Here is a 144,179-nt window from a genome sequence, read left to right as displayed (position 1 = left end):
GATAGAGAATGATACCGGTGAGGAGTGAGCTTCTTGGCTCAAGTAGACACATGAGACTTTGTGGGTAGCTCCTGTCTGGAGGCGAGATGAGAAGGCAGAAGGGGACAGAAGCTGGCTGAATGGACACGGGGAATATAGGGTGGAGAGGAGGAAAGTGCTGTCTCATTAGAGGGAGAGCAGCTAGGAGTACATAGCAAGGTGTGTATAACTTTTTGTATGAGAGACTGACTTGATTTATAAACTTTCACTTAAAGCACAATTAAAAAAAAATGAAGACTAAAAAAAAAGTTGAGCCAAGGACTTGAATAGACATTTCTCCAAAAAAGATATACAGATGGCCAACAAGCATCAGGGAAATGCAAATCAAAAGCACAATGAGATACCACTTCATGCCCACTAGAATGCTATAATAAATAAGTAAAAATAACCAGTGTTGTCAAGGATGTGGAAAAAATGGAATTCCCACTGCTAATGTTGAATGTAAAATGGTGCAGCTGTTTTGAAAACAAGTTGGTGATTCTTCAAAAGCGAAACATAGAATTACCATATGACCCAGCAATTCCACTCCTAGGTGTATACCCAAAAGAATTGAGAACAGGTGTTCAAACAAAACTTGTGCATGAATGCTAATAGCAGCACCATTCACAATGGCCAAAGGTTGAAACTACCCAAATTTCCATCAACTGGTGAGTGAACAAACAAAATATGGCATATTTATACAATGGAATATTCAAACCAAAACCATCCTCGTTGCTGTCGACTCATAGCGACCCTACAGAACATATTATTCAGCCATAAAAAGGAATGAAGTACTGATACATGCTACAAAAAAAACACAGTATGGATAAACCTCAAAAACATTATGCTAAGTGAAAGAAGCCAGACACAAAAGGGTGCATATTGTATGAGTCTGGTTATATGAAATACCCAGAATAGGAAAATCCACAGAGACAGAAAACATTACTGGTTGCCAGGGACTAAGATAGGGGGATGGGGCCAGGGCAATGGAGAGTGACTGCTTAATAAAAAAAAGGTATGGGTTTTCCAATTTGGGTGATGAAAAAGTTTTGGAACTAGGTAGTGGTGGTGATTGCACAACATTGTGGATGTTGGTTAATGCCACTGAATCGTACACTTTAAAAATGGTTAAAATGGTAAATATTTTACCCAAATAAAAAAGTAGTAAAATGTAAAACAAAGTTAGCTTACTAAAACTAGCTTAAAAACGTGCGTAAAGAAATCTAATACAGTGAAACCTGTGAGAGCTGGAACTCAATAGGACTGCCTTGCTTTTCTGGGTCTCACAAGTTTTCCACCTTTTTCAGGGTGCAGTCTTACCACTTTTCTATTGCTCTCTATTAATGGGAAATATTTGCATTTTCCTTCTCTGACAGGTTTCCGCCTTACACAGGTTCTGGCTTTCACGGTTATTGTAATACAAAAATATAAATTACTGACTGTTTAAGAAGTCAAAATTAAACCTAAAACACTACTGACACCAATACAATAAGACAAAATGTTAAGATAGTAAATTTAATGCTCAATGGAAAGAAAAAATCTGAGATTTAGGCTAAAAAGAGCTACTGTGGTTATTAGCCAATGTGGCTACTCTTGTGTAAAGTGGTTGATAACCAAACCCGTTGCCATGAAGTTGATTTCAACTTGTAGTGACTCTATAGGACAGAGTAGAACTGCCCCGTAGGGTTTCCAAAGCTGTAATCTTCATGGAAGCAGACTGCCACATCTTCCCCCTCCACTGCAGAGCGGATAGTGGGTTTGAACCACTGACCTTTTGGTTAGCTTCCCAGCGCTTAACCACCGCGCCACGAGGGCACAGTTTTTCAAGGACTGTAGGTCCCAGCAAGGCTCAATTACTGTTGGATCCCTAGAACCAAAGTTACAGGCAGAGAATCCTCAGGCTTTTTCCTTCAACTCAATGCATTTCCAAAGAAAAGGAAAATGGCTCTTTGAAGTTGGACCAAAAAACCAAACCCGTTGCCACTGAGTCGATTCTGACTCATAGTGACCCTGTAAGGGCAGAGCAGAGTTGCTCTATTGGGTTTCCAAGGCTGTAATCTTTACAGAAGCAGACTCTTCCTAGGAGCGGCTGATGGGTTCAAACCACCCACCTTTCAATTAACAGCTGAACGCTTTAACCACTGTGCAATCAGGGTTCCTTAAAGTTGGAAGGGTCAAGAAATTAGAAGAATTGTAGTCTACCTCTCCATTCAGCTCAACACAATATTCCCTATCCTAGCTTTCTCTGTGAAGGATGCTAGTGGTGCAATGGTTAAGTGCTCGGTGGCTAACAGAAAGGTAGGTGGTTCCAACCCACCAGCGGCTCCACAGGAGAAAAGACCTGGCAATCTGCTCCCATAAAAATTACAGCCTAGGAAACCCAATGGGGCACTTCTATTCTGTGTTACAGAGTCGTTATGAGTTGGAATCGACTCCATGGCACATAACAACAAGCTTTCTCTACACTTGCAGAGGCTAAGTTACAGAGGTTAAATTCTTAGTTTCTTGTAGTGGGGTAAATATCCAGCAGGGAAAGGTAGTAGGTTTTCCTAGATTCAGCACTAACATTACAGAATTCTCAACATTACTAAGATTTTTTACACTTTTAATAAAAAGCGAGGTTACATTTCTGAAATAAGCCTAATCTTCACAATTTTCACCTGAAATCAAATAAATAAATCCTTCTACAATTATCCATTTTAAAAAATGTGAAAAAGTTTCCTAATACCATTTAAAACATTTACTCTGGCTGCATCCTCATTCAGAAGAATTGGGGAAATTGACTAAATTGTGCGACATCTAGTTGTGCTTTATTTGTCTGAATGCAGCCATTGTCTGCCCGAATCCAAGGAAATATTACAGTATAAGCAAAAGTGGGAAAATTATGGAAATATTACAGAACAGGCAAGAATGGGAAAACAGACAAGCAAAAGTGGGAAAATTATGGAAATATTACAGAACAGGCAAGAATGGGAAAACAGACAAGCATGCTGCCACAGCCATGTCTGCCTGAGTCCAAGGAAATATTACAGAATAAGTCAAAGTTGGAAAATGGACAAGCATGCTGCTACAGCCATGCCTGTCCGAGTCCAAGGAATGTTACAGAATGACCAGTATATATTAACAGTACAAAATGGACAAAATCATCGAAAGCTTCACCTTTTCATAGATTGGCTAGAAACTACTAAATCTCCATGATGTTACATTTTAAACTGTCTTTCTTAATAACCATCGGTAGTGACAGTCAGGAGGGTCTTTATTGGTCCAACAATGTTTTATTCACTAAATGCTAATCGAAAAAGATAAGAATTGAAAGTCTTTTGTGTTCTGTTTGATTGGTTTATGTGAAAAAAAAATGTGAAAGTTTCCCTAAAAGATATCTTCCAAGATTGTCCTAGCTATTGTCTTTATATCTTGGCCGGTTGATGTGTCCTTGTGAGTCCAGCTCCAGCTGGGTCACATTCTGTATGCTCAAGGACAAGGAATTCCAACATTATTTCCTAAATCAGTCCCTCCTGTTGATCAGAGATCAGAGATAATAATACGTTGATGTTCAACATCTGGACTTAGTGAAGCTCCTAGATGGCAGCCATTGCAGGATCTTTAAACTCACGGTGCTGGTTTTCCACTGGATACCGTATGATTCTTCACCAGAATCTTAAGAGCAATGTTCTCATCAATCGCATTGCTGAAGTGAACAGACTCAATGTACATCAACATTTTAGCCTGAAGCCTTCTTTTGCCTTTTAGGTGTGTAAGACAATAGAAGATAAAGTTTATTATGCCTAATACTATCAGGGTGGCGTAGTGGTTAAGTGCTACAGCTCCTAACCAAAGGGTCGGCAGTTCAAATCCGCCAGGTGCTCCTTGGAAACTCTATGGGGCAGTTCTACTCTGTCCTATAGGGTCGCTATGAGTCAGAATCGACTCGACGGCACTGGGCTGGGTAATACTATCAGAATGTAGACTAAAAATATTACTATTCCTTGCAATAGTGATCTAGCCCATGTACTTATTCCTGATGGTAACCAACCAGATAAATCTGGTGTTTGTAAGGATGTTACAGTGTGTGACCAAGTAGCTTGCTGTCTAATTCTACAGCACAGACCATCTTCTTAGACTAATAGAAAAATCTAAGGCTATTCTGTTATCTCATGTCACCTTGGCTTAACCAGGTCAGACATTGCTGTTGTGTTTACATTCCATTAGCAACTTTGTCTATTTATCCCACAGTAATTGATAAATTTCTTAAGATTTCGCCAATTCACCTATACTGTCGGTAGGAATTAAATCTACCAACAACACCCTGAGTGTTGGATCAATGGGCTTTCTTCTGACTCTTGTTTTACAATGGGGAACAAATTAATATTACCTTCCCAGTATTTGGAAAACCTGGTGGCATAGTGGTTAAGTGCTATGGCTGATAACCAAAGAAGTCAGCAGTTCAAATCTGCCAGGAGCTCCTTGGAAACTCTATGGGGCAGTTCTATTCTGTCCTGTAGGGTCGCTATGAGTCAGAATTGACTCGACGGCACTGGGTTTGGTTTTGGTTTTTTGGTTTTCCAGTATTTACTAGCATCATCACTATGAATATCTAAAGGTAATCCTAAAGTTCCCAAAGTGCATTGCCCATGTATTTGTCAGGAATCTAAACAAGAGATTGCCAACATAAATTCACTGTCAATTAGAAACAGATTACCTAACTAGTATAGTTGGGTCTACCACACAAAAACATATATCCATAAGGAGCACAGGAAATTTGTCTAGAGGAAACAGAAAAATTTACATGTGACAAACAAGTTTCCATTAGGGAATTAATGATGAAAATGATAATACAGGATGGACCTCTCCTGTCGGAGGTCTTTCGGTTAATCTCTTTAAAACATACTAAGCGTTCTTCCTGAGGGCAAGCTGCCCCTCCTGGGTTTACCTATTAAGTCATGGGTCACTTTCTCAGAAGCGGAAATGGACTCTAAGACAAAATGGAGTCTGAGCCATGAGGTTGATCTCTTCTGAGAACCTGGTTTCTTTGAGATACATAAATTTCTACATAGTAAGAGGGTAAGAGTTAGATTACAAACGTTAGAAAAGTGTTTCATACAACATTTTCTTGAAGACTGATTAATTACTGATCTACCTTAAACGTAACGCTCAGACTAATCTTCTGACGTCAGTTTCACAAAACAGACTGAACTTTTCAAAAAAGCACAATGCCCAGAGGAAAAGGTTCTTACTAGTTTATTGGGATCACTGTTTGTCTCAAGAGTGGCTTCAGGAACCAATTTTTTTTTCAAAGCGGGAGGCTCAAAAGGATACCCAAAGACAATAGCCTGTGTGGATTACCCTAGCAGCCATGAAAGCCAGAAATCTGGATTCCATACAACCCTCTCATGGTTCCCTCCTTTAGATCATGATCTCATTATAGAATCTTTGATCAAAAATGTTCAATAATGGCAGTTGGGCATCATTTGGTTTTTAAGATCCCAGGCACCACACAGCAAACTAGGAAGCAAAACATAAAAATACTAAAAATATTAGGCCAACTGTCTGAATTAGCCAATGAAACCATGACCCGAAGGTCTTTGAACCAAGGAAACAAATCTCATAAAGTGTTTGTTTATGCACAAGCAGCATCAGTTAACCGTTTTCCATATGCCTCAGCAGCAACTACATTCAGCAAAACCTCAGATTGCATATTAATATAAACATAACAGCATTTATCTATCATGGCACAAACCGTTCCTTGAGAGAACGAATAAGAAATCTAATGCTGTTCTATTTTGTAAAATCATAGTTCGAACTTCAGACACAATTCTGGTTATGATCGTTAACAACTTGGCTAAGTTTACCAACAGAACTTCTAATTCTAGAGTTAAAATATCTAAACCCATTAGTTAGATAATTTAGGAGAGAGTAGGATGGTTTCTTATCCAGAAAGTAGAACCTTAAAACATCAGAAATATTCCCACATAAAACCCATGGTAATCCTTTACTCAGTCTTACGCAGTTAATTTTTGTTCCCTGTGATTCTGAATCAGTCACAGTCTGCGAACCCATCAGCTTCTGCATAAGAGTTCTGGAAATCTTGATTAAGTCTAGTCACAGTCTTTTTCACAGGTCCAATATAGTCCATCTTTTTGTTGAGATATTTCGGTCAAATGTTTTCAGCAAATCAGCAAAGTAAAAACTTAGCTGTAGATGACAAAACTTAATATAGCCATGATTAATTTATAAAAATAATACTCTTAATAGTGAAAGACCTGATAGAAATCAATTACAGGCACAATGGAAAGGCCAAATAAATTCAATTAAAAAAAACTTTAGACAAAACTATTTGTAAATAACATCTGGGGTCTTAAATGCTAGCAAGCGGCCATCTAAGATGCATCAATTGGTCTCAACCTACCTGGAACAAAGGAGAATGAAGAACACCAAAGATACATGGTAAAGATGAGCCCAAGAGACAGAAAGGGCCAAATAAACCAGAGACTCCATCAGTCTGAGACCAGAGGAACTAGATGGTGCCTAGCTACCACCGATCACTGCCCTAACAGGGAACACAAAAGAGAATCCCTAATGGATCAGGAGAACAGTGGGATGCAATCTGGTCTTTTTATGAGAATTTGAGGCTTAATGGTCTGACTGAGACTACAGGGACTCTGGAGGTCATGGTCCCCGGACCCTTTGTTAGCCCAAGATTGGAACCATTCCCGAAGCCAACTCTTCAGACAGGGTTTGGACTGGACTATAAGATAGATAATGATACTGGTGAGGAGTGAGCTTCTTGGCTCAAGTAGACACATGAGACTATGTGAGCAACTCCTGTCTGGAGGAGAGATGAGAAGACAGAGGAGGACAGGAGCTGGCTGAATGGACATGGGGAATACAGGGTAGAGAGAATGTGCTGTCTCATTAGGGGGAAGGCAGCTAGGAGTACATAGCAAGGTGCGTATAACTTCTTGTATGAGATACTGACTTGATTTGTAAACTTTCACTTAAAGCACAATAAATAAATTAATTAAAAATATTTCTAAATATAGCCATTAACCTTATTTTCAAAGAACTTCAGATATAATACATAATAACCTTGAGACATAATACTATGTAGTCAGGATATACCAAGAATATATATACCAAGATTATTGTATCTAAATACCTGAATAGTAATAAAAATAACTTCATAGGTAAATGATGTGAATTCCCCAATTAAACCATTGGCTTTGATGATGCTAGATTAAAAAAAAAAATAAAGTTGCCACAAAATTTAAAAAAATAATAAAATTATGACATAATATTATGTGTTTGCTGTGTAACATTAGACAAAAACATAAGAGGAAATACTAACAGATAAATTTAACGCAAAGAGAACCAGGCACTTCTCTTGATTTTGACAACACGTGCCATGTAATTGATAACATATTAAATAAACCTTTTTAGCTCTTTTTCTTTATAAAAAAAAAATCTTGTGGCTTTCCATGAAGTTTCAGAGTTGTTAGGAGTTTATTATATATCACTGTGGAACATTGCTTAAGTTATTTAACCAAAGATCTTAAAGTAAAAACCTTAGGGTTTTTTTTTTTTTTTCTTTTTAAAGCCATGAAGATTGGTTTTTGACTCAGGAATCTTATTCTAATGAGAGACCAAACCTTTGCTTTGAGGTAGATTACATGAAGAATAAATTAACCCTTTAACTCAGAAATCAAAGAAAATTTTGTTATTTTAACAGCAAGAAGCCCAATCCTTTTTTTAAATATGCTACTAAACTCCTAAATTTTCCTAAATTAAACCATTAGACTTTAGTCAGACAGATACTACTTTTTTTTATTAACTTTTATTGAGCTTCAAGTGAACGTTTACAAATCAAGTCAGACTGTCACATATAAGTTTATATACATCTTACTCCGTACTCCCACTTGCTCTCCCCCCTAATGAGTCAGCCCTTCCAGTCTCTCCTTTTGTGACAATTTTGCCAGCTTCCAACTCTCTTTATCCTCCCATCCCCCCTCCAGACAGGAGATGCCAACACAGTCTCAAGTGACCACTTGATATAATTAGCTCACTCTTCATCAGCATCTCTCACCTACCCACTGTCCAGTCCCTTTCATATCTGATGAGTTGTCTTCGGGGATGGTTCCTGTCCTGGGCCACCAGAAGGTTTGGGGACCATGACCGCCGGGATTCCTCTAGTCTCAGTCAGACCATTAAGTCTGGTCTTTTTATGCGAATTTGGGGTCTCCATCCCACTGATCTGCTCCCTCAGGGGTTCTCTGTTGTGCTCCCTGTCAGGGCAGTCATCGATTGTGGCCGGGCACCAACTAGTTCTTCTGGTCTCAGGATGATGTAGGTCTCTGGTTTATGTGGCCCTTTCTGTCTCTTGGGCTCTTAGTTGTCATGTGACCTTGGTGTTCTTCATTCTCCTTTGATCCAGGTGGGTTGAGACCAATTGATGCATCTTAGATGGCCGCTTGTTAGCATTTAAGACCCCAGACACCACAATTCAAAGTGGGATGCAGAATGTTTTCATAATAGAATTATTTTGCCAATTGACTTAGAAGTCCCCTTAAACCATGGTCCCCAAACCCCCGCCCTTGCTCCGCTGATCTTTGAAGCATTCATTTTATCCCGGAAACTTCTTTGCTTTTGGTCCAGTCCAATTGAGCTGACCTTCCATGTATTGAGTGTTGTCCTTCCCTTCACCTAAAGCAGTTCTTATCTACTAATTAATCAGTAAAAAAACCCTCTCCCACCCTCCCTCCCTCCCCACCTCGTAACCACAAAAGTATGTGTTCTTCTCAGTTTTTACTATTTCTCAAGATCTTATAATAGTGGTCTTATACAATATTTGTCCTTTTGCCTCTGACTAATTTCGCTCAGCATAATGCCTTCCAGGTTCCTCCATGTTATGAAATGTTTCACAGATTCGTCACTGTTCTTTATCGATGCGTACTATTCCATTGTGTGAATATACCACAATTTATTTACCCATTCATCCGTTGATGGACACCTTCGTTGCTTCCAGCTTTTTGCTATTGTAAACAGAGCTGCAATAAACATGGGTGTGCATATATCTGTTTGTGTGAAGGCTCTTGTATCTCTAGGGTATATTCCGAGGAGTGGGATTTCTGGGTTGTATGGTAGTTCTATTTCTAACTGTTTAAGATAACGCCAGATGGATTTCCAAAGTGGTTGTACCATTTTACATTCCCACCAGCAGTGTATAAGAGTTCCAATCTCTCCGCAGCCTCTCCAACATTTATTATTTTGTGTTTTTTGGATTAATGCCAGCCTTGTTGGAGTGAGATGGAATCTCATCGTGGTTTTAATTTGCATTTCTCTAATGGCTAATGATCGAGAGCATTTTCTCATGTATCTGTTAGCTGCCTGAATATCTTCTTTAGTGAAGTGTCTGTTCATATCCTTTGCCCACTTCTTGATTGGGTTGTTTGTCTTTTTGTGGTTGAGTTTTCACAGAATCATATAGATTTTAGAGATCAGGCGCTGGTCGGAGATGTCATAGCTGAAAATTCTTTCCCAGTCTGTAGGTGGTCTTTTTACTCTTTTGGTGAAGTCTTTAGATGAGCATAGGTGTTTGATTTTTAGGAGCTCCCAGTTATCGGGTTTCTCTTCGTCATTTTTAGTAATGTTTTGTATTCTGTTTATGCCTTGTATTAGGGCTCCTAAGGTTGTCCCTATTTTTTCTTCCATGATCTTTATCGTTTTAGTCTTTATGTTTAGGTCTTTGATCCACTTGGAGTAAGTTTTTGTGTTTGGTGTGAGGTATGGGTCCTGTTTCATTTTTTTGCAAATGGATATCCAGTTATGCCAGCACCATTTGTTAAAAAGACTATCTTTTCCCCAATTTACTGACACTGGTCCTTTGTCAAATATCAGCTGCTCATACGTGGATGGATTTATATCTGGGTTCTCAATTCTGTTCCACTGGTCTATGTACCAGGCTGTTTTGACTACTGTGGTCTATATACCAGGTCTATATACCAGGCTGTTTTGACTACTGTGGCTGTATAATAGGTTCTGAAATCAGGTAGAGTGAGGCCTCCCACTTTCTTCTTCTTTTTCAGTAATGCTTTGCTTATCCGAGGCTTCTTTCCCTTCCATATGAAGTTGGTGATTTGTTTCTCCATCATGTTAACAAATGACATTGAATTTGGATCGGAAGTGCATTGTATGTATAGATGGCTTTTGGTAGAATAGACATTTTTACTATGTTAAGTCTTCCTATCCATGAGCAAGGTATGTTTTTCCACTTAAGTATGTCCTTTTGAATTTCTTGTAGTAGAGCTTTGCAGTTTTCTTTGTATAGGTCTTTTACATTCTTGGTAAGATTTATTCCTAAGTACTTTATCTTCTTGGGGGCTACTGTGAATGGTATTGATTTGGTGATTTCCTCTTCGATGTTCTTTTTGTTGATGTAGAGGAATCCAAGTGATTTTTGTATGTTTATCTTATAACCTGAGACTCTGCCAAACTCTTCTATTAGTTTCAGTAGTTTTCTGGAGGATTCCTTAGGGTTTTCTGTGTATAAGATCATGTCATCCGCAAATAGAGATAATTTTACTTCCTCTTTGCCAATCCGGATGCCCTTTATTTCTTTGTCTAGCCTAATTGCTCTGGCTAGAACTTCTAGCACAATGTTGAATAAGAGCAGTGATAAAGGGCATCCTTGTCTGGTTCCCGTTCTCAAGGGAAATGCTTTCAGGTTCTCTCCATTTAGAGTGATATTGGCTGTTGGCTTTGCATAGATGTCCTTTAATATGTTGAGGAATTTTCCTGCAATTCCTATTTTGGTGAGAGTTTTTATCATAAGTGGGTGATGGACTTTTTCAAATGCCTTTTCTGCATCAATTGATAAGATCATGTGGTTTTTGTCTTTTGTTTTATTTATGTGGTGGATTACATTAATGGTTTTTCTAATATTAAACCAGCCTTGCATACCTGGTATAAATCCCACTTGGTCGTGGTGAATTATTTTTTTGATATGTTGTTGAATTCTAATGGCTAGAATTTTGTTGAGGATTTTTGCATCTATGTTCATGAGGGATATAGGTCTGTAATTTTCTTTTTTTGTAATGTCTTTACCTGGTTTTGGTATCAGGGAGATGGTGGCTTCATAGAATGAGTTGGGTAGTATTCCGTCATTTTCTATGCTTTGAAGTACCTTTAGTAGTAGTGGTGTTAACTCTTCTCTGAAAGTTTGGTAGAACTCTGCAGTGAAGCCGTCCGGGCCCGGGCTTTTTTTTTGTTGGAAGTTTTTTGATTACCGTTTCAATCTCTTTTTTTGTTATGGGTCTATTTAGTTGTTCTACTTCTGAATGTGTTAGTTTAGGTAGGTAGTGTTTTTCCAGGAATTCATCCATTTCTTCTAGGTTTGCAAATTTCTTAGAGTACAATTTTTTGTAATAATCTGATATGATTCTTTTAATTTCAGTTGGGTCTGTTGTGATGTGGCCCTTCTCGTTTCTTATTTGGGTTATTTGTTTCCTTTCCTGTATTTCTTTAGTCAGTCTAGCCAATGGTTTATCAATTTTGTTAATTTTTTCGAAGAACCAGCTTTTGGCTTTGTTAATTCTTTCAATTATTTTTCTCTTCTGTAATTCATTTAGTTCAGCTCTAATTTTTATTATTTGTTTTCTTCTGGTGCCTGATGGATTCTTTTGTTGCTCACTTTCTATTTGTTCAAGTTGTAGGGACAGTTCTCTGATTTGGGCTCTTTCTTCTTTTTGTATGTGTGTATTTATCGATATAAATTGGCCTCTGAGCACTGCTTTTGCTGTGTCCCAGAGGTTTTGATAGGAAGTATTTTCATTCTTGTTGCATTCTATGAATTTCCTTATTCCCTCCTTGATGTCTTCTATAACCCAGTCTTTTTTCAGGAGGGTATTGTTCATTTTCCAAGTATTTGATTTCTTTTCCCTAGTTTTTCTGTTATTGATCTCTAGTTTTATTGCCTTGTGGTCTGAGAAGATGCTTTGTAATATTTCGATGTTTTGGATTCTGCACAGGTTTGTTTTATGACCGAATATGTGGTCTATTCTAGAGAATGTTCCATGTGCACGAGAAAAAAAAGTATACTTTGCAGCAGTTGGGTGGAAAGTTCTGTATAAGTCTATGAGGTCAAGTTGGTTGATTGTTGTAATTAGGTCTTCCGTGTCTCTATTGAGCTTCTTACTGGATGTCCTGTCCTTCTCCGAAAGTGGTGTGTTGAAGTCTCCTACTATAATTGTGGAGGTGTCTATCTCACTTTTCAGTTCTGTTAAAATTTGATTTATGTATCTTGCAGCCCTGTCATTGGGTGCATAAATATTTAATATGGTTATATCTTCCTGATCAATTGTCCGTTTTATCATTATGTAGTGTCCTTCTTTATCATTTGTGGTGGATTTAAGTCTAAAGTCTATTTTGTCAGAAATTAATATTGCTACTCCTCTTCTTTTTTGCTTATTGTTTGCTTGATAAATTTTTTTCCACCCTTGAGTTTTAGTTTGTTTGTGACTCTAAGTCTAAGGTGTGTCTCTTGTAGGCAGCATATAGATGGATCGTGTTTTTTTATCCAGTCCGTGACTCTCTGTCTCTGTATTGGTGCATTTAGTCCATTTACATTCAGCGTAATTATAGATAAATAAGTGTTTAGTGTTGTCATTTTGATGCCTTTTCATGTGTGTTGTTGGCTTTTTCATTTTTCCACTTACTTTTTTGTGCTGAGACGTTTTTCTTAGTAAATTGTGAGATCCTCATTTTCGTAGTGTTTGACTTTATGTTAGTTGAGTCGTTACATTTTTCTTGGCTTTTATCTTGAGTTATGGAGTTGTTATACCTCTTTGTGGTTACCTGAATATTTACCCCTATTTTTCTAAGTAAAAACCTAACTCGTATTGCTCTATATCGCCTTGTATCACTCTCCATATGGCAGTTCTATGCCACCTGTATTTAGTCCCTCTTTTTGATTATTGTGATCTTTTACATATTGACTTCAATGATTCCCTGTTATGAGCATTTTTTTAATTAATCTTAATTTGTTTTTGTGATTTCCCTATTTGAGTTGATATCAGGATGTTCTGTTTTGTTACCTTCTGTTGTGCTGGTATCTGATATTATTGGTTTTCTGACCAATTTCTTTAATATTTCTTGTCGCTTTGGTTTGGTTTTTGCAAATTCTCTAAACTTGTGTTTATCTGTAAATATCTTAATTTCGCCTTCATATTTCAGAGAGAGTTTTGCTGGATATATGATCCTTGGTTGGCAGTTTTTCTCCTTCAGTGTTCTGTATATGTCATCCCATTGCCTTCTTGCCTGCATGGTTTCTGCTGAGTAGTCTGAACTTATTCGTATTGATTCTCCCTTGAAGGAGACCTTTCTTTTCTCCCTGGCTGCTTTTAAAATTTTCTCTTTATCTTTGGTTTTGGCAAGTTTGATGATAATATGTCTTGGTGTTTTTCTTTTTGGATCAATCTTAAATGGGGTTCGATGAGCATCTTGGATATATATCCTTTCATCTTTCATGATGTCAGGGAAGTTTTCTGTCAGCAAATCTTCAACTATTCTCTCTGTGTTTTCTGTCCCCCCTCCCTGTTCTGGGACTCCAATCACACGCAAGTTATCCTTCTTGATAGAGTCCCACATGATTCTTAGGGTTTCTTCATTTTTTTTGATTCTTTTATCTGATTTTTTTTCAGCTATGTTGGTGTTAATTCCCTGGTCCTCCAGATTTCCCACTCTGCATTCTAATTGCTCGAGTCTGCTCCTCTGACTTCCTATTGCGTTGTCGAATTCTGTAATTTTACTGTTAATCTTTTGGATTTCTACATGCTGTCTCTCTATGGATTCTTGCAACTTATTAATTTTTCCACTATGTTCTTGAATAATCTTTTTGAGTTCTTCAACTGTTTTATCAGTGTGTTCCTTGGCTTTTTCTGTAGTTTGCCTTATTTCGTTTCTGAGGTCATCCCTGATGTCTTGAAGCATTCTGTAAATTAGTGTTTTATATTCTGTATCTGATAATTCCAGGATTGTATCTTCATTTGGGAAAGATTTTGATTCTTTTGTTTGGGGGGTTGTAGAAGCTGCCATGGTCTGCTTCTTTATGTGGTTTGATATCGACTGCTGTCTCCAAGCCATCACTAAGATATAAAAAAAAAGATATAGTAGTGGTTTATTCTATAATTGCTCACTGAGTCTTATCTTGTTTTGTTTTCTTTCAGTATACGTGGATGGGCTACTAGATTGTGCTGTCTTGTTTGTTGTAGCCCTTGACCTACTTATCACCTATTACCAGCTGGTTTGGGCTGTTGCCAGATATATATGCCTGAGTCTATTCACTATTCTTGAGTAGACTCTGATTTTGGGTCATCAAGTGTGTGCTGCACCCTAACACCTATCCGCCTCGAGAAGTAGTGGTTATAGTTGTGTGCACCAGATTCTATTAGCAGCTGGGGTTCACCCTTCGGGGGGGGCAGGATGCTGACAGGCTTCCCCCAAGTGTCAGTGAGGTAGGTGTGTCTCTATTCCTATTGCACCTTGGTGGGAGGGTGCTGCAGCTGTACCTTAGGCCCCCAATGCAAGTACCTCTACTGATTGGTAGGTGTCACCCTCCTTAGACCCCTAAGGCAAGAGGCTAGGTGGTCTGGGGGGAGCTTCAGCCCTCAGTTCCCTGCTGTGGGTCAGTTAGGGCTCTGTTGAATAAGCAGAGATATCAGACCTGGGAAACTTGTTTTTCCAGAAAATCCACTAAAAAAAAAATGCAGTCAGATCCCTATCAGAACTGCCTTTGGATTATAACTGCCACCTTGTTCCCTGTAAGGATGAAAGTCCAAGATTTGGATCATATATGCTTGGCTGTAGCTGGTTCTGTGTTTTTAGTCTAATTAGGGATGGATTTTTGGTCCCTGGGTTTTTTTGTGGTTTTTTTTTTTTTCTCTCAGGCCGGAAGAATGGGTTAGGAAAAGACCAAAAAAAAGAAAAAAAAAGGGAAAAGCAAAGCCGTGGCAGAGCCGGAGCCGTTCTCCCTCTGGCTCAGGAAATTCCTATGTTAATGAAGCTGCCTGGGAAGGGTGGGGGAGGGTTCAGAGAAACAGGAGAGTAGCACCCCAGAATATAGCCAAAGTTGCTTATCTTGCTTGGAATGACTCTTTTATCTGAGATTCCCGAGGGGCGTGTAGCCTATGTGTGCTGGCTGTGTGGAGATTGCCCTCGAGGGTCTGGCCCGCTGAAGCCGCGGTCAGATCCTCCGCTGCCAGTCCCATGCCCAGCGTCAAGGTTCCCCTTCTGGGACGGTGCACTCCCGGCTCCAAAATCAGTTGCTGCCTCCCGGGGACTTCTCGTCCCGTCAGCCGCGTCGCTGTGCTGCCTCCGCGGACCGGCTGGGCCCCCTCCCAGGGTTAGTTCAGGGGAGTGGGGCTGCGCCCCGTGCTTGCACCGTGACAGCACCCAATCCAAAGCCCAGCGTCAAGTTTCCCCGGCTGGGACGCTGCACTCCCGGCTCCAAAACCAGTCACTGCCTCCCGGGGACTTCTCCCACCAGCCGTGTCACCACGCTGCCCGCGTGGACCGGCTGGGCCCCCTCCCGGGGTCAGTTCAGGGGGGTAGGGCTGCACCCCTTGTTTGCGCCGTCACAAGATTTTGTGTTCAGCTCCCTTGGGCCCAGACCTAAGACCAGCGCCGAGGTTACCTGACTGGGACGCTGGCTCCAGGCTCCGAAAACAGTTGCTGCTTCCCCGTATTTGTTTGTTCTCTGTCTCTAAATCTGTGTTTGTTGTTCAGGGTTTGTAGATTGTTATGTATGTGATCGATTCACTTGTTTTTCCGAGTCTTTGTTGCAAGAGGGATCCGAGGTAGCGTCTACCTAGTCCGCCATCTTGGCCCCGCCTCTCCAGATACTACTTTTGACCATATCAAATAAATTTCCTTTTAATAAATCTCTTAGATGTTGTCTTTGTGGCATACCTCATATAGTGCATCCCTTTAAAATGGCAAAAATGAACCCACTCATTAGCAGACTTAAATATGTATGTATATTCTTTCTCTTATGGCATAAAAAGCAAAAGTATATAAACTTAAATTATGACAAATATCTATTCATTCAATTTAATAAGTTACCTAGAAGGTCTTAGAAATTATTTTAAGCCTGTATGTCATAAAACATAATGATAATTGAAATAAAGTTTGTTTAAACATTCTAAGTTTTCATTCAACTTTTACTATTTCCCATATTTTTCCCAATCTAATTTTAGCCCTTAAAGTTTTATCAACTGGCTTTGGAAATCACAAAGTGTCTGCTCAACTGACCGATTCATTGATAGGGATATAACATTAATCCAGGCCATTTCAGGAGTGTCTCATTGTGATTTCTATCTTTTTGGCTTTTAAAGTTCCCCTACAATAGAACTTGTTTACAGTTCTTTTATGATTGGGATCCACCCAATTTCTTATAACTATAGTAAAGCAGCATTTCTTTCTTATTTTCTTTTGTCTTAAAAAGGGTCCCCATCTCGTTGGAAAGGGTTTTCAAAACCTTCCCTGGAGGAGGCGGTGCCAAGATGGCAGAGTAGTCAGATGCATCCAGTGGGCCCACTTGCAAAAAAGGTCCAAAAAAACCCAAGTGAAATCAATTATATATGACAATCTAGGAGTCATGAACACGAATGGCGAAGTTAAGGAATTGGACTGAGCAGCAGGGGGAAGGAGAGATGGTTCAGAAGCAGTGAGGAGTTGCCAGACCTTACCTGGCAGGAACTGGCACCCCGTAGGCTAGATCCACTGGCACGGCACGAGCACGGTGAGATAAGCAGTGGTGTTTGGGACACATTTTCCACATCGGGAGAGACCAAGAGGAGGAGAGTTCACTCACGCCTCCAGGGTCAGTGAAGAGTGGCGCTCTTAGCATAAGTACTTGTGACTAATCTTTCTCAGACCAAAAAAATACCCCTTTGGAAAAAACTCTCCCATTTAACTGACTCTTCCCCACTCTGCACCAGGTCCCTACCTGACTTCAGTGATAGCCACTTTCCCTGGGCTGGAAATAAGACCTGTTGTGCACCCTGAGCCATCCTCCCAGCTTTGGAGAAGGAACAAATTAACAAACGGGGGGAGGGGGAATAATCTGCCAGCTCCCCTAAAATGGGAATTCAGGGCAGAAACAGCTCCTTTGCCTAAGCACAGGCATAAGTGGTCCACGGACTTTGAATGCCTTTCACCCCTGCAGAGACCTGTGTGGGCCCATTTCAACAGCATAGGCCCTAATTAGCACATTATAACAGGGTATATATTTTTTTCTTATATACATGAAGTCTAACTTCAACAGTTTCAGCTATATGGTGGAGAGGCAGGATCATGACGTTTGACACTGCTCTGCCTATAAAGCAGGGTCCTCACCTACCCACATCAGGGGCCTGAGGACTGGTGGCTTTACCCATGCCACCTAGTCACCCTTCACAGGGGTCTAAGGAGAAGTGGTCCCTTGCAGTCCTTACAGCCAACAGCATTGGATACCCATTGTGTGGCTGCAAAACCGACCCACCTAGGCACTTTAGAGAACAGGGATATGCTTTCATCACAGACATGGGCAGTTGTCAGTCCCCTGCCTTGCTCAGCACATGACACCTACTGCAGCCAGATGCCTGTGCCTACACTAGTCACCCCTGCTCGTCTAACACTACAGGTGAGAAATTTCACCACACACTTGGTGGCTGATTACCTGGATCTGAGCTGAATCTATACAAGAAAAGAAACAGACTCCTGGGCTCACATACCTAGTAACAGCTCTAACCATCTGGTGACAGGACGTTAAACCTTCAAAGGCACCAATAATCAAACTAGCTAACTCAAGTAGCCTATTTGGGCATATCAAAACAAAACTAGAAGCTAGGACACAGTAAGCAAACATAAAATAAATAACTTATTGATGGCTCGGAGAAAACAGTCAATATCAAATCACATAAAGAGACAGACCATGATGGCTTGAGCAAGCTCCCAAAATAAGGAATCGAGAAATCTTCCAGATGGAGAGAACTTTCTGGAACTAACTTAAGAGGTACAATACAAAGGATTAATATACAGAATTCTTCAAGAGGCCAGGAAGGAGATCAGGCAAAACACAAAACAAGCCAAGGAACATACAAACATAACATTAGAGGAACTTAGGAAGATCAGAGAAGAGCATAATGACAAATTTAATAGGCTGCAAGAATCTACAGAGAGAGAGCAAACAGAAATTCAGAAGATTAACAATAAAATTTCAGAATTAGACAACAGAAAGTCATAGGAGCAGAATTGAAGCAATGGAAGTCAGAATTAGTGAGGTTGAAGATAAAGCACTTGACACCAACATATTTGAGGAAAAATCAGATAAAAGACTTTTAGAAAATGAAGAAACCCTAATTATTATGTGGGTGTCATGGGTTGAATTACGTCCCCCCAAAACGTATGTATCAACTTGGTTAGGCCATGATTCCCAGTATTGTGTTGTTGTCCTTCATTTTGTGATTGTAGTTTTATATTAAAAGGATTACGGTGGGATTGTAACACCAACCTTACCCATGTCACCTCCCTGATCCAATGTAAAGGGAGTTTCCCTGGGATGTGACCTGCACCACCTTTTATCTCCCAGGAGATAAAAGGAAAGGCAAGTTAAGTAGAGAGTTGGGGACCTCATACCACCAAGAAAGCAGCACCAGGAGCAGAGCACGTACTGTGGACATGGGGTCCTTGTGCCTCAGAAGGTCCTCAACCAAGGGAAGATTGAGGACAAGGACCTTCCTCCAGAGCCGACAGAGAAAGAAAGTCTTCCCCTGGAGCTGATGTCCTGAATTTGGACTTGTAACCTACTAGATAACTAAGACATGTGGGACTCTATCAAGAGAAATAAACAGCGAGTGATTGAAGTACCAAAATGGAGGGGGATAACAGAAAATACAGAGAGAATTATTGAAGATTTGTTGGCAGAAAACGTCCTTAATATCATGAAAGATGAGAAGATATCTATCCAAGTTGCTCATCGAATGCCATACAAGCTAGATCTGAAAAGAAAGTGACCAAGACATATTATAATCAAACTTGCCAAAACCAAAGATAAACAGAAAAATTTTAAGAGCAGCTAGGGATAAATGAAAAGTCACCGACAAAGGACAGTCAATAAGACTAAGCTCGAACTACACAGCAGAAACCATGCAGGCAAGAAGGCAATGGGACGACATATATAAAGCCTTGAAGAAGAAAAATTGCCAGCCAAGAATTATATATCCAGCAAAACTGTCTCTCAAATAAGAAGGTGAAATTAGGACATTTCCAGATAAACAGAAGTTTAGGACATTTGCAAAAACCGAACCAAAATTACAAGAAATACTAAAGGAAGTCCTTTCGTTAGAAAATCAATAACATCAGGTAACAACCCAAGACTAAAATGCAAGAAATAGCAACCAGATATCAACCCTGATAGGGAAATCACAAAAACAAATCAAAGTAAAATGCTCAAAACAAGGAAACAGAGATGTCATTATGTAAAATATGACATCCTTAAATCAAAAAAGAGGGACTAAAAATGTAGTCATACATCTTTCATATGGAGAGGAAGTCAAGGCAATACAAAGAAATAAAAGTTTGGTTTATACTTAGAAAAACAGGGATAAATATTAAGGTAATGACATAGGAAACTAACAATCCTATACATCAAAATAAAAAGAAAAACATTAAGACTCAGCAAATACAAAAGCAACACCAATGAAAAAGAGGAAAAGAAAATACATGAAAGAAAACGGCTCAGCACAGAAAATTAAGTGGAAAAAAGAAACTGTCAACAACACACACAAAAAAAAGACATAAAAATGACAGCACTAAACTCACACCTATCAATAATTGTAAATAGACTAAATGCACCAATAAAGAGACACAGAGTGGCAGAATGGATAAAATAACACGATCTGTCCATGTGCTGCCTACAAGAGACACACCTTAAAGACACAAACTAAAACTCAAAGGATAGAAAAAAATGTATCAAGCAAACAACAATCAAGAAAGAGCAGGAGTGGCAAAATTAATTTCTGATAAAATAAACTTTAAAGTTAAATCTACCACAAAGGATAAGGAAGGACACTATATAATGATTAAATGGTCAATACACCAGGAGGTCATAACCATAATGAATATTTATGCACTCAAGGACAGGGCTCCAAAACACATAAAACAAACTCTTAAAAAAAATTTTTTTTAACCACATTGAAAAGAGAGATAAACAACTCCACAATAATAGTAGGAGACTTCAACATACCAATTTGGTGAAGCACAGAACATCCAGAAAGAAGCTTAGTAAAGACTCAGAAGATCTAAATGCCACAGTCAGCCAGCTTGACCTCATAGACATATACAGAACACTCCACCCAACAGCAGCCAAGTATTCTTTCCTTTCCGATGCACTGGAACATTCTCCAGCATAGACCACATATTAGGCCATAAAGCAAGCTTGACAGAATCCAAAGCATTGAAATATTACAAAGCATCTTTTCTGACCATGAAGCCATTAGAAGTAGAAATCAATAACAGAAAAAGCAAGGAAAAAAAAAAAAGACACAGAAACTGAACAACACCTTGTTCAAAAGCTACTCGGTTATAGAAGAAATTAAGGACGGAATAAACAGATTCATAGAATCAAATGAGAATGAAAACACTTCCTATCAGAACCTTTGAGACACAGCAAAAGCAGTGCTCAGAGGTCAGTTTATAGCGGTAAATGCAAACATAGAAAAAGAAGAGCCAAAATCAAAGCATTATCCCTACAAATCAAACAAACAGAAAGAGAGCAGCAAAAGAAGCCCAAGGGCACCAGAAGAAAGCAAATATTAAACATTGGAGCAGAATTAAATGAAACAGAGAACAGAAAAACAATTCAAAGGGTTAACAAGAACAAAAGCTGGTTCTTTGAAAAGATCGACAAAATCGATAAACCATCGGCCAAACTGACAAAAGAAAAACAGGAGAGGAAACAAATAACCCGAATAAGAAATGAGATGGGCGGTATCAAAACAGACCCACGTGAAATTAAAAGAATCATAACAGACTACTATGAAAAGTTGTACTCTAACAAATTTGAATTCCAATTAGGTTAGATAAAGAAATAATGGGCAGCCAAACTGGTAAGGAAAAAGTAAAAGTATCTCTTTTTGCAGATCATATGATCTTATACACAGAAAACCCAAAAGAATCCACAAGAAAACTACTGGAACTAATAGTTCAGCAAAGTATCAGGATACAAGATGAACATACAAAAATCAGTTGGATTCCTCTACACCAACAAAGAGAACTTCGAAGAGGAAATCACCAAATCAATACCATTTACGATAGCCTCCACGAAGATAAAATACTTAGGAATAAATCTAACCACAGATATAAAAGACCTATAGAAAGAAAACTACAAGACACTATTGCAACAAAACAAAAAGAGACCTACATGAAGTGGAAAAACATACCTTGCTCACGGAAAGGAAGACTCAATATTGTGAAATTATTCTACCCAAAGCAATCTATAGATACAATGCAATCCCAATCCAAATTGCAATGGCATTCAAAAAATTTTTTTATTGTGCTTTAAGTGAAAGTTAACAAATCAGTTTCTCACACAAAAACTTATATACACCTTGCTACATACTCCCAATTGCTCTCCCCCTAATGAGACAGCCCACTCCTTCCCTCCACTCTCTCTTTTCGTGTCCATCTCATCAGCTTCTAACCCCCTCTACCCTCTCATCTACCCTCCAGACAGGGGATGCCAACATAGTCTCAAGTGTCTACCTGATCCAAGCTCATGCCTCACCAGCATCCCTCTCCAACACGTTGTCCAGTCCGATCCTTGTCTGAAGAGTTGGCTTTGGGAATGGTTGCTATCCTCGGCCAACATAAGGTCTGGGGGCCATGACCACCAGGGTCCTTCTAGTCTTAGACAGACCATTAAGTCTGGTCTTTTTACAAGAATTTGGGGTCTGCATCCCACTGCTCTCCTGCTCCCACAGGGGTTCTCCGTCGTGTTCCCTGTCAGGGCAGTCATCGGTTATAGCCGGGCACCATCGAGTTCTTCTGGTCTCAGGCTAATGTACTCTCCGATTTATGTGGCCCTTTCTGCCTCTTGGGTTCATAATTACCTTGTATCTTTGGTGTTCTTGATTCTCCTTTGCTCCAGGTGGGTTGAGACCAATTGATGCATCTTAGATGGCCGCTTGCTAGCGTTTAAGACCCCAGACGCCTCTCTCCAAGGTGGGATGCAGAATGTTTTCTTAATAGATTTTATTATGTCAATTGACTTAGATGTCCCCTGAAACCATGGTCCCCAAACCCCTGCCCCTGCTACGCTGGCCTTCAAAGCATTCAGTTTGTTCCGGAAACTTCTGTGCTTTTGGTTTAGTCCAGTTGTGCTGACCTTGCCTGTATTGTGTGTTCTCTTTCCCGTCAACTAAAGTAGTTCTTATCTACTATCTAATTAGTGAATGCCCCTCTCCTACCCTCCCTCTCTCCCCGCTCTTGAAACCAGTTGTGCTGACCTCGTGCAATGGCGCTTTTTAATGAGATGGAAAAACAAATCAACTTCATAAGGAAAGGGAAGAGGCCCTGGATAAGTAAATCATTACTGAAAAAGAAAAACAAAGTGGGAGGCCTCATACTACCTGATTTTAGAACCTATTATACTGCCAAAGTATTCAAAACAGCCTGGTATTGGTAAAACAGATACATAGATCAATGGAACAGAATTGAGCATCCAGACATAAATTCATCCACCTATGAGCAGTTCATATTTAACAAATGTCCAAAGTCTGTTAAATGGGGAAAAGACAGTCTAACAAATGGTGCTGGTATAAAACTGGATATCCACTTGCAAAAAATTAAACGAGACCCATACCTCACACCATGCACAAAAACTAACTCAAAATGGATCAAAGACCTAAATAGAAAATCTAAAACAATAAAAGATGTTGGAAGAAAAAATAGGTACAATGCTAGGAGCCCTAATACATGGCATAAACAGTATACAAAACATTACTAACAATGCACAAACACCAGAAGAGAAACTAGATAACTGGGAGCACCTAGAAATCAAACACTCATATTCATCCAAAGACTTACACCAGAAGAGTAAAAAGACAACCTACAGACTGGGAAAATATTTTTGGCTATGACAAATCCAATCAGTGTCTTATCTCCAAAATCTACAAGATAGTGCAAATCCTCAAAAACAAAAAGACAAATAACCCAGTTAAAAAATGGATACGAACAGGCACTTCACCCAAGAAGACATTCAGGCATCTAACAGACACATGAGGAAATGCTCACAATCATTAGCCATTAGAGAACTGTAAATCAAAACTACAATGAGATACCATTTCACCCCAACAAGGCTGACATTAATCCAAAAAACAAAATAATAAACGTTGGAGAGGTTGTGGAGAGGCTGGAACACTTACACACTGCTGGTGGGAATGTAAAACGGTACAACCACTTTGGAAATTGATTTGGTTCTTCCTTAAAAAGCTAAAAATAGAACTGCCATATGATCCAGCAATCCCACTCCTTGGAATATATCCTAGAGAAATAACAGCCCTCACACTAATAGATATATGCACACCCATATTCATTGTAGTAGTGTTTACAATAGCAAAAAGACGGAAACAACCAAATTGCCTTTTTTAGATGAAAAAGAAATTTTTTTTTTCTGGATAAACAAATTACGACACATACACACAATGGAATACTATGCAATGATAAAGAACAACTATGAATCCACGAAACATCTCACAACATGGTTGAATCTGGAGGGCATTATGCTGAGTGAAATCAGTCAGTCACAAAAGGACAAATATTATGAGACCATTATTATAAGAGCTCAAGAAAAGGTTTAAACACAGAAAAAAAACATTCTTTGATGGTTATGCGTGTGGGGAAGGAGCAGGAGGGGAAATCACTAACTAGATAGTAGAGAAGGGTCAACTTGGGTGAAGGCAAGGACAACACACAATACAGGGAAAATCAGCACAACTGGACCAAAGCAGAAACAAAAAAGTTTCCTAGATACATCGAACACTTTGAGGAACAGAGTAGCTAGGACTGGGGTTTGGGGACCATAGTTTTAGGAGATATCTAGGTCAATTGGCATGACATAGTTTATAAAGAAAACGTTCTACATCCCGCTTTGGTGAGCAGCATCTGGGTTCTTAAAAGCTTTTGAACGGCCATCTAAGATACATCTATTGATCCCATCCCACTGGGAGCAAGGGATAATGAAGAAAACCAAAGACATAAGGAAAATACTAGCCCAAAGGACTAAAGGACGAAATGAACCAGAGACGTTACCAACTTGAGACCTGAAGAACTAGATGGTGCCTGGCTACCCCCAGTGACCACCCTGACAGGGAATACGACAGAGAGTCCCCGACAGGGCAGGAGAAAAATGTAGAACATAATTCAAATTCACATAAAAAGACCAGACAATGGTCTGACAGAGACTGGAGGACCCCCTGAAACTATGGCCCCTTGGAAGCAATGTTAACCCAGAACTGAAACCATTCCCAAAGCCTACTCCTCAGACAAAGAGTAGACAAGATTATAAAACAAAAAATAATGCACGTGAGGAACGTGCTTCTTAGTTCAATGAGATATACAAGACTAAATGGGCATCTCCTGTCCAAAAGCAGGATAAGAAGGCATTAAGGGACAGGAATGGGATAAATGGATATAGGGAATCTGAGGTGGAAAGGGGGAGGGTGCTGTCACATTGTGGGGATTGCAAACAATGTCACAAAACAACGTGTGTATACATTTTTGAACGAGAAATTAAAAAATAAAGTGCAAAGAATGGAAAAAATTGGTTTATAAATATCTGTTTGAGTCCCAAATCACAAGAAAACTAGTGGAACTAATAGAAAAATTCAGTAGAGTAGCAGGATACAAGATAAACACACAAAAATCAGATTCCTATACATGAATAAAAACAGAAGTACAAAAAGGAAATCAGGAAAGAAATATTATTTATAATAGCCCCTAAAAAAATAAAATCCTTAGGAATAAATCTAACCAGGGACATAAAAGGCCTACACAAAGAAAACTACAAAACACTACTGCAAGAAACCAAAAGAGACCTACACAAATGTAAAAACATACCATGCTTATGAATACGTAAACTCAACATTTTGAAAATGTCAGTTCTACCCAAAGCAATCTACAAATACAATGCAATCTTGATCCAAATACCAACACCATTCTTTAACGAGATGGAAAAACTAATCATTAACTTTATATGGAAAGGAAAGACACCTTGGATAAGTAAAGCACTGTTGAAGAAGACTAAAGTAGGAGGCCTCACACAACCTGACCTTAGAACCTACTGTACAGCTATGGTAGTCAGAACAGTCTGGTACCGGTACAAGGACAGACACATTGATTGGTGGAAAAGAATCAAGAACCTAGATGTAAATCCATCCGCCTACGGTCACCTGAACTTCAACAAAAGCCCAAAGTCTATTAAATGGGAAAAGACAGTCTTTTTAACAAATTGTGCTGGAAAAACTGGATGTCCATCTGTAAAAAAATGAAACAGGACCCATACATCACACCACATACAAAAACTAATTCAAAATGGATCAAAGACCTAAATGTAAAATCAAAAACTATAAAGATCATAGAAGAAAAAATAGGGTCAACGCTAGAGGCCCGAACACACGGCATAAATAGAATACAAACCATAACTAATAACAAACTCCAAAAGATAAGCTAGATAACTGGGATCTTCTAAAAATTAAACACCTATGCTCATCAAAAGACTTCACCAAAAGAGTAAAAAGAGAACCTACAGACTGGGAAAAAAATTTTGACTATGACAAATCTGACAAAGGTCTAATCTCTGAAATCTACAGGAAAATTCTATACCTATACAACAAAAAGACAAATAATCCAATTAAAAAATGGGCAAAGGATATGAATAGACACTTTACCAGTGGCTAACAGACACATGAGGAAATGTTCAAGCTCAAAAGCCAGTAGAGAAATATAAATAAAAACTACAATGAGATACCATCTCACCCTGACGTTACTGGCACGAATCAAAACAGAAAATAACAATATTGGAGAGGCTGCAGAAAGCTTGGAACTCTTATGAACTGCTGGTGGGAATGCAAAATGGTACAACCATCTTGCAAAACTATATGGCATTTCCTTAAAAAGCTAGAAACAGCAATACCATACAATCCGGCTACCCCACTCCTAGGCATATATCCTAGACAAATAAGAGCTGTCACATGAATAGACATGTGCACGCCCATGTTCACTGCAGCATTATTCACAATAGCAAAAAGATGGAAACAACCTAAGCGCCCATCAACTTATGAATAAGCAAACTATGGCACATACACACAATGGAATACTATACAATGATAAAGAACGATGGATGTGTGAAACATCTCACGACAGGGATTAATCTGGAGGGCATTATGCTGAGTGAAATAAGTCAAGTAGAAAATGACAAATACTGGAGACCACTATTATAAAAACTCATGAAAAGGTTTATACACAGAAAGAACCTTTGATGGTTACCAGGGAGGGGAGAGGTGGGGATGGAAAAACACTAAATAGACAATAGATAAGTGGTAACTTCAGTGAAGGGTAAGACAGTACACAATACTGGGGAAGCCAGCACAACTTGACCAAGGCAAGGCCATGGAAGCTTCATAGACACATCCACACTCCTTGAGGGACTGAATTACTGGGCTGAGGGCTATGGGGACCACGGTCCTGGGGAACATCTACCTCAATTGGCATAACATAGTTTATAAAGAAAATGTTCTACATCCTACTTTGGTGAGTAGCGTCTGGGGTCTTAAAAGCCTGTGAGGAGCCATCTAAGATACTCCACTGGTCCCACCCTGTCTGGAGCAAGAATGAAGAAAATCAAAGACAAAAGGGAAAGATTAGTCCAAAGGACTAACCGACCACAGCTACCACAGCCTCCACCAGACTGAGTCCAGCACAACTAGATGATGCCTGGCTACCACCACTGACTGCTCTGATAAGGATTATAATACAGGGTCCTGGACAGAGGCTGGAGAAAAATGTAGAGCAAATTTCTAACTCACAAAAAAAGACCAGAATTAATGGTCTGACAGAGACTGGAGAAACCCCTTGAATATGGTCCCCGGATACCCTTTTAACTCAGTACCGAAGTCACTCCTGAGGCTCACCCTTTAGCCAAAGATTAGACAGGCCCATAAAACAAAACGAGACCAAATGGGCACATCAGCCCAGGGGCAAGGACGAGAAGGCAGGAGGGGACAGGATAGCGGGTAATGGGGAACCAAGGTGGAGAAGAAGAGTATTGACATGTTGTGAGGTTGACAATCAATGTCGTTACTGCAAATCGCGGGTTCGAGCGGCCTGCCACAAAGCCAATACTGAGATAGGAGGTAAGCAGTAAGAGGGCTTTATTGAATACTGGTATTCAAGAGACCAACCCAGTGCCGTTGAGTCGATTCCGACTCATAGCGACCCTATAAGGCAGAGTAGAACTGCCCCATAGAGTTTCCAAGAAGCACCTGGCGGATTCGAACTGCCAACCCTTTGGTTAGCAGCCATAGTACTTAACCACTACGCCACCAGGGTTTCCATATTCTAAAAAAACAAGAGACAGAGGGGGTTAAATTCCTCCCATATTCTTTCTAATTCTAAAGAGCTAGTGGGAGAGTTTTATAGGGGGAAGGTCAGGGTTATCTAATGTTTTGATCACATAGTCCACAGATGGTCTTATACATCACAAAACAACTATAAGAAACTATTAAACTAAAGATATGCATGTTAGACATCTGGACTCTAATCAGTATGTTTGTAACAGGCTAAAAAAACTCACTTAAGAATCTCTCGGCTAGTGAAAACTGTTCTGCCAAGTCCACTCAGGCTGAGATAGGGAGCAAGAAAGAAAGTTGTGGATTAAAAATGTCAGGCAGCTTTTCTAGCTGCTGTCTTGTAGGCTGAAGGCCATTTCTCAAGAGAACAGAGAAAAGAGGCCAAGGCCACAGGAGCGAGAAAGCTCCGCACCCCTTTGGAAAAGACCGGTGCAGCTGGTGCAATGAAAAAATGTTTTTAGAGATTACTTAGGGCATCATTATGGCGTTAGTTCTGTCAAGTTCTCAATCACCCATTGTGAATAGGAGAAAATATGTTGTATGGTATTAGGGTGTTTGTTAAGAGTGGAACAGGCTGCTCAGCCATATCTTGAACAGAACCTGTGCCATTTTCTAAAGACTAGAGATTAATCACAGCTTAGGTATACTAAAACAAACGAGGAAATATAGTCTCTCTACTACTTTAATATTGAAACACTGGAGAAAAAGTATTTTCTCTACTTCAGTGTCACAAAGTAAAGTGTGTGTTGTTTAATGATAAACTAATTTGCTCTGTAAACCTTCATTTAAAGCACAATTAAAAAAAATTTGTATCCTTTATTGATTTCTCTATTTGATGAGTCATTGTCATACCTTCAATTCTTTAAACACCATTTCCTTAGTTCTTTGAATCTATTTATAATAGCTGCTTTGAAGTCTTTGTCCACTAACTTCAACAACTGAAAGGCAATTTCTATCATATGGGTGAAACATTCCTTTTTCATGTCTCCTAAATTTTTGTTGAAAACTAAACCCTTTAGGAAAGATATTGTAGCAACTCTGAATACAGTTTCCCCCTGCTCAGGGTTTACTGCTGTTTTTTGTTTGTTCACTTATTTTAGTAACTTAGCTGGACTAATTCTGTGAAGTCTATTTCCCCAGGGTACATTCTCTTATGTCCTTGCTCAGATTTTTATTTTTTAATCTTTAAACCTGGCTTCCTAGGAGTCACTCCTGGGTCAACATAGTTTAGCAGTCAGCCATTGATGGGTCAGAGGTTGCGCTCAAGTCCCCTGAGACAGTAAGGTATTCACCCTTTACTGCTGGATTTGAGTGGCTTGGAGATTGCTTTTATACTTCAGGGAGTTTACAAGTTTTTCCTCCATTTACCAGATGTTGTCAAGTTGATTCCAACTGATGAAGCTTCCGTATGTGTCAGAGTACAACTGTGCTCCACAGGCTTTTCAACAGCTGATTTTTCAGGAGCAGGTCGCCAAGCCTTTCTTCCAAGTCACCTCTGGGTAGACTCATACCTCCAATCTTTTGGTTAGTAAACAAGCTTGTTAGTCATTTGCACCACCCAGGGACTCCTGCCTGCATTTAGGAAGGGACTAATAGCTCAGCAGTTCTCCAGTTGTTCCTGAGAATGTGCAGCCTTATATTCTCTCACATGACCCGGTATGGCCAGCAGGGCCTCTTTTGTTGTCTCTTTCCCTGATCTCCCTGTTAAACTTCTGGATGGTCCACCGTTAGTCTCCACTGATCGCTAACTGATTATTATTTTTGACAATGCCCTGGAGACAAAAACTTCTCCATCATCCAAATAAAGTCAAATAATTCAGGCTGGGCCAGGATGCTCCCAGCCTTTAGGCTTACTCTGACCCCCTCCTTGGTATAGCTTCTGTATTATAGAGCAAGATCTGGGGGAGCTGAGAGCTGCCACTTGGATGCTAACTCCACTGAAATAGCTCTTCCATAACATGGAGCTGGATGGCGGGATGGGTGCAGCCCCTAGCTCAAATCTATGGCCTCCCACTATTATTACTGAGTTCTGGAGATTTTGTTTAACAAATGATTCTCAATTTGTTATAAGACATTTGGTCAGTCTCTATAGACTTGCTAATTTTAAACAATTAAATAGTTGCTCTTACGGGGAGAGGTTTCATTTTTCTTTACTTCAAGCTCCTCACGCTGCCATCTATAAGATGTCCCCTTTACAATTTTAAACTGATTATGCAGAAACTGGTGATCAAGTTTATGAATTTAACACAAAGCTGATTATAAATAGAAAAATACTGATTTGTGTTCTAATTTAAAAAAGCTTTAACTTTAAAAAAATTATATACTAAAAAAAAATCATATACTATCTTCTCTCTCACTACACCAGGTAATAGAAAGATATCTACAAATAGATACAAGGGCAGCGTACAGCACACAAAAATTCTATTTTGTTCTATTTCATAGGTGATACTGTATGTGTCATTACAGCCAGGCCTGAAATACTCATAAATGCCCACGATGTCAAACTATTAAATGGGTGTTCATTCATTCATATTTTAGCACTTCTTCCTGAGGTTCAAATGACCTATATTCACCAATGAGGGTAGGAGTACAGAAAATACACATTACCTCAGTAAGTCACTATCTTCTGGGATAGTCTTCAATTGCATTTATTATATATAAGTTATACTTTGATTAGATATACTTGAAAGGTAGGAAAAATTTTTACTTTTTTCCCACTTTGGGATTTTTAATGAAATTTTACATATTTGCAATCATTTTATATGATGAACAGTTTGGAAGACAGACATTAGAATCTAAACTTTAAACAAGAGGGGATCAAGAGGCCAAAATAGTTAGGTGGCTTCTCTAAGGTCACGGAATTCATTAGTGAAAACCCAGAACTAGAAGCAATGGAAGGACCCCTTGACATCCAGCCTTTCAGCTCTGGAAGCAGCAGTCAAGAATCAAATGATGTATTGCATTGTGCAAATCTGCTCCAAAAGGCCTCTTTAAAGTTCTAAAAGGCAAAGATGTCACTTTGATGACTAAGGTGCACCTGACCCAAGCCATGTTCTTTCTTCTCAATCACTTCATATGCATAAGAAAGCTGGCCAATAAAAAAAAGAACATAGAAGAAGAATTGACGCATTTGAACTGTGGTACTGGCAAAGAATACTGAATAGAAGAACAAACAAATCAGTCTAAGCAGAAACAAAACCGAAACACTCCTTAAAAGCAAGGATGATGAAACTTCATCTTAATTATGTTGGACACCAATCCCTAGAACAGGACATCATGTTTGGTAAGTAGAGAGAGGGTCAGTAAAAACAAGGAAAACTCTCAGTAAGATAGACTGGCACAATAACCGCAACAACGGGCTCAAGCATATCAAAGATCATGAAGATGGCACAGGACCAGGCAACATGTTGTTCTGTTATACGTAAGGTTGCCATGAGTCAGAGCCTACTCGATGGCAACTAACATCAATATTAAAAAGCATAATAATTTAAATGAAGTGAAAGGTAAAATCAAATGAAAAGACATTTTTAAAACATAACACCAAGTTTAGAGTATTTTTTTTCTTTCAAGTAAAACCATTTTGTAATATAAAAGGTATCTGATGTAAAGAAAGAATTTATACTATGTTAATAAAAGGTATATGGGGCATCACAAAATTATTTACTTTTCTTTCCAGATCTACTCCAATACCAAGAGGAAAGAAAAGCTATGATTAAAAGGAAAACAAATATAAGAAATCTAATAGCAACTTAAGTATTAAACATTAAGTCAATATTTATAACTTGGAGAATAATACACAAATATACTGGGTAAAGAAAGTAGTTTATTCTTTTTTGTACAATTGGGATAGTAAACCAAATTTTGTTTTCCTTTTCTCTAGACATCTTTTGCACCGAAGCCAAAATAGCTGCTATTCTTGTTTAAATCTTGTTTTTCTTCTGTTATGAGATTTCTTTGAAAAAGATTTAACTACCTTTGGCTTATTTTCACAGCCATCTATCTACTCTTAAAAGGGTTAAGAAACTAATCAAAAGAAGAAAAATATGGGCTTTTATAGATTGAATTGTGTCCCCCCAAAATGTGTTGTAAATTCTAACTCCTATACCTATGGTTATGGAGCCCTGGTGGTGCAGTAGTTAAGTGCTCGGCTGCTAACCGAAAGAAAGCTTGGCCGTTCGGATCCACCAGCTGCTCCTTGGAAACCCTATGGGTTTCTTTGTTATGTTAATGAGACAGTATTAGCGTAGGGTGTGCCTTAAATCAATGTCTTTCTAGATATAAAATAGATCAAACTGGCCATCGAGCAAGCAGAGATGGGGCATGAGAGATGCCAATCCACATGAAGGTTGCTCATGAGCAGAAGTTCAAAAGAGACAAGCACCTTCCTCCAGAGTCAAGAGACAAGAAAGCCTTCGCCTAGAGCCGGTATCCTGAATTTGGACTTCTAACCTCCTAAAGTGTGAAAAAATAAATCGTGTTGTCAAAGCCACCTACTTGTGGTATTTCTGTTATAGCAGCACTAGATAACTAAGACAAGAGCCCCCAAAAAAGGTACTCAGCAAGTCATTACTGAGCAAAAATACTAACCCAAGGGAAAATATTTCTCTTTCCTGGAACACAAAGTTTAGAAAAGTTTCTTCAATGATCTGAAGATTGTTAGGAGTTAAATTCCTAGATGAAAAATAACATGAAAGATAATCAAAATCCCTTCTCGCAAATGAAAATGTTACATGCTCTTAAGGACAAAATACCATGTTCTGAAAAAAAAATATGGAAAGTTATTTAGAGCACAAAGTTGAAAGAAATCTCTAAATGAGAAAATTATCCATTGGGAAAGCTAACACATTTACTTCAAGGCAGTTAAAGCTGCATTCTTCCCAGTATATGTGTAACATTCCACACCATTAAACATTCCCTCCTTTTTGAAAGTTTCTTCAGTTGGCTTCCAGCACACCAGTCTCCTAATTTTTCTCCTAGCTCTCTGGTGGGTCCTTTTCAGTCTTTTGCTGGTTCCTTCTATTCTCTACCCTTAATGTTGGCATACCCCAGGGCTCAGTCCTTGGCCATCTTCTCTTCTCTAGCTGTATTAGGTGATCTCATCCAATATCATGGCTATTCCCTGATGGCTCTCAAATTAATTTTTCCAGTCCCAACTGGTTCCTTGAACTCCAGGCTTGGATATTCAACTGCCTACTCAGGATCTCCAGCCGAACATGGTCAAAATAGAACTTCTGATTCCACACCCCTCCAAACCTGTTCATCCTCCAGTATGTGTCATCATGCATCTCAGAATTCACCCATTTGCTGAGGTCGAGTCATCCTTGACACCTACCACTCTTTCTCCCTCCTCATATCCAAGCTATCAGCAGATCCTTTCTTCTCTACCTTCAAAATAGAGCCTGAACCCAACCTCTGACCACGTCCCCATCATCTACCACCCTAGTCCAAGACTCTTGCTTGGAACATTGTAACAACCTAAGTGATCGCTCTGCTTTCACTCTTTCTCTCCTTCAGTCTAATCTTCACACTGCTGCTCCACACTTCATATAGGTAAGTCAAATTATGTCACTCTTCTACTTTCAATTCCTCTAATGGCTTCCCATTACATATCCATGCCAGGCTCTAAGGACCTTCATGAACTAGTTAGTCTCTGGCTTTTTCCTCTATTTCATTTTGTATTCCTCTCCTCCCTTAGTCACTGTTTTAACCTCATTGGCCTCTTTGTTATTCCTCGAAGATGTCAAGTAAGTTAACATTTTAGGGCCTTTTTGCTTGCCTTAAGGAGCTTGGTGGCACAGTGGTTGAGCACTGGCCTGCTAATCGAAAGGTTAGTAGTTTGAATCCACCAGCTGCTCCATGGGAGAAAGATGTGGCAGTCTGCTTCCATAAAGATTACAGTCTTAGAAATCCTATGGGATAGTTCTACCCTGTCCTATAGGGTCACTATGAGTCAGAATCAATTCAACAGCAATGGTTTTTTTCACAGTCACTTGCCTTTACCTCTGCCCAGAATGCTTTTCCCCTAGATTCTTACATGGCTCACATTTTTACTTCATTAGGGGCTCTGCCTATGTCACCTCCTCAAACAGGCCTTCCCTGACCATCTTAAGTAGTAACTCTCTCAACATTTTGTCCCTATCTCCTGCTCCTTCTTCATAGTACATGATAACCATATTTTAGATGTTATATTTTTATTGTCTGTATTTCCCACTGGAGTGTAAGTTCCACAAAAGCAGGTACTTTATACTGTGCTGTATTTCCAGCCCACAGAATACCAGGCACGTATTAAGTAGTTCGATAAATATCTATTTATTGAATGAATGAAGAAGATTTACAGTCTGAACACTGCCCCATAATATAGTTTTGCAAAAAAAAGAAAGGAACCACAACAATGTGGCCGTAAGACAAAAACAAATTCAACTTGGCTTCTCTAAATGATATGAATTTTATTATAAAGAGGAAGAGTTATTCAGTAGCACTGAAGCAAAATTTTATAGTAAATTTTCAACAAGATAGTCTAGCTATTTTGAAATAAAAGGAAAGCTTCAGAATTACCCTTGAAAGTAAAGTTGTAGTTAAGTTTATTTGGGCCTGAACATTTAAAAACTGGACATATATATATACAAATGAATACACAGAAAAAAAATACAGCAGTTTCATAAAATCAAACCAGTAAAAACAGGAATGTCTTGATTGCCCCACAATCCTCTTCCCTTCCTCCTGTCATCAAACTGCTACCAGTAAAGGCCCAGACAGCTATTATATACTTAGAGCCAGCTTTTAGAGTTATATATGTTGACTTACTGCTGGTACTGTCGTTCACAGTAAGAAAAATGACAATACAACAAATGTTTCACCAATTTAGCACAGTACTTTGCATGTGTCTGTCTATGGATTAATTGCCACTGTGTATTACCTGTTCTCTTCATCTGTGCAGCTTATAGTACAAAAATAAGAAAAATCCTACCATATAACAGATGTGGCTCCTAATGCATAATTTGGTTGAAGACAGAGCCTGATGATGAAGAGGTGATTTTTCATTAGTGGGCAAAGAAATCTAAATTCTGAAAAATAAAGTTAGCCACACCAAGGCATTCCTGGGCCATGGATGGAAGGGCAAGTCCAAAAAGGTGGCTGTCTGTTGGCAAAGCAAATATGGAAACTCAAGTTGAGCCATTTGGCCACTATAGCAACAAGGAATTTAGTCTAGTGTGCTCAGTTTGTTTATGTCAGTATTTAATGCTCATCATTGTGGTTTATGTTGTTTCATCAGGGGGTAGAAGAATGATGAATATTACTTCTTATGAAAAGTTTCAGGCCTTGTAATCCCTGTGAAAATAAATAGTCCAAATACCAGCTCCATTTCTTTCCCTGCAGGCACAGAAAAAGGAAAATTATTTTACTATGCTTATTCTCTACTTCCTTTCTTTACCTAGCATTGTGCGACTAATTACTGTTGCATGTGGCCTTTCTAGCCATGGTCTTGTAATGCCACTCAGGTGACTGTGGGATAGGGTCATTGTGGCCTACCAAGGGGATCGATCAGTTTTGCCTTAAAAGAGAGCCAATTCCAGAGCAGAATGAGACCCCATCATTATCAAAGGAGAGACCCACAGCAGAGACCTGCAGGAGACGGCTCAGTGGGCTTCCCAGCCCATGGAGCAAGAAAGCTGAGTGCTTTGGGGAAGAGACTGAGGGCCAAGGAGAAGTCTATGCCTGACCCATGAATTTGGGACCTGCTATCCTCCACAATTGTGTGAGCCATTTCCTTCATATGGTTGGTGAGTTCTGTGAAACACTGCAATGAATTAGGGAACCCAAAGACAGGAGGGAGAGTTCTGAAGTGAGAGGGAGTAGTTGACTTTAGAGATGATGGAGTGGGGTAGCAGCTTGGAAAAGTTGGACATTTGGGACATCTTTAACCTCCATCTCATAGGAACCAGCTTTGTGCTGATCCTTATAAAAGAAATTATTCATTTACCTAGGAAAAGTTAAAGGATCCTAGATGTACATAACAAGAGTTACCTCATAGGGGCCAGGTTCATAATGGGCACTCAATCACTAAGTTAACATTTATGCCAAAAAGTACCCAAAATCCAAGGGTTAAACATCCCTTTTATTATACTGGCAAAAGAAAAAAAAATTTAGCTGGTCCACTGAGCAAAGTACTGTGGAATGGAAACAGTTCATTATTCTAATGCTCTAGAAATTTAACATCTAAAATACATATAACACAACTTACGGGGCAATGAGTTTATGTTAATGAGGGAGGAACAATACAGAAAAGGAGGATGAGTATGGTTACACAACTTGAAGAATATAATCATGTCACTGAATTGTACATGTAGAAATTGTTGAATTGGTGTATGTTTGCTGTGTATATTCTCAACAAAAAATAAAACAAAATACATAACACAGGAGCAGACATTATTACATTACTGCCTATATTAAGTATGTACACAGCTGAAGTTTCTAGAATGATGACACAATTGTGTATGGTTTTGTTAAATCAGTCTCATTACAGTCACATGTTGTATATACGCAACTGTACTATAAAATGAGACTATGCATGACCACAACATCAAGAGTTGAACTATGAATAGTAATATTCTAGAGAACACTGTGGAGAGTATGTGCCAATTAGTTCAAATAAAAGTCACTGGAATGAATTCAGAAGGCAAACATTTTGTTTTGACTTTGTGGAGGCAGCAGAGTTTAGATCTGGAGAAAGGTAAAGGTATAAATACTCCTAATGAAGTTAAAAACTGTACAAAGTTTATTTACCTGAATAAAGCTCAGTTTTATGATCCTTGCCTCTGGCTGTACCTTAAAACAAACAAAGGGAGTGGGAGAGATATGGGGATGGAAATATTTCGTTAGCAAAACTTACCAGAAAAAGATTGCTGTTCACTGTCTAATTCATTTGCTAAGTTCCATTCCTACCAACACTGATTCCTTTTGAACTGGCACCCACTATAACCCTCTAGATTTCTTTCTCCCTTAGAAGCACAAACAGAGGGGAAATAAACTCACAGTAGATAAAATTAGCATCATTTTGCTAATATATGGCCTTGTTTTTTTTTTTTTTTAATTCTGTACTTAGCCACTAGGATGGGGATGGAAGGTTTACAGGAAGCTTTTTAAAGAAATATGGTACGTAAACTGAACTTTGAAGGATGAAGAGGAAGTCTGAGTAAGGCAGTCTGTATACACAGTATATTCCGTAAAACTCTGTAAGTCTTTATGAAAACTCAGACCTAGGTAATCCTATCTATTCCCTGGCTTTAACTATGACTTACTGTATTTCATTGAATCTAAGAACCATCAATTCTAAGAAACGTTTTTTTAAATACCACTAAAAAAATTCCTCTTATTAAGCTATGCATAACACAATGCCTTTTTAACACTTAGAATTTTTATTTTATAATGATTCAAAGACTTGTTTTAGATGCAGGCAAATTTTTAATCATATATTACTCTTATACAAACAAAATGGTAAATATAAACAAACTGTGAAGGTATTTCTAAAACTCCACATTCAGAGTTCAACTCTTCTCAACTACTTTTCTACTTAAGAGTCGTGATCCCTTTGTTTTTTTTACACAATGTCATTCTCTCTGCCATAAAGAGTATGATGCAACATTTCTTAAAACAACTAAAAGCTATTGGCGCTTCCCTCCCTCCCAAATCAGATGATTTTAGGGAGTTAAAACAGTGTTGAAATATTGTCTCCAGATTATTTTTCCAAGCTGCTGACATCCATTCTGCAAGGTCTGATTCTGGCAATCTGCCTATGCAAACTTTAACAGCAAATGACGACTGTATCATGATTGTTACCTGGCTGACAACAATCTTATTAAGATGCATCCTGATCTCCAAGAAGTTAAAAAGTGAAAAAAATGTACATTTATGGAACTGATGAAATGTAGTACAAGCTGATGACTTACATATTTATTTCTCTAGCTCTAAAATTTCTCTCCTGAACTCCAAGCCTGTACTTCAAACTGCCTACTTACATTTCTTCTTCGATGTCTAATAGGCATCTCAAATTTAAGTAGGTCAAGACACAACTTGAATCTCAACTTGCCCCTTCCTCAAAATAAAGGAAATAATCTCTCCTGTTCTTTCAGCAGTGTTCCTCTTATTAGTAAATGGAACACCATCAACTCAGTTGCTCAAGTCAAAAGTCCTTCCCTGTTTCTCATCCTCACTTACATCAAGCCATCAACAAGTCTTGTCTGCTCTACCTGTGCATCGTATCTCGAAGGAGTCAACTTCTATCCATCTCCACTGCTATACGAATATAAGTCACTATTAATTATCTCTTGTCTAGACTACAGCAATAGCCTGGCTAACTGGTGCCCCTGCTTCCACTAGGGTCTCCTCATAGAACCTCATCTTCCACAAAGAAGCCAATGTGATCTCTATTAAATGTTAAGTCAGATCATATTACAATCCTGCTTAAAAATCTTTCAACTGTTTCCCACTGGACTCTTTACCAGACCTGTAAGATATACGGCCTCTGTGTCTCTCTAAATTCACCTCATTCCAATTCTCCCTCTTGTTCCTTAAGCTCTAAGCCTCACTGGCCTACCTTATTATCTGTGAACCCCCTGGAATGCTTTCTCTAGCTATTCTCAGACTCATTCTCATCTTTTAGACAAAATCTCAGATCAAATGTCACCTCTTCAAAGAGGCCATCCTTGACCACCCATTCCTGAAAACTCCCCAGTCATTCTCTTACCCCGCCCAGTTTATTTCTTTAATAGCATCTATCAAAATTTAAAATTATCATGTTTACTCATTTCTTGTTTATTATTTCCCCTTGTTAGAATATAAACTCCATTTGGGCATGGTATCTGTCTTCTTCACCACTATATTCTCAGTACCTGGAGCAAAGTGGGAACCAAATAAATATTTGTTGGATGAATGAACAAATAAATAGTTGTTAATTCAAAGGCAACTTATGATAAGAAAACATAGAGCTTTAGAATTTCCTGGAATGTAGGCTCTTCAAATGTTTAAAATATTTTGACTCGTTAAGTGAGCTGAGCTCTTTGATACTGAGAACTGACTGGCCAAGTTAAATTCACTAAATTATCTCTATAGAGTGGCTACTTTGAAATAATGACAATGTGATAATTCACTAAAATAAAATTGCCAGAATTAAATCATACTACCATGGCATCTGGAGCCCTGGTGGTACAGCAGTTAAGAGTTCGGCTGCTAACCAAAAGGTTGGCAGTTCAAATCCACCAGCCACTCCTTGGAAACCCTATGGGGCAGTTTTACTCTGTCCTATTGGGTTGCAATGAGTTGCAATCAACTTGATGGCAATGGGTTTACCATGGTATCAAGGAGCTCTGGTGGCACAACAGTTAAGTGCTCAGCTAATAACCAAAAAGTCAGTGGTTCGAACCTACCAGGGGTTCCATGGGAGAAAAGACCTGGCGATCAGCTCCAATAAAGATGATAGCCTCGGAAACCTTATAGGGCACTCCTACTCTGTTCTACAGGGTCACTATGAGTTGGAATTGACTAGATGGCACACAACACCACCAGTGTCAGAGGTTATTTGTACTTAGTGCACAGTTACTTGGTGACTGGAGTTCAAAGACACTCTTTTAATAGAAAAATTCACATTAATGCCAAGTATTTTCTGAACCTTATAGAAACACCACCAATTACAAAAATGACAGTTTCAGTTTGCCAAAGAACAATGTTCTCTTCTGTTCTATGCTGCTAGAATTTAACCCTCCAGAACCAACCTACCTTAAACATTTCAAAAAGCAGTTTCTGATTTAAAAAAAATGAATTGCTGATCCTCCAAAACAAGTTTGCTTACCTATGTCCAAATCAATATACTACTTTAGATACTATAATATTTAAAAAAAAAAAAGGGCAGAATAAATTCTAGTCTACCTATGATTCATTACATGTTGTTATGTTTTGAATTGTGTCCTCCCAAAATACGTGTTGGAATCCTAACCCCTATACTTGTGAATGTATTCTAATGCAATGTAATCACCTTCCATAATGCATTCTAATGTAATGTGATCAATCAATCAGTTGAGGTCGGATCAGTGTAGGGCAGACCCTAAACCTAATCACTTCTGAATTATAAAAAGAGCAGGGTGGACACAGACAGGTGCATGCGTGCGTGTGCGTGCACGCATACATACACATGGTAAAGACAGAGCCAGATGAATTGACAAGCCCAGGAACTCCAAGAACTGCAGGCTACCAGAAGCTGAAATAGACAAAGAAGGACCTTCCCCTCCACCTAGAGCCACACCCTGTCTGGGCTTTTCGCATTCTGGACTATGACTAAATAATCTTCTGTTCTTTAAAGCCACCCACTTGTGGTATTTCTGTTAAAGCAGCAATAGGTAACTAAGACGTATGCTTTTCCAGGTAGGAATTGTGGAAGCTGCAACTGTTAACAGAGTAGAAAAACGGACACCTATTCATTGCTAAGAAGGAGCCCTGCTGGCATGGTGGTTAAAACCCAGCAGCTGCTCTGTGGGAGAAAGATGCGGCAGTCTGGTTCCGTAAAGATTACAGCCTTGGAAACCCTATGGGGCAGTTCTACTCTGTCCTATAGGGTCGCAATGAGTAGGAATCAAATCAACAGCACTGGGTTTTATTCAATACTAGTCCTAATGCAATTTGGTATAACTTCTACTGAGAGCCATTTGACAAAAACCAACAAAATTAAAAAGATATACCTTTTGAAAGTAATTCCACTTTGGACAATTTTATCCAATAGACAGCTTGCATTATGTGTAAAATGATGTATACAGTTCAAGGACATTCCTGAGAGTATAATAACATGATTAAAAACAACTTAAATGCCCCATAAGAGGGGACTGCTTAATTTACATTAAATGCATACAATGGAATAACTATGTAGATATCAAAAAGAATGAGGCAGCCCCATATGTACCAACATGGAAAAAAAAGCCAAGTAATTAAGTCAAAAAATGAAATTGCAGAAAAGTGTATATAGCATATAGTGTTGACAAAGGTAATTTACACAGAAATGTCTCTGGAAGAATATTCAAGAAATTGCTAAGAGTGGATGCCTCTGGGGAGGGAAACTGAGTAACTAGAGGACAGGGTTAGGAAGGAGATTATTTAAAGAAACTTTTTTATTAGGGAAAATTACAAACAAATACAAAGAGAATATAATAAACCCCTATGAATCACCCAGATTCAACAATTATCAACTTATAACTAATCGTGTTTCCCCTATTCCCTACCTACTGCCATCTACCCCCAGATTTAAAAAAAAAATTTATTTGAGGTCAAATTCACATAACATAAAATCAGCCATTATAAACAATTTAGTGGAATTTAATACATTTACAATGCTGTGGACCCACCACTGCTATCTAGTTCTAGAACTTTTTTCATTACCCAAAAGGAAACCCCATACCGATTAAGCAGTTGCTTACCTGGGTGTAATGGATCAATTTTGTGTGGCCTTTCTAGCCACAGTCTTGTAACTATCACCCGCGTGATTGGGTGGGACTGTGTAAATAACTGTGGTCCACCAAGGCGATTGGTTGTTTTGCCTTAAAAGAGAGCCAATTCTAGAGCAGAGAGGACAGCCCACTACCACCAAGGAAAAACAGCCAGGAGTCAGTGCATCCTTTGGACCCAGGATCCCTGTGCTGAGAAGCTCCTGGAAGTAGGAGACAGAGAGAGAGAGAGAGAGAAAGACAGAGAGAGAGAGAGAGAGCTATGACCCTGAAGATGGTGAGAGGCGGTGGCAGGAGAGACCCCACAGCAGGAGATGGCACAGTGGATTTCCCAGCCCACGGACTGAGAAAGCTGAATGCCTTTGGGTAGAGGATGAGGGCCAGGGAAAGGCCTGCCTGCAAGCACAGCTGGAAAGAGGCTGTCCTGATGGAAGAAATGTATCCTTGAGTGTTCCTGAGCCTGAATTGTAACCTGTTACTTCCCTAATAAACCCCATCATCGTGAATATGGCCTGTGAGTTCTATGTGGCCAATGCAATGAGTTATCGAACCCAGCAGAGAAGTAGAGAGTGCCATAAGAGGGGCGGTTGGTGTCAGCAGTAAAGCTAGCAGAGAGAAGAGGCATGTCTGACCTCTGTCTCATAGGAATCAGCCTTGGGCTGTTGATCTTGAGTCTCCTTCCCCCTTGTGAAGTTAGAGGAGGTCAGGCACTGCCCCCATGCTGTTTTTACATTCCCCCTTCTGTTCTCCCCACAATTCTGGCAATTACTCGTTTGTATTGTCTTTATGAATTTACTTATTCTGAATACTTCACATAATGGAATCATACAGTGTATGGCCTTTTGTGTTTGGCTTCTTTCACTTAGCATAATGTTTTTGAGGTTCATCTATTTTGTAGCACAGATTATTACTTCATTCTTTTCGTGTATTTCATTGTATGGATTATATGTCATTGTATGGATACCACATTCTGTTTATTTATTCATCCATTTATTGATGGACGCTTGGGTTATTTCCACTTTTTGGCTACTATAAATAATATTACAATGAACGTTCATGTACAAGTTTGAGTCCCTGCTTTTAATTCTCTCTAGGAGTAAAACTGCTGGGCTGAACAACAAAGTTGGTGGACTCATACTTCTCAATTTCATAGCTTACTACAAAGCTACACTAATCAAGGTAGTGTGGTACTAGAATAAGGAAAGACATAGCGATCAAAGGAATAGAATTGACGAGTCCAGAAATAAACCCATACATCTATGGTCAATTGATTTTTAACAGGGTACCAAGACAGTTTAATGGTGAATGAGTCATCTTTTCCACAAATGCTGCTGTGGCAACTGTATACCTACATGCACTATATAGGACACCTACATCACGCCGTATATAAAATTTAACTCAAAATGAATAAAAAACCTGAATGTAAGACTTAAGACTATAAAACTCTTACACAAAACATGAGTGAACTTAGGTCAGGCAGTGATTTCTTGGCTATGACAACAAAAACACAAGCAGTAAGAGGAAAAAATTCCTAAGTTGAATTTCATCAAAATTAAAAATGTTTGTGCTTCAAAAGACAACAAAACAGTAAAAAGACAACCCACAGAATAAGAAAAAAATTTGCAAATCATATGTCTCATAAGGGACTTATATCTAGAATATAGAAAGAACATTTATGACTCAAAAATAAAATGACAAATCAGTTGATTAAAACTTGGACAAAGGACTTGCATAAACATTTCTCCAAAAAAGATATACACATGGCCAAGAGTCACATGAAAAGATGCCCAACATTATTAGTTATTAGGGATGCGCAAAACAAAACCACAATGAGATACCACACCACTTCGCACTCACTAATCCATAACCTGTTGCCATGAAGTCAATTCCGATTCATAGTGACCCTAAAGGACAGGGCAGAACTGCCCCATAGGGTTTCCAAGGCTGTAATCTTTACAGAGGAAACCTGGTGGCATAGTGGTTAAGAGCTATGTCTGCTAACCAAGGGGTCGGCAGTTCAAATCCACCAGGCACTCCTTGGAAACTCTATGGGGTAGCTCTACCCTGTCCTACAGAGTCGCTGTGAGTTGGAATCACCTCAATGGCAACGGGTTTGAGATTTGTTTGTTTGTTTAATCCATCCTTACAGAGGCAGACTTCCACATCTTTCTCTTGTGGAACGGCTGGAGGGTTCGAACTGCTGACCTTTTAGTTAGCAGCTGAGCACTTTAACCACTGGCCACCAGGGCACCTTTCACACTCACTAGGATGACTAAAATTTAAAAAAAAAGGGACAATAACAAGGGTTGGTGAAGATGGAATCCTCATATATTGCTGATGGGAATGTAAAGTTGTTCCTCAAAAAGTTCCAAATTGAATTACTACACAGCTCAGCAATCTTACTCCTTGGTATATAACCAATAAAAACATAGGTGTGCACACACACACACAGACACAACTTGTACACCAATGTTCAAGAGTCCCCAGATGGTGCAAATGGTTGAGCACTTGAGTACTAGCTGGAAGGTTGGCAGTTCAAACCTGCCCAAAGGAGCCTCGGGAGACAGGTCTGATGACCTGCTTCCGAAAGGTCAAAGCCTTATAAACTCAATAGAACAGTTTTACTCCGCACACACAGGGTCACCATGAGTTAAAATCGGCTCCACGGCAACTAACAACATACCAATGTTCACAGCAAAATTATTCATAATAGCCAAAAAGCAGAAACACCCCAAATGTCCATCAAGTGATGAATGGATAAACAAAATGTGGCATATCCATAAATGGAGTATTATTTAGCAGTAAAAACAAATGAAGTACTGATACATGCTATGACATGGATGGACCTTGAAAGTACTACGCTAAGTGAAAGAAGCCAGTCATAAAGAATCACATATTGTATGATCCCATTTATATGAAATGTTCAAAATAGGCAACTCTACAGACAGAAAGACGATTAGTGTTTACCTAGAGCTGAGGATGATGTGGAGATTGGAGAGTGATGGCTAAGGGGTTCAGAATTTTTGTTTTGGATAATGAAAATGTTCTAAAAATTGATGATGACGATGGATGCACAACTCTGTGAATATACGAAAATCCACTGAATTGTACACTTTCAAATGGGTAAATTGTATGGTGCTTGAATTATATCTCAATAAAACTGTTAAAAGAGAGAGGGAAGGAGAAAACCAAAATTCATTAGTTGTTACCTGGAGCAGGTGGGGACACAGGGATTGGGGAGAGGGTACTGCTTAAGTAGTACAGAGTTTTTGTTAAGGGTGCTGAAGAAAATTGGAAACTCCAAACATAACTAAAAATGCACCAACAGGAGAAGATGAACTAGATATACAGGACTTCCTAAAAATTAAATACTTAACGCTTACCAAAAGACTTCTCTAAAAGAGTAAAAAGAGAATCTAAAGGCTGGGAAAAAATTTTGGCTACAAAATATCCAACAAGGGTCTATCTCTAAAATTTATAAAATGCTTCAACACCTCAATAACAAAAAGACAAACAATTCAATTAAAAAATGGGCAATGGATATGAACAGATATGAATGACTTTGGTGAAGTCAACAAAGGAGACGTTCAGACAGCTAACAAACACATGAATAAATGCTCGCGATCATTAGCTATTAGAGATACAAATCAAAACTACAATAAGATACCATCTCATCCCCAAATTACTGGCACTAACCAAAAAAAACAGAACATAACAAATGTTGGACAGGTTGTGGGGAGATTGGAACTCTTATGAAATGCTGGTGGGAGTGTAAAATGGTACAATCACTATGGAAAACACCACGGCGCTTCCTTAAAAAGCTAGAAATAGAAATACCATATGATGCGGCAATCCCTCTCCTAGGAATATAGCTAGAAAAATAAGAGCTGTCACTCGAACAGACATATGACACTATATTCACTGTAGCATTATTCACAATAACAAAAAGATAGAACCAACATAGGTGCCCATCAACAGACGAATGAATGAACAAACTGTGGCATATACACACAATGGAATACTATGCAATGGTAAAGAACAATGACGAATCCATGAAACATCTCACAACATGGATAAATTTGGAGGACATTACACTGAGTGAAATAAGTCAATCAATCACAAAAGGACAAATATTGTATGAGACCACTATTATGAAGAAACAAGAAAAAAATTTCCACATAGAAAAATAAAATTCTTTGATGGTTACCAGGAGGGAGGGAAAAATCACCCAAGAGATAGAAAAAAAAAAAAAAAAAACTAGTGCGCACGTGTTAATACTCATGAAGAGAAAGGCAATACACAACATGCGGGAAGTCAGCCAAACAGGACTAAGGCATGGGAGAACACTGAGAAGAGCACAAGAATAAAAGGCAACAAAGGTAATTACTACAGCATAGACAATCCTGCAACAATAGCATTAACAAACACTAATTTATGAATAGATACATGGCTAGACAGGTATATCAAAAGGTGTTGGGAGGGTGTAAGGGAACACACCCACCTGCAGACATAGTTTTGGTGGTGGATATTTCTACATAGATAACTGTAAGTGCTGCTTATATATTAATATAGGCAACAGGGCACACAAGGGCCACAGTCAGGGTAACTTCTCAGACATAACCAAACACCTTGCAGGATGAAGTTCCTAGGTTTGAAGGCAAAGAACCATAGAATCGAGGGACATCTACATCAATTGGCACAACATAGTTCATAAAGGCCAAGTTCTGCATGCTGTTTTGGTGAGTAGCATTTGGAATCTCAAAGCTTGCAAGCGGTCATCTAAGATACAATTATCAGTCTTTTACATCCGGAGCAAAAGAGAGTGAAGAAAAAGAAAGACTCAAGGGAGCAATTAGTCCAAGGGGCTAATGGACCATATGAACCACAGCCTACACGAGCCCGAGACCAGAAGAACTGGATGGTGCCCGGCTACCACTACTGACCATACTGACTGGGTTCACAACTGAGAGTCCCGGACAGAGCAGGAGAAAAATTGCAGAACAAAAATCAAATTTACAAAGAAGACCAGACTTACTGGTCTGACAGAGACTGAAGTAACTCCCAAGACTATGGCCCTAAGACACCCTTCTGAACTGGAACTGAAGCCATTCCTAGAGACTGCCTTTCAGTCAAACCATAAACAGGCCCATAAAGTAAACAATAATACCCGAGAGAAACATGCTCCGTAGAACAATCAATTATATGAGATCAAAACGGCAACATTTGCCAAAAAGCAAAGATGAGATGGCAGGAACGGGTAGAATAATAGGACAAAAGGAAACAGGGAACCTAGCACAGAAATGGGGAGAGTGCTGATACACTGTAGGGCATGAAACCAATGTCATAGAACACTTTATGTACAAACTATCGAACGGGAAACTAATTTGATCTGTGAAGTTTCTCCCAATGCACAATAAAAAATTTAAAAAAGGAAAGTGATAGCGGTAATTGCTGCACAACATGGTGAATATAGTTAATGTCACTGAATTGTACATGTAAAAATGGTTGAAATGTTCGGTTGCATATATTTTACAATACAAACTTTAAAAAATAAAAAAAAGAAATAGTTTTAAAAAGGATCAATATCTTTTAGAGGCATATAATGAGATATTTACAGAATTATATAATGTTTGGTATTTGCTTCAAAATAATCGGGGGGTGTCAAACTGGCGGGAGTAGAGATTATGCTGGGTAATGGGTACATGGGGGTTGATTATACTATTCCCTCTAATTTTGTAAGTTTGACACTTTTCACAATAAAAAAAAATGCTTTTTTCAAAACAACAAAGGGCTAACACTCATGGTAAGGAATTATCAAGCCAAAATCTAGAGGATAAAAACTCAGAGAAGTAAAACTAATACTCAGTCACTTCTGGCCTGAGAGAATTTGCTAATGCAGAGGAATCAGCTATAGAACTGAGCTGCACTTTCAAAGCCTCACAGGTTTCAAGGGACAAAAGTCAAAGCACAGGGTTTGCCAAAGGTAGAAGCTGTTAGAAACCAAAAACATACTTCCCCCCTCACCCCATGTCAACCTGGAAGCCCGAAGGGCTACACGTTCAAGGTAACAGCGAACCAGAGGTTACAGGGTTTCTGCTTGAGATGATAAAAATGGATTTAAAATAGTGGTGTCGGTTGTACAACACCATGAATGTAATTACAGTAATAGTGCCACTAAAATACACACTTAAAATGATTAAAACAGCAAATTTTAGGTTATATGTATTTTAACACAATAAATTTTTTTAAAAAAAGAGTTAACCAGAAGTAAATTAGCCCTCTCACAGGTTGCAGTCTGACTTCCTATGGTCCAGGGAATCTCAGGCATAGCACTTGGATTAGGGTTTGTTATGAGTTGAATTGTATCCCCCAAAAATGTCTGTCAACTTGGTTAGGCCATGATTCCCAGGATTGTGTGGCTGTCCTTCATTTTGTGATCTAATGTAATTTTCCTGTGTGTCATAAATCCTGACCTGATGTTAATGAGGCAGGATTAGGGGCAGTATGTTAATGAGGCAGGCAATCTACAGGATTAAGTTATATCCTGAGTCAATTTCTTTTGAGATATAAAAGAGAGAAGCAAGCAGAGAGGAGAGGAGCCTCATACCACTAAGAAAGAAGAGTTGGGAACGGAGTGTGTTCTCTGGACCCAGGGTCCCTGCATTGAGAAGCTCCTAGACCAGGGGAAGATTGATGACAAGGACCTTCCCCCACAGCAAAGAGATAGAGAATGCCTTCCCCTGGAGCTGGCACACTGACTTCAGACTTCTATCTCCTAAACTATGAGAATAAATTTCTGTTTGTTAAAGCGATTTACTTGTTATTTCTGTTACAGCAGCACTAGGTACTAATACGGGGCTGTTGTTATGGTTAGTTACTGTTGAGTCGATTCCTAATCATGGAGACCCCATGTGTACAGAGTAGAACTGTTCCTTAGGGCTTTCAAGGCTGTGACCTTTCGGAAGCAGATCTCTAGGCCTGTCTTCTGATGCGCCTCTGGATGGGTTAGAAGCGCAAACCTTTCACTTAGTAGCCAAGTGTTTAACTGTTTGCGCCACCCAGGTACCCCTAGGGTAGTCTCAGACAAATAGCAACCCTAGGTACCTGTGAGAAGCAAATAAAAATCCTTTCTCCAGAAAGATAACATTTTAGTCTTCAAATTATTTCTACAAATGATATTCCAAGTACCCAACACATGGTCAAAGACAACCAGGCACACAAAGAAACTAAACAACATGAGGAAGCAGCAGCAAAAAAACAGGCAACAGAAAGAGACCTATAAAAACTTCAGATACTGGAATTATCAGAAACACATTATAAAACGATGTTAACTGAGTTTAATTAAATAAAAACTAAGTCTGAAAGTTTTGACAGATAACTAGAAATGATAAGTAAGATATCAAGACAAGAATGAGAAAGATCTCTTCATTTGGAACAATCTGCAGGACATATTAAGGAAAAAAAACCACAAGGAACAGAACAGTAATGTTTAGTGTGCTATCTTTTACGCAGGGGTCAGCGGTGGTTCAGCGGCAGAGTTCTTGCCTTCCGCGCACGAGAGCTGGGTTTGATTCCTGGCCAATGCACCTTATGTGTAGCCCCACCCAACACCCATCTGTCAGGGGAGGCTTGTGTCTTGCTATGATGCTGAACAGGTTTCAGTGGCACTCTCAGACTAAGACAGATTAGGAAGAAAGGCCTGGGGATCTATTTCTGAAAATTGGCCTAAGAAAACCCTATGGATCACAACGGCCCGGTCTGCAACCAATCATGGGGATAACACAGGACCAGACAGCATTCTGTTCTGTTGTGCATGGGGTCTCCATGAGTTGAGGCAATCTTAACAACAGCAAACAACAATCTTTTCTGTAAGGGCTGAAAGGAATGCAAATACATATATATACTTTCTGATTTATGAAGGGAAAGACGCAATGAAAAAAAAAAACCAAAACATGATAAAAATGGTACACATAGAAGAGGGGCGTGAAGGATGGACGGAAGGGACATTTTCATAGTTTAGAGTTTGGAAGCATATGAATGTTTTACACACTTAAAGAATAAAATTAAAAAGGAAAAAAGCAATCTCTGAAACATGAAAACCAAGTGTATATAAAGTACAGTATCTAGTCAAGGGACAAAAAGAACTAAAAACATTCAAAAATTAAGAAAAGACAAAAAGACAAGAAAAAAAATCAGAAAACCATTAAACTATACTGCCTCTGAAATTAATCTATGTAGTTAAAAACATGACTTTTATTCAGATATTAAAATCAATCAATATGTTTTTGAAGGCCTACATATTTTTTTTTAATATACCATCTGGTCCTTGACTACTTTTCAAAACCTCATCTCCTGTCATGCTATAGTCTAACCCAGTGGCTTTCAACCCTTCTTGTGTATCAGAACCATAAGAAAAAAGCAGATCCTGGATGTCACCCAGAGTTATTAAATCAGAATCTCAGGGTGAGACTAACCAAGGAAGTATACTTTGGAAAAGCACCTCGGGTAATTCTACTGCTCAGTCAGGATAGAATCACTGCCCTAGCCCTTTGAATCTATTTCAAGTACTTCAAACATGGCATGCTCTAACACAGGAGTCAGCAAACCACAGCCCATGGGCCAAATCCAGCCCAATGCCTGTTTTTATAAATAAAATTTTGTTTGAACACAATTATGCCCATTTGTTTACACGTTGTCTACAGAGGCTTTCACACTACAATGACAAAGTTGAATAGCCTTGACAGAGACTATATGGCCTGCTAATAAGGCTTTTTACTACCTGGCCTTTTGTAGGAAAAGGTTTGCTGACCCCTGCTCTAACTTATCTGTGCTCTATGCTTTTCCACCTTTCCCCAAATACTGCTCCTATCCTAGCAAGCACCTGTTCACCCTTTAAAACTACCATTAGCTTCACTTCTGCTGAGTTTGAACTAGGTTAGTACCCTCTGTATATTTTTTCATCAATTCCCTGTATGTTGCCTATTACATTGCTCACTATATTTTATTCCTAGAAGCCTGTTTAATGACTGCCTCCCTGACTAGACTGTAAGCTCTGTGAGGGCAATGAGTAACACCTGTCTTGTTCACCATAGTGCTTGGCTCATTGTTTGCATACATTAAACATTATTCAATGAATCTCTCTCCCACTCCATATAGTATTTTTTTTTCATTCTGTTACATCCCTCAGTGTTCTAGCTTGCTAAGGGAATTCTGAATTCCCATTCTATCAAGGTATTTGTAGTCCTACCTCGTTGTGCTAAACACACATTTAATATGCACACCATTTTATGAGCGCTTCCATTTCAATGAAGCCTTCTCTTGCCTGGCACCACCTCCCCTATTTTTCTCATTAACTATACATTTTGTCACTTCACCATACTGTATTATAGTATTTGTTACAAGCCTGTCTCTGCTACGAACACAGGCTCTTGGAGAGCAGACCCTTCACTTAACTTTGAATTCCCAAGAACCTAGCACAGAGACCAAAATTTAGTTGATACTAAAAAAAAAAAAAAAAAGTATTGCAATTCAGACAGTTCCTATTTCTGTCATAACAGTATTGCTATAACAATCTAAAAATCCTTTATATACCCTTACCTGTAGCAGAAAGGCAACAGCATAACTGAATAGAGCAGGATGCTGCATTAAACTTAAGCTGTTTTTGTACTCTGCTATTCCAGCTTCTTCTAGAATTTGGGGGTCAATATCTATAATTCCATGGTAGAAACTTTTCTGGTGGGGTTTGGATAGCCACAGGCAACCAAACATGGATGTCAAATAGTGATTAAATTCTTGATAGGTCTTGTTGCTGAAATTGAATTGGGACTTTCCCTGCTGTGAAAGAAAAAAAAGTTGTCACTATCACTTATTCTCCCTTTCCTTCTTATCCCAAAAGGTCACGTAAATCTATACTCAATTTTTAAACAATGGTGGTTTAACAGAGATTTACAATCTGTACCTTCTGTATCAAGTAATTTTTCTTTGCAGCAGTCAAATTTTTACGATACCTAATAGGGAGAACAAATAGAATGAAATTTAAAAGTAAATGGCTTCAAAATGTAATGATAAATAAAAACGTACACTTTAAATGTAAATCTGTGCAAATGTGTATAACACAAATATTCAGCTGTCCAGGTGTCCAGTTAAGGTTTTTATTCTTTTGTGGTATATTCTCCTCAAAAAAGAAAAAGAGGCTCAACACTGAATCGGACATTTAAGATGTGCACTTGTTATGTAAAGAAAACGCAATGAAGGAGATGCTTTTAATGTCTCCCTATTAGAGAAGCTACATAGACCCAAAATAGTTGTCAGCAAATAACTAATCTTTCTATAAGACACAACTATTATAATTAACAATGCTGAGTAGAGCAAAGGGTACTTAACCATGAATTTTTTTATTCCATAGTCCCCACAGTGACATTTTAAAAATGATACAGCTATCATAGCCCCACATGGGAAGATCATTCCCAAAATAAAGCCATCTTTTCTATTTCTATAGGTCCTAGCAGAAAAATGAATAGGAATTTTTATCGTATTATAGTTGAAAAAATGAAGATAAAATTATCATGTACCGATTCATAAAATGGTAAAAAGGCTTTATACCTGTGCATTATGTAACAGAGCTGGTTCAGAATACTGGAATCCAGGCTGAAGAGTGCAGGATAGAAGACTCCAGGAGGAAGCAACACCACTAATGGAAGGTTATGATTTATATATATGTCACATACCTTTAGGGAAAAATGATAACATTAGTATATAGTATATTAAAAAAAATTATATAGATTATTCCCCAGAATCTCTCAACCAAGTTCACCTCAAGAATCATGAGTATAAGATAACCAATAATATAACATTTTTTTTAATATAACATTAGATTAGGGCCTGCCCAATTAAATAGAATAAATAGCCATAAACCTCTTTAAAGATATACCTCACTGAAAATATATATGTATATCTATATGTATATATACATACACACACACACACAAACCTTAGCAATCACCAACCTCTACCAAAAAAAAAAAAAAACACCAAACCAAACCCAGTGCTGTTGAGTCAATTCCAACTCATAGCGACCCTACAGGACGGAGTAGAACTGCCCCATAGAGTTTCCAAGGAGCGCCTGGCGGATTCGAACTCCCGACCCTTTGGTTAGCAGCCGCAGCACTTAACCACTACGCCACCAGGGTTTCCCAACCTTTACCACAGAGCATTATTTCTAGAAGACCATTATTAAAATCTTCAATATTTTTCTGGGGAGAAGGTTTAGAATTAGGGGAACAGGGTAGGAAAAAGAAGCATTTCTTTTTCCTTAAGTTCCATAAACACTTATTAATCATATTAGTTAGCTTATCTATCATATTAGTTAATCTGGAAAACAAAGGAGCATGCTTCTAAGCATCTATAATGTAAGACAACTAGGTATTAGTGAAGGGAAAAAGCCAGGAAAATTGAGATTAGTGGACACTTCCTAGATAATAGCTCTGTCCAGGTAGAATACCACAAGACAACAGAAGAGGACCAGAATCATAAAGAAGTAAGGCAGCTGAAAGGTGGGAGTGGAGATCTAAAGAAATAAGATGGTATTTTTGGTTTTAGCCAGGGGTTGTAGATATACTATGAACAAAAAGTGACACCAGAGACAGACTTCTGTCAAAGGCTAGCATTATTATAGTACTATAGATGAATGTCTATTATGTGGTACATGAACAAAAATTCTTTTTAAAAAGCATTTGGTTTTCTACTTTGTTTTATGAAAGTCAGTCATTCAGGTGAGAATACAATCATTATCTTAGTGTGTACCTTATTTTAATATGCTCAGAGCCAACTTAATGGTCGTACATAAAATTTAGATAATAAGCACTAAAATGGACATCCATCACAAAAATCTAAACAGGGAAAAATGGGATATGTAGTACCTTCTCATAGAAATCCAAAATAAAGTGCAGCAAGAAAGTACTATTGCTCTCTAAGCGCACTGCATTAGTGGACAGCCAGCCTACGTAGTGAATCAGTTTAGACACAGAGTTCATGGATCCACCTAAAGTTGTCTCTCTGCAATAGGAAAACATGACATTCTATCAATATTAGCAAAACTGCTTACAATTTCCAATCTAAAGCTGGATATTATATAGCAAAAGGTTGATAGGTGTTTCAGAAAACTCCTATCAGTGCTCCAGTGTCTACTTCATTTTATTTTTTAAGCCACAGTGAGTAAGCTCAAAACCACATTTAGCCCGCTAGGGAACCATTAACATCAAGTCACAGAACATCCTTGGCAACCCCATTGCTATATACGAGAGAAAGAAAGGATTAACCTCTACACAAACTTTAGATAATGTTACCCATGGGTAGTAACTGATAAGCATTGAACTCTAACACTCCTCAAATATGGAAATCCTTGAGTGATAAGCATATAAAAACCACTAGAAAATAGGTATTTCATTACAAAATTAGAGGGAAAAAAGAGTTCATAACAAGGTGGGTGACACAAAAAACTCAGAATAAAATCTGAAAGTGGACAAAACAATCCACCAGAAAAAATGAGAACTAATTAATCTCAACCAAACCACACATTGGTTTTAAAAGTATAAATATTACAATGAGTTTGGGAATTGTTGCCTACGATGTCAGTAATGTTGCAGCACATTTACTGAAAACTTAAACAAATCAAAACTTAGTTTTGTCTGCATTCCTGAGCTAAGATGCTCAAGTTAAAGAAAATAGAATGTTAAAATATTTTCACTCTAATTTGACTGGCATTCGATTCAATCCTAAAACTAAATTAGTAAAACTTTTGGCATCTTTCATTCTTCCAGTAAAAACTAAATCTGGATATTTCATATTCTTCCAAAATCAATGAACTGAGTCTCTTTAGACCAGACGTCGGTTCAATCTATCCATCTATTCACCCTTATCCTTCTTCAACCCACACTGTTAAGTGAGCCAGGAAAAGATACACCTGCAGATGTGATCTTATAACTTTATCCTCCTATCTAGGTAGCTAACAATGGTTATAAAAAAATGCACAAGGAAAAATAAATGATATATAGTCTTAGAGCTTTGAACCGATGACTCTACCACTACTCATCACCATGATGGTTCAGTGCCAGAGCAAGCAGGGAAGGATTAAGAGACCATTCAAATAGGTGGGCATCCATATAATCAGCTGGCTATTTATAAAACTATATTTTAACTATGGCTTTTGGCAGCACTTAGCAAATGTATCTGAAATAATTTGAAACAATGGTGATTGCTCAGAACAGCCTCTTTAAAGTTTTTCTCCACAGAACTCTATTAGCATGTTGGATGAAATAATCCACTGTTCAGGACTGCCTTCTTATCTCCATCCACTATATAGCACCTTTAGCATCCCTGGCTCCCACCTACAAAATGATGGTAGCATCCTCTTCCCAGTCACTGTGAAAACCAAAAATGCTCCCTGGAGAACCACTGCAGGAGATATGGCATTACAACCGTATTGCCAAAATAGAAGAAATTATTGCGAACTTAAGACCTATATTATATAATGTTAAGTATTATTATGATAAGCAAAGTTCTCTATGTTTTCTTCGTTTCAAGGATTTTAGAAAGCGGAGCTCCTTTTTAAATGCTCTCCCCTAAATTTATAACATAAATAAAAGAAGGATTCCAGGATTTTTGGAAAGAAAAATAGAAATTATAAGTGATCTATTTCAGGAGTGCCTAAGACTTAAATTGCAAGGTAGCTGAAGACTGCAGATGCAAACATGCTATCCTTAATCAAATTTAGCTGGAAGGAGTTCAACATTTTAATGGAATTTCTTTATAATAGTGGTTCTCAAACTTTAGCTTGCACCAGAACTACCTGAAGCTTTTGTTAAAACACAGATTACTGGGCCCCACTTCTTGAGTTTAATTCAATAGGTCTGGGATAGGACCTGAGAATTTGCATTTCTAACAAGTTCTCAAGTGGTGCTGCTGCTGCTGGTCCAGAGACAACACTTTGAGAACCACAGCTTTATAAGATGCATTCACTACCCATGAACTCTCCATTTCCTTCCAGAAGCGATCAGACTTACATGGAAGCATTGCAATAATGAAGAATTAAAAACAATTTTCCAGGTTACCCTCATAAGGCTTCTATTCCCTGTTCTCCTACCAAAGTAGATCACCACATGAATAAGAATACGTAGAAAAATGGGTCTGGGCTAATCTTTTAACCAACCACCAGCTATCTGCAACTGAAGCTAAGGAATCCTTATGTTACAATTATAACTATAAAGTAAGATGTGGCTGACAATATAGTGAATTTGAACACTGATTAGATACTTGAAGATATTAAGAGCTATTAATTTCTTAGGTGTCATAATGTTACCATTTTTTTTACATTTGAAATGTCTGGGTTCTCCTTAATGATAATCCAGCAGGGAGGAGGAGAAAGGTGGGGTTGTAACAGATGAAAAAACAGTTAGCTGTTGAAACTGGATGATGGGTACATGGGAGTAACAGTACTCAGTCTCCCTATTTTTTATTATGTTTCCAATTTTCCATAATATAAAGTTAAAAATCAATGCTAAAATATAATGTGGCTGATAGCAGATTATAGAAGGCAAAGATTTTAGATAAGGAGTCAAAATAACCTAATTATGCAGTTCCTTGAAATTTAGACTTTTACTTTTAGGGTAAAGCACACATTTAACAATAATCAACATAATAGACATTTAGGGCTCTTTTTTTACTCAAAAGGCAAAATAAATTAATGCATATAACCAAAATATATCAGAGGATCTTAAAAAAACAAAACTATACACCAACATTACCTTGGAGATTTTCTAATCATCACCAAAATTGGCTTTACATATATATTCATTACATAAAGTGAGCTAAACTAAATGGAAGTCAAACTTGCAAGTTCTAATCTCAGCTCTCCAATGTTTTGCTATATTAACTCTTTTGCAAGTTACTTAGAGGCTAAGGGATTGCTTTCTGATTTATGTAAAGGAAATAGGAGAATAAACCTTCCTCACAGCATTGTAGGGAAGGGGAATAAAAAGTAACCAAAAAAATCTTTCAGAAAAGTACTACTAAACATTTACACGAAATAATTAGGCTTCCTATCACACTGTAAAATTCCTTATGGAAACGATTCATACAGACCATTTCTTGTGGAGGATTGGAAGATAACTCACAGAGGACTGTTCAGCACAGGTTTCATGTGGATGTCCGTAGAAAGGCACAACAGCCAATTCTGCAGTAACTCTTTTAGACTCTGAAGAACACTACACTGAGGGGGCAAAACAAAAAAATCATTCCGTCATAACATCTTCAGAAGGAATAGATTAAATAAAAGGCTTAGAAGTGGAAGTGACCATGAAGATGCCCTCATCCAATTTAGAACTCAATAGCTGTTGCTCCAATATCATCAGTCTCCGGGAGATAGATGAACGCAGGAACAAGTTTACATTGCCATTTTCTCTACAAGAAACACACCTCTACACTACTGCCCCAAACTTAGGAACAAACTTTTGTTTCTCTAAATTACATTCATTTATAACATACATTGCATCATCAAACACAGCATTATCCACTCCTTACTGTCCCCTCTCAAAAATCCTTTAAAGTTGCCACAGATAGGAGTTTCCCATCCTTCTCTCCTTCTGGTTTACAAATAAAATTTACTCCCTTTTTAACAGCCATAAAATTTATCTTATCATGTATGACTATGAAAATGAACAATTCTAGTTTTTCTTTTCCCAGGCCCTGCCTTGATTTCCCAGGGCCTGATTCACATACAAAATATATAGTCATGATAGAAATTTACCTGGGACATTTATGATGGGACATTTTATCTATAAATTTGAAAGCAATCCATATCATCCCAAAACATCCTTTATCAAACATCCTTAAAAAATAATAGAGTTGATGGGTTTTTAGATGCTATTTGAGTATTTCCAGTGATAGGGTGTTCATTGCTACTTTACAGAACAGTTCTATTAAGATTTGTTAGAAACTGACAACTTACATTCAGGTTATAAATACGTCCGAATTCAAAGCAACCTTGGAGTCATCTAAAACAATCCTCTGCTTGGGTATCAATCAGGGAATTTTATCATTTGAAAAGGTATTCAATATTACAATGTTATATTTAGAGAACAAAAGTCTTTAATTCCCCATCTACCTATGCTATCCCACCCAGCCCCCACATTAAATGAAGGCATGAGGTTTTTACGTTTATGGGGTTAAAAAAAAAAGGTCTGGAAGCATGGCCCTACTCTATGTGTGAACTTTCTCTACATAAATACTCCAGCAGACAGACAGTAAACCTCTGCTTGACTTACTCCACTGTCAACAAATAAATAGACTACAACTTAAGGTCCTTGATTCCATTTTGAGACTGCACTGTTATAAGATACTGTCCTTTATCTAATTCGCCCCCCTGTAGCCAAACAGAGATCTGTTTCTTCCATGTGGCAACCTTTCAAATATTTGAAAGGAACCAGAAAACATTAGACTTTTTTCCTCCAGTCAGAATATCCTTGGTTCCTTTACTGTTCCCCAAGGTAGAAATCAATTTTTTTCCCTTCAAAATATCCAACTTATCCATTTCCTTCCCAATTTCACTATAATTACCCTAGACCAGGCATTTACAACTCTGAGATTACTTTTATCCTCCCAGTTTGTCTCCATTCCTCTAGTCTCGTTCCCCAGACCCAATTCTTTCACCACAGCTGTCAGACTCTTGTTATGGGAGTACTCCAACCACTATATTCCTCTTCCTTCCAAGAGCTTGCAGTGAATATGCCTTCTGCAAAGGAATAGCAGTTATGTATCAAGGTCATAAAAATGTTCAAACCCTTTCATCTAGTAATATAACTCCTGGAAAAGTATCCCAAGAGAATACTACAACAGAAGAAAAAACTCTGTTTTATGAAGATGCTCAATGTAGTTATCTATACCTACAAATTAGAAATAATAATAGAGAAATGAAATAGATTATGGTACAATATTGATGGGCTATTGTGCCATTAAAAGTATGAAAAATAGATAGGACATCATAAAAATTAAAAACTTTTGTTCATCAAAAAACTTTACCAAAAGTAAAAAGACAAGCTATTGACTGGGAGAATATCTTCAGAAACCACACAGCCAAAAAGATTCTAATAACCAAAATATATATAAAACTCCAACAACTTAACAACAAAAAGACAAATAACCCAATCATGGGCAAAGGACTTGAATAGACATTCCACCAAAGATGACATTCAAGTGGCCACCAAATACATTAAAAGACGTTCAGCATCACTAGCCATCAGAGAGATGCAAATCAAAACCACCATGGGATACCATTTCACTCCCATTACAACGGCTAAGATAAAAAAAAATGGAAAATCACAAATGTTGGCGAGGATGTGGAGAAATTGGAACCCTTACCCATTGCTGGTGGAAATGCAAAATGGTACAGCTGTTGTGGAAATGGTGGCGGTTCCTCAAAAAGCTAAAAATAGAACTACCATATGACCCAGCAATTCCACGCCTAGGTATATATCCAAAAGACTTGAAAGCAGAGACTCAGAGATCTACACACCAATGCTCACTGGAGCATTATTCACAATAGCCAAAAGGTATTTAACAACCTAAATACCTACCAAGAGATGAATGGATAAACAAAATGTGCTATATGCATACAACTGAGTACTACTCAGCCAGGAGGAGAAATGAAGACTTGATACATGCTACAATATGGATGCAACTGGAAGACATTATGCTGAGTAAAATAAGTCAATCACAAAAGGACAAATATTGCATGACATCACTTATATAAAAAGACAAAAGGTAAATGTAAAGATAACAAAGTTTATTCGTGGTTACCGGGGCAGGAGGAAGGGGAAAGGGGGGTGGTGGTTAACAGGGATGGAAATATTGCATTGAATAAGGGTAGGGTTGCACCACTGATTATTGTAACTGCTCTCAATAAGTTGTACAGCTATAAAAAGTTAAATTGGCAAAAGTTGTGTGATAGACATATTTCCAACAACAAGAGTAGCTACTGAGGCTACTTGTATACAACCAAACATGTCATGGAATCTGGTTCCTTGGTTTGGAGGTTTAGAGTCATGGTTTCATAGGACATTCCAGTTAATTGGCCTAATAACATGTTTAGTGCTTCTGTTCTACCTCCTAGTTTGTTGGAAAGTGCCTGGGGTCTTAAAAACTTTCAAGCAGCCATCCAAACCAAAAACTCATTGCCACCAAGTCAATTCCAACTCACAGCAACCCTACAGGACAGAGTAGACTTGCCCCATAGGGTTTCCAAGGAGTGGCTGGTAGATTCGAACTGCCAACCTTTTGTTTAGCTGCCAATTGCTTAACCACTGTGCCACTAGGGCTCCAACAGCCATCCAAGGCAGAACAATTGGTCTCTATTTGCTGAAGCAACAGAGAAACAAAGAGTATCAGGAACAGGAGGAGGATGTGGAATGTGTGGCTAATTACCTCCACGAACAACTGCCTCCTTTGCCACGAGACCAGAAGAACTAGATGGTGCCCGGCTACCATTACTGAACAGCTTGATCAAAGATTCCACAGAAGAATCCTGGTAAAAAGGGGGAAACTGTAGAACAGAGCTTCAAATTTTCATGGGTTCCAGATTTCCTGGAGCCATGAAGTTTAGATGAACCCCAGAAACTATTGCCCTGAGATAATCTTTTAAACCTTAAAGCAAAAATATCCCCTGAAGTCTTCTTAAAACCAAGTAGTTTAGCTTAACTAGTAAAAATGGCTTCCTTGAGCCTTATGCTCTTTTAAGAACTATGTATACGGGATCAAACTGACAACAGCAACTTGAAGATTAGACAGGAACCTTAGGGGGCAGTGAATTAATGTTAAGGGGGAGCAATAACTTAGAAAAGGAGGTTGAGAATGGTTGCACAACTCAAAGAATGTAATCAATGTCACTGAATTGTACCTGTAGTGTATGTTTTACTGTGTATATTCTCAACAACAAAATATAAGATTTATATATATAAATAAAAAATATATATTATAAAAATATAAAAAAGGGGAATCCGCTTTAACTAAAAAGACAAAGAAATCAAATGGACCTTCTTATTTAATCAGGTGTCACAGAATAAACTGTGTTTATTCTGTTTATATTGTTCTAGAATATTTACAAACATCTTATGAACTATAGAACCTCAAGAGCTAAATCTGCTAACATTAGTCGGGATTTGTTAAGTTCAAAGACCCCCACTTCAGATTGCATTTTGCTATAGTTTTTCTCATGAGTTTGACTATCCCTTGGTTTTCTGACATCCAAAGTCTAAGGAGATAAATTCTCTAAACACATGTACAGAATCTATCTTTATCTTTTGAAAAATTTAAGTCCTAACCCCTATATTCAGGCAGACTTCAAGGTTTGTGAAACATGTTTGAAAAATTGCAGGTTGTCTTTACAAACATGGCTAATGTGATATTATAACAATTCATAAATTGCCCCATTGATAACACTTAAAATGTACATAAACTCACAGTGAACTAAGTTTTTTTTTCAACTGTCCTATCTTGAGCTGTACCCTTTGCTTCACATTCTATAAAAACTCAGCTGAACATCTGGTGCTTGACATTGCTGCTTCCTCTGTGCATCTCCCCTCTGCACTGTCCTAATAAGAGTGCTGATAGCTTCTGAACCTAAACACAACACAAAAGCTACCTTTAACACTATTTTTAAGCCATTACTCCTCCTTCCTTATGTAAAAAGGAAAAAAACCTTCTTCCTTTGGTGTTTATACTAAACTATCCAACTATACTATCATCTACTTTTTCTTTCCAAACCTCTCTTACCCACCTCCTAGAAACTCAACCACATTCACTGAGGACTTTGACACTCTCTACTCTCATGTCCTGTCATTAACAGTTCAGTTATGTCAGCGTGTGTGAGGATGACCAACCTAATATTTCAGCTTCAGAGTTCCACGACCTCAAATCTTCACCGTATTTTAGCTACCCACTCCCACAGCCATACAATAGACTTTATCACAACCTGGATTGAACCATCACTGAAATCTACTCTATTACTCTTTCTTTGTTTATAACTTCCCATCCTTCCAGCTTCCTCACACCCTCAACTATTACAATTACTCTCCAACTTCAGACATTTAAATCCTTGATTCTTTCATTTTTAAACTCGATTTTCAGGTTTATCAGCATGTTTCTGGCCTTACTTCCCTATCTAAACTAGACCACACTGCTAATCATGCTCAACTCCCTTGTACCCTATCCAATCAGTATAACTGCAACTGATGCAATCTTGTAATTTGCCTACTCTGCTTCTACATCTGAGCTGAAGAGAATCGCACAACTGTACAGATGGGTGCCACTCCAAATATATGGTGTCCAACTTCAGCTGGGCCCTTATGAAGCTTAAGAATCCTTTCAATTGTCTTCGACCAGCTCTCTCACATTTTCCTCGGTGGCTGTCCTTAACACTTAACACCCTCCTGAAACTCCCTACTCAATTCTATACAACATCCTTCCTATTTTGAGAAATTTACCATTTTTAGGCACAAAGTATTTCAATTTCTTGTCCTTTTCCCCAACTATTCAAATATATCTAAGTATCCACCTATCTATACCTCCTTCCCTCGAGTCTTAGAGGATAAGTGGTTACCCCAAGCCCTCACCAACCTCTCAAACAAATTCTTCTACCTACAGTCTTAATCCAGTTTATTCTGGAACTTTACATCATGAATTATCACCATCTTTCTTCTATCTTCAACTGGCTCCTTTTATAAACATCCTTGTTATGGCGGCAAAACAAACAAACAAACCTTCCCTTGATTCAAAGTCCCATTATAGCTACCTCTCTCTATCTCTTTTTTATAGCCAAACTTCTTGAAAGATACCCATTGTCTTGACTTTTTCACTTCTCATACACTCCTCAATCTGGCTTCTATCCCATACTCCATAAAAACTGCTCACAAAGGTAGCTAAAACCTCTGTATTACTAATTTCAAAAGAAACTTTTTTGTCCTTATCTTTCTGGACCTTCCTGTGGCATCTGGCAACACTGTTCTTTCACTCCTTTTATTCTCCCTTATTTCCCTGGCACTATTGTTCTCCTGGTTCTTTTCCTTTCCTCTTAGCAATTCCTTTTTAAGGTTCCTTTGTAGACACTCTTCCTTTATAGGCTGAGTATTAAATACTAATTATTCCCCTGAATAATTAGTCCTTGGCCCACTATCTGTTCCCTTTCCTACCTCCCTACTTCCCTCCTTCCCTAGATATAAATAGATGTATGTGTATATAAATGTGTCTACACATATTAGGTTGAACCATATGAAAGTGCCAATTGTCAATCATTTCTGACGTACAAAAATGGCACTTTCATATGGTTCAACCAAATATTTATAGATAAATAGCTCTCTAGATTGTTGGAATAATAACAAATAACCCAATCAGAAGAGTAGAAGAGTATAACAGAAAACTTCAAAATGAGGTACCTAAAAATGTATTCACTGAGAAGAATAAGTGTACACTTTCATGTGAATGATGATATTGGCCAGATAGTAAAAGTTACAAGTAATATAAATAAATCTCAGAGCCAGGTTAATGTGATGGGTAGTTAATAAAAGTGTTATTTAATTACGACAAACACTAAACAGGAAAAGATATTTTTCCTGTAAATATAGCCAAGAGTAAGTAATTCAAAATGAAAAAAAAGTTATAAAAGAAGCATTACTTATACTGTCATTCTTTTAGAATAGGAATAATCATCCTATAAGAAAGTGGCTCTCAAATTTGTTCAGATAGTAGAACTCCTAGGAGCCACACTGGTCCTTTTTTGGAGAATACCCCAAAATAGTAACACAATTCTATCATACAAAATTGAAACAGAAAATGATGGTATTAAATGTAAGTGTATATATACTCTATATTGTTTGTGCATGCATGTATATATGTATATAATCAATGTATGCATATAAGCATACAATATGAAAGTCACAGGGAGTTTTATATGCATTGGTCACTACTGCATTACCGGTGCCAATAGTGGTGCTCAGTAAATATTTTGCATGTTCACAACAATCAACCTAAGTAATACTAAGTATTTGCTAGTTTGTTTTTATTAATATGTGTTTGCCACTGGTTCATTCACTTTCTCATCTGCTACAAGTGGAAACAGTTCAGCGTGGTTGTATGGGAGAAAAACTTAAAAACTGAGAAAATCTTACGCATTCATTAACTGTTGGAGAGGAGTACTAGTGGGAAGTAAATGAATAAAACCCCACTAATATTTGAGTTGAGCAATGCAATACCTCATAGTTCAGGTACAAGAGAATCCTGTTAGAAAACCGCTACTATAACCCGGGTTTGGAATTACATAACACTGGCAACAGAATGAAAACTTCCTGTTGAACTAGAAGGTAGGACGGGACAGGAAAGCTGGTGATTGGGAACCCATTGTTCAAGAAGGGAGAGTGTTGACATGTTGTGGGGTTGATAACCAATGTCACAAAACAGTATGTGTACTAATTGTTTAACTAGAAGCTAGTTTGTTCTGTAAACCTTCTTCTAAAGCACAATTTAAAAAAAAGCTTCCTATTTGAATCTAAGCAAGACAGTTTTTTTTTAATTACCTTGAAATAAATAGTTGATGTAAAGAAGAGGTGTGCTAGATGGTCAAAAAGAAGTGGTTTCAACTCTAGAAATTAAAAGAAAAGATTAATATTAAAAATCCTTTTAATAAATATTACACAACATTAAACAGCCCCAGATTTTCATGGTACATACCACAGAAGTTACTAAAAGGAATCCAGCTCACTAGCTGAAGGAACTGTGACCGACAACAGAGGCCATCCCAGAAAGGAAGGCTCTTATACAGGAATGCTTCACAGGCATAAAAGCCCTCCTGTAACACAAGTCAGTAGTAAAACATTATATTAGTTCCATGGAACTCCCCAGTTTATTTTTTGCTATAGTTTTTCACTCTTACACTAATTTTTTTGTCATCAATATAATTAAAACCTTGGGCTAGTTGCCAGATTTCCTCATAAAAAGGATCAGATCATTACTATCAGGATACATTACCATCTTTATCAATATAGTTTTCAGACACCATAAAACTTCAACAGTTGGAAAAAACATAAAAAGTTACAGAACATTTTTTAAAGATAAATGAAATTGTATTACTTTGGGGATACATATGGTAATCTGAATAGTCATTAAAATGTAATGTTATATAATAGGGCTAGAATTTCATTAGATACTATAGACCAATCCAAACTCTGGGTAGCTCCACTGAAGAGGCCTGAGTGTCTAGAAGACTTATGTTTCTACCAAAATGAGGATCCAGAGCTCTTTTTTTTACTTTGTCTCCCTAAGCCTTATATAGTGGTACATACCAGGACTCTATCCCAGACCTTCCTTCATCAGATAAATTTTCTGGGCAATCCCATCCATACCATAGCTAAAACCACCACTTACATCATGTTGAGTCCTAAATCTGTATCTCTAACCCAAATCTCATTTTTGAGCTCTAGACTCATTTATCTAACTGCAAACTGGATATTATCACCTAGTAGATGTCTCACAGCCATCTCAAAATCAACATATTTTAAATCAAGCTTAATTTCCCTTCCAAGCCTTCTCTTCCCATATTCCTTTTTTCAGTGAATGCCACTATCATCCTCTCAAGCAAGAAACCTAGATTCTTCCCTTCATCTTTACTACTAACTTCCAACTCAATGGTTTCACACCAATTCCTTAAGATTTATTAAACTTCAATTCTGTGCCAAGTACCAAGCTGAATCACCTGTACATGAAGAAAAATTAAAACATGGCTCCTGTCTGCCAGGAGCTCACATGTGGAAAAACAGATTCTGAAAGTGCCATGTCAGAAGTAAGCACTGAGAGTTATGGGAGCACACAGGACAAGTAGCTAACCCAGACTGGGGTGCTAAGTGAAAGCTTCTTGAAGGTGCTGATACCAGAGCTGCAGTTTAAAGTACAACTCAGGGTTACCCAAGCCAAATGGTATAGTGGCTATTCAAAACCTGTTAGCATTCAAAAGCTGTTTACTGATTATAAGAACACAAGTAGTGACCCTAAAGATTTATTTTACTGGCTAATTCCATCAATTGAATGCATTCGATTGCATCTTCAGTTCTCCTAAATTAGATCTTGCTCCCTTATTTGCATAATTTAACAAATTCTTTCTTCAAACCTAACACTACAAAGTAGAACTCCGCTCTATTTATAAGTTTCAATTTCAGTAAATAGTGTTTACAAAAGATGTCACTGCACTAAAGAAAAGGTTTTTAATGGACATCTAAGTAAATTTTAGTAAAGAATGGTGGAGTCTGTTGGAAAGAAGTAGAATCTTACTTGTAAAAAGCACTGTGCCCTGATGATAGAGTCCAGTAAGCTGGTAAATTCTTTTCCAAATTCAGAATTATTCACCTTGTACCAAACACATTCTAGAGCAGAAATATTAAACATAAGCAGTTGGTTGTACAACAATGAAAACTACAGAAAACATAATTACCGATACCCTAAAGAGACAAATATAAACAAGGTGTAAGTCTCATACATCCTAACAAACTCATACTGTAGATGGTAATGGGTATGTGGAGGTGACAGTGAGATGTTACAGTGAGAAAATAAACTGGTACAATTCACATATAATGAATATCATTAGCTTTTTGTCACATAATAATCCAAGAGACTAAAAATGTGTGAATTAAAAATGGGAGATTATTCTGTAACGATAAAAAAAAAGTTTCAGAATAGCCCAAATTTCAATTAGGGCGAGCCGGGTGCCATCTGACAGTGATAGGACTAGACAATATTAGAATTTAATAAGTGGGAACTTAATAAATTATATCATACCCTATCTAAAGAAAGACCGAATGGGAAAACGAGTTAGACTAGTACTGACTAAAACTGACTTTAAACACTTTAAATAGTGAGGAGTTGTTTATCCAGGTAAGAAATACTCAGTCTGGTCAACAGAATACCATCTTTAAAGAAACTCCCTGGAGGAATGGGATGATGAGGCTTTACTATGGCCTGCATGAAACACTCCTCACTGCCCTTTCCTTTATTTCTATAATTAAGAACGCTTCTAATGACTAATTGGGCTCTACATATACTGATAGCAGAGAGGGGATGCTCTAGTTGGCAAACATGAACATTTTGGTCACCAGAAAGAATTACTTGTATTATAAATAATAAGTTGACATTCTGGCTCATACATTAGTCTCTTGTGAGTTTAGTTAGCATTAATCTGATGGGCTTTGGTACTTACAGGCAAGTTTCTAGACATACAAAGATGGAGAGGCCTTGAGTTATGACCCTCATCAAAGCAGAGCCACCTAGTGGAAGTTTTGGAGGCCAAAACAACACACCTTCTTCCTTGCTGCCCTTTAAAATTCCAATAAAGGAAGCATTCATGCTCTAAATATATGGTTACTAGAGAAATAAATAATACTGCATATGAATGATCTTCGCGTCCAGAATTTGGCATCCTTATGAAAGAAACCAATCTGTAAACTATCTTGTTCCTTTCTCATTCATCTAATGCTTTTAAGTAGGCAATTCTTACCTTCTTGTAATGTTAGACTCAACCAGTGATAGAATCTCAGCAAGACTGACTCATTTCTGACACAGTTAATATAATGAAGTAGCAGAGAACTGTTTAGCACTGAACCCATCTGACAAGGCAGCTGCAAACACAGAACACTTGATCAACTATAAGTATATGAAAAGTGACTCAGAGCAACAAGAAAATCACTTTAGAGAAGATATGTAAGGAAAATAAAGGCCATGAAGACAAAATGGAAAAAGCACATGGTTCAGTCACATACCTCTAAGCAATGGATGTTTTCTAAGAGTTGATGGAAGCTCTGAAGCTGTTCTACTGGAAATGATCCATTGTTACTGAGGCAATCAGAAATACTCATCTCTTTCTTTCCACATTCTCTGACATAGTTACTGGAGTTTGGCAAGGGTATAACTGAGTAAGAATTCCTTTTCTAAAGAAAAGAGATAATAAAACAAACAATAAGCAGACTAAATAGACTATAAACTATAACTGCAGAAGAACTTGTTAAGATAGTTCAACTAACGGAGTCTGAATGTGGTTTACATGAAATCCTGGACAATTAAAAGATATTTAAATATCTATATACTCTCCTCTAACATCCCAAAACCAAACCCACTGCCGTCAAGTCGATTCCGACTCATAGCAACCCTATAGGACAGAGTAGAACTGCCCCACAGAGTTTCCAAGAAGCACCTGGTGGATTCGAACTGCCGAATTTTTGGTTAGCAGCCGTAGCACCTAACCACTACGCCACCAGGGTTTCCCCTCTAACATCTGAATGGCTATTATTTGGATTCAATAAAAGAAGGCGACTAAAGTCTTTGGAGTTTTAGATTACTCACTCTGTTTACAGGACGTACTTTAGCTGAACCTAGTATCAGCTTTAGAGATACTGGAGAAGGTCCCATGTTTCTCTGCCTCACAGCAATCAGAGCCATCTGCCATAAATTCTCTGAATTCTTAAAATAGATCTATAAATTTTAATGTACAGTACATGAGAGGTATTCATAAGTGAGAGCGACATAAAATCTAAAACTCTTCGTTAATTGAAATATGTTAACTATGAAGTATCTTGTACCCTTTCAAATCCAACTAAAGTTGCTTTTTCTTTTCTGATCAGGAATCCATTAAATATATCAAATAAAATCAAAACAAAGCACCAATCCTCCCAAAAAACTTTCCACAAGCAGTGGCACAATACTAGATTTTAAAACAGTACACTATAAATATTTCAGTCAAAATATGTAAATTGACTTTATCAAAAATAACATAATTCAATCTCAATATGACTTATGTCTTTACTTCCTTACCTTCTTCCTTACAGGCAAAGACACAGAAATCAAAGTAGGAGCAAAGAACTTATACAGAGACAACAAAGCTTGGAGATGAGACTGCATGCCCTGAAATAAAATAGAGTTTTCAATTTGTACCCAACAAGAAACTGCGGGGGGGGGTGGGGAGGGGGCAAGAAGAAAAGAAAAATGTAATGATAAAATAAACTGAAACTACACATATGTTCAGACCCTAATTTCACTACATGATATAGCCATTGGAAGATGCTATAGAAAAATCAAGGAATGAATAACTGACATTTAAGTCAACCACTGTAAAACAGCATTCTCTAATCTATGATGTTTCTCTATTTTTTTTAATTTTATGGTAGTAAAATATACATAACAAAAAATTTGCTGTTTTAACCACTTTTAAGAGTACAGTTCAGTGACAATAATTACATTCACCATGTTGTTACAACAATCATCTCTTTTATGACTTTTTCCTATTTTACTTCCCCCTTGTATTTTCTCTCTTCTCTTCCCATTTCATCTTCTTCTCTGCCCATGCCTTAGGCTTACCAGTCATACTTGCTAGCCTGGCTTACTCTCACTGATAGCATATTCAGGACTCAAAGAGTGTGTTGTTGTTAGCTGCTGTTGAGTTGACCATCGACACATTTCGATCTAATTCAAAATGGGATTGGACTGTTGTGATCCATAGGGGTTTACACAGGCTGATTTTCAGAAGTAGATCACCAGGCCTTTCTTCCTAGTTTGTCTTAGTTTGAAAGCTCTGCCAAAACCTGTTCAACATCATAACAGCACACAAGCCTACACCGACAGACATGTGGTGGCTATGCTTGCAGTGCATTAGCTGGGAATTGAACCATGTTTCCCACATGGAAGGTGAGAATTCTACCACTAAACCACGACTGCCCTCAAAGAGTTTGTTGTTGTTCTGTGCCGTCAAGTCAATTCCAGCTCACAGTGATCCTAGAGGACAGGGTTGAACTGCCCCCATAGAGTTTCTAAGGCTGTAATCTTTAAGGAAGCAGACTATCACATCTTTATCCCAACAGAGCAGCTGGTGGGTTCAAACCACCAACCTTTGGGTTAGCAGCCAAGCACTTAACCACTGCGCCACAAGGGCTCCTTTCAAAGAGCTCACTCATCCTTAACTTAGACATCAAGGAGGTAGGACAAAAAGGGAGGCCAAGAAAACATGGCAAAGGAAATATTAACACCTGATTATCATAATTCCTGGAAAATTAACTAGAAAAATCTGACAAATGGTGTGCAGTAGTCAAGCAGCTTGATATAAGTAAGTCTTAGCAAGTAGCTTGATATAAATAAATAAGTCACAATGAAAGAAGTCATTTTCCTGCTAGATACTTGTGTTTGAAACACCTGAGTATACAGAGAAATCATACCACTAAAATGAATTCCAAGGAAATAACTAAGTTGCTTTAATATATTAAAATTTTGTTGAATCAAATACTGTCCAAAATAAGGAAGGCAGCAAATGGGAATTAGAAATACAATATTTCCATTTTTTGTTTTAATTATAGATTTTATTCTTTAGAGCAATTTTAGGTTTACAGAAACATTAATCATAAAGCACAGAGTTCCCATATACCCCTCTCCCCCTTAGTTTCTCCTTTTATCTTACATTTCTTAAAATTGATGGACCAATACTGATATATTATTATTAACTAAAGTACATAGGTTACATTAGGGTTCACTCTTTGTATTGCATAGTTAGTTTTACGGGTTTTGACAAATGCATGTCATGTGTCCACCAACACAGTATCATACAGAATAGTTTTACTGCCCTGAAAATCCCCTGTGCACCACCTACTCATTCCTTCCTCTTTCACTCTGAGCTAATCCTGGCTACTGCACCAATTGTATCAAACCAGTCCAGAGAAACGTCAGTTTGCCTTTCCTGGTCAGACCAGCCCCAGCTGTTCTATATGGCCCTTTCTCTTTCATCTGCTTTCACCGGGGGGAGGGGCACGTCAGCAGGTACTGCCCCTTCTTTGTTTCTTAGGTTGGATAATCCCTTGAAATGACTCACAAACTCCAGGGAAAGGGCTATCTTTAATCTAGCAAAAAAAAAGGGGGGGGGGTGATAAAAACACAGAGGGTGAGGACTGGGAGGAGTCTTGGCGCAGAGTTTCCACGTCCCCAAGGGACAGGCTTCCAAGAGCAAATATTTGCTATCTCCTCCAGGAGGAGCCGCTGAGCCTCCATCCACCAAGGCCTTTATTGGCCTTACACCAAGCAGCCATGATAAATTACATCATGCCCCCTGAGGCTTGGTCAGCATCAGGCCCCAGGTGATCCCTCCTGGTCTGCTCAGCCCCCACTCATTGGCCCCAGGTGGGGTCCAGCTCTCAGGGACCAGAACCAAAGTCCAAATTGTTCATAGCAAAGGACTTCCGTACCTTGCAGCTACCTCCCTCAAATAACCTGGCAGCCACTGATCTTTTTACTATTTGTACTAAAAAAAAAAAAAACCCAAACCCATTGCCATCGAGTCAATTTCAGCTCATAGCAACCCTGTAGGACAGAGTAGAAATGCCCATAGGGTTTCTGAGGCTGTAATCTTTACTGAAGCAGACTGCCACATCTTTCTCCCATGCAGCAGCTGGTGAGTCTGAACCACTGACCTTTCAGTTAGCACCTGAGCATTTAACCCCTGCGCCACAGGGCTCCTTACTCTGCATATAGTTTTGCCTTTTTCCAGAATGTCATATAGATGGAATTGCACAATATGTAGCCTTTTCAGATTGGCTTCTTTCACTTAGCAACATACACTTAAGGTTCCTCCATGTCTTTTTGTAACTTAATAGCTCATTTCTTTTTATCACTGAGTAATATTCCATCACATGGATGTACTACAGTTTATTCATTCGCCTACTGAAGGAAATCTTGATTGCTTCCAATTTTGGGAATTATGAATAAACACTCAACCATGCCTCCCCCACCCATTCCTGAAGAACCAGTCCAGGACTGAGACAGATAGAGTTAACTGTGCTGGTGGAACAAAAGAGCTGTTAAAAGATGACCATCTAATTGCCCTGACAGGGAACACAACAGAGAACCCCTCAGGGAACAGGAGAGCAGTGGGATGCAGACCTCAAATTCTTATAAAAAGACCAGACTTAATGATCCTACTGAGACTAGAAGGACCCCAGAGGTCATGGTCCCCAGGCCTTCTGTTAGCCCAAGACAGGAATCATTCCCAAAGCCAACTCTTCATGTTACCGCAAATCGCGGGTTTGAGTTGCCTGCCACAAAGCCAATATTGAGACAGGAGGAGGTAAGCAGTAAGAAGGTTTTATTGAATACCGGTATTTAAGAGACAGAGGGGCTTAAATTTTTTTCAAATTCTGTCTACTCTAAAGGGTTGATGGGAGGGTTTTATATAGGGAAGATCAGGGTTACCTAATGTTTTGAGCACGTAGTCTACGGATGGTCTTATACGTCACAAAACAACTACAAAAAACTCTTTATTAAACTAAAGATATGTATATCAGGCATCTGGACTCTAATCAATATATTTGTAACAGGCTGAAAAACTCACACAAGAATCTCTCGGCTAATGGAACTGTTTTGTCAAGTCTACTGTGGCTGAGATAGGGAGCAAGAAAGTTGTAGATTAAAAATGCCAGAGAGCCTTTCTGTCGGTTTGTAGGTTGAAGGTCATTTCTCAAGAGAACAAAAAGAAGAAGAAAGACCAAGGCCACAGGAGCTGAGATAGCTCCGCACCCCTTTGGAAGAGATGGGTGTACCTGGCGTAATAAAAAAATGTTTCGAGATTATTTACAGTATCATTATGGTGTCACTCATGTCAAGCTCTTAATCACTAATTTTGAATAGGGGAAAACATGTTGTAAGGTATTCGGGTGTTTATGTTTTAAGAGCGGAACAGGCTGTTCAGCTATATTTTGAAAAGAGCCTGTACCATTTTTTAAGGACTAGAGATTAACCACAGTTTATACAGCTATACTAAAACAAATGAGAAAATATATTTTCTCTAATATTAAAAACACTAAGGAAAATGCATTCTGGTACTTCATTCAGATGGGGATTGGACTGGACAACGGGATAGAAAATGATACTGCTGAAGACTGAGCTTCTTGGCTCAAGTACGCACATGAGACTAGGTTGGCAACTCCTGTCTGGAGGGGAGATGAGAGGGCAGAGGGGGTCAGAGGCTGGCTGAATGGACATGAAAAGAGAGTGGGGGGGAAGGAGTGTGCTGTCTCATTAGCAGGAGAGCAACTAGGAGTATATATCAAGGCGTATATAAGTTTTTGTATGAGAGACTGACTCGATTTGTAAACTTTCACTTAAAGCACAATAAAAATTAAAAAAAAAAGATTACCATCTAGAAGTTGGGTAAACGGGAACCACATTCTGTCAACATGAGATAAGGCTGAAATAATTACTACCTCCTTCTTAGTGTTTTTCTAGTCCCTTCTCCCTTTACAGGCTTGGGATACGCAGAAGAACAAAGTGTGACCACTGTTTAACCTTCTTCAGACCTCCAAAGATGGTGATGTAGTGCCAAAGATCAGTGTGCTTACACTATATCCCATAATAAGTGATGCCAAGGGTCACCGAAAGGACTCCCTCTTGAGTATCGTCGGGTTCCATCTTGGATTCCAGATGCGTGTGCAACCTAATTAACATGCACTGCCATTTGAGAAGTACCCATGCCTTGAAAGAACGCCACTAAATATTCATTACTCTATTGTCTCCACCGAACCCATATAACCCCTAGCCTTGATTCACTTTTCAAGTCAGTCTTTTGGAGAGGCTTAGTCTCCTGCTGACTCCTCTTGCTTGGCTCAAGCAAAATAAAGCTTGCTGAAGATAGTTTGTCTTTCACATGTACTCTTACTCAAGAAAAGACAAGGATGCTTTGTGTCAGACTTGCGGCTGGTAACGGGACCACATGCCATGCCGCAGCAAGGGCTCTGCACCCCCTCCCCGTGCCACAAAACTTGCTGTGGCAAAGCTGTAGCCCCTTCACATTGCCCCCCAATGCCACATGCCTCACCAAGGCAAGGGATTTGCCCCTTTGCGCAATATGCCTCGCTGTGCTGATAGAAGGGTCCCAACCCAGTGCTGTACAACACACTGCAAGAAGGGTCCCACACCCAATGCTACATGCCCCACCCAAGGGAATCAGATCCAGCCCGCCACCTGCAACAGAAAACCATGCCCAGCCAACCCATAACTCTGAAACCATAAGCAGATTTCCTGGGCACAGTGACAAGAGAACCTCCACCCCTACACCTTCCAGCAAAACAGAAATAAATCTAGGAAACTAACACAGGGTGAAATGCAAAACAAAGTACATGAACAGACAACCCTGACACAGAGGTGAGTTTGACACACAGGTGGCCAGGACACCAGAGAAATCAGACTTGAGAGAGTAAGTACTATTCAGATGGACGTTTCAGTGGAACACAGGAAGAAGCTACAAGGGAACCTACTTACAAAACAGTGACAGCTGGCGACCCTGGAAAGGGAGAACAATAACAAGTGTTCTAAGACAAGGCTGGAGTAGAAACAGAGAAATACATTCTCCAACAATAAAAAATAGTAACAATAAAGGAAGAAAAGCTATCTAAAGAGAAAGGGAAGAAGCTAATTCCCTGGGGAAAAAAAAAAACTCAAAGAAAACAGATAATTACAAAGCATATGAGGAGATAGGATCCCCCGTGATGACACAGGCCTCAAACACGTGTTTTTTGGGCATATTGTGGCCAGTGAGAAATGCCGTGGGTCGTACCTGGCACAGGGGATGTAAGGGGAAATTAAACTCGTTTTTGAGGATCACCTGCCAATGGCAGATTTTTGTCTAACAGATCCTATATTCTTTTTTTTTTTTAATTAATTTTTATTAAGCTTCAAGTGAACATTTACCATTCCAATCAGTCTGTCACATGTAGGTTTACATACATCTTACTCCCTTTTCCCACTTGCTCTCCCCCTATTGAGTCAGTCCTTTCAGTCTCTCGTATCGTGCCAATTTTGCCGTCTTCCCTCTTTCTCTATCTTCCCATCCCCCCTCCAGTCAAGAGTTGCCAACACACTCTCCAGTGTCCACCTGATCTAATTAGCTCACTCTTCATCAGCATCTCTCTCCCCCACCGCTGACCAGTCCTTTTCATGCCTGATGAGTTGTCTTCGCGGATGGTTCCTGTCCTGTGCCATCAGAAGTTCTGGGGAGCATTGTCTCTGGGATTCCTCTAGTCGCAGTCATACCATTAGGTATGGTCTTTTTATGAGAATTTGGGGTCTGTATCCCAATGGTCTCCTGCTCCCTCAGAAGTTGTCTGTTGTGCTCCCTAACAGGGCAGACATCGATTGTGGCCGGGCACCAACTAGTTCTTCTCGTCTCAGGCTAATGTAGGTCTCTGGTTCATGTGGCCCTTTCTGTCTCTTGGGTTCTTAGTTGTCGTGTGACCTTGGTGTTCTTCCTTTGCCTTTGCTCCAGATGGGTTGAGATCAATTGATGTATCTTAGATGGCCGCTTGTTGGCTTTTAGGACCCCAGGCGCCACAATTCAAAGTGGGATGCAGAATGTTTTCATAATAGAATAATTTTGCCAATTGACTTAGAAGTCCCCTCAAACCATGGTCCCCAGACCCCAGCCCCTGCTCCGCTGACCTTTGAAGCTTTCATGTTATCCCGGAAACCTCTTTGCTTTTAGTCCAGTCCAGTTAGGCTGACCTTCCTTGTATTGAGTGTTGTCTTTCCCTTCACCCAAAGCAGTTCTTATCTACTCATTGATCAATATAAAAACCTCTCCCTCCCTCCCTCCCTCACCCCTTTGTAACCACAAAAGTATGTGTTCTTCTCCGTTTTTTCTATTTCTCAAGATCTTATAATAGTGGTCTTATACAATATTTGTCCTTTTGCCTCTGACTAATTTCGCTCAGCATAATGCCTTCCAGATTCCTCCATGTTATGAAATGTTTCACAGATTCGTCACTGTTCTTTACCAATGCATAGTATTCCATTGTGTGGATATACCACAATTTATTTACCCATTCATCCGTTCACGGACATCTTGGTTGCTTCCAGCTTTTTGCTATTGTAAACAGAGCTGCAATAAACATGGGTGTGCATATATCTGTTTGTGTGAAGGCTCTTGTATCTCTAGGGTATATTCCGAGGAGTGGGATTTCTGGGTTGTATGGTAGTTCTATTTCTAACTGTTTAAGATAACGCCAGATGGATTTCCAAAGTGGTTGTACCATTTTACAATCCCACCAGCAGTGTATGAGAGTTCCAATCTCTCCGCAGCCTCTCCAACATTTATTATTTTGTGTTTTTTGAATTAATGCCAGTCTAGTTGGTGTCAGATGGAATCTCATCGTAGTTTTAATTTGCATTTCTCTAATGGCTAAAGATCTGGAGCATTTTCTCATGTATCTGTTGGCTGCCTGAATATCTTCTTTAGTGAAATGTGTGTTCATATCCTTTGCCCACTTCTTGATTGGGTTGTTTGTCTTTTTGTGGTTGAGTTTTGACAGAATCATGTAGATTTTAGAGATCAGGCGCTGGTCTGAGATGTCATAGCTGAATATTCTTTCCCAGTCTGTAGGTGGTCTTTTTACTCTTTTGGTGAAGTCTTTAGATGAGCATAGGTGTTTGATTTTTAGGAGCTCCCAGTTATCTGGTTTCTCTTCATCATTTTTGGTAATGTTTTGTATTCTGTTTATGCCCTGTAATAGGGCTCCTAGGGTTGTCCCTATTTCTTCTTCCATGATCTTTATCGTTTTAGTCTTTATGTTTAGGTCTTTGATCCACTTGGAGTTAGCTTTTGTGCATGGTGTGAGGTATGGGTCCTGTTTCATTCTTTTGCAAATGGATATCCAGTTATGCCAGCACCATTTGTTAAAAAGACTATCATTTCCCCAATTGACTGACACTGGTCCTTTGTCAAATATCAGCTGCTCATACATGGATGGATTTATGTCTGGGTTCTCAATTCTGTTCCATTGGTCTATGTGCCTGTTGTTGTACCAGTACCAGGCTGTTTTGACTACTGTAGCTGTATAATTGGTTCTGAAATCAGGTAGAGTGAGGCCTCCCACTTTCTTCTTCTTTTTCAGTAATGCTTTGCTTATCCGGGGGTTCTGTCCCTTCCATATGAAATTAGTGATTTGTTTCTCTATCCCCTTAAAATATGACATTGGTATTTGGATTGGAAGTGCGTTATATGTATAGATGGCTTTTGGTAGAATAGACATTTTTACTATGTTAAGTCTTCCTATCCATGAGCAGGGTATGTTTTTCTACTTAAGTATGTCCTTTTGAATTTCTTGTAGCAGAGTTTTATAGTTTTCTTTGTATAGGTCTTTTACATCCTTGGTAAGATTTATTCCTAAGTATTTTATCTTCATGGGGGCTACTGTGAATGGTATTGATTTGGTGATTTCCTCTTCGGTGTTCTTTTTGTTGATGTAGAGGAATCCAAGTGATTTTTGTATGTTTATCTTATAACCTGAGACTCTGCCAAACTCTTCTATTAGTTTCAGTAGTTTTCTGGAGGATTCCTTAGGGTTTTCCATGTATACGATCATGTCATCTGCAAATAGTGATAGCTTTACTTCCTCCTTGCCAATCTGGATACCCTTTATTTCTTTGTCTAGCCTAATTGCCCTGGCTAGGACTTCAAGTACGATGTTGAATAAGAGCAGTGATAAAGGGCATCCTTGTCTGGTTCCCGTTCTCAAGGGAAATGCTTTCAGGTTCTCTCCATTTACAGTGATATTGGCTGTTGGCTTTGCATAGATGCCCTTTATTATGTTGAGCAATTTTCCTTCAATTCCTATTTTGGTAAGAGTTTTTATCATAAATGGGTGTTGAACTTTGTCAAATGCCTTTTCTGCATCTATTGATAAGATCAAGTGGTTTTTATCTTTTATTTATGTGATGGATTACATTAACGGTTTTTCTGATATTAAACCAGCCTTGCATACCTGGTATAAATCCCACTTGATCATGGTGAATTATTTTTTTGATGTGTTGTTGGATTCTATTGGCTAGAATTTTGTTGAGGATTTTTGCATCTATGTTCATGAGCGATATAGGTCTAAAATTTTCTTTTTTTGTAATGTCTTTACCTGGTTTTGGTATCAGGGAGATGGTAGCTTCATAGAATGAGTTGGGTAGTATTCCGTCCTTTTCTATGCTTTGAAATACCTTCAGTAGTAGTAGTGTTAGGTCTTCTCTGAAGGTTTGGTAGAACTCTGCAGTGAAGCCATCTGGGCCAGCACTTTTTTTTGTTGGAAGTTTTTTGATTACCGTTTCAATCTCTTTTTTTGTTATGGGTCTATTTAGTTGTTCTACTTCTGAATGTGTTAGTTTAGGTAGGTAGTAATTTTACAAGAATTTATCCATTTCTTCTAGGTTTGCAAATTTGTTAGAGTACAATTTTACATAGTAATCTGAAATGATTCTTTTAATTTCAGTTGGCTCTGTTGTCCTTCTCGTTTCTTATTCGGTTTATTTGTTTCCTTTCCTGTATTTCTTTAGTCAGTCTAGCCAATGGTTTATCAATTTTGTTAATTTTTTCAAAGAACCAGCTTTTGGCTTTGTTAATTCTTTCAATTGTTTTTCTGTTCTCTTTAATTCATTTAGTTCAGCTCTAATTTTTATTATTTGTTTTCTTCTGGTGCCTGATGGGTTCTTTTGTTGCTCACTTTCTATTTGTTCAAGTTGTTGGGACAGTTCTCTGATTTGGGCTCTTCTTCTTTTTGTATGTGTGCATTTATCGATATAAATTGGCCTCTGAGCACTGCTTTTGCTGTGTCCCAGAGGTTTTGATAGGAAGTATTTTCATTCTCGTTGGTTTCTAAGAATTTCCTTATTCCCTCCTTGATGTCTTCTATAACCCAGTCTTTTTTCAGGAGGGTATTGTTCATTTTCCAAGTATTTGATTTCTTTTCCCTAGGTTTTCTGTTATTGATTTCTAGCTTCATTGCTTTGTGGTCTGAGAAGATGCTTTGTAATATTTCGATGTTTTGGATTCTGCAAAGATTTGTTTTGTGACCTAATATGTGGTCTATTCTAGAGAATGTTCCATGTGCATGAGAAATAAAAGTATACTTTGCAGCAGTTGGGTGGAGAGTTCTGTATAAGTCTATGAGGCCAAGTTGGTTGATTGTTGTAAGTAGGTCTTCCGTGTCTCTGTTGAGCTTCTTACTGGATGTCCTGTCCTTCTCCGAAAGTGGTGTGTTGAAGTCTCCTACTATAAATGTGGAGGTGTCTATCTCACTTTTCAATTCTGTTAAAATCTGATTTATGTATCTTGCAGCCCTGTCATTGGGTGCGTAAATATTTAATATGGTTATGTCTTCCTGATCAATTGTCCCTTTTATCATTATATAGTGTCCTTCTTTATCCTTTGTGGCGGATTTAAGTCTAAAGTCCATTTTGTCAGAAATTAATATCGCTACTCCTCTTCTTTTTTGCTTATTATTCGCTTGATATATTTTTTTCCATTCTTTGAGTTTTAGTTTGTTTGTGTCTCTAAGTCTAAGGTGTGTCTCTTGTAGGCAGCATATAGATGGATCGTGTTTCTTTATCCAGTCCGTGACTCTCTGTCTCTTTATTGGTGCATTTAGTCCATTTACATTCAGCGTAATTATAGATAAATAAGTTTTTAGTGCTGTCATTTTGATGCCTTTTCATTTGTGTTGTTGGCCTTTTCATTTTTCCACATGCTTTTTTGTGCTGAGACGTTTTTCTTAGTAGACTGTGAGATCCTCATTTTCATAATGTTTAACTTTATGTTTGTTGAGTCGTTACGTTTTTCTTGGCTTTTTTCTTGAGTTATGGAATTGATATTCCTTTTTGTGGTTACCTTATTATTTACCCCTATTTTTCTAAGTAAAAACCTAACTTGTATCCTTCTATATCGCCTTGGATCACTCTCCATCTGGCAGTTCAATGCCTCCTATATTTAGTCCCTCTTTTTGATTATTGTGATCGTTTATCTATTGATTTCCATGATTTCCTGTTATGTGTATTATTTTGTTTATTTATTTATTTATTAGAATTAATCTTAATTTGTTTGTTTTTGTGCTTTCCCTATTTGAGTTGCGTTGATATCAGGACGTTCTGTTCTGTGACCTTGTATTGTGCTGGTACCTGATATTATTGGTCATCAGGCCAAACAATCTCCTTTAGCATTTCTTGCAGTCTTGGTTTAGTTTTTGCAAATTCTCTAAACTTGAGTTTATCTGTGAATATCTTAATTTCTCCTTCATATTTCAGAGAGAGTTTTGCTGGATATATGATCCTTGGTTGGCAGTTTTTCTCCTTCAGTGCTCTGTATACGTCGTCCCATTTGCTTCTTGCCTGCATGGTTTCTGCTGAGTAGTCTGAACTTATTCTTATTGATTCTCCCTTGAAGGAAACCTTTCTTTTCTCCCTGGCTGTTTTTAAAATTTTCTGTTTGTCTTTGGTTTTGGCAAGTTTGATGATAATATGTCTTGGTGTTTTTCTTTTTGGATCAATCTTGAATGGGGTTCGATGAGCATCTTGGATAGATATCCTTTCGTCTTTCATGATGTCAGGGAAGTTTTCTGTCAGGAGTTCTTCAACTATTTGCTCTGTGTTTTCTGTCCCCCCTCCCTGTTCTGGGACTCCAATCACTCGCAAGTTATCCTTCTTGATAGAGTCCCACATGTTTCTTAGGGTTTCTTCTTCTTTTTTAATTGTTTTATCTGATTTTTTTTCAGCTATGTTGGTGTTGATTCCCTGGTCCTCCAGAAGTCCCAGTCTACATTCTAATTGCTCGAGTCTGCTCCTCTGACTTTCTATTGCGTTGTCTAATTCTGTAATTTTATTGTTAATCTTTTGGATTTCTACCTGCTGTCTCTCTATGGATTCTTGCAACTTATTAATTTTTCCACTATGTTCTTGAATAATCTTTTTGAGTTCTTCAACAGTTTTATCAGTGTGTTCCTTGGCTTTTTCTGCAGTTATCCTAATTTCATTTGTGATATCTTTAAGCATTCTGTAAATTAGTTTTTTATATTCTGTATCTGAGAGTTCCAGGATTGTATCTTCATTTGGGAAAGATTTTGATTTTTTTGGGGGGGGGGTTGGAGAAGGTGTGATGGTCTGTTTCTTTATGTGGTTTGATATGGACTGCTGTCTCCGAGCCATCACTGGGAAACTAAATTTTCCAGGTAATCAGCTAAAAAAAATGCAGTCAGATCCCTATCTGAATTCTCCCTCTGGTTCAGGGTATTCGGATGTTAATGGAGCCGCCTGGGGAGGGTGGGGAGGGATCAGAGAGCTAGGAGTGTAGCACCACAGAATATAGAGCTGATCCCCGCGTTCACGCTCCACCCCCGTCCGCCAAAATCCCGGCGGGAAGGCTCCCTGGCTGGGACGCTACTCTCCCCGCTCCGAGACCAGTCACTTCCTCCCGGGGACTTCTCCCTCCGGTGCGCCGCTCTGCTCGCGCGAACTGGGTGGGCGTCTCCCGCACGAACGGCTGGGCCTGCACCCGGGGTCTATTCAGAGGAATATGACTGGACCCCGCGCTCACGCCCCACCCGCGTGTGCCAAAGTCCCAGCGGAACGGCTCCCCGGCTGGGACGCTGCTCTCCCCGCTCCAAGACCAGTCACTTCCTCCCGGGGATTTCTCCCTCCGGTGCGCTACGCCGCACGCGTGAACTGGGTGGGCGTCCCCCGCACGAACGTCTGGGCCCCCCTCGGGGTCGCTTTAGGGAAATATAGCTGATCCCCACGCTCGCGCCATGCCCGCTTCCCGCCAAACTCCCAGCAGGACGACTCCCTGGCTGGGACGCTCCTCTCCCCGCTCCGAGACCAGTCACTTCCTCCCGGGGATTTCTCCCTCCAGTGTGCTGCGCCGCACGCGCGAACTGGGTGGGCGTCCCCCGGACGAAAGTCTGGGCCCCCCTCGGGGTCGCTTCAGGGAAATATAGCTGATCCCCACGCTCGCGGCACGCCCGCTTCCCGCCAAACTCCCGGCGGGACGGCTCCCCTGCTGGAACGCTGTTCTCCCCGCTCCAAGATCAGTCACTGCCTCCCGGCTGCTTCTCCCACCGGCTGCGCCGCTACACCGCCCACGCCAACCGGCTAGACTCCCTCCCAGGATGGGTTCGGGGGGGTAGGGCTGGGCCCCTTGTCTGTGCCGTCTGCCCCCCTGGGCTCTGCCCCAGATCGGGCTCCGAAGGTCACCTGCCTGGTACGCTGGCTCCTAGTTATGAAAACGATCGCTGTCTGCTCGTATTTGTTCGTTTTCCGTCTCTAAGTCTGTGTTTGTTGTTCAGAGTTCGTAGATTGTTATGTATGTGATCGATTCACTTGTTTTTCCGAGTCTTTGTTGCAAGAGGGATCCGTGGTAGCGTCCACCTAGTCCGCCATCTTGGCCCCGCCTGATCCTATATTCTTTTATATCACTGCAGCTGATTTGGTGGCAGGAAATGGCTACAGAAAGAGGCTTGTTCAGGTTAGAAATTCCAGTAATCTTCAAGGGATTGTACCAGTTGAAAAGATAGAGATGAGTGAACAATACTTTCCAGCTGTACAGAAGTTTACTGTGCTGGGCGCCTTGGGATGGTGTTGCTTCCAGTGGCCAGGCAGATGGAAGCATCCTGCCTCATTATCCGCTTAATTCAAGAGCAAACCAAAAAGCTCAATGAGAACACTTCTCTCAGGAAGACACATTCTCTGCTCTCTGAGCCATCCCTCCTGTGAACTGTGTAGCAGGTCCCAGGAGTTGGAAAAGTTAAAGCTCCCATTCTGCTTCAAAAATTCCCAAGTATCCAACAACTAAGTAACGCATCCATGCAAGAACTTAAGCAAGTCATTGGACAAGGAGTAGCATACAGCAAATTCAAGTGTTTTTCACACAGTCCAAGTGATGACTCGCCTTATGGCATCTACTATGTTTTTTCCTTTAGACCACAAACTATAAGATTTCATATTTAAAAACCAAGAAAAAGTATTTCTTCTTACAGCAACTAGTCAAAGATGAGGTACAGCCTAAATGGGGCCTCAGTCTCTGGGTTCAGGCCTTGTGGGCACCAGATGGTACTGTCCTCATTCTTCTAGGATGAAAAGGGCCTATGGGGATCTCCCTAAGACAGTCAGTTTAATTTAGAGACTCTTATAACTCAGCAGAAAGCCAGCTTGGGTAGATTTTAACGTGTGACCTTGACCTGCATCAATCATGGAAAGGTGTTCAAAAGCTTCAGGTGGTGGATGCGAATATCTAAAGCACTGTGTATCATAAGCCCCTTGCTCCTGGTGTCAGTGCTGCTGTTCTTCAGATCTGGTCTAAATATACACGTTCTTTCAGGCTACCAGTATAAATAAATAAATAAGCAAGCAAGCAAACAAAAAAATAGAAATCTTAGGAAAAAATTAAAAATTCTAGGGCTTAATAGTAAAATAACAGAAATGATTAATTAACTCCATGGAAGGGCTTAGAAGTAGAACTGAAATGACAGAAGAAAGGATCAGCAAAACAAAGCAGGACCTTTGAGATTGCATACGCTAAGGAATAAACAGAATAAAGAGTGAAGAAAAATGAACGAAGCCTAAGGGATATGTGGGACACTATCAAGAGGAATAATATATGCATTACGGGAGTTCCAGAAGGAGAAGAGAGGGAAAAAAAAGTCCAGAAAGAATTTTTAAAGAAATAATGGCAGCAAACTTCCCAAGTATCATGAAATGTGAGAAGTTTTACATCCAGAAAGCTCATTGAACTCCATATACAATAAATCCTAAAAGAAACACGCTGAGGCATATCATAATCAAACTCTCAAGAACCAAATACAAGGAGAGAATTTTGAGTGCAGCATAAGAAAAGTAAAGTATCACATACCAAAAAAAACCCATCCCTATCGAGTCAATTCCGACTCAAAAGAAAGCCTATAGGGCAGAATAGAACTGCCCCATAGGTTTTCCAAGGGTGTAAATCTTTATGGAAGCATACTGTCACATCTTTCTCCTGGTGGGGTGACCGGTGGGTTTGAAATACCAACCTTTCAGTTAGCAGCCGAATGCTTAATCTCTGTGCCACCATGGTCCCCAGTAAGATTAAGGGACAATTTCTCATCAGAAACCATGTAGGCAAAAAGACAATGGGATGACACAGCTAAACTGCTGAAAGAAAAGAACTTGTCAGTGATAATAAAATATCCAGAAAAATTACCATTTGAAAATGAAGGTGAATACCTGGAGCAAAGGAAAATGAAGAACACCAAAGACACAAGGTAATTATGAGCCCTAGAGACAGAAAGGGTCATATAAATCAGAGACTACATCAGCCTGAGACTGGAAGAACTAGATGGTGCCTGGCTACAACTGTTGACTGCCTTGACAGGGAACACATCAGAGAATCCCTGATGGAGCAGGAGAGAGGTGGGATGCAGACCTCAAATTCACATAAAAAGACCAGACTTAATGATCTGACTGAGACTAGAAGGACCCCGGAGGTCATGGTCCCCAGACCTTCTGTTACCCAAGACTGGAACCATTCCCAAAGCCAACTCTTCAGACAGGGATTGGACTGGACTATAAGAAAATGATACTGGCGAGGAGTGAGCTTCTTGGCTCAAGTAGACACATGAGACTATGTAGGCAGCTCTGTAAACCTTCATCTAAAGTATGATTAAAAAAAAAATCCAGTGCCTCCAAGTCGATTCTGACTCATAGCGACCCTATAGGACAGAGTAGAACTGCCCCATAGAGTTTCCAAGGAGCACCTGGCGGATTCGAACTGCCGACCCTTGGGTTAGCAGCCGTAGCACTTAACCACTATACCACCAGGGTTTTTCACTAACTAGACAGTAGACAAGAATTATCTTAGGTGAAAGGAAGGACAACACAAAATATGGGAACGTCAGCACAACTAGACTAAGCCAAAAGCTAAGAAGTTTTCTGAATACAAGCAAACACTTCCAGAGACAGTGTAGCAGGGGCAGGGGCCTGCAGACCATGGTTTCAGGGGACATCTAGGTCAACTGGCATAACAAAGTTTATTAAGAAAATGTTCTGCATTTGGTGAGTGCCATCTGGGGCCTTTAAAGCTAGTGGGTGGCCATCTAAGATGCATCAATTGGTCCCAACCCACCTGGAGCAAAGGAGAATGAAGAACACCAAAGAAATAAGGAAAATATTACCCCAAGAGACAGAAAGGGCCACATAAACCAAAGACTCATCAGCCTGATATTAGAAGAACTAGATGGTGCCCAGCTACCACCAATGACCGCCCTGACAGGGAACACAACAGACAGTCCCTGAGAAAAGTGGGATGCAGAATTCAAATTCTAGTAAAAAGACCAGACTTAATGGTCTGACTGAGACTGGAGGAACCCCCGAAGACATGGCCCCTGGACTCTCTGTTAACCCAGAACTAAAACCATTCACAAAGCCAACTCTTCAGACAAAGATTAGACCGGACTATAAGACAGAAAATGATACTCATGAAGAGTGTGCTTCTTAGTTCAAGTAGATACATGAGGCTAAATGGGCAGCTCCTGTCCAGAGGTGAGACTAGAAGGCAGAAGGGGACAGGAGCTGGTTGAATGGACATGGGAAATCTAGGGTGGAAAGGAGGAGTGTGCTGTCACATTACAGGGATAGCAACTAGGGTCACATAAAAAAGAAAGCATTGACATTATACAGATCAAACGTAAGATATTTCCTACTGGTAAATACAACAGGCATGTCCTTCATGCTTTATAATGACAAAGTTATAAGGGGGACAAAAGGGAAAAAATAACAAAATACATATAACAATAAAATAAATTTAGATTACAGGGAAGCCGAGATACAAAGATGTAGTTGATAACATCCAAACAAAAGGGAGGAGAGGATTAGTGAAGATGTAGACTTTTTATATGTTAAGGAAGCTAAGTTGGTATTAGCATGTAACAGGTAGTTTTAGATGTAAGATGATAAACGTACTCCTCATGGTAAACACAAAGAAATTAAACATAAAATTATATGCCAAAATAAAGAAGGGAAAAAAAATAGCTCAGTACCTACAAAAAAAGGGAATAATAAACAAAAGAGATAAAATCTATAGATAAAAAGAACTGAACACTGGAGGAAAAGAGAAACAAAGAAACCGTCAGTCTCACAAAACAACATATAATAAAATGGCAGAAGTAAATCCTCCTCTATCAGTCAATTACCATGAACATAAACAGATAAATGTTCCACACAAGAGGCAGAGAGCAGCAGAATGGATAAGAAAACATGACCCATCCATATGCTGTCTACAAAAGACCCATCTTAGGCCCAATGACACAAACAGAAAGTAAAAGGATGGGAAAGAATGTTCCATGCAAACAGTCACCAAAAGAGACCAGCGATGGTGTCTTAGTTTGGGTTCTCTAGAGAAGCAAAACCAGTAATGTGATTTATATTAAGGAAACAGTTCACATGATTGTAGGGGTTGGAAAGTCCCAAGTCCTTGGATCAAGATAGAGTCCTTTCTCAACGCATGGCGCCACAGAAGCTGCTGAACCCAAGATGAGCAGGTTAGAGAGCAGGGGTCCCGCTCACAGGTTGTGATGGTCGAGGAATTCCCAAGGTCGGCAGGCAAGACCAGAAGGTTTCTCCTGAGTCAGCTGCAGGGGCTGGCAAACCCAAGATAGGCAGGTCGGGAAGCAGGACTCTTGCTCGCAGGCTGTGCATATCAGCGAATCCCAAGATGGATAGGTAAGCTGCTAGCTCAAGTCCCAAGAACCAGAGGTCAGACAAGAGACAGCTGCTGGATCCAGAACAAGCCAAAAATCTTTGCAAGGGGAGCAGGAAAAATGAAGTAGACAGAAGAAGGCAGAGAGATGAAGGGTAAGGGGGCGAGGAGCCGCCACAGGCCCTACGCCCACAAGTACCACTCAGCAGATTCCATCATGGGGGTAATCACATATCAAATTTCAATAGGAAAGTGATCACAACATTATGCAACTGCCAAAACACTGAGAATCATGGCCTGGCCAAGCTGACACACAATCCTAACCACCACAGACGGTCAAACTGGTATCAGACAAAATAGACTTTAAGTCAAAAACTATTATAAGAAATGAATAAGGATATTATATATTTATAAAAGGGACAATTAATCAAGAAAATATAGCAATCATAAATATATACACATTCAACATCTGTGTACCAAAATATATAAAGCAAATACTGAAAGAACTGAAAGGAGCAATAGCCAATGCTACAATAAATAGAGGCTTCAATACATCATTGTCAATACTGGAAAGAACTTCCAGAAAGAAGATCAGTAAGGAAATAAATGACTTGTAGAACACCATAAACCAATTAGATCTAATAGACATATATGTAGCATTCCACCCAACATCAAAACAATACACATTTTTCTCTAGTGCACATTTGACATTCTCTACTTTTTTTTTTTTTTTAGGATAGGCCATATGCTAGGTCATGAAACAACCTTTGACAAGTTTAAAAAGACTGAAGCGATATCAAGTATATTCTCCAACCACAAAGGAATAAAACTAGAAATTAATAATACAAAGAAGAATGTAAAACACACAAATAAATACAAACTAAATAACACACTATTAAACGACCAATGGGTCAAGGAAGAAATCAAGAGTGAAATAAAAAAAGAAAAACTTGGAGTTCAATGAAAATGAAAACACAATATATCAAAACCTATAGGATACAGAGTATATAGTCATCAGAGATAAATTTATAGCAATAAATGCCTACATCAAAAAAGAAAAAAAGATCTCAAGTCAACAGTGTAATGCTACAATTTAAGGAAACAGAAAAAGAGCAAACTAATCCTAGAGCTTCTGGGATAAATGAAATAATAAAGATCAGAGCAGAAATAAATGAAATAGAGACTATAAAAACAAAAGAAAGAAACAACAAAACCAAAAGTTGGCACTATGAAAAGATCAATAAAACTGACAAACCTCTAGTTAAACGGACAAAAAAAGAGGATGCAAACAACCAAAATAAGAAACAAAAGTGAAGACATTACATCAGACCCAACAGAAATAAAAAGGATCATAATAGAATACTATGAAAAGCTGTACTCCAACAAACTTGATAACTTAGATGAAACAGACAAATTTTTAGAAACACATAACCTATCTAAATTAACACAAAAAGAGGCAGAAAATCTCAACAGACCCATAACAAGAGATTGAATAAGTAATCAAAAACCTTTTAACAAAAAAAGCCCTATACAGGATGGCTTCACTAGAGATTTTACCAAACATTCAGAGAAGAATTAACAGTAATCCTGTCGAAATCCTATCAAAATATAAAATAGGTAGGAATACTCCCTAACTCATTCTACAAAGCCACATTAGCTTGGTACCAAACCCAGACAAACATATCACAAGAAAAGAAGAGACTATATCCCTCACGAATATAGATGTAAAAATGCTCAACAAGATTATAGCAAAGAGAATCTAACAACACATTAAAAGAATTATACAACAGGGCCCAGTGGGATATATTCCAGGAATGCAAGGATGGTTCAACATTTGAAAATCAATTAATGCAATACACCATATTAACAGAAAATAGGAAAGGAACCACATGATCATCTCAATAGACACAGAAAGAGCATTTGATAAAATCCAACAGCCTTTCCGTATAAAAACTCAACAACGTAGGAATAGAAGTTCCTCAACATGATTAAAGGCATCTATAAAAAGCCAACAGCTAACATTATACTCAAACGGGAAGGAGATAAGGATGCCCACTATCACCATTCTATTCAATATTGTCCTGGAAGTCCTAGCCAGGGCAATAAGGCAAAGATCTCCAAATTGGAAAAAAAAAAAAGAAGTAAAATTATCTCTATTTGTAGATGACATGATCTTACATGTAGGAAAATCCCAAAGAATCTACAAGAAAGCTTCTAGACTAATAGAAGGATTCAGCAGAGTTGCAGTGTACAAGATCAAGACAAAAAATGAGTTGGGTTTCTGTACACCAGCAATGAGAAATCTGAAAAGGAAATTTTAAAAACTCCACTTACAATAGCATCTAAAAGAATAAAATACCTAGGAATAAACCTAACCAGGGGTGTGAAGGACTTACACAATGAAAACTACAAAACATTGCTATAAGAGACTAAAACAGACCTAAATAAGTGGGAAGAAATTCCATGCTAATGAACTGAAAGATTTATGTCAATACTACCCAAAACGATCTACAGATTCAATGCAATCCCAATCAAATGCCAGCAGCATTTTTTACAGAAATGGAAAATCTAATCAACAACTTTATATAATAGACAGTCAAGAGGTCCCGAATAGCCAAAGCAATTTTGAAAAAGAACAAAGGAGAAGGCCTCACACTTCCCCATTATTAATTAAAATATACTATACAGCTACAGTAATCAAAACACCCTAAAAAAAAAAAAAACAACCCTGGTACTGGTTTAATGGAATAGAACTGAAAGCTCAGAAGTAAATCTATACATCTATGGTCAGATGATTTTGACAAATGTGCTAAGTCCATTCAATGTGGAAGGAACAGAATCTTCAACAGATGTTGCTGAGAAAATTAGATTTCCAAATATGAAAAAGTAGGAGCCATACCTCACACCATACACTAAAATGAATTCAAAATGAATCAAGGACCTAAATGTTAAAGTGAAAACAATAAAATTCTTGGAAGAAAATATAACAGCGAAGCTATACAACTTAGTTTTTCTTTTTAAATGCTAAATTAACAAGCAAATCAACAATTGCATGTGCAGAAGAAGACAAAATAGGTAACTAGAACCTGATGAAAATGAAATACAATCACACAATGCATAATGTCCATTCGGGCAATGTTCAACAGCATATATGTCCATGGTCTTATAAGTTTTTTTTTTTTTTAAAGAGAAAATAGCTTTTCTTTTATTATTTCCCTTAATGGTTTTAAAGACCCCAAACCTAGAATTTTGCAGTACTAGACCACGGATGGGACAGAGGCAGGTAAGGCAAAGCACATGACTCCGGATGTGGGCTCTCAGGCTTGGTCTGACGGGCAGGTAGGCATGGGCTGCAGGGACAGGCTGCTTCTGCTCTTTAGGCAGGTGGAACAGTTAGCAGAGCTGGTACACCCTGCTCTCTCTTTGCTGGCTTCCTTTCACTCCACTCCCGCAGCCGCCCTCTCAGCCGCCACTGCTAACACTACCGCCCATTCCTCCAGCAGCAGCAATGAGGATGACCAGAAGCAGACTCCCATAAGATTTTAATATAATAGGCTTTACGGAGCTGGGTTCATAACTACAGCTTCTACACAAGCCGAATGTTCGTAACCCTGGGGACTGCCTATACATAACGTTGTGTTCACACAACCTCCAGATCACAAGATGTCCTATTTCACAGAACATATCGTGGATGTTAAGTAACTCATGACTGTACTTATGTACATCAAAGGATTTTATCAAAAACATATTATATAGCTACAGTAACCAAAACAGCCTGGTACCGCTATAATAGACACACAGACCCATGGAATAGAATTATGAGTCCAGAAATAAAGCTGCATATCTATGGGTTTTGTATCTATGGTTAAGTGATTTTTCACAAGGGTGCTAACTACATTCAATGGGAAAAGAAGTCTCTTCAACAAACGGTGCTGGGAAAACAGGATTTCTACAGGCAGAAAAATTAACTGGATCCATGCCTCACACCACATACAAAAACAAATTTAAAATAGATTAAGGACCTAAATGTGAAAACTAAAACCATAAAATTCTTAGAAGAAAATGCAGGGGCAACACTGTCAGGCCTAGGTTTTAACAATGGATTATCTGATATAATAACAAAAGCACAAACAGCAAAAGAAAAAAATAAACAAATAGGACCTCATAAAAATTAAAAAACTTTTGTTCATCAAAAGACTTTACCAAAAAAAGTGAAAAGAAAAGCTACCAACTGGGAGACTATCTCTGGAAACCTTATATCCAATAAAAATCTACTAAGGCATATACACAAACTTGGACAACTTAACAACAAAAAGACAAATAACCCAATCAAAATGGGAAAGGACCTGAATAGCCATTGCACCAAAGAGAACATTCAAATGGCCACCAAATGCATGAAATGATGCTTAGTGTTATTAGCTATCAGAGATGCCAATTGTCATGGATTGAATTATGTCCTCTCCAAAATGTATCAACTGGGCTGGGCCACAATTCGCAGTATTGTGTGATTTTCCTATCTGTTGTAAATCCTGCCTCTATGATGTTAATGAGGGAGGATGGGCAGCAGTAGTGTTAATAAGGCGGGACTCAACCTACAGGATTGGATTGTGTCTTGAGGCAACCTCTTGAGATATAAAAGATAGAAGCAAGCAGAGAGACTTGAGGCCTCATACCACCAAGAAAGCAGTGCCAGGAGCAGAGTGCATCCTTTGGACCCGGGGTCCCTATGCCTGAGAAGCTCCTCGACCAGGGGAAGAATGAGGACACGGGTCTTCCTCCAGAGCCCACAGAGAGAGAAAGCCTTCCACTGGAGCCGATGCCCTGAATTTGGATGTCTAGCCTACTTTAAAAAAAAAAATTTTTTTTTTAAACTACTCTTTGTTAAAGCCATCTGCTTGTGGTATTTCTGTTACAGCAGCACTAAATGACTAACACACCAGTCAAAATCACAATGAGATACCATTTCACTCCCACTAGGATGTCAAAAGATAAAAATGTAACATGAACCACAAAATAACAAATGCTGGGGAGGATATGAGGAAATTGAAACACTTATCCATTACTGGTGGGAATGCAAAATGGTACAGCCATTGTAGAACAGTGTGGCGGTTCCCAAAAAACTAAAAATAGAATGATCATATGACCCAGCAATTCCACTCCTAGGTATATAACCAAAAGACTTGAAAGCAGAGACTTATACACCAATGTTCATTGCAGCACTATTCACAATAGCCAAAAGGTAGAAACAACCTAAATGTCCATCAACAGATGCATGGATAAATAAAACATGCCACATACATACAATGGAATATTACTCAGCCAGTAGGAGAAATGAAGTCTTCATACATGCTACAATATGGATAGAGCTTGGAGACATTACTCTGAGTGAAATAAGTTCAATCATAAAAGCACAAATATTGTATGATCTCACTTATATCAAAAGACAAAAAAGGCAGATGTATACAGACCAAAGTTTATCATAGTTTACCAGGGGCAGGTGAGACAGGGAAAAGAGGAAGTTTTTGCTTATGGAGTTTCAGTTTATGGCGATGGAAAAATCACACTGATTAAGGGTAAAGTTGCACACCCGATTATTTTAAGTGCTGTGAATAAGTTGTACACCAGTAAAAAGCTGAACTGGCAAAAGTTATGTGATAGATTTACCAAAAGAAAAAACAAAAGAGTAGCTACCAAGGCTGCTTATGTGCAACCAAATACCTTGTGGAATTTGGCTCCTTGGTTTGGAGGTTTAGGGTCATGGTTTCATGGGACATCCCCGTTAATTGGCCTAATAATGTGTTCGATGCTTCTGTTCTATCTCCTAGTTCATTGCATGGTGTCTGGGGTCTTAAAAGCTTGCAAGTGGCCATCTGAGGTCCAACAATTGGTCTCTATTCATGTGGAGTAAAAGAGGAAGACAGAGAAATAGGACAAAGAAAAGGAATGTGTGGCTAATTATTAATAACAACTGCCTCCTTTGTCATGAGACCAGAAGAACTAGATGGTGTTCAGCTACAATTACTAAACATTTTGATCAAAGATTCTATAGAATAATCCTGCTCAAAAGGGGGGAAATGCAGAACAGAATTTCAAATTCTCATGGAATCTAGACATTTTGGAGTCATGGAGGAGGGATGAACCCCTGAAGCTACTGCCCTGCGATAATCTTTAAACCTTAATCCAAAAATATCCCCTTAAGTCTTCTTAAAACCGAACAATAGTTTAGCTGAACTAGTAATGAACATCTGCCTATAGCATTGTGCTAGTTTTTATGGAATCAAACTTACAACAGCAACTCAAAAGATTAGATAGGAACCTTAGGGGACAGCGAGTTTATGTTAATGGCAGAGGAATAATTCCGAAAAGGGGGATGAGTATGGTTACACAACTTGAAGAATGTATTCAATGTCACTGAATTGTACCTGTAGAACCAAAAAAAAACCAAACCCAGTGCCATCGAGTCGACTCCAACTCATAGTGATCCTACAGGACAGAGTAGAACTGCCCCATAGAGTTTCCAAGGAGCGTCTGGTGGATTCAAACTGCCGACCCTTTGGTTAGCAGCAGTAGCACTTAACCACTGCGTCACCAGGGTTTCCCTGTGAATGTAGAAATTGTTGAATTGGTGTATGCTCTGCTGTGTATATTCTCAACAACAAAAATAAAATAAATTATACTAAAAAAAAACCTTAAACAGGAGTAAAAAGACAATTTACAGACTGAAAAAATCTTCAGGAACCATAAACCCAATAAGGGTCTAATACCCAAAATATATATGAAACTTCTACAATTCAGTGGTTAAGTGCTATGGCTGCTAACCAAAAGGTCAGCAGTTTGAATCCACCAGCCACTCCTTGGAAACCCTATGGGGCAATTCCACTCTGTCCTATAGGGTTGCTATGGGTTGGAATCGACTGCTATGGGTTGGAATCATCTCAAGGGCAACTTTTTTTTTTCCCCTCCTACAGCTCAACAACAAAAAGACTAATAACCTGACCAAAAAATTTGCAAAGGACATGAACAGTCACTTCACCAAAGAGGATATTGAAGCAGCCAACAAACACATGAAAAGATGACTCTCGTCAGTAGCCATTAGAAAGATGCAAATCAAAAAACCAATGAGATACCACCTCAACCGTGCTAGAATGGCACTGATAAAAAAAAAAAAAACACGAAAATAACAAATGTTGATGAGGATGTGGGGATATAAGGACCTTTATCCATTGCTGGCAGGAATGCAGAATGGTACAACTGTTGTGGAAAATACTATGGTGATTTCTAAAAAAATTAAAAATTGAACTACCATATGACTCAACAATCCCACTCCTGGGTATCGTGTTGTCATGCAAATAATGCACACCTTCTACATTTGTTTGCCAACTACACCCTCCCGGCCTCCCTCCAGGTACTTCTGTAAGAGCACTATGCTAATTTTTTTACAGCAATAAGTTTAAAAAATGGCATAGCAGTGCCTATCTCCCAGCAGGAGAGCATGTGTGGTAAACAAAAGTAGAAAGCATGCATCATTTGTGTAAAATAATGGTATATACCCTAGACCGAAAAGCAGCAACACATACAGGCATATGTACACCATGTTCATTGCGGCATTATTCCACACTAGCAAAAAGGTAGAAACAACCTAAGCGCCCATCAACAGATGAATGGATAAACAAAACGTGGTATGTACCACGTTTTTATGCAAATAACACGTGCTATACTTTTTTTGTCAACCACAACATCCCCTGCAAGGTATTTCTGTAAGCACGCTATGCTAGTTTTTTTTTTTTTTTTTTTACAGCACTGTAAAAAAATTAGCTTAGCACATTTACAAAAAACACCTCACGGGGGAGGGTGTGGTTGACAAAAAAATGTATAGCACACACTATTTGTGTAAAATGCAGTACATACAATGGACTACTACTCTACCATAAGGAGAAATGAAGTCCGAATATATGGATGAACCTCGAAGACATTATGCTGAGTGAAATAACCTGTTGCCATCGAGTCAATTCCAACTCATAGCGACCCTATATGACAGAGTAAAACTGCCCCATGGGGTTTCCAAGGAGCAGCTGGTGGATTCAAACTGCTGACCTTTTGGTTAGCAGCCAACCTCTTAACCACTGTACTACCAGGGCTCACAGTGAAATAAGTCAATCACAAAAGGACAAATATTGAATGGTCTCATATGAAATGACAAAAATATGTAAATATACGTGGAAATCAGCATTATATGAAAATAAATAACGATCATATCAGATCAGAAAATATTATATGGGACATATATGTCCCTCTGGACCCACTATAGAAAATATAGGTGTACACTGTGTGTCCCATTTTTCATGAAAGTATTATTGTAAGGTATTAATGCACAAAATAGTCAGACAGTAGATATTTCACTATCGTAAATTCGAAATGTTAGGTAACAAGATAGTCGGTAAGTGAGGGGTCAGTGTATATATACATACATATATTGTCATGGATTAAATTGTGTACCCCAAAAATATGTGTCAATTTGGCTGGGCCATGATTCCCCTGTACTGTGTGGTTGTCCTCAATTTTGTGATTTTCCTGTACGTTATAAATCATAATATCTGCCTGTGGTTAAAAAGGATTAGGGTGGGACATAAAACCCTTACTCAGGTCACATCCCTGATCCAATGTAAAGGGAATTTCCCTGGGTGTGGCCTGCACCACCTTTTATCTTACAAGAGATGAAAGGAAAGGGAAGCAAGCAGAGAGTTGGAAGCCTCATACCACCAAGACAGCAGTGCCGGGAAACAGAACACATCTTTTGGATCCAGGGTTCCTGCATGGAGAAGCTCCTAGTCCAGGCGGAGATTGACAGGAAGGACCTTCGTCCAGGGCTCACAGAGAGAGAAAACCTTCCCCTGGAGGTGATGCCCTGAATTTGGACTTCTAGTCTACTAGACTGTGAGAAAATAAATTTCTCTTTGTTAAAGCCAAAAAAAAAAAAGAATAGGTAAATATATAGAGCCCAGTGGTTATTAGAGGTTAAAATGGGCTAGAGTGGGAAAGGAAGGAATCAGTCTCTGGAAAGTAGTGAGTTTTTGTCTACGGTGATGGGAAAATTGGCATCAACTAAGGGCAACGTAGGAAACCCTGGTGACATAGTGGTTAAGTGCTATGGCTACAACCAAACGGTCAGCAGTTTGAATCCACCAGGCGCTCCTTGGAAACTCTTTGGATACCCTGGTGGTATAGTGGTTAAGTGCTATGGCTGCTAACCAAAAGGCTGGCAGTTCAAATCTACCTGGCGCTCCCTGAAAACTCTGTGGGGCAGTTCTGCTCTGACCTATAGAGTCACTGTGAGTTGCAATCAACTTGACAGCAATGGGTTTGTTTTTTTTTTTTTGAAGGGCAATGGTTATACAAGTTGACTAATAATAAATGACATCACTAAGTGGTACACCAGAAAAGGGCAAAATGGCAAATGTTCTATATTTAATTCTGCAGCTACAACACAACAACAAAAACAAAAGCGCAGTTACTGATACTACTCAGGTCTTAGGCACAACCAAACACATCGTGGCATCAGTTCTCTTGGTTCCATGGCTTAGTGTCATGGTTTCGAGGGACAATCCAGTCAATTGGCCTAATACTGTTTTTAGAGTTTCTGTTCTACCTCCTAGTTGGGTGAGTAGTGCCTGAGGTCTTAAAAGCTTCAAACGGCCATCCAATGTACAACTGGTGTCTATTCACCTGGTGCAGCAGCAGCAGCAGGAGACCCAGGAATCAGAGAAGGAACTGAACTGCAGATCTAATTGCGTCTATGAACTACCCCTCCTTTGCCATGAGACCAGAATAACTGAATCGTGCCGGGCTAGCATTACCGAACATTTTGATCAAGGACTTAATAATAGATGGATCCTGATCAAAAGATTTGGAAAAATGCAGGACAGAATTTCAAGATCCTATAGAATCCAAACTTACTGTACCCATCAAGGCCAGAGGAACCCCTGAATCTGTTGCCCTGTCTTAATCTTTAAACCTTGAGCCAAAAGTATGCCCGCAAGTCATCTTTAAATCAAAGAACAGTTTACGTCAAGTAGTAAATAAATGCTTACCTTCAACACCGCACTCTTTTAAAGAATTATCTATATGAGATCAAATTGACAACAGTAACTCTATATCATAGATGAGAAGTTTAAGGGGTAAGTGAGTCTAAGTTAATGTGAAATAATTTGGGTAGAGATAGGAAGAATGACGGCTAAACATGAAGAGTGTAATCAATGTCACTGAATTATACATGTAGAAAAATGTGGACCGTGAGAATGCTCTGCTGTATATATTATTTTCACCAAAAAGAAAAAAAAAATTAAACTCTTCTGCTTTAATGGAAACGTTCAGGAAAGATTGTCTCAACCCATAAAATGGTGATGTAAAATGGTGCAGCTGCTGTGGCAGTTCCTCAAAAAGTTAAACATAGAGTTACCATAACCAAACTAAACCTTTTGCTGTCAAGTCAATTCTGACTCATGGCAATCGCATGTATTACAGAACAGAGCTGCTCCATAAGGTTTTCTTGGTTGTAATATTTATGGAAGCCAATCGCCTGGCCTTTCTTCTGCAGTGCTGCTGGTGGGTTCAAACTACCAACCCCTAGGTTACTAGTCAAATGCAAACCGTTCGCACCTCCCAGCGACCTCAGGGTTACCATATGACCCAGCAAATTCAATCCTAGGCATAAACCAAAGAGAAATGAAAATACACTTCCATGCAAAAACTTGTACCCAAATGTGCATGAAGCATTATTCATTGGGAGGGGGGATAAGATGGTGGAATGAACAGTCACTCGCATTTATCTACCCGTAACTAACGCACTGCACAATGAATAAAAACAAGCACTGGCTGGGATCTCAGAGCTCCAGACAGCAGTTGAAGGGTTAGAGAGCTGACCTAAGTCCCATAACGGGGACAAGAAGGAGCAGGGTCAGCAGAGAAGCTGGGAGTTTCTGGCCGCAGGCATCCAGAGGACTTGGTTCACCATGGCCATTTGGGGACAGGGACAGGCAACATCTTGAACAAAGAACGCAAGACGGGAGCTAAACCGATGAAAGTGTAGTCCGATTAAGGTTGTACAGACTGGCTGTGAGAATTCACAAGCAGCGCATTTGGGAAGGGGCACAGGGATGCCAAGACACTGCGAGTGAGTGGTATTAAATACAACGAAGACCAGAGGCATGCAAGCACTAGAACCTGGGGCCACAGAAGAGCTGCAGGACCCATACATACGGGAGGGTGAGAAAAATACATCAAACAAACGACACAACAGGAAACTGGCTCACTACGCAAAACTAGGTATCTAGGGAGAGCCTGCTCAGGGTCGCCTGCAAGGGAAAATCATAACGCGCTCACAATCCTCACCCTGGGAAAGCTGAGTCCCACCGCTTCCACCCGCAGCCAGCGGAAAAGTCCCATGCGTGCGCAATTGGTCACAGAGGGAAAGCTGTGCCCCAATCCTACAAAGAGAAGTGACGGAATCTAGCCCCAGAAGCATAGTCATCTGAGGAGGGCTACGACCAAATCCACAAAAAAACAGAAAGACCCTCACTCAACAGTAAAGTCAGCCACCTTAGGAAAAATCATCCAGAGTAAGCACCCAGAGACTTAAAACTTCCCAAAATACCTAAAAGTTGTAGAGATAGACTAGAATCATACAGTAACAGAGAGAAATCCTCAGATGAACTGCTGAGGCACCACTGGATGAACCAAACGGTCAGAGTGCCCTCTAGTGGAACTTCGGAGAAGATAGTGGAGAGAAACCTAAGAAAAATGTTTTTTCGAAACACAAAATTCCAAATTCCAGAATATCAGAAGATATTAAAATACCCCACATTCAATGAAAAATAATAAAACACATAAGATTGCAAGAGAAGATGGCCCAATAAAAAAAACATGAATTGGAAATTCCTCTTATGGAGGCCAGAATAATGGAAAAATAGAAGACTTCCCGACAATACTGTTAAATATGCTTAAAGAAAGCAAAGAACACACAGAAAACAAACTAGTAGAGATCAGAAAAAAAAAGATACAAAATGAGAAATTCAATAAAGAGACTGAAAACATCCAAAAAAAAAAAAAAAACAGAAATACTGGAACTGAAGAATAATTGGATTAGAAACCACAAGGGAAACATTCAACAATAGATTCTAGGAGAGAGAAGACAAAATAAGTAATCTAGAAGACAGAGTAAACTGAACTTATTAAGTCTCAAGAGAAGAGAACAAAGAAAAGTGAACAAAGCCAAATGGAAATGTGAGAGTCAATAAAGAAATTTAACATTAGAAATTTTGGAAATCCAGAACACCATGATAATAATAAAGGCATAGAAAGTATTTCCCAAGAGATAATCACAGAGAATTTCCCACACCTGAATATGGAATCAAGCTTGCAAATACCAGAAACTACATGACAGGAATAGTTTTAGTATGTTAATGTATGTTACTTGATGTTTGCATGTTAAATGTTGTTGCAATTGCAAGCTGTGTAGCATAGTATTTGTGGTTAACACTAAGAAAACACCTAGTAAAAATACACAGAAGAAGGAAGAAATCTAAAAGGCTCTTTACAAAAAAGCAGCTAAACACAAAAATAACATAAAAATGAGAATAAAAAGACAAAGAAGATATGTTGTTGTTAGGTGCCATCAAGTCGGCTCTGACCCATAGCAGCCCTATGTACAACAGAACGAAACACTGTCCAGTCCTGCACCATCTTCACAATCGTCATTGTTTGAGCCCATTGTTGCAGCCACTGTGTGATATAAGATACGCAAAAATCAATTAGCAAAATGAATGAAGTAGATACCTCATTTTCAGTAATAACCTTAAATGTAAATAGTCTGAACTTCCCATGCGAAAGGCAGAGTGACAGAATGGATTAAAAAAACATGACTCATCCTTTTGCTGCCTATAAGAAACATACCTTAGACACAAGGACACAAACAAGCTGAAACATAAGAATGGAAAAAAATATTCCATGCAACCACTAACCAAAAGAGAGCAGGGTAGCCATACGGATATCAGATAAAATAGACTTTAAATCAAACCTACTAAAAGTGATAAAGGACATTACATAATAATGAGAGGGTTGATTCATCAAGAAGACAATTGTAAATTGTAACAATTATAAATACATACGCACCTGACATCAATGCTCCAAAATATATGAAACATATACCGACTAATATGAAGGGAGAAAATAGATAACTCCACAACCACAGTTGAGGACTTCAACACACCACTTGTAATTCTAGACAGAACATCTAAAAAGAAGATCAGTAAGGACACTGAGGACTTAAATAAAACCATATGCCACTCTGACCTAACGGGCATATATAGAACACTCCACCCATCATCAGAGCAATACACATTTTTCTCTAGTGCACATGGATCATTTTCCAGAAGTGATCATATGCTAGACTACAAAACAAATTTCAAAAGCCTAAAATCATACAAAGCATCTTCTCTGACCATAATGGTATGAAGCTACATAAATCAACAATAGGAACAATAATGAAAAAATCATAATTACATGGAAACTAAATAACACACTACTAAAAACCTACTGGGTAATAGTAGAAATTAAAAGTAAAATTAAAAAATACTTACAATCAAAAGAAAGAAATGAAAACACAACATATCAAAACTTTTGGGACACAGAAAAAGCAGTGCTCAGTGAGATATTCACAGCAATAAATGCCTACATTAAAAACGAAGAAAAAATCCAAAATAATTAACTTAAACTGACAACTTGAACAAATAGAAAAGAGCAAAAGAAGACCAAAGCTACCAGAAGCAAGAAAATAAAGATCAGAGCATAAATGAAATGAAAACAGAAAAGCAATAGAAAGAAATCGACAAAACCAGAAGCTGGTTCTTTGAAAGGATCAATAAAACAGACAAACCACTAGTTAGACTGACAAAAGAAAAATGAGAAGCGGTAAATAACCATAGAAGCATTATTCATAATAGCTCCAAAATGGAAAACAACCCAAATGCCCATCAGCTGATGAATGGATAAACAAAATGTATTTATCCATGTTACTCATTTGAGTTTATATCCCCAATGGAATATTATTCAGCAATAAACAGAAATGAAGTTCTAATACATGCTATGATACGAACTTTGAAAACATTATGCTAAATGAAATAAGCCAGAGACACAAAAGGACAAATATTATGAGTCCACTTATCTGAAAGATCTAGAATAGGCAAACGCATAGAAACAGTAAGTAGATTAATAGTTGCCTTTTTTTTTTTTTTTTTTAGGACTGAGGTGAAAGATGGGAATGGAGAGTGACTGCTAATGGGTACAAATTTCTTTAAGGAGTGATAAAAATGTTGCGGAATTGGAGAGTGGTGATGGTTACACAACTTTGGAAGTATACTAAAAACCAATGAATTATATACTTGAAAAGGGTGAAATTTATGTTATGTAAATTGTACAGTGAAACCGATAAGAGCCGGAACTCAATAGGAATGCAGTGTTTTTCCAGGTCTCGCAAGTTTTCTGCCTTTGACAGGCTGCAGGTCTTACCACTTTTCTATCACTCTCTATTAATGGAAAATATTTGAGTTTTCTTTCTCTTACAGGTTTCCGCCTTACACAGGTTCCATCTTTCATAGGTTTTACTCTATCTCAATAAAAAAATTGCATGAGAAAAAAATAGGAAAACATTTATAATTGAAAAAAATTTCAAAAGCAATATAAGTATGTTATTATAAATATGGAGGCAAAGCCACCAAAAGAGCTGAAGTGATTAACTATGATGAGTAGAATCAGCGGTAAAAAGGGCAGGGCAGGGTTCTACTGTCTCTTCATTAAACCTCATACGACAATTTGATTTTTAATCTAACTTCTTGTATTACTTTAACAAAATTTAAATTGCTTTAAATGGAGCATGCTTATTTGCAAAGTAATTATCAAGTACCTATTAATGTGCCATACATTGTGTAACCTTGAGCAAGTTACTTTAGCTCATGATTCTTCATTTATCAATGAAATACAGGTAATGACAGTACTTACCTCCCAAAGCTGTTATGAGCATTCAGAGAGAACGCATACAAAGCATACAGCACAATGTCTGGCACATACCAACAAGCACTCAAATATCCGCTATTTTTATTAAGGATACAAGCACAAAGTCGTACCATCAAGATGCTTATATGTATAAATAAATAAGTACAATAATCATTATAAAAAAAACCCCAGTGCCATTATAGGTACCATGAAATGTATAGGGTTCAGTGAAGGTTCAACGGAGGGAATGTTAAATAGACCTGAAAGTTAAAGAAAGGAATCATAAAGGACATAAGTCTTGAACTCAGTCTCAGAAGATAAGTAGGGTTTACCCAGAAGATGTACAAAAATGTTTTGGATCTCCCTCTAGCCTAGGGGATCTGTGTGTTGAAGGGCACAGAAGCTTCAAACAGTCTGGTATATCTAAGGAACTATAAATAAGTTCAGTAAGCCTAACAGTAGTTCTCAAGGTGAGGTCCCCTGATAAGCAGAATCAACATAATCTGGGAACCTGTTCAAATGCAAATTATCAGGTCCACCCCATATGTATTGAATCAGCAACACTGGGGATGGGGCTCAGCAATCTGTGTTATAAAAAGCCCTCTGGGTAATTCTGATGCGTAGCTAAAGTTTGAGAAGCACCAGCCTTAGGAATGGGAAGGAAGGGAGAAAAGGGGAAGCCCCAGAGAGAACAGGGAGTGGGATAAAGTGAACAAATAGAGACTATGGAGCATCTACGAGGCCACACAAAGGTACTTATCTTTAGCATAGGCATAATATAACCAGTTTTGAAGTTTAGAACAATAACTCCAGCAGCAGCGTGAAAAGAATGGAAGGACATAAAAATAGCACAGTAGAGAGATCACTGGGGCGGCAGCAGTAATCCAAGTGAGAGAATGATGACCCTGAAATAAAGGAGGGGCAAGGGGAATGAAGAAAAGGGGATTGATTTGAGTAATATTTAAGAAGAATAGACAAGATTTGGTAGCTGATTGGATCTGGAGGTGAGGGAAGAAAATGGTAGTGCCATGGAAAAGACTAGAAGAGCAAAAAGAGCACCTGAACTAAGATGAAATGGGGGAGGTATAAGATAAAAATGAATTTGAGTGATATTTTCAGGAGATGGAAGAGAAAAGATCTGAGAGCCAATTGGGTATGGGGTATGAGAAAGAAGGAATTAAGAATGATTCCTAGGTTTCAAGCTTAGGTGATTCACCAAGATAGGGAAATACAAGAAAAGGCATTGGAGTGAGGAAAAAAGATTATGAATTCAGTTTGGGATATGTAAAGTTTGAAGTACCTATGGAATATCCAGGTGAAAGTATATGTGAGCTCACAAAAAACTGTGGTAAAATCTATAGCACTATAGCAGCAGGGTGGTGTAGTGGTTAAGTGCTATGGCTGCTAACCAAAGGGTCAGCAGTTTGAATCTGCCAGGCGCTCCTTGGAAACTCTATGGGGCAGTTTTACTCTGTCCTATAGGGTCACTATGAGTCAGAATCGACTCAACGGCACTGGGTTTTTTTTATAGCAGCAGCACACAGGTGGTACTAAAAGCCATGGTAATAGAGAGATTGCTCAAGAACCCAAATCCCACTGCCGTCCAGTTGATTCTGACTCATAGCGACCCTATAGGACAGAGTAGAACTGCCCTATAGGGTTTCCAAGGAGAGGTCAGTAGATTCAAACTACCAACCTTTTGGGTTAGCAGCTGAACACTTAACTATTGTGCCACTAGGGATTCCACCCAAGGACAGCATTTACCAAAAAAAAGGCTGAGGAAACCTCATACTGGAAAAGTGGGAATGTGTGTATGTGTTTGTGCTTTTCATTAAATTTGAATCTCTTTATGTAGGTCATGCAGGCTTCAGTTAGGCATAGGCACTACTACTTCCTATTGTTTTATACTCAAAGCTTCAGACTTCTATTACCTGGCAGGTATAGTAAAAAATAATACCGCAAGAGAGCTATAAGGACAACAGGTAGTAGTCAAGAAAAAAACCCAAACCCATTGCTGTTGAGTCGATTCTGACTCATAGTGACCCTATAGGACAGAGTAGAACTGCCCCATAGAGTTTCTAAGGAGCGCCTGGAGGATTCAAACTGCTGACCTTTTGGTTAGCAGCCGCAGCATTTAGCCACTATGCCACCAGAGTCAAGAGAATAGTATATGGCAGTTTAAGTATCCAGAAGAGAATGTCTTCAAATACTTTCCTAGATCACATTCACAAAAAAATATATAAACTCATTTCTGACCACTTCCTGACCCTGACTGTTCCAGTCATATCAAAACAGTTACCAAAATAGTTTTTGCTGTTTGACACCTGCATGTCTTTGCACATGCTGCTCCCTCTGCCAGGAGTGTCCTTCTCTCCCTTCTTTCCCAATTAAGTCCTATTCATCTTTTTAAATTTCTCTCCAGCATCACTACTCCTCCTTGACCCTGAGGGGGATTTTCATTTCTTATTTTGTTGACTAAGCCCCTAGACAGTAAGTTCTATGAAGGTAATGTCTCATTCGAGTTTACATTCAAAGCCAAGCTCAGTACCTAGCACATAGTATACTGGCTAGTCTTACATCTTTTTGTTACTCACCATCTTGGTCTGAAGATCAAGCAGTTTTCTCACACGAAATGGTTTGACTAGAAAAGGTAAAGAATAACTATGCTATGCATTTGGTTTAGAATAAAAACCAACTGGTTATGCCAAACCACCATGTAGTTCATTTAGCTTCTTTTTACAACAAATCAAGAATATAAAAAGCAATTTCCACAAAACAATTCCTGATGTGTAACTAATGCTAATAGTTAACTTTATAAAGGCTAATACAAATGCTAATTCCACAGAGTGAATATAATACAATGGAATGAAAACACTCACCATTCTCTTTTTTGGTAAGTAAATATAACAAATGGCAGACGTAAGGGCACTGTTAAAATATAAAAATTCAAAAACAGAAATGACAATATATTTTGAACAGAAAAGCAACACATTTTCCTCAAATGTCAATTTTATGGTGATTACGTAAAAAGCCTTCAGGATTTCATCGAACAACAGTTTTAGAAAGCTTGTCTTCAATACAACATAAAAAAAACACTACATAGTGGTGATAAAAAAAATAGTTTTAACTGGCATGTCATTATGACTTTTTTAGTTGTTTTTAGAATATAAACACTATAGACAATTTAGAAAAGAGAAAGATAATTGTCCATAATTCTTCTACCTAACAAAAATTCATACATTCCTTCCAGTATTCGTTCATATTTATTAAAAAGATAGAAACTTAAAAATTGTACCATAATTTTCTACTTAAAAGCATTTTCCCATGTTGTTTAGTCTTCAAAATTATCATTTTCAATGATTCTCAATATTCCAATGAGTGGATATACCATAATTTAATTAACCATTTAGTCCCCAGTTTGGCAATTAGCACACACTCAATAAATTTGTTAATTAAATTACTGAGTGACCCATTTTCCTGCACCATTTCGAGTGTCCATTTGTTGAAATCTTATTCTAGGTCCAAACCAAAAACGTGTTGCTGTCGAATCGATTCCGACTCATAGTGACCCTACAGGACAGAGTAGAACTGCCCCATAGAGTTTCCAAGGAACACCTGGTGGATTGGAACTGCTGACCTTTTGGTTAGCAGCCGTAGCACGTAACCATTTATGCCACCAGGTTTCCATAGATCAGGGGTTGGCAAATTCTACAGCTAGGATTCTGGATCTAGGGCCTGTTTTTATAAATCTATACCTGCTTTCTGAGTACAACAGCAGAGTAGTTCCAACAAAGAGAATATGGTCTGCAAAGTCTAAAATATTTACTATCTGATTCTTTACAGAAAAAGTTTGCTGATGCCTATTCTGGAAGAAAACATGAGAATATCTTCACGACCACAGGGTGGTAGTATTTGTTTTTTCCTTCATAAAGGAAAAAACTGATACCCACAAAATAAAACATAAAAAAAAACCCAATAGAGTTCATTAAATTAAGAGCATTCGTTTATCAGATAAAGAAATAACACTTTATTGCAGAGATACGTAAACTACAACCTGTGGGCCTAATTCAGCCCACCACTTAGTGTAAATAGTTTTATAGGAACACAGCCACACCCACTCACACTGTAACAACAGAGTTGAGTCAGTTGTCACAGAGACAGTATGTCCGCCAAGCCTAAAATATTTATTAAGTGGTCCTTTCGGAAAAAGTTTGCCAGCACCTGAACTAGATGACACGAAATTTAAAAAGCAAATTATTTAATGGGACTAGAGAAATCAAAGACTGTTTTGTTTAGTCATGACTAAGTTTTTAAAGTCTATAGTATTCTACATTTCCTCTGCTGTACTTAGAAATGGGTTCAGGCAGACTCTGGACATACTTTTTTTTTTTTATTAACTTTTATTAAGCTTCAAGTGAACGTTTACAAATCCAATCAGTCTGTCACATATAAGTTTACATACATCTTACTCCGTACTCCCACTTGCTCTCCCCCTATTGAGTCAGCCCTTACAGTCTCTCCTTTCGTGACAGTTTTGCCAGCTTCCCCTTCTCTCTATCCTCCCATCCCCCCTCCAGACAAGAGTTGCCAACACACTCTCAAGTGTCCACCTGATATAATTAGCTCACTCTTCCTCAGCATCTCTCTCCCACCCGCTGACCAGTCCCTTTCATGTCTGATGAGTTGTCTTCGGGGATGGTTCCTGTCCTGGGCCAACAGAAGGTTTGGGGAGCATGGCCGCCGGGATTCCTCTAGTCCCAGTCAGACCATTAAGTATGGTCTTTTTATGAGAATTTGGGGTCTGCAGCCCACTGATCTCCTGTTCCCTCAGGAGTTCTCTGTTGTGCTCCCTGTCAGGGCAGTCATCGATTGTGGCCGGACACCAACTAGTTCTTCTGGTCTCAGGATGATGTAGGTCTCTGGTTCATGTGGCCCTTTCTGTCTCTTGGGCTGCTAGTTGTCCTGTGACCTTGGTGTTCTTCATTTTCCTTTGCTCCAGGTGGGTTGAGACCAATTGATGCATCGTAGATGGCCACTTGTTAGCATTAAAGACCCCCGACGCCACATTTCAAAGTGGGATGCAGAATGTTCTCATAATAGAATTATTTTGCCAATTGACTTAGAAGCCCCCGCAAACCATACTCCCCAGACCCCCGGCCCTGCTCCGCTGACCTTTGAAGCATTCATTTTATCCCAGAAACTTCTTTGCTTTTGGTCCAGTCCAATTGAGCTGACCTTCCATGTATTGAGTGTTGTCTTTCCCTTCACCCAAAGCAGTTCTTATCTACTGATTACTCAATAAAAAACCCTCTCCCTCCCTCCCTCCCTCCCCTCTTCGTAACCACAAAAGTATGTGTTCTTCTCAGTTTATACTATTTCTCAAGATCTTATAATAGTGGTCTTATACAATATTTGTCCTTTTCCCTCTGACTAATTTCGCTCAGCATAATGCCTTCCAGGTTCCTCCATGTTATGAAATGTTTCACAGATTCGTCACTGTTCTTTATCGATGCGTACTATTCCATTGTGTGAATATACCACAATTTATTTACCCATTCATCCGTTGATGGACACCTTCGTTGCTTCCAGCTTTTTGCTATTGTAAACAGAGCTGCAATAAACATGGGTGTGCATATATCTGTTCGTGTGAAGGCTCTTGTATCTCTAGGGTATATTCCGAGGAGTGGGATTTCTGGGTTGTATGGTAGTTCTATTTCTAACTGTTTAAGATAACGCCAGATGGATTTCCAAAGTGCTCGTACCATTTTACATTCCCACCAGCAGTGTATAAGAGTTCCAATCTCTCTGCAGCCTCTCCAACATTTATTATTTTGTGTTTTTGGGATTAATGCCAGCCTTGTTGGTGTGAGATGGAATCTCATCGTAGTTTTAATTTGCATTTCTCTAATGGCGAATGATCAAGAGCATTTTCTCATGTATCTGTTGGCTGCCTGAATATCTTCTTTAGTGAAATGTGTGTTCATATCCTTTGCCCACTTCTTGATTGGGTTGTTTGTCTTTTTGTGGTTGAGTTTTGACAGAATCATGTACATTTTAGAGATCAGGCGCTGGTCGGAGATGTCATAGCTGAAAATTCTTTCCCAGTCTGTAGGTGGTCTTTTTACTCTTTTGGTGAAGTCTTTAGATGAGCATAGGTGTTTGATTTTTAGGAGCTCCCAGTTATCGGGTTTCTCTTCATCATTTTTGGCAATGTTTTGTATTCTGTTTATGCCTTGTATTAGGGTTCCTAGGGTTGTCCCTATTTTTTCTTCCATGATCTTTATCATTTTAGTCTTTATGTTTAGGTCTTTGATCCACTTGGAGTTAGTTTTTGTGCATGGTGTGAGGTATGGGTCCTGTTTCATTCTTTTGCAAATGGATATCCACTTATGCCAGCACCATTTGTTAAAAAGACTATCTTTTCCCCAATTGACTGACACTGGTCATTTGTCAAATATCAGCTGCTCATACGTGGATGGATTTATATCTGGGTTCACAATTCTGTTCCATTGGTCTATGTGCCTGTTGTTGTACCAGTACCAGGCTCTTTTGACTACTGTGGCTGTATAATAGCTTCTGAAATCAGGTAGAGTGAGGCCTCCCACTTTCTTCTTCTTTTTCCGTAATGCTTTGCTTATCCGGGGCTTCTTTCCCTTCCCTATGAAATTGGCGATTTGTTTCTCTATCCCCTTAAAATATGACATTGGAATTTGGATCGGAAGTACGTTATATGTATAGATGGCTTTTGGTAGAATAGACATTTTTACTATGTTAAGTCTTCCTATCCATGAGCAAGGTATGTTTTTCCACTTAAGTATGTCCTTTTGAATTTCTTGTAGTAGAGCTTTGTAGTTTTCTTTGTATAGGTCTTTTACATCCTTGGTAAGATTTATTCCTAAGTATTTTATCTTCTTGGGGGCTACTGTGAATGGTATCGATTTGGTTATTTCCTCTTCGGTGTTCTTTTTGTTGATGTAGAGGAATCCAAGTGATTTTTGTATGTTTATTTTATAACCTGAGACTCTGCCAAACTCTTCCATTAGTTTCAGTAGTTTTCTGGAGGATTCCTTAGGGTTTTCTGTGTATAAGATCATGTTATCTGCAAACAGTGATAACTTTACTTCCTCCTTGCCAATCCGGATACCCTTCATTTCTTTGTCTAGCCTAATTGCCCTGGCTAGGACTTCAAGTACGATGTTGAATAAGAGCGGTGATAAAGGGCATCCTTGTCTGGTTCCCGTTCTCAAGGGAAATGCTTTCAGGTTCTCTCCATTTAGAGTGATATTGGCTGTTGTCTTTGCATAAAAAAATTTTTTTTTTTTTTTGCATAGATGCCCTTTATTATGTTGAGGAATTTTCCTTCGATTCCTATTTTGGTAAGAGTTTTTATCATAAATGGGTGTTGGACTTTGTCAAATGCCTTTTCTGCATCAATCGATAAGATCATGTGGTTTTTATCTTTTGTTTTATTTATGTCATGGATTACATTAATGGTTTTTCTGATATTAAACCAGCCTTGCATAAAAACCTGGTATAAATCCCACTTGATCATGGTGAATTATTTTTTTGATGTGTTGTTGGATTCTATTGGCTAGAATTTTGTTGAGGATTTTTGCATCCATGTTCATGAGGGATATAGGTCTGTAATTTTCTTTTTTTGTAATGTCTTTACCTGGTTTTGGTATCAGGGAGATGGTGGTTTCACAGAATGAGTTGGGTAGTATTCCGTCATTTTCTATGCTTTGACGTACCTTCAGTAGTAGTGGTGTTAACTCTTCTCTGAAAGTTTGGTAGAACTCTGCAGTGAAGCCGTCCGGGCCAGGGCTTTTTTTTGTTGGAAGTTTTTTGATTACCGTTTCAATCTCTTTTTTTGTTATGGGTCTATTTAGTTGTTCTACTTCTGAATGTGTTAGTTTAGGTAGCTAGTGTTTTTCCAAGAATTCACCCATTTCTTCTAGGTTTTTAAATTTGTTAGAGTACAATTTTTCGTAGTAATCTGATATGATTCTTCTAATTTCAGTTGTGTCTGTTGTGATGTGGTCCTTCTCGTTTCTTATTCGGGTTATTTGTTTCCTTTCCTGTTTTTCTTTAGTCAGTCTAGCCAATGGTTTATCAATTTTGTTAATTTTTTTGAAGAACCAGCTTTTGGCTTTGTTAATTCTTTCAATTGTTTTTCTGTTCTCTAATTCATTTAGTTCAGCTCTAATTTTTATTATTTGTTTTCTTCTGGTGCCTGATGGATTCTTTTGTTGCTCACTTTCTATTTGTTCAAGTTGTAGGGACAGTTCTCTGATTTGGGCTCTTTCTTCTTTTTGTATGTGTGCATTTATCGATATAAATTGGCCTCTGAGCACTGCTTTTGCTGTGTCCCAGAGGTTTTGATAGGAAGTATTTTCATTCTCATTGCATTCTATGAATTTCCTTATTCCCTCCTTGATGTCTTCTATAACCCAGTCTTTTTTCAGGAGGGTATTGTTCAGTTTCCAAGTATTTGATTTCTTTTCCCTAGTTTTTCTGTTATTGATTTCTAGTTTTATTGCCTTGTGGTCTGAGAAGATGCTTTGTAATATTTTGATGTTTTGGACTCTGGAAAGGTTTGTTTTATGACCTAATATGTGGTCTATTCTAGAGACTGTTCCATGTGCGCTAGAAAAAAAAGTATACTTTGCAGCATTTGGGTGGAGAGTTCTGTATAAGTCAATGAGGTCAAGTTGGTTGATTGTTGTAATTAGGTCTTCCGTGTCTCTATTGAGCTTCTTACTGGATGTCCTGTCCTTCTCCGAAAGTGGTGTGTTGAAGTCTCCTACTACAATTGTGGAGGTGTCTATCTCACTTTTCAATTCTGTTAAAATTTGATTTATGTATCTTGCAGCCCTGTCATTTGGTGCATAAATATTTAATACGGTTATGTCTTCCTGGTCAATTGTCCCTTTTATCATTATATAGTGTTCTTCTTTATCCGTTGTGGCGGATTTAAGTCTAAAGTCTATTTTGTCAGAAATTAATATTGCTACTCCTCTTCTTTTTTGCTTATTGTTTGCTTGATATATTTTTTTCCACCTTTGAGTTTTAGTTTGTTTGTGTCTCTAAGTCTAAGGTGTGTCTCTTGTAGGCAGCATATAGATGGATCGTGTTTCTTTATCCAGTCCGTGACTCTCTGTCTCTTTATTGGTGCATTTAGTCCATTTACATTCAGCTTAATTATAGATAAATAAGTGCTTAGTGCTGTCATTTTGATGCCTTTTCATGTGTGTTGTTGGCAATTTCATTTTTCCACATACTTTTTTGTGCTGAGACGTTTTTCTTAGTAAATTGTGAGATCCTCGTTTTCATAGTGTTTGACTTTATGTTAGTTGAGTCGTTATGTTTTTCTTGGCTTTTATCTTGAGTTATGGAGTTGTTATACCTTTTTGTGGTTACCTTATTATTTACCCCATTTCTCTAAGTAAAAACCTAACTTGTATCGTTCTATATCGCCTTGCATCACTCTCCATATGGCAGTTCAATGCCTCCTGTATTTAGTCCCTCTTTTTGATTACTGTGATCTTTTACCTATTGACTTCCATGATTCCCTGTTATGTGTATTTTTTTTTAATTAATCTTAATTTGTTTGTTTTTGTGATTTCCCTATTTGAGTTGATATCAGGACGTTCTGTTTTGTGACCTTGTATTGTGCTGGTATCTGATATTATTGGTTTTCTGACCAAACAATATCCTTTAGTATTTCTTGTAGCTTTGGTTTGGTTTTTGCAAATTCTCTAAACTTGTGTTTATCTGTAAATATCTTAATTTCGCCTTCATATTTCAGAGAGAGTTTCGCTGGATATATGATCCTTGGCTGGCAGTTTTTCTCCTTCAGTGCTCTGTATATGTCATCCCATTCCCTTCTTGCCTGCATGGTTTCTGCTGAGTAGTCTGAACTTATTCTTATTGATTCTCCCTTGAAGGAAACCTTTCTTTTCTCCCTGGCTGCTTTTAAAATTTTCTCTTTATCTTTGGTTTTGGCAAGTTTGAGGATAATATGTCTTGGTGTTTTTCTTTTTGGATCAATCTTAAATGGGGTTCGATGAGCATCTTGGATAGATATCCTTTCGTCTTTCATGATGTCAGGGAAGTTTTCTGTCAGGAGTTCTTCAACTATTTGCTCTGTGTTTTCTGTCCCCCCTCCCTGTTCTGGGACTCCAATCACCCGCAAGTTATCTTTCTTGATAGAGTCCCACATGATTCTTAGGGTTTCTTCATTTTTTTAAATTCTTTTATCTGATTTTTTTTCAGCTATGTTGGTGTTGATTCCCTGGTCCTCCAGATGTCCCAGTCTGCATTCTAATTGCTCGAGCCTGCTCCTCTGACTTCCTATTGCGTTGTCTAATTCTGTAATTTTATTGTTAATCTTTTGGATTTCTACCTGCTGTCTCTCTATGGATTCTTGCAACTTATTAATTTTTCCACTATGTTCTTGAATAATCTTTTTGAGTTCTTCAACAGTTTTATTGGTGTGTTCCTTGGCTTTTTCTGCAGTTTGCCTTATTTCGTTTCTGATGTCTTGAAGCATTCTGTAAATTAGTTTTTTATATTCTGTATCTGATAATTCCAGAATTGTATCTTCATTTGGGAAAGATTTTGATTCTTTTGTTTGGGGGGTTGGAGAAGCTGTCATGGTCTGCTTGTTTATGTGGTTTGATATGGACTGCTGTCTCCGAGCCATCACTGGGAAACTAGTTTTTCCAGAAAATCTGCTAAAAAAAAAATGCAGTCAGATCCCTATCAGAGTTCTCCCTCTGGCTCAGGCTATTCGGATGTTAATGACGCCACCTGGGGAGGGTGGGAGAGGGATCAGAGAGATAGGAGAGTAGCACCTCAGAATATAGCCAGAGTTGCTTGTCTTGCTTGGAATGACTATTATATCTGAGATTTCTGTGGGGCGCGTCGCCTATGTTTGCTGGCTGTGTGGAGATTGCCCCCGGGGGGTCTGGCCCGCTGGAGTCATGGTTAGATCCTCCGCTGCCAGCCCCATGCCCAACGTCAAGGTTCCCCTACTGGGACGGTGCACTCCCGACTCCAAAATCAGTGGCTGCCTCCCGGGGACTCCCCATCCCGCCAGCCGCGCCGCCGCGCCCCCCCCCCCGGGTCAGCTCAGGCGAGCGGAGCAGCTCCCCGCGCCTGTGCAGCGACCGCGCCTCCCGGCTGGGACGCCGCTCTCCCCACTCCAAGACCAGTCACTTCCCCCCAGGGAGCTCCCCCACCGGCCACGTCGCCACGCCGCCCGCGCGAAACGAATGGGTCCCCCCCCGGAGCTAATTCATGGGGGTGGTGCAGCTCTCCGCGCCTATGCCGTGCCTGCGTCCAGTCAAAATTGTGGCGGGACGGTTCCCTGGCTGGGACACCGCTCTCCCCGCTCCAAGACCCGTCACTGTCTCCCGGGGACTTCTCCCAGCCACTGCGTCGCCACGCCGCCCGCGCGAACCTGCTGGGCCCCCCCCGGGGTCAGTTCAGGGGGGTGGAGCTGCTCCCCGCACTTATGCCGTGCCCGCGCCCCGCCAAAATCCCGGCGGGACGGTTCCCCGGCTGGGACGCCGCTCTCCCCGCTCCAAGACCCGTCACTGTCTCCCGGGGACTTCTCCCAGCCACTGTGTCGCCACGCCGCCCGCGCGAACCTGCTGGGCCCCCCCCGGGGTCAGTTCAGGGGGGTGGAGCTGCTCCCCGCACTTATGCCGTGCCCGCGCCCCGCCAAAATCCCGGCGGGACGGTTCCCCGGCTGGGACGCCGCTCTCCCCGCTCCAAGACCCGTCACTGTCTCCCGGGGACTTCTCCCACCGGCTGCGTCGCCACGCCGCCCGCGCCAACCAGCTGGGCCCCCTCCCGGAATGAGTTCGGAGGCCAGGGCTGGGCCCCTTGTTTGTGCCGTCTGCCCCCCGGGCTCTCCCCCAAATCGGGTGCCGAAGGTCACCTGACTGGTACGCTGGCTCCAGGCTCTGAAAACAATCGCTGCCTCCCCGTATTTGTTCGTTCTCCGTCTCTAAATCTGTGTTTGTTGTTCAGGGTTCGTAGATTTTTATGTATGTGATCGATTCACTTGTTTTTCTGAGTCTTTGTTGCAAGAGGGATCCGCGGTAGTGTCCACCTAGTCCGCCATCTTGGCCCCGCCTCTGGACATACTTTTAAGAAGCACAAATTTAAATATAGGATCTTTTTTTTTCTTTTTTAAGGGAAGAATACATATTATGACCAAATCTACCATTTTACTGTTGTTGTTAAGTGCCATCAAGTTGCCCCCAACAAACAGTGACCCCATGTGTTACAAAGTATTATTGCTTCACAGGGTTTTCTTGGCTATAATCTTTACGGAAGCGAATTGCCAGGCCTTTTCTTCTGTGGAGCTGCTGAGTGGGTTCAAATCACCAACCTTTCAGTTAGCAGTTGATCACAAACCGCTTGTACCACCTAGGCCACAGCAGCCATATTCTACACCAAATACAGTAACTTTCAGTAAAAAACTCATTGCCTCATACTCCTAGAATATGAACTATTAGCAACACTATAACAGTTCAATATGCAACGAATGTCATACAATGACTTGCCCTAGGCTCCAGCATTATAGGAAATCTGACATTCTCCTGTAATCACATCTAGAAAGGAAAAACTCATAGGCGTTTAACACTTTACAATTGCCTCCCTGGTAAGTATTTAACTACCACAACTGAGTCACTAAAAAGTCAGGCTCCCACCAAATTATATGAACTTGACTTTTCTGAAGTATTGATTTTAAAAGTTAGGCTCCTTATTTCTTGATCTCGATATTTACATGAATGTGTTCAGTTTGTGAAAATTAATCAAACTGATTACTTATGATCATTTATGATATATACATAATTTTTTGTATGTGTATTATACATCAATAAATACTATTTTTAAAAAGATAGGAAAAAAGTAAGTCTCCTTCCCTCCTGCCCAGCTGAACAAGAAACTCTAGTCAGCTTCATAAAACATACTCAAGTAGATTGCAATTCATCACAAACATTTACGAGTAATCCCTATTCATTCATTCATGAAACAAATATTTATTGAGCAGTGAATAAACAGACAAAAAGTCCTGCCCTCCAGAGGTTTACATTCTATGTGCTATGAATTGTGGAACCAAGTGTTATGGATTGAATTTTGTCCCCTCAAAAGATATGTTCAAGTCCTAACTCCTGTACCTATGAATGTGACATTGTTTGGAAGTAAGGTCTTTGAGATGTTATCAGGTTAACATAAGGTCATACTGAAGTAGGATAGGTCCTAATCCCATCTGAGTAGTGTCTAATAAAAGAGAACAGACACATAGACAAAGGAAGAATAGCCATATGACAACTGAAGCAGCTGTAGTTGCAAACCAAGGAATGCCAAAGATTGCTGGGAGCAACCAGAAGCTAGGACAGAGGCATGAACAGTTTCTCTCCGTGAGCCCTCAGAAGAAATCAACATGGCCAACACTCTGATTTGGAATTCTAGCCTCCAGAACTGTGAGACCATAAATTTCTGTTCTTTAAAGCCACCAACTTTATAGTATTTTGTTACAGCAGCCTTAGGAAACTGAGACACCAAGGTCTTGGGTCATAAAAGGCTTTGTCCCTGCCTGGAAGAATTCAGTCTACTGAGCTACTACAAGAAAAAGGAAACCATGCTTTCTTGCTTCCTGTTGTTTATAAAATATGCTTAAACACAGAATTCACTTGTACCGCAATCTGGTCAGTTTATGAGCAGAAACAATGAGGTTAAGAGAGATGTCAAAAGGAAGGGAGAGTCAATCACATACTATCTATCATTGAAGCACTCCTATATACCACAGGGCAAGCAGGAGGGATGAGCCATTCTTACTATTGACACCTCAAGGTCACTACTCTTTCACCTTTGTATAGAAAAGGACTTCCTTTGAGACTTAGTCCACCTAACCTCACTACCTATATGCTATCCATTCACCACTAATCTCCTAGTAACTTACCAAAATTCACTGAGCACTTTGGCATGACTCAGTGTTCTCTTCAAACCCAATCACTGTATCATCCCAGAGGACTTCAATGTCCAAGTCAACAAAACACCTTGGCCTTACAGTTTAAGGACCTTCTCAATTCCAGTGACTGGACTACCACTTATAGGATTATTGTATATTAGATACTCTGAATGACCCTGCCTACTTTGGTGCCGATTCAGCTATGTTTTTTTATCTAGCTGTTTAAGCACATTTCTGAGCTGGCATGAAAGGAAAACTTTGAAGCTCCAAAAAACAAAATGAAAGAAGGAACACTGAATGTTGAACGAGCTTTCTCCCCAAGATTTTCTGTCAAATCTTAGAGACCGTCAACTTCCAGTTTAATGGTTGCAAAAGGAGGTAGGGATAGGGTAGACAGTAAATGAAGCTTAGGACCCACCCAAGAATAGAGATTATGCAGGGGATCTATTACAAAACTGGAAGCCCCAAGAGGTAAACCCTAAGTGTATCGTTGTGAAGCAAAAGCAAACCCCACTATGCTAAAGAGGACAGTAAGTAAACTTGCCTGTCTTCACCTTGGGGTTGGGTGGAAGGAAAATAAAGCCTCTCCCAAGAATTTATAACCACAAGCCAGCCCCATGTAAGCCTGCAGTTTGAATTTACACTAGTGGTATAGACTAAAAAAACTCAAGTGGAGAGTTTAGAGTGGTCCCAGCTTAATTGTACCCCCCACGCTTGTGAGAGAGGCAAATACAAATCGCCTCTGGAGGAGATCGACTATATTTCTAGGATTCAAAGAATTCTCAGAGATAAAGTTCCAAGGAAAACAAGCACCTCACAGTCAAAAATCACAAAACACGCAAAGAAATAAAGCATCATGAGTGAGAACCATCAGAAGCAGATCTCAAAGAAATCAAATCACTACTATGAGCCTTGGTCTACTACACAAATCATCCCATGGTCATTACTTTGAACCTATCCTGAAATCTTAAGCTAACTCCAATGTTACAACTTCCTAACATTATAGCTTTTAATCCCAACATACTTCATGAATGTCATCAAGATATTACAAACCTCAACTGCATTTTCTCCCAGTCTGACCTCTTCTGTCTTTACTTTCTTCCCTTTTCATTCTAGACCCCACGGTCCATCAGCTAAAACATTCTGTAGCCCTCTGTCCTACCCTGGAGAAATCACACACCCTTGCATGTTAGTAACACCAGAAATTCATGCTCTCTTATCTCTACAGCCCTTCAAAACTTCTGTGTCTAATCAGCTCCTATTTCCCTCAGCAGCTATTTCAAAATTTGCACTCTTTCCTCAAAGATAATATTCTATCTGCCCCTCCTCATGCTCAACAGAAGCCCTTGTCTCCTACTTGAGTGAAAAATTGAAAGGGGGAAAAAAAACACCACAGGGCAAGAATTCCCTTAGCTTTGTCCCCTGTTGTTGTTGTTAGGTGTCGTCGAGTCAGTTCCGACTCATAGCGACCCTATGCACAACAGAACGAAACACTGCCCGGTTCTGCGCCATCCTTACAATCGTTGTTATGCTTGAGCTCACTGTTGCAGCCACTGTGTCAATCCACCTCGTTGAGGGTCTTTCTCTTTTCCGCTGACCCTGTACTCTGCCAAGCATGATGTTCTTCTCCAGGGAATCATCCCTCCTGACAACACGTCCAAAGTATTTAAGATGCAGCCTCACCATCCTTGCCTCTAAGGAGCATTCTGGCTGTACTTCTTCCAAGAAAGAGTTGCTCGTTCATTTGGCAGTCCGTGGTATATTCAATATTCTTCGCCAACACCACAATTCAAAGGCGTCAACTCTTCTTCGGTCTTCCTTATTCATTGTCCAGCTTTCACATGCATATGAGGTGATTGAAAATACCATGGCTTGGGTCAGGCGCACCTTAGATTATAAATTCCTGGAGCGCAGAAACTCTGTGCTAAACTTTCAGTCCTCTACAGTGCTTAGCACAATCCAACGAACGTAGTAACATCACTTTTTAAAAATGAAATGAATAAATTCCCTTCCCAAAAGCAAGAAGAACTCAGTTCAGATAAGTGGTTCACATGACCTGGGAACTGCTGATGGTCCTTAAAAGTGTTCCACGTGGACAGTGGATTGATTTCTTCGAGTGATTAATATTTTTAATGGGAATAATTATGCTATTTAATCAAAATCAGTCCATTGGCATCTCACGAAAAGCAATCCTCTCCTCATCAATTTTGATGAGGTTTTTGCAGTGTTAATCAAGAATATGTAGAGTAAGTGACCCAAAGGACTCTGTTGAAGTGGTTTAAAAGGGAAAAAATCACTGCTCTAGATCAGCAAAGAGACTCCAGTTTGGATTCAGCTCTATCTGTAACATTTTACTTCCTTAAAAAAAGATATAACGCAAACATGGTAAAAATTTTACATGTGTTAAATCGGAAAGATGGATGCAACGGTGTTTGTTACTGTTATTCTTTGTATTTTCTGTATGCTTAATACATTTTAATTGTGTGGCATCTGAAACACATATAGTGCCGCAATACACAAGCATGTACTATTTGATCTATGTACGATGCTGTCCAATTTTTACTTACCAGTGCATCATCTTGCAATGAAGCAAAAAAGAAGCCATAGAGCGAGTTAACTTGGTCTTTTTCATTAACGAAGTCAAACATTGCAACTAGCCAACGAAAGAAAAGTACCTATTGAGAGACAAAAATGTTTACATTAGAGAAACATAACTGGCACAGAAGAGCTTAATTCCCACCTCAAGGCTATTTAAATCGCTAAAGTTTTAGAAGCTTACAGCACAAAGTAGGATAATAGATTTTACTTCTCAGTAAAAAAAAATTCTGTTTGAATTAGAGTTCTTCCATCAGGCTATATTGTTCCAAAACTATAGGCCTTGCACAAAAGACCACTGCCATTATTCCATAAGTGGCACTTTCTTCCCAGCCCTTAAGTGGCTCTGAAGGACTTATTATCAAAGTACTTAAAAAGATTACCTTGGTGCTACCAGAACACTTGCCAACACAAAGCCAAGAGACAGCCTTAACCACAGAATCTCCTGATATGACAGTTGCTGGAATCAAGCACTTCAATATCCGAGTGTTTATGGAATTCCCTGGAAAGTAGACAAGCTCTAAATTAAACTACATTTTAGTTCCTCGATTGTTCCCGGGACCTAAAAATCTCACTTTGTATTGATTGAAGGCAATAAAAACAGTGAATAACATTCAATATATTTTATCATCTTTATGAAAAAGTGTTTAACACAAAAAAAATTACCTTTAACTTCTGATACAAACTACAAAGCAATTTATTTGGCCCTTATAGTTTGACAAAAAGGGGAGGGTGATGCACAGTTTCTTTTTGAGGTGATAAAAACGTTCTGCAATTAGCTAGTGGTGATGGTTGTACGACTTTGTGAATATAGTACTAAAAACCAATGAAATGAACACTTCAAAAGGGTGAATTTTGATATGTGAACTATAGATCAAATAAGAGGCTGTCACTGGAAAATTTCAAAATAAATTTTTCTTATTATTTTTCAATGTCACAATAGATTGATTTACTTAAAGCTACTGATAGACACCTTGCATGAGCTGCTACATTTACGAATAAATATTTTTGTCTTCTTTCACCAAAAAAGGGGGTGAGGGTACTAGAATGGAGTAGATATTCTTGGACTTAGCTAGTAATAATATCATTCCATACTAGTCTAATCTTTCCATCTGGCTCTCTGGTCTCCATGGTGTTCTCTCATCTGGTAGTAAAAGTGATATTGCAGAGAATGGCTTTGTATACACCCAGTATCAACTTCTGTTTATTAAAGCTTTAAGAATTAAAGTACATTTCATCAATTTCTACCCCATCGCTCCGTAGAGAAGAAAAGAAGCAGTGATGGCTAGTAATCAATCACATGAATAAAAATCTCTGCTTTCTACTCTTGTGGTTTTACTTTTTCTCCCTCTCTCTTATCTCCTAACCCTTCTAAAGTTTAAAAGGGTCTCACAATTAACACTTTACATATGCACCAAATTCAAAGTGGGAATTTCATATTGACTCTAACTTCCAAGTGACTTTTTAATTAACTCCTAAAGACTCTAAAGTCCCTTTGTACCTAATTACGATCACATTTCTAGCATACCTGTCTCTAAATAGGCATTTCAACTTACCAAACAGGTGCAAATAAAGATCTAGTACTGTTGGCGGATATCGTAGAAGTAAGAAAAAGGGAGAAAAGCAATTAAGGAGGCCACATTTGACCTGAGCAAATTCCAGCTTCACAGAAAAATGCAAAGTTAGATTAGAAAGCCAGGGATTATTTCTTAAATTGTTATATACAAGTTTCCAGTGCATGATGCACACATTTTGAAACACCTCATGACCCGGCAGACATAAATACCACCAGCCACTAACTTCTCACCTATCAAAAAAGAAAAGGAAAATTCCAAAATAGAAAACACCTATAGAGTCTATATATTTTTTAAGGGCAGTAGGGAGTGACAGAATTGATCTTGATAGACATTGATCGGTTAAACATGGATTCCTGGAAAGATATTAGAACAACCAACCTGAAACAACCTACAAGAACAAAAGCCAATCTTACTCAGTCAACTTTAACTTTCTAAGAAAACCAAAGAACTAATCAGGGAAAAGTAAAAACCGAAACCAAACCTGCTGCCGTCGAGTCAATTCCAGCTCATAGTGACCCTATAGGGCAGAGTAGAACTGCCCCATAGAGTTTCCGAGGAGCACCTGGCGGATTTGAACTGCCGACCTTTAGGTTAGCAGCCATAGCACTTAACCACTATGCCACCAGGGTTTCCCAGGGAAAAGCAGAGAAATAAAATACCTCAGAGTCATAAGTTGAATTAAGTTACTAATGCTGTGTTGTTGCTTTCAAACACGCAAATATGATGATAGGACAAATACAAAGGAACCTAGGATACAAGGACCAGGAAATATTATATAAGGCATCCAGTTTTGAGAGCTGCCTTAATTAAAAAAAAAAAAAAAACTAGTAGCAGTGTAATGCAGTATAAACACTAGAATGGGAATTAGGAGATCTGAGTTCTACCTCCAACTTTCTCACATTAAGCCAAGTCTGTTTACTGCTCAACTTAAATTGAGAATGTTCAGGGTTTAGAATACCTCCCAAATCTGAATCTGGATGAGGGGTTAAAAGGTTCTTTTCAAGTAAAAAGAATACTGATGAGGTGTTATTCATTTCTTTCTAAGAACCCCTCCAACACCTCCCCACACCTCCTCCATCATGAACCTAGAACAGGAAAGCATGTGCACAAAAGAAAATGCATCTTGACTGACAAGAGTCTATCCATTTTACTTGTAAAGATACGTGACAACTGGCCATTTTCAGAATATGCCCGCAGAAACTCTGGCTCATAAGGTAGTTGGAACACCATTTTATAACCCTATCAGGTTGGTTTTAGGAAGAGAATAGTAAAAAGAACTGCAACTGACTGCAATGAACAAGCTAATTAAGTCTAGGAGGCAATACTAATAGCAAACTAATGACAAATGTATCCCATCTACATACCAAATTTGCCACTAAGTGCCACATTTAATAGAATGTCAATTTTTTCTGGAGCTAAACCATTCTTCCAAGCCACATTTTCCACGGTTTTCAAGTGTTCTTCCATGGTTTTACCTTTACTCTGTAAAGTTTTAATGGGACCTGAAAAAAAAAAAGGACCAATATTCAATAGTGGGACCTTAAAATTCTTTCAGTCCCCAATAGTTAAAATTTGGGATTCTTTAAAGGAACAGCTTTATATAAAAAATTTCTTCCTAAAAACCCTTCAAAAGCTTTAAAACTCTAGAATATTTAAGCGCAGTAACGCCCTTAGTGAGGAAAACTGAATCATGCCCTGGCATCAAAGCTTTAAACTATCGTGGGACAAACAGATCAACTGGCATAACTTAGCTCATAAAGACAATGTCCTACATACTAGTTTGGTGAGTAGCATCTAGGGTCTTAAAAACTTGCAAGCAGTCATCTATGATACAACTATCGGTGTCTTTCCATCTGGAGCAAAGGAGAGTGAAAGAAACCGAAGATTCATGGAAGAAATTAGCCCATGCCTCTTAACCACAGCCTCTCGAACCTCAGACCAGAACTAGATAGTGCCTGGCTACCACCACGGACCATTCTGACCAGGGACACAATAGAAGGTCTTGGTTAGAATGGGAGAAAAATGTAGAGCAAAACCAAATTCATAAAAAAGACCAGACTTCACTGGACTAATAGAGACTAGAGGAACCCCTGAGACTATCGTCCTAAGATACCCTTTTAACCTGGAACTGAACTTACTCCTGGAGGTCACCTTTCAGCCAAATAATAGATTGGCCTATAAAATAAAAAATAACATCCATGAGGAATGTGCTCCTTTAAACAATCAGCTATGAGACCAAACGGGCAACATTTACACAAAAGCAAAGATGAGAAGGCAAGGAGGTGCAGGGAAACTGGATGGATGAAAACAGGGCAGGCAGGGTGAAAATGGTGAGAATGCTGACACATTACAGGGATTGTAACCAATGTCACAGAACAATTTGTGTATGAATTGTTGAATGGGAATCTAATTTGCTGTGTAAACTTTCACTTAAAACACAATAAAATATTGGGAAAAAAAGCTTTAAACTACTAACTAAAATCATTGGTTTAGACTATATGCTGTTTCAATATTAGGGCAGTGGTTCCCAAACTTGGCTTACATTAGAATCATCTACGTAATATTTAAAACATCCCAATGCCCAGGTTGCATCCCATACCAATAAAATCAGAATGTCTAGGAGTGAACACCGGGTGTTGCTATTTTTTAAAATTCTTGGGTGATTCCAATGGGCAGAAAAGTTTGGGAACCACTCTACTAAGAACATGCTTTACTGCTGTGTCTGTAGTACCTAACATATTAATATGGAATGTAGAAAGTGCTCAATAAATGCCTATGAAATAAACAAAAACAAAAATGAACAAAAATATGCTTTCTTTTAAAACTCCTGCTAAAAAAAAAAATTCTAGAATACTTTTATAAGAGAAATAATCACTGTTACCTTTCTCAAAGTATCTCAATGCTATTTGCAGTACTTCTGCGTGTTCGGAATCTTCCTCCGGATTGTTTTGTCCATGTTTCAAGATGCTCTCTGAATAGCTTGGCTTCTCTTTTATTTGGTCTGACAGTCTACCTTGAGAAGTCCTCCTTTGTGCCTCTGAGTTAACTCTTTTTCGAGCTGACATTGCTGCAGATATTCTATACAGAAACAACTGTCAAGTTACCATTAATCAGTCGAACATTCCCTTTTTTCTCCACAAAGACAGGGACCACATCTGCCCGTATTCCCAGCATTTAGTACAGTACCTACCGTACAACAGGCACAAAATAAACTGACAACAGTCCAGACAACAAAATCTATAGGTTAACTTTCTCAGAAAGCCCTTGACCTAAATAAAAGTAGAAAGAAACAACTCTCTAAGGTAACATTAATCAACTGGACTGGCCTTGGGCGGGGGGTGGGGGAGAGTGAGAGCACAGGCCATATAGCAAGTTCATTCTTAAAACGGCTTTATCATACAAGCGAGCCTAAAAATAATCCAGCGCATGAACTCAGTCTTATTTCTCCACTCACTATTTTTCTCCACTCCTCAATTTTGCTTTTGATCTTTATGTGTCCCTCTTTGTCAGTGCTAAGTTAAAACTGCATAGTTTAAAAGCCAAACAGGTGGCCAAACTAAAGATTTTCAAGACAGAAACATCCATTTATCTATTCACTTATTCAATAAATAATTACTGAACATCAACTATATACCAAGCACAATTCTAGGTACCAGGGATGAACTATTAAAACACTCAAGGTCCCTGCTCTCATTAAAGCAAATAAATAAGGAAATTAACTAATAATGAATATAAAAAACACAGCGATGTGATATAAACAAGGTGGGGGTGGAGGCGCCACTTTGGAATAAGTGGCCAGAGAAAGCCTCTCTGAGGCGACCTTTAAGTTGAGATCTGAATGCCAAGAGGGAATCGACCATGTGAAAATCTGGTGGAAGAGTATTCATGGAGCTGGAAGAACACCATGTCCTAAGACCTTAAAACAAGAAAGAGCTTTAGTGTTACAGAAACGGCAGCAACACCAGTGTGGGGAGGACTGGCAAGAAAGAGGTAAGGGTAGTGAGAGATGAAGTCAGAAAGGTTAGCCAGGGACTAGATCATAGCGGGACTTGCAAGTCAGAGAAAGGAATTTGGATTTTAAGTGTCATGGGAAGTGGTTGGGGTGGGGAGCTAGAATGGGGAAGGATACCATTTGATTTATGTTTTAAGATTGTAGCTGCTGTGTAAAGAACAGAATGTAGGGATAACAGAGTGGAAACAGACCAATTAAAGGGCTCTTGCAGAAGTTCAGAAGAAAGATGATTGCAGTGGGAACTAGACTTAAGGTGTAGTGGTGGAAGAAGTGCAAAATTAATTAATCATAATGTGTTTTGGAAGGAGACTGGGCGGGATGTGATAAAAGAACTGGATGTAGAGAAAAGGAAGAGGAACCAAGAATGACTTCTAAATTTTTGACTTACTATTGGAAAAATTAAGGGAATGGTTGAATTACCCAATCCCACCTTAGAACAGATGAGGTCAGAGTAGGCTAGCAATACGTACGTCCAACCCAGTGGGAGGGTCCAGATTCCGAGCTGTCAAAAAAGGGACACCCTGGTAGTGAGTGGCTAAGTGCTACAGCTGCTAACCAAAAGGTGGACAGTTCAAATCCACCAGGCGCTCCTTGGAAACTCTGTGGGGCAGTTCTACTCTGTCCTGTAGGGTCGCTATGAGTCGGAATCGACTTAATGGCAACGGGTTTTAACGGCGTTTTATGGCAAAAAGGGTCGCTATGAGTCGGAATCGACTGGACGGCACTGGGAAAGAGAATAAGACTGGCAAAAAGGGAGCCCTAGTGGTGCAGTGATTAAGAGCTCGGCTGCTAACCAAAAGGTCGGCAGTTCGAATCCACCAGCCGCTTCTCGGAAACCCTACGGGACAGTTCTACTCTCTCCTATAGGGACACTATGAATCGACTCTACGGCAACGGGTATGGCAAAAAGAGTTGGCGAGCAGCTTCTGAACCCATCCCTCTGAACCGTCCCATCGCTTCCCAAGTATCCCTTTCACGGCCTGCCCCAGCGGGGGGCGAACTTGGCCACAACCACTGGCCCACTGAACAGACTCCTGGGCTGGAGGAGAAGCCGACCCCAGCGACACCTTTCAGGGTAGTCTCGCCCGCAGAAATTAGGAGATCCCCTTTGCTCTCAGGGCTCCAAATTCAAGCGGTGTTTCAAAGTACCTCACCTGGCGCTCTCTTTGGTCCCACAGCGTCCGGCGCCGGAAAGCCGCCTCACTGATTCAAATAGCCGTGCCCCGCCCCGCGCATGCGCCCTCCGAGGGACCCAAGCGGCGCCAAGGCAGAGCGGCGCGTTCTACTGAAACCTGATTGGTTGGGTTTCCGCTCTGAGGGGAGAGGCAGCACGCGCGCCAACGCTGACGTAGACCCAAGTACTGAGTGCGACCGGCCCCACCCGCCGCCGCCTGGCGGCTGGAGGCGCTTGGGCCGTTGTGCCGGAGCCAGCTGATTGGCTGGTGTTTCCGGGGTTCTCCTAATGCTCGCATTCATAGTTTGGAGTAAAACGAAGCACTTAAGTGTCTTGATTCTTAAAATTAACGTGATAAGTTATAGTAATTATTTTGCCCGGATTGACCCCGAATGTCAGGATTTTGAAGCTGTAGGAAAATATGAAACTGCAAACTTCACAATAAAGTCTGCTTCTCCCATGCTAACTAGGTCTGTGACCTCTGAGGCAGTCGCTTTCCCTATGTGGAGATGAGGATTGGGAGGACAGAACGGTTGGGTCTGCCCTCCTTTACCGAGGATAGATGCGGATACTCTCCAAGGTTTGCGAGAAACGTGTGTCCCGAGTCAGATTTTGTGGTTCCTTGCAAGCAGCAGGCAATGAACAGAAAAATGGACCTTGAGTAATCAACTGACACTAAAGAAACCGGCTAAAACAGCAACAATGACTAAACTCGGTCCGTAATTTAATCTCTTATTGGGGTAGGAATCAGAGACAAAAGATAGAAATTGAGCGACTTTCACTGAATTTGTCGATGGGTAAAACTGTAGGGGGAGAAATTTGCAACAGGGAGAGTGAAAAAACGGTAACAGATGTCTTTGATTTTGGAGCTTCTGTGGCGTAGTGGTTAAGAGTTTAGCTGCTAACCAAAAGGTCTGCAGTTGGAATCCACCAGCCTCCTCTAGGAAACCCTGTAGGCCAGTTCTACTCTAAGTTTTGACTTTTTTTTTCCACCAGAAACTGCTCTGTAGCATCGTATATTTGTCTTTTCTGGCTAGAAAAGGGTAGTCATTAACAAACCCATTACCTCGTGATTTAATAAAAAGATTGTGTGCTTCTTTGATTTGAATTTCAAAAGGTCTCATAGCTACAAATGGGTGAAAGGCCAAATTTCCAGCACTTTTTACTGTCAAGTCAGTAACCATTAGTACTTGGTCACTATGGAAACTTGCATTCATTAAGAAAAAAATATTTAACCTTCTGCAAAATCTCCAGTCCTCTGAACATTCTTTTTCTTCGTATCCGACATACAGGGGAGACTGGTGCTCTTCTAATTTGCAAATTGTTTATTAAACCGTGAAACAATCAAATATTATTGTTTTGAGCTAACCCAAAGGTTTATTTTGAACAATTGTATCCAGCCTACTTTGAGCCACTTGTTTTTAGAAAGGAGAAATTCTCCCTGCATGCATATAGAATGACTGCTTGGAAAAAACCTTGTGGTTCAATTTCCTTGAGTCGATTATTTTTAACAGGAGAGATGAAAAACTAAAGATTAAACTGATGTATTTGAAAAAGCCTACAGTAGAAATGACTGTTTACCACATCTTAAGATTTTCAGAGTTTTCAGAGTACTTTCATGTACTCTTAATCATGCATGAAAATTGAGACAATGTTGGCCATTCAAATATTTCAACAATAGCTGTTCTTCCTCATCTAATAAAACAAACTTTCTCTAGAGTCATTTTTCACGTTTTTAATCATGTCATAGATTCAAAGAAATGTAAATTGGAAGGGATTTTAAGGTTTCAACCTCCCTCCCCTCCGTTTTTGTAGATGATGAAACTGGGGCCCTGAGTGGTGAAATAACTTGTCTAATGTAATAAATTCGTGGCAGTGCAAGTGTAAGTTGTGCCACTTTGAGGACACATATATAGTGAGACAGCGGTTCACTTTAATGTACCTGCAATTTTTTCAGAAATTATTTCTCTACCTTCCCTTGGCATCACCTGATGAAACAGAACTCCTCAAACCTAGAAATTGTATTGCGATCTCAAATCTATGGCTTTTTTGTTTTATGTGATGACATGACAGAAGTGTAGGAAATGTAAATAAGATAAGAAAGTTAATAACCTTATTAGTATATTAGGCGATTATCTTCCCCTACTCTTTTCCTCCCTTACCCAGACTTAAAGAGAGTGAGAGACTGAATCCTTTGTTACAACTCTTTCTTTCCAGATTTTAAGTTTTTGTCCAGACAGTTTCCTCCAAATTTCAAAAATTTTTATTTTGAAAGAATAAGAGAAATAAAAGAGAGGTATCAATTACCAAGAACAATTGACATTGAAGAAAATACAGTAATTCATAATCTCCCCACACACACCCCCCCACCCATGTCCCCACCCCTGGCACACTAATATTAAAACCATCAAAGCACATCTAACAAGGAGAAGCAGCAGTATGTAACAAAGAAAGCAAATATTCATACTGCTCAATCCAACTAACCCTTATCAAACGTCCTTCCCCACCGGAACTCCCTCCACCGGAACAATAGAGAGGTGTAGAGGAGACAACCCTAGGGCTGAGCTGGAACTCTGCTTGCGCTAGGAAGTTTCAGTGAAGAATCAATAGAAGTAGTGAATCTGTTTGGCCAGGAAACACTTGATACAGTTCCTCTATCAAATTTCAGATGATTCAAGAGAACAGCTGGGGTTTGAGACTCACGGTTTTCTAGCAGGACTAATCCCTGCTCCCTCAACCACAACAGGGGAGTAGGTGTCAAATCCTGGTTAGCTGCTGAGAATAGTGGAAGTAAGGCCACCTTTGGCTTGAGAAAATTTGAAAAAGATGTATGATAACAAGTTGACTGCTTCAGTTTCAAACTTTAAGTAAAAGGGCTTAGTAGCTTGGGTTTGGACCAAGACAAGGAGAAACTTCTTAGTTTATCACGTAAAAAATTAGACTATCTCTTGACTGCATGTATCCCTTGTTTTAATTAAGCTCAATGTGGGGTATTTAAACTTTGAACAACCTGACGTAGAGCCTAATTAATTTTACATATAACTCAATGTCTCAAATTGAAGGAACTTTTTTCTAAAGTGGTGAGTTTAAGTTTTCAGCATAATCTGTCAAGGGACTTTCCCTCCATGGGAATATATCACTTACTTTACACCAGAAGTAATTAGGGCTCTCTTTGTAGGAGGTTTATCTTACTCTGCCTTTGCTGGAATCAATGTATAAAGGGAAGGATACCTGTGCAGGATTAGTTCAAGACCAGAGCCTTCTCATCCATCCATGCGTGCATACACACACAGTAGTTAAATACATATTCCCACACATTGTCTTACAATCACATGCTTGCTGGAGTCCATTTCACAAATACATTTCAACAGTAGCCATATACATTTACATGCAGCAAGATGTGAGAGTCGCCCCAGAGTGATTAAAGGTGATGCACATATATCTAGGTAGGGGAGGTCATTTTATGGTATAGATGTACACAAGCCAACATGGTCATTAACTTGCAGGTTATATTTTTCCCTTCCCCCCAAGATAGATAAATCAAGTGAGAAACACACACTGACATCTTCCTGGGTGTCATGGAGGCAACTGCCTGAAAGGTCCATTTTTGCACTTCCATTTTCCTATGACACCTTCATTTTGCCCTGGGGAGCCTTCTCATATAAAGAGGGCTGCTCCTCAGCATTCCCTGACAAGGGCTTCTTCTCAGAAGACCGGTCTTCAGGCTTGCGGGCAATCAGCAGGCGGCAGGTGAGCAGGATTCCAAACACCAGGGCATGAGCATAGCGTTTGAGAGGATCACCCACCAGCTGGTGAAAGAAGAGCACAGCTAACACCAGCAAGAGTAGGAAGAAGTTGGCCACATCCTTGGGACGCCCAGGCACAAGGGTCATGACGATGCCACAGGCCACCTCAAGAACTCCAATGCTTTTGCGGAGAAGAATGGAATTGATCCCCATTTTCTTCAGCAGAGGAAGGGCTCGCACATAGCTCTTGTAAGCACGTTTCTAGAATGGGAATGCCATGAGACAATCGCTGCATTAACCATGATATTTGAACATTAGAATGAAGAAAACACAATCAATATCCTTCTTCCCCACCATTCACCTTCCACACCAGCCAAGGGTGTTCACGTTTCTTGACTGTGCCCCCTAAACAAAAAAGCTTCATAACTAAAATAAGATAAAAGCAAGCAATCTCCTGAGATCCCTGTGACTTAAACCTTAGTAACAACACCAAAGGGAATAAGGCAGACAATTTGTTTGTATAGTTTAAATTTTTTTTTTCTAATTATCATAAACAACTCTAAGAATTTACAAGGAAATTCACTGGGACCATTAAAAACTAGTGTTAGCCACATCCACATTTTCCAGTGCCTGCCTTCTCCAAACCTGGGTGCATATGAATACCAACCAAAATGAAACAGGCCGGACACAGTACAGAAAGCTTCACTAATTTGGACTTCCCTAATTTGGAATCTGTGATCATTCAGAAAAGAGCTGAGCTGAAGTTTACATTTGTGGGATCTATCAAAAAAAAGTTTTAAGTGTTTGCTAAGCAAATACAAAAATAAAAATGTATGCAAATATTAGCCCCTTATATATATATTTTTTAACATAATAAGAAAAAATCATTCTCATATTCATTGACGTAAATCCCCAGACCTCTACAAGATACTACCCTGGTTAGTCTAGTTCAAGTCCATTAATTTTAATTCAAGAAATATTTATTGAACACCTACTATGTGTTATGCGTTGCAGATACAGAGGTGAATAAGACAGGGTCAAGAAGCTCTTGGTCTAGTGGGGGGAAACAGACACGTAAACAACGTTATAAGGCAGTGTTATATAACAGAGGTATGCACAAGGTCTAATGATAGTCCAAAGGAAGACACCATAGGATAAAGGTGCAAGTTACTGGATATATTACAAAGTAAAAGAATTATATTGCATTTAGAGTCATAGATAAATCATATTTTTCACTATTTCAGATTGGCCAGATCCTCATTTTGAAGCAAACTGATGAGATTTTAACAAGTCTTGTTGGGTTGTTCGACTGCTTTATTTTCATTAAGTATCCATTCATTCATTCAATATTTATTAAGTGCCTCCTCGTGGTAGGCACTGTACTAGGTGCTCTGCATACAGATGTCAACTGTTCAAAGGCTCTGCCTTCCTGAAGCTTGAAGTTTATGAGGGGAAGAACTGATAGTAAATGTAAGTGCAAAAAAAGTGTTATGGGTGCTAGATAAAATTATGTACTGGGTACAGTGGAGGCACACCAGAGGAAGTGTGATCAAATCTCCCTAGATGAAGGCTGAGAAAAATCTGGAGTGGAATCTGAAAAGATAAACAGGTGTTTGCAAGATCAATAAGGGAGGGAAGGACATTGCAGGCAGAAGCAGCTGGATGAGCAAAGGTCCTAAAGCACAAAATAGACTGGTGTCTTGACAACACTGCCACAGTTCAGCATAGGATGAGAAGGGTGAGACGTTAGACAGGAGAGGTAGATATGAATCAGATTACAGAGAACTATATATGCTGTGCTATCGAGTTGGACTTTATCCTCTAAGCAAGGGGAAGCAACATAATAAATTCGCTTTTTAGGAAGTTTCCTCTGGAAATAGTGTGGAGGATGGATTGGGAGAGGCACGCCTAGAAGCAAGGAGACTAGGTGAGAGACCTGGACTAGAGTAATCATGGTGAGGATAAAGGGAAGGGGACAGAGTTAAGGATACATTGAATACGAAATCAATAGAACTTGGCATTTTGTTGGATGTAGGCACTGAGGGGAAGGAAGGAGTCAAGAAAGATTCTCTCAGGTGTTTAGTTTGGGTGCCTGGGCAGATGGCTGTTACCGTTCTCCACGTCTGGGAATGCAGCAGAGGTTGAGGGGCAGGAGCAAAGGGGAATAAGAAATTTAATTTTGTTTTTTTTAGAGTTGAAGTATCCACAAGACCTCTAAATTGAGATGTCTGGTGGTCCGCTTAGAAAGAGAGGTCTGGGCTAAAGATACAGAATGCATAGTCATCAGTATATAATATGGGAGTGGACAAGATTGCCAGGGTGAGTATTACAGTGAGAAAAATTGTGCGACAGAACATTTAAGCAATGAAGAGAGGAAAAAGGAGTCCACAAAGCAGACAGAACAAAATAGGAGGAAAACCAGGAGAGATAGGGCCATGCAGGCTAGGAAGAGTTTCAAGAAGAGAATAGTCAAAAGCACCATATGCAAGACAAGAATTATAAGAATCAGGCAGAAAGCCAACTCGCCCTCCCAGAGCATCTGGCGCTTAGAATAGAGTTCTACAAATTCTAGATTTGGAACAAACATTAAGTCATTTTTTTTCTCACTCCTGGACAAGTGAATGCACCTCTATTTCATGGATTATCAGGAGTAGCACAAGATAATCCTCTCTGATAACTGTTAAAAGTGTTCTAGTGAAAAAAGCACAGGTTTTAGATTCAAACAGACTTGATTTCAAATCCCAGCTCAACCACTTTTCCAGTTGGGTGTCCATGGGCAAATCATTTAAAGTCTCTGAAACTCGTTTCCTGAGCAGGGCAGGGACTTGAGTGAGGTGAGTGAGGCTACTTGCCTTGGGTGCAAAATTTAAGGGGATGCCAAAAAAAACTCATTAATCATAAATAATATCCATGATGAACAAAACTTTAAATAAAGGCTGGATCCGCCCCCAACACTTGCAGGATCCTGCTTCACTCTCCCCTCCTGCCTTTCCCTAATCTCAGCCCTGTTGGATCCCGACTTAATTTAAAATTTCACCTCCCCTTAATCCCTACACTGTTCCTGAGCACATAGGAAATACAAAGTGTTAGTCATTCTTCCTCCCTCTTCCCATTTTAGGGTAAAATTATGGATTTTCAGAGTGAAATTTGGAGAAAGGTTGACCAGTAGGTGGAGTGTAGCCCTGAGGCTTAACTGAACCAGATTCATGCAGAGCTGAGCTGAGGGTTAGGACACCTGGTGATGGAGAGAAGCCTGCCCCTTTCCTCTCAGTGTTAACCTAGATACAACCTGCCAGCTTTCCCCCTTTCCCCCTCCCCAACTCTCACCCTCTGGTGACGATAGCAGGGAGACATTAGGGAAAGTTATCTAGACCCAAGAGACCTCCTTAATACTTTTAAGTAAGGACCATTTCTAATTAACAACACAAACCTTCCCATGAGGCGATTCCTAAGTGTAAGCTTCTCACATGATGAACACAGGACGCAAGATGAGTTTCTTGCAGTCGTTTCTGAGCCAAGATTTCCAGATGCTGGCTGCTTTGCTTCTGGAAATGTTCCTTTTTTTGGCTAGGGCTAACACCCATCAAGAAGCCCTGGTGGTGCTGTCGGTTAAGGGCTCAGCTGCTAACTGAAAGGTAGGCAGTTTTAAACCACCAGCCACTCCGCAGGAGAATGCTGCGGCAGTCTGCTTCCATAAAGATTTACAGCTTCTGTCCAATAGCATCTCTATGAGTCAGAATCTACTCAAAGGCAAAGAGTTTTAACCACTCATCATTCAAGAATAGATTCTTATCTATACTACAGTGGAATCTGTAGCCCTAAGGCCAAATTCTAGGTCCTTATTAAATTAAGTTCTTATGACTTCGGTGGTGTTTTTTCTCTCCATTTGGTATAACTGCATATTACTTGTTCTCAGTTGTTTAGCTAACCTCTAAAACTGCAGCTATGGATATTTTTATACAGCTGTAGCCTCTTTCTTTCCTCCATTTCTCAAGAGGAAACTGCATGTGGATAAGCCATTTCATCAAATCTTTAGTTCTAAGCTCGGTGGGTACAGATGGCATCTATTCTCCAAGATTCCAGACAGTGAATATTTAGTTTGTCAGAGATGGGGTTAAGCTTGGGTGGGTCTTGACATTATAGGAAGCCCTTTATTTTTTCCCCCCTTGGAGCAGAATGGGGACTTCAAAAGAATTCTACTATTGCCAAACCCTATCATTAAGCTTGGTCTAAAAATAAATAAATAAACCATTGCTGTCGAGTTGATTCCAACTCATAGCTACCCTATAGGACAAGTAGAATTGCTCCATAGGATTTCCAAGAGTGGCTGATGGATTCAAACTGCTGACCTTTTGATTAGCAACTGAGCTCTCAACCACTGTGCCACCAGGGCTCCAAGCTTGGTTCTGACATATCTATTGAGACTATAGTAACTAGGTCTCTAAAGACCTTAATTGTACTGATCGTGAGTAAAGACAGTTGACTGACTGACTCCCAAAAGGCTCTTGCATTTCACATTGTTAAGTCTGTTTCCTTTCCATTGCAATGACCCAGACCCTGCACCATAGTTTCCTTATAGGGGAAGGAACCAGGAAAGAGAAAGGTTCAGCCAAATGTTCCAAACCCCTTCAACCAAAGGCAATCATCGCAGCAGTATTCTCGGACTGGGACTCTTAAATAAGCTAAATGCCAATTTTAGTTTTACCCCTAAGTTGCTGGGAGAAAGTTACTAATAGCTTATTACCTCAGTTTCTCTGTGTGTAAATTAAAAGTACATTTTGGAGAACCAAAGAAGCATAGCATCATAGCATGAACCGAGTGTCACAAAAACATTTTATCATTAAGGAACCACACAATTAGAAATCCATATGTTTGCAAGTCACAGCAATTATTTTAATGATAATAGTGATGAATCAAGCAGGTCCCTTCTTGTGGTATGAGGGATGTGATTCAGATGTGAGTCTTGTTATTTATTCCTCACAACATCCCAGGGTCCATGATATCATATCAGTGACATTAAACGTGAACAGCTCCAAATCATATAACGATATTCACCTTCAGTTACAATAAATAACTGACCCAAGTCAGCCAACAGGACAAAATGGGAACAGAGGGCAAGTAGTTAGGTCCATTATGTCCTCTAGCTCACATATATCAAATAGGTAAGAGAAAAAATAATCTGGTTAATATGCTGTATAATTCTATTTATGTAAAATTCAAAAATAGGCAAAACTAACCTATGATATTAGAAGTCAGGATAGTAATTACCCTGGGGGTGACGAGGGGTGTTTCTGGGGTGCTGATCATGTTCTGTTTCTTGATATAAGTGCTGGTTACACAGGAATAACTCTGAAAATTCATTGAGCTATATATTTATATCATGTGCACGTGTCAATATGTGTGTTTATACTTCAATAAAATTTATAGAGATAAAAAAATAAAAGCAGAAGTGGGCACTAAGAAATGCATATTTTGACTGAAAAAACTCAATCTACATAAGTGCTGGAAAATTTATTGACTTAAGTGTGATTTTCCTGAATCTTCGTAGGAAAAAAAATGAAAACCACATGTCAATCATAGATCCTTTTTTTTTTAATGCAATAGAAGCCATAGAATATTTAATTGTCAAATATTCACGTGAATGATAGACACCTTTTAAGGAATTCTACGTTTCACTGGGATATAATGCCCACCTAAAGAGGAAGTTATCAAGCCTGATTTTACTAACTGAAGTGGCTCTTTCCCAGATTGCATCTTAGGGCAGGAGAGTCTGACTTCTACTGACAATTGAAGGTTGCTCTGAAACAAACACAGCTGTTGGCCAAACTGAGACTACAAGCTCTCTGGCATAAGCCCCAACCCCCAACGTATGCTTTTGCTTGTGATGGCTAACTGTGTGAACTAAGCAAAATCACTTCACATCTCAAGGTCTCAATTTCCTTTCTGAGGGGATAACATACTGTTCCACCTCTGAGAGCAAGCAGTTCTAAGCATCATTGAATTACTCTCTTATTACTTAGTTGGAAAGCAATAAGTATCAGTGATTGAAAGCAAGAAAAATCATCTATGAACATTAAATAAATTGCCCAAACATCAGGGGTGTTTCCCAGGGGTATACAAACAAGAGGGCATTTAACTACAGGTAAACAAATCAATCAAATCAACAAACCTTTACTATGTGCCATGAGGAGATGCAAAGAAGCAGAGACTTTTCCAGTTGTCCTCAGGGCCAAAATCGTTGTGACAGGATTTTGGTGTTTTCTCACCATTTCGTATGTGACCCCCTGTGCTTACAGGATGAAACCACTGCTACAAAGAGTATGAATACCACATTTAGAGTAACCCAGCCATTCCTATGTTCCCAGTCACTGCAAAGAAAACTACTTAGTAGCACTGGCGCTGTCTCCCAATTTCAAGTAAATTCATGATGACGTTTAGCTAAGGGAGTGGTTTGTCATGATGAGTTCACATGGGATTTAGAGTACTGTACTCTAAAAAAAAAATTTTTTTAACTCTATAATGACACTTGCCAGATCTGGAGGAAATATGGGGCAACGCATGTCAAATAGGCTATCCAGAGATGTTTCTGGAAGTTCTCCACAGGATCCACTGTGCTAATTCCACAGCAGCAAGTGAAGATTCTTCAGTATTATCTGATTCCATAAAAGTCTATTCACCAGGGGTCATGAGAATAGCATCTTGCTCTCCTAAATGCCTGAGTTCATTCTCTTTAGCTAGACATTCAAATTAGGCAGGAAACCATCACAGAAAACAGAATCAATTATCATCATCACCTCACCAAGAGCATTTCTTGAACACCGACTATATGCATACACTGTACCAGATGCTTTCACATGTTATCTCAGTTAATATTCATAACAACCATCTGAGGTAAGTATTGTTATCCACATTTTACAGATGAGGAAACTGAAACACTAAGAGTGCCAGGACTCAAACATGAGGATGTATGACTCCAAAGCCTGTGCTCTTTCTACTAAACTTTCCTGACTTCCCCACTAGAGACAGGAAAGAAATATATAGTCATTTGGCTGGTTGGTTTTCAGCAACAATTCTCCATAGAGGAGATCACATGTAAGCATAACACTAATGTTTCTAGAACAAGAAAAAAAAAAAAAAGTCAGAAAAGCAAAAAAAAAAAAATCTAAATTTGAAAAATCGGTTTCAAAGTAAGACAAAACTCCCAAACTGTGGATTGGTGTAGTTGAATTGGTACAGAAAAGGAGCAAGAATGTTCCAGCTATTTTCAAGAATCAATTGCGCGTTCTGCCATCCAGAAAAACAGTTGAAACCATTAATCATTCCTCTACTTGGAAACTGAGTCACGGGACTTGGTGTTTAACTCTGCCCCAACAGCTTACCCTATAACCTAGGGTAAGTCATTAAACTTACTCTGTTTCAGTTTATCCATCAGTAAGATAAGAATAACTAATCAAAAGAATCTACCTCAGAGAGATGTTTTAAAAGAAAAACTAACCTTAAAACAACCACAGCAATAACACTTTGACATCTTATAAGAAAAGCCACTGCAGTCAATACATGACTAACCCCATCAATGCAGAGGAATCAGTCCTAAATAGAAAACAGAAGGTCTCAGATAATCATCCAAGCTGATCTAGGGTTGGGGTTCTGAGGGGTCTGTGGCCCCCTTCTAGAAGCAAAAAGACAAAATAAAAGGCTCCTGAAGTGCATAATCAAGAACCAGCCAAAGAAATCTAAAGGGTGGTAAGCAGCCAAAACAATGCTACAATGGCTCATTCATTCACCCATCCATTCAACAAATATATATTGAGCACCTTCTTTGTACTAGAGCTGCATTTCCTCCCTTTCCTATGGATTCAGGAATAAGGCTGAATCAAGCCCAGGAATATGTAGTGTGGCCAATTCCAGCCTGTGCCCCAGTGCACAATGTAGGAGGGGATCCTGGAAAAGGGCCGTCTGAAAATTCTCTTCAAGCCTTATGTCACTGTGACATCTACCTTCCCAGTTGGATATAGTCCTTCCATTCCCTCCAGATGCCCTGGAGCACAGAAGCATGTACACACACACACACAATGGTTCTATACTGGTGTACTAGATTTCATTTATTTAAATATGTCCCTTTATATGATATGAAATTTTCATATTTGTTTCTTCTGCCTTTCCTGAGTCTATAATAGATAGCTTCACTCCTGAGGAAAAAGCCTACTATAAACCCATTTGTAGCCAGTCCTCTTCTGAGTTCCTGCCAAGCAGCTAGGAAGCTTCCCCATGACTCCATTTTAGTTGGATTACCTGCAGAGCCTAACACTGTCCTTAGGATGCAGCTTGGGGAGCCTCTAAAGCAGTTGAGCAGGGTCTGGGGGGCAGGGAGTATAAGGAAGCAGGATACTCTGTCCCTAAGGAAAGGGAAAGCTAAAAAATACCTAAGGTGCACACACACACACAAATATATAAGCACATGTATACATGAGAAGTAAGCAAGAGCATATTTATTCATTTATAATCTGTCTATAATATCCAACTACTACCACAGATTAAAAATATAGTGGCATTACCCTCCACCTTGTCTCCCTGCCCCCACCCTCTTCAAACACTTTGGTGGCTTCTGTTGCCCCACCCTCCACTCCCCTCCCCAATGCTGGCTGCCTTGAATACTCATTTTGACCTGATTTCAATTCCATCTGGTCAAACATGCTGGGAGGAGGGGAGGGAAGAAGGAGAAGCACATTAGGATTTGCCACTGAGGATAGAGCTGGGTCCCTGAATCCCAGCCACCCTCCCCTACCCCCGGGTGATCCTGTGGTGAGGGAAACATAGAAAGCAGCAGCTCAAACCCTTAGACAGAAGCCAGAGCTGCCTGCTAACGTTTTCTAAGCATCTACAATTTGCCAGTCTCTGTCCATTTGCAGCTCACTTTGAGGGTCCCTGGAAGGCTCCACAGTGGACACCAGGAGAGCTATCTATTCCTCTCAATGTGTGGGGCTATTCCTCCCTGCTTGGACCCAGCGGGAGTCCCTCTTGCCTCTTCTCACTCTCCTTCTGTTCTTCACCTAAGCTCCTTTCCTTCTTGACCTTGAGAGTCCAGTCATGGGCTCCCTCCCATTACTGGCAGTCAGGCAAGGCAGTGAGAACCAGGTTCCCTTGAGCTGGAGCAGGGAAATGAAGAGACAAAGTGACAGGGAGAGGCGAGAGACAGAAAGTGCTGGAAACATCCCTTGCCATCTCCTAGTACTCCAAAGCATAAGAGCAAGTCCTCATCACGCCCAACTGAGGCAAGCAGCCCAGCCCCCAGTTCCCAGAGGAAATGTTTTGGCCAGTCACCTTTGGTGATTCCAACCATGCAAAGGGGAAAACCTGCAGAGGGGCTGGCCCTGGGCATCTACAGGAGGCAAGGTGGGGATTACAGGCTGGTTTGCAGGAGAGAAAAGGCAGACCTTGCAAGTTAGCCAAAAAAAAAAAAAAAATTCCAGCCCTCCCTTGAGAGACGGGTATGAGAAAGCAGGCAGGCACGCGGCGACCTTTATTTGGGCCAATACTGCTTTGTCTTAAGGATACACACACATACCCAGGCAGCTAGGGAAATACTATCAGCTCTACGTGAGGATAAGGAACACCTAGCCAGCCCCTAAAAACTGCAGGGTTTTGTAGTCCTGTCTCCAGCTTTTTCCCTCCTTCCCCTTTGTTCTTTCCCAACATAAACTCTCCAGCTTGTTAAACTCTTAGCTCCAAGGGAAGGAATCCGACTTGCAGACTCGTTGTCCGGACTTTGGGCGTGTGCTGGAAGAAGGGAAGGGCTCTCTCTTGCCAATGACAGGTGCCACACAAGTCTCAGCCTTCTGGTTTACTGGGGATGGGGTAAGGAGGGGGTCCTCGCTAGGCGGCCCCTCCCCCAACTGGCGTTCAGTGGCTCCAGAACAGTTGCTCCTGGCATAGCCCACAAATGCAATCGCTCTTACCCAGCTGCTCCCGCAAGCGGCAAAGTTGTTGGGGAGGAGGGAGCGGTCTGGGGTAGGAGTAAGGGTTAAGGGAATGGGACCGTAGAACGAGAAGGAAAAAAGGGGAGAGGTGCTCGCAATCCTTTGGGGGTGCGCCTCTCATCACCCATTTGCCTTACTTACCATCTCATTGTAGGCATCCTTGCTGAGCCTAGGGGTCAACTTGATAGTCCCCATGAAAACAAAGAAGAGTCCCAGGGCCACTGAGAGGGCCACGATAGTTACGGTTCTGGGGGATGCCATGGGGTCACCAAGGCAGGTCCCAACTAACCCTCTGCTTTGCGCACCCCGTCTGCCTGAGGTGCGGGCAGTTAGCACAGAGAGAAGGAAAGGAACGCTGCGGAAGCAGCAGGCAGCTAGAATGACAAAGGGAGAGGAGGGAGCTCCAGAGAAAAATTGAGAGATCGAGATTCAACCTCTCACTACAACAATCGCTGGGTCCTAATGCCCTACCCTTGCTGCTCACTGGCCAAAAGCAAAGTCTCGAAGTTAAATGAAGCCCTAAACTGAGGCGGAAAGTTCAAATCTTAAATGGGGAGAAGGTAGGTTATACTTCGAATTCAGTCTCTGAGCGGTCTCTGAAATGAAGAATTAAGTAAGACCTTTCCACCACTTCACACCCCAGGTACACTTTGTCTCCCGTCCCTCCCATCATCCTTTCGTTATGCACTCCGTTTTCCGCCTCTCCCTTTATCGCCCCATCTTCTTTTTCCTAGAAGCTTTTGTCTTCAGAGAGTTATTGGTTTCTGAAGTTGGAAGCATTGGAGGATAAAGCTGCAAAATTGTCAGTCTTGAATGCTGCCCAAGAAGGCTTTATCTTCCGCTTCCTCAAAAACCTCTAAAGGCTCCCGTTACTCCAGAGTTCTTATTTAGTGATTCAAGGCCGTCCACATTTTGACCCTTCTGTCTTTGAATGCAAACCCTGGTGGCTAGTGGTTAAGAGCTACGGCTCCTATCTAAAAGGTCAGCGGTTTGAATCCAACTGGCGCTCCTTGGAAACCCTATTGGGCAGTTCTACTCTGTCCTATAGGGTCGTTAAGAGCCGGAATCGACTCCACAGCAAAGGGTTGGGTTTGGTTTGGTTTTGTCTTTGGATAGTCCCTAGGTGGCACAAAGGGTTGGCCCTAGACTACTAACTCAAAGATTGGTGGTTCAAACCCACCCAGCAGTGCCACAGAAGAAAGGCCTGGCGGTCTGCTTAAGTAAAAAGATTAAAGCCAAGAAAACCTCCTGGAGCAGTTCTACTCTGTAACACATATGGTTGCCATGAGTTAGGATCTACTGGACAGCAAAGGGTTTTGTTTTTGCTCCTGTCTTCTAACACCTCCTACTGTCATATGCCACTCTTCATCTACTATTTACTCATGGCCCTATACAACTTGAGCTTTCCCACTCCCCTAATCTTTGGTCATGTCCTTTTCCCACTCCATCACTCTTTATCCTTTTCTTTAATGTCACCTTCTCCATAAAGCCTTTCTGGGTTCATTCCCAGCTGGGTATGATTTCTCCCTCCTTTAATTTTCTCTAATAATAGCCAACACTCATTGACTGTTTACTAGGTGCCAGACACTGTCCTTTACACACGTTAACTCATTTGATCTTTACCGCAACACTGTGAGTCTTATGCCCGTTTTATGGATGGAGATATCGAGGCACAGGGAGTTAAATAAATTGCCCAAGATTATACTGCTAGTAAACAGAGGGTAAGCATTTAATCTAGGTAGTCATTTCTAGAACCCAGGCTCTTGAATATTGGTCTACTGCCTCTCCTATTATATTCTGTACCATTAGCATGACACTGGACTCAAACATACTAATGATCATGAAGATGGCACAGCACTGGGCAACATTTCTTTCTGTTATACATAAGGTCACCATGAGTTGGAGCTGCCACGATGGCAGCTAACAACAACAACAGTATGACATTTACTTGATACTGCTTAGCTCTGTAGTACACACAGACACACACACACTCATAATTTTTTGGGAGTCAGTGTTGATTAGGGAGATAGAACAGTCAAACCCAGAAGGTCCAGAGTTGGAATCCCAACTCTGCCACTGTGTGAGCTTGGAAAGTCACTCAACTTCTCTGAACCTCCATTTCCACATTTATAAACTGTGGACAAAAATCTTGTGTCAAAGGGTTTGTCATGGATTGAATTATGTCCCCCCAAAAATGTGTGTATCAACTTGGTTAGGCCATGATTCCCAATATTGTGTGGTTGTCCTTCATTGTGTGATTGTAATTTCATGTTGAGAGGATTAGGGTGGAATTGCAACAGCACCCTCACTCAGGTCACCTCCCTGATCCCAGGTAAAGGGAGTTTCCCTGGGGTATGGCCCGCACCACCTTTTATCTCTCAAGAGATAAAAGGAAAAGGGAGCAAGCAGAGAGTTGGGGACCTCATACCACCAAGAAAGCAGCACCAGGAGCAGAACATGTCCTTTGGACGCGGGGTCTCTACGCCTGAGAAACTCCTCAACCAGGGGAAGATCGAAGACAAGGACCTTCCTCCAGAGCTGACAGAGAGAAAAAACCTTCCCCTAGAACCAGCGCCCTGAATTTGAACTTGTAACTACTAGACTGTGAGAAAACATTTTTTCTCTTTGTTAAAGCCATCCACTTGTGGTATTTCTGTTATGGCAGCACTGGATAACTAAGACAGGGTTGTTTTAAAAATTCCATGTATCTAAAGTGTCTCACATATCATAAGAGCTCAATGGAGATAGTTCTCTCTTCTTGCTCCTTCTACCTTCCTGATGCACTCCACAATTAGATTAGATTATACACATTTAAAAGATAGGGGCCACTTCTATTATCCCCCATAGTACCTAGCACAATACCTTGGTGCACCAGATTCTAATTAATCTCTGTTGGGGAAAAAAACAATAGATAAATTAAAATGCAAATACCTCTGGGAGTGGTAATACTTTAAGATTTAGCAGTCATTTACATCTTATGGGGAAAGAATCAGAATCTTTTCTGATTATACAACCTATAAATCACTGAGTGCCAACAATGTGGGTACAACTGACTTAGGCACTGTCAGAATGTTGTTGTCGGTTGTGGTCCAATTTATTCCGACTCGTTGTTATTGTTCTTAGGTGCCCTTGAGTCGCTTCTGACTCATAGGGACCCTATGTACAACAGAATGAAACACTGCTCGGTTCTGCGCCATCCTTACAACCCTTCTTATGCTTGAGCCCATTGTTGTAGCCACTGTGTCAATCCACCTCACTGAGGGTCTTCCCCTTTTCCGCTGACCCGGTACTTTGCCAAGCATGATGTCCTTCTCCAGGGACTGATCCCTCCTGACAACATGTCCAAAGTATGTAAGACACAGTCTCTCCATCCTTGCTTCTAAGGAGCCTTCTGGTTGTACTTCTTCCAAGACAGAAATTTCTTCTTTTGGCAGTCCATGGTATATTCAATATACTTCGCCAAAACCACAATTCAAAGGCGTCAATTCTTATTCTGTCTTCCTTATTCATTGTCCAGCTTTCACATGCATATGAGGCGATTGAAAACACCATGGCTTGGGTCAGGTGCACCTTAGTCTTCAGGGTGACCTCTTTGCTCTTCAACACTTTAAAGAGGCCCTTTGCAGCAGATTTGCCCAATGCAATGCGTCTTTTGATTTCTTGACAGCTGCTTCCATGGGTGTTGATTGTGGATCCAAGTAAAATGAAATCCTTGACAACTTCAGTCTTTTTTCCCTTTATCATGATGTTGTTCGTTGGTCCACTCGTGAGGATTTTTGTTTTCTTTATGTTGAGGTGCCATCCATACTAAAGGCTGTGGTCTTTGATCTTCATCAGTAAGTGCTTCAAGCCCTCTTCACTTTCAGCAAGCAAGGTTGTGTCATCTGCATAATGCAGGTTCTTAATGAGTCTTCCTCCAATCCTGATGCCCCGTTCTTCTTCTTATAGTCCAGCTTCTCGGATTATTTGCTCAGCATACAGATTGAATAGGTATGGTGAAAGGATACCACCCTGACATACACCTTTCTTGACTTTAAACCAATCAGTATTCCCTTTTTCTGTCCGAACAACTGCCTCTTGATCTATGTAAAGGTTCCTCATGAGCACAATTAAGTGTTCCGGAATTCCCATTCTTCGCAATGATTCTGACTCATAAACCAAAAAAACCAAACCCAGTGCCGTTGAGTCGATTCCCACTCCTAGTGACTCTATAGGACAGAGTAGAACTGCCCCATAGAGTTTTCAAGGAGCGCCTGGTGGATTCCAACTGCCGACCCATAAATCAGAATAAATTAACCGCTCCATAGGGTTTTCAAGTCTGTGACCTTTTAGAAGCAGATCACCAGGCGTATCTTTGGAGGCACCTCTGGGTGGGTCCAAACTGCCAACTTTTTGGCTAGTAGTTGAGTGCTTAACCGTTTGTGCCACCCAGAGACTCCTACTGTAGGAAAACACAAATTAATCGTAGACCCCACTCCCAATGGGTTTGTAGCATTGTAAAGAGTAGGGTTTGTTAGAGAGGAGGGAATTTCTTTCTCATATACATAAAAGACCGGAAAGAATACACCAAAATGAAATGTTTATAATTTGTTTTCCAAATATTCTATATTGAATATGGCAGTAAAATGAGCACTTAGGAAAGCCCATTCACATACACACACACACACACGTATACATATACATACATGTTTTTTTAAGCTGCATATACTTGCATTCTTTATCTATTACAGGAGTCCCCGAGTGGCACGAATGGTTGTGCTTAGCTACTAACCCCGAAAGGTTGGAGGTTCTTGTCTATCCAGAGGTGCCTCAGAAGAAATGCCTGGCAATCTACTTCTGCAAAATTAGCCATTGAAAGCCCTATGGAGCACAATTCTACTCTGACACACATGGGGTCACCATAAGTGGGAAAAGACTCGATGGCAACTGGTTATATTTTAAAGAAATATATATAAAATATTTTCCTTTAAAATTGTATGATAATGTAAATAATACGTATTAATTATAAAAATGTGTAAAATACTGAAAAATATAAAGAAAAAATAACTCATGATCCCATCATGCAGAGATAAATACTGTTAATATTTTGATGTATTTCTGACCTTTTTCTTAAATGTCTCTACATAAGAAATGTATGTAAATTAATTTTTCAAAATTCGATCCTACTTTATAGTTAGTTTTACATGCTGCTTTTTCCCCCCACTTATTTGTTAGTATTTTTCATGTCATTAGATTATGTTAAAAAAAAAAAAAAACAACTTTTTAAAATGGTGGTATAATACTTCAGCAACTTTCAAATGTACCAAAACCAAAAACCAAACCCACTGCCATCGAGTCAATTCTGACTCATAGCGACCTTATAGAACAGGGTAGAGCTGCCCCATAGAGTTTCCAAGGAGTGCCTGTTGGATTCAAACTGCCGACGTCCTGGTTAGCAGCCATAGCACTTAACCACTATGCCACCAGGGTTTCCTTAAATGTACTTGAAATCATTTAATTATTCTCCTATTGCTACATATTGATGCTGTTTCCATTTTTTTTTCAATTCTACAAATAAAGATGTGATGCACATATTTGTATGTAAATCTTTGTCTGAGTCTCTGAATTTTTCCTTAGGATAAATTCCTAGAAGTTGAATGAGTCAAAATTAGGAACTTTCTTTTCTCTTTGTACACACACACACACGTGTGCATTTTTTAATAATAGCTAACATTTATTTTTTTTTATCACTTACCATATACCAGACAGTATACTAAGTGACTGGCATGCATTGTGAGATTAGTACCAAACCTGTTGCTGTCAAGTCGATTCGAACTCATAGCTACCCTGTAGGACACGTTAGAACTGCCCCACAGGGTTTCCAAGGAACAAACGGTGAATTGGAACAGCCGACTTTTTGGTTAACAACTGTAACTCCTAACTGTTAGTTTTCCCTACTTTATGAAATGAGGAAACCAAGCAAGAAATGGAGTACAGAGTAGGGTTGCCACCTATGGGGTATTCAACTTGAACCTGTGTTACTTCTAAATTTGCTGCTGCTGCTGCTTATTCAATTCATTTTAAAACACATGAATGTTTAAAAGATTCTTGATACATATTACCAAAGTGCTTTCCAGAAAGAAAATTTACCTTCCCATCAGCAGTGTAGGAGAGTGTAGGCATCAACATATCAGACCTGCACTGGGAATTTCAGTGTGTTTTTCATCTTCACTGATTTTATACATTAAAATTTTGTATTTCATTGATTATTCATGTGTTCGAACATATTTAGTATATTTATTGGCCATATGTATATCTTCTGCTAAATATCCTTTTTCATTT

General features: G+C 39.4%; 2 protein-coding genes and 1 pseudogene across 3 annotated transcripts; 1 reads left to right on the top strand and 2 right to left on the bottom strand.

The window, feature by feature from the left end:
• Window positions 1-33,959: 33,959 nt before the first annotated feature.
• On the bottom strand, window positions 33,960-124,160 carry CENPI (centromere protein I). 2 transcript variants are annotated; one of them, XM_010601387.3, is made up of 21 exons: window positions 124,116-124,160; window positions 121,831-122,027; window positions 120,314-120,451; window positions 117,756-117,874; window positions 117,345-117,452; window positions 103,667-103,715; window positions 103,382-103,428; window positions 68,051-68,140; window positions 67,583-67,711; window positions 67,003-67,170; window positions 66,741-66,861; window positions 65,522-65,613; window positions 63,929-64,046; window positions 63,775-63,839; window positions 56,329-56,423; window positions 53,077-53,212; window positions 51,761-51,885; window positions 51,117-51,165; window positions 50,756-50,992; window positions 36,459-36,500; window positions 33,960-35,045 (listed from the first exon to the last, which is right to left on the bottom strand). In XM_010601387.3, the coding sequence occupies exons 2-21, from the start codon at window positions 122,012-122,014 to the stop codon at window positions 34,944-34,946; spliced, it is 2,214 nt and encodes a 737-aa protein (XP_010599689.1). In that variant the 5' UTR covers window positions 122,015-122,027; window positions 124,116-124,160; the 3' UTR covers window positions 33,960-34,943. The 2 variants fall into 2 exon arrangements, with proteins under 2 accessions (XP_010599689.1, XP_010599692.1); XM_010601390.3 differs by lacking the exon at window positions 67,583-67,711.
• On the top strand, window positions 81,588-82,040 carry LOC104847119 (Fanconi anemia core complex-associated protein 24-like; annotated as a pseudogene).
• A 1,194-nt stretch (window positions 124,161-125,354) lies between the features above and the next one.
• On the bottom strand, window positions 125,355-138,651 carry TMEM35A (transmembrane protein 35A). The gene is made up of 2 exons (XM_003422042.4): window positions 138,000-138,651; window positions 125,355-128,142 (listed from the first exon to the last, which is right to left on the bottom strand). The coding sequence occupies exons 1-2, from the start codon at window positions 138,117-138,119 to the stop codon at window positions 127,759-127,761; spliced, it is 504 nt and encodes a 167-aa protein (XP_003422090.1). The 5' UTR covers window positions 138,120-138,651; the 3' UTR covers window positions 125,355-127,758.
• Window positions 138,652-144,179: the final 5,528 nt, after the last annotated feature.

This window comes from Loxodonta africana, chromosome X, assembly GCF_030014295.1.
Source record: "Loxodonta africana isolate mLoxAfr1 chromosome X, mLoxAfr1.hap2, whole genome shotgun sequence".
Lineage (NCBI taxonomy): Eukaryota > Metazoa > Chordata > Mammalia > Proboscidea > Elephantidae > Loxodonta > Loxodonta africana.
Note: the sequence above shows the minus strand (reverse complement) of the source record. Positions and strands in the feature narration are given on the sequence as shown.

Excerpts from the sequence above, each read along its gene's own strand:
- CENPI (XM_010601387.3), bottom strand. The coding sequence starts at position 122,014 with ATGTCAGCTCGAAAAAGAGTTAACTCAGAGGCACAAAGGAGGACTTCT. Across the intron at positions 103,716-117,344 it reads CATTGCAAGATGATGCACTG|TGCCCTTACGTCTGCCATTT; the intron begins GTAAGTAAAAAT and ends ATATTTTAACAG. Across the intron at positions 66,862-67,002 it reads AAAACATCCATTGCTTAGAG|CTGCCTTGTCAGATGGGTTC; the intron begins GTATGTGACTGA and ends CTGTGTTTGCAG.
- TMEM35A (XM_003422042.4), bottom strand. The coding sequence starts at position 138,119 with ATGGCATCCCCCAGAACCGTAACTATCGTGGCCCTCTCAGTGGCCCTG. Across the intron at positions 128,143-137,999 it reads AGGATGCCTACAATGAGATG|AAACGTGCTTACAAGAGCTA; the intron begins GTAAGTAAGGCA and ends TTCCCATTCTAG.